This window comes from Heteronotia binoei, chromosome 19 (assembly GCF_032191835.1).
Source record: "Heteronotia binoei isolate CCM8104 ecotype False Entrance Well chromosome 19, APGP_CSIRO_Hbin_v1, whole genome shotgun sequence".
NCBI lineage: Eukaryota > Metazoa > Chordata > Lepidosauria > Squamata > Gekkonidae > Heteronotia > Heteronotia binoei.
This window is the reverse complement of record NC_083241.1, coordinates 36,046,558-36,166,381: the sequence shown is the minus strand read 5'-3', so window position 1 is coordinate 36,166,381 and position 119,824 is coordinate 36,046,558. Positions and strand designations below refer to the sequence as shown.

The following is a 119,824-nucleotide window of genomic DNA, read 5'->3' as shown; positions in this document are numbered from 1 at the left end:
TGTGATCAATGGAGCAATGTTTTGATTCTGCAGAAGGAAACTTAAGAAGAGCCCTCCTGGATCAGACCATCTAGTCCAGCATCCTGTCTCACACAGCAGCCAAGCAGTTCCTCTGGAGGGCCAATAAGAGGGCACAGAAGCCGAGGCCTTACCCAATGTTGCCTCCTGGCTCTGGGATTCAGAGGATAAGTATCTCTAAATGTGGAGGCTCCTCTCAGTCACCATGGCTAGTAGCTACAGACAGACCTGTCCTCCGTGAATTTGTCTAATCCCCTTTGAAAGTTATTCCTGTGGCCATCGCTACATCCTCTGGCAACAAATTCCACATTTTAATCACTTTCTGTGTAAAAAAAGTATTTCCTTTTCTCTGTCCTGTACCCCTTGGCCCTCCAATTTCATTGGATGCCCCTTGAATTCTAGAAATTTGAGAGAGGGATAAAAAGTTTGTCAACTCTCTTCACCCCAAGCATAATTTTATAAACCTCTTCCATGTCCCCCCTTAGTTATCTCCTTTTTAAGCGGAAAAGTCCCCGCCTCTTCAGCCTTTCCTCCTAGGGAAGGTGCTCCAACCCCCTCATGTCATCTTGGTTGTCCTCAGGGCTTTTTTTTGTAGCAGGAACTCCTTTGCATATTAGGCCACACCCCTTTGCATATTAGGCCAATCGTCCAAGAGCTTACAGTAGGCCCTGTAAGAAGAGCTTTCTAAGTTCTTTGAGGATTGGCTGCATCAGGGGTGTGTGGCCTAATATGCAAAGGAGCCCCTGCTGGAATTCTATCTCTGGACCCTGTACTAAGAGCCCTGTAAGCTCTTGGAGGGCTGGCTCCATCAGAGGTGTGTGGCCTAATATGCAAAGGAGCCCCTGCTAGAATTCTATCTCTGGACCCTGTACTAAGAGCCCTGTAAGCTCTTGAAGGGTTGGCTCCATCAGGGGTTTGTGGCCTAATATGCAAAGGAGCCCCTGCTGGAATTCTATCTCTGGACCCTGTACTAAGAGCCCTGTAAGCTCTTTGAGGATTGGCTGCATCAGGGGTGTGTGGCCTAATATGAAAAAGAATTCTAGCAGGGGCTCCATCTCTGGGCCCTGTACTGAGAGCCCTGTAAGCTCATGGAGGGTTAGCTCCATCAGGGGTGTGTGTGTGGCCGAATATGCAAAGGAGCCCCTGCTAGAATTCTATCTCTGGATCCTGTACTAAGAGCCCTGTAAGCTCTTGGAGGATTGGCTCCATCAGGGGTGTGTGGCCTAATATGCAAAGGAGCCCCTGCTAGAATTCTATCTCTGGACCCTGTACTAAGAGCCCTGTAAGCTCTTTGAGGATTGGCTGCATCAGGGGTGTGTGGCCTAATATGCAAAGGAGCCCCTGCTAGAATTCTATCTCTGGACCCTGTACTAAGAGCCCTGTAAGCTCTTGAAGGGTTGGCTCCATCAGGGGTGTGTGGCCTAATATGCAAAGGAGCCCCTGCTGGAATTCTATCTCTGGACCCTGTACTAAGAGCCCTGTAAGCTCTTTGAGGATTGGCTGCATCAGGGGTGTGTGGCCTAATATGCAAAGGAGCCCCTGCTAGAATTCTATCTCTGGGCCCTGTACTGAGAGCCCTGTAAGCTCTTGGAGGGTTAGCTCCATCAGGGGTGTGTGTGTGGCCGAATATGCAAAGGAGCCCCTGCTAGAATTCTATCTCTGGATCCTGTACTAAGAGCCCTGTAAGCTCTTGGAGGATTGGCTCCATCAGGTGTGTGTGGCCTAATATGCAAAGGAGCCCCTGCTAGAATTCTATCCCTGGACCCTGTACTAAGAGCCCTGTAAGCTCTTGGAGGATTGGCTCCATCAGGGGTGTGTGGCATAATATGCAAAGGAGCCCCTGCTGGAATTCTATCTCTGGACCCTGTACTAAGAGCCCTGTAAGCTCTTTGAGGATTGGCTGCATCAGGGGTGTGTGGCCTAATATGCAAAGGAGCCCCTGCTAGAATTCTATCTCTGGGCCCTGTACTGAGAGCCCTGTAAGCTCTTGGAGGGTTAGCTCCATCAGGGGTGTGTGTGTGGCTGAATATGCAAAGGAGCCCCTGCTAGAATTCTATCTCTGGATCCTGTACTAAGAGCCCTGTAAGCTCTTGGAGGATTGGCTCCATCAGGGGTGTGTGGCCTAATATGCAAAGGAGCCCCTGCTAGAATTCTATCTCTGGACCCTGTACTAAGAGCCCTGTAAGCTCTTGGAGGATTGGCTCCATCAGGGGTGTGTGGCCTAATATGCAAAGGAGCCCCTGCTAGAATTCTATCCCTGGACCCTGTACTAAGAGCCCTGTAAGCTCTTGGAGGATTGGCTCCATCAGGGGTGTGTGGCCTAATATGCAAAGGAGCCCCTGCTAGAATTCTTATCTCTGGACCCTGTACTAAGAGCCCTGTAAGCTCTTGGAGGATTGGCTCCATCAGGGGTGTGTGGCCTAATATGCAAAGGAGCCCCTGCTAGAATTCTATCCCTGGACCCTGTACTAAGAGCCCTGTAAGCTCTTGGAGGATTGGCTCCATCAGGGGTGTGTGGCCTAATATGCAAAGGAGTTCCTGCTACAAAAAAAGCCCTGCTGGTCCTCCCTCTGCACTTCTTCCAGCTCTGGAGTGGCCTTTTGGAGCTTCAGGGACCAGAACTGTACATAGAACAAGCTAGGAGTCAAGTGCACCTGTAAGACCAACAAAGTTTAACAGTTCAAACTTACCTAACTTAATCTTCAAGGAAAAAACTCACCTAATGTCAAAAGGGATTTTTCCTACACGGGTTTTTCACAATGCAGATGTTGAGCCACTTATTCCAGCGGGCACAAAAGGGAATATTCCAGCCAGTCCCAATGTCATCCATAAGAAGTTGCCACTGATTCCCGAGACCCAGCTCATGGGCATGGATTCTTTGGATCAAGCTTTTGACCAAGAGATCCAGAACCTTTTTCGTGGCCTCCCTGTATCTGAAAAGGCAAAGGCAGTCGGTAGACTGGAAACAATGGCCGGTTGTCTGCAAAGGAATATTTTGGATGTCCCAAGACACTTGTCCGCCACATTGTCATCTCCAGTAAACATTGCTGAGGATCTCCAACAAACCCCTGAGAGGATTACCCGTCTTTCAACTCAAGCTGAGACCAGCGAAGTTTTATTCACAATGTAAACTTTTGTGTGCGCCACGGTCTGAATAAAACTTTGCTGGTCTTAAAGGTGCCCTTGACTCCTACTTTGTTCTACTGCTTCAGACCAGCACGGCTGCCCACTTAGAACTGTACACAGCATACCCAGTGAAAGAAAAGAAAAGAGAGCACAAGGCAAAATGGAATGATGCTGTGAGCCGCCCTGAGTCCGCTTGCGGAGAGGGCGGGATATAAGTCAAATGTAATAAATAAATAAATAAGGACACCTCCCCCAATTTGCGCTGATCTTTAACGATGCAAAAAAAACCTCCCAGGGGTCCCAAGATGATGCCCACCACCACTTCTGTCACAAAATCCCTCCCACGGGAATATTCGTTTCCAGCTCCCAGAGGTTTGATCTATTTATTGGAAAGATTTATCTGAGCCCGCTAAGGCTGCGCTCAGTTTATTGCAGCCCCTCATCAGCTTCCTGTCGCTTGACATAACCGTTCTGCGCTTCTCCTTCTGCCTTCCCTCCCCCCAGACCTTTCAACCGTGTGGTTTCTTTTGTCTTCCGAAGCCTAACCGCTGCAGACAAGCCGTCTCTGAGGTTGCCGGTCTGGTTACAGTGACAACTATTCTCTCTCACCGGTTATGTAGGCTGTCTAATCGCATCACGGTCAGGTTTTAGGTCTGCGAATAGGGCGGAATTTGCAGGTCCCGTGACAGCACCACCCAATGGTCTTCTCTGTACGACACACATGGATTATGACACAGCTGGAGATACGAATGCCAGGCCGTTAAATCCTCATGGCCATTCAGCAAATGTTGGGCTCGAAAGGAAAGCTTTGAGATGGGCGTGTCTGCATTTCAGGCTTTTTCCCCGAAGACCCTTGAAGGAGCTCTGCGGGCCTGTTAATCACAGCCTGTTGCAGAAAGTGGCTGTTAGAGCCGCTTGCAAGAAAGTTCTGGCATTGGGGGGGGGGGAGTGTACCTTTAACAAGAAAATGGGGACAGCAAGCAGTAAAAAAATATTCTAGCAGGTATTCTGATTTTTATAGGAACGTAAGAGCCCTGCTGGATCAAACCAATGATTCATCTAGTCCAGCCTCCTGTCTTACACAGTGGGCAGCCAGTTCCTCTGGAGGACCAACAACAGGGCAGGGAGGCTGAGGCCTTCATAAGAACGTCAGAAGACCCTGCTGCATTAGACTGATAGTCCATCTGGTCCAGCCTCCTGTCTCACACAGTGGGCAGCCAGTTCCTCTGGACAGCCAATAACAGGGCATAGAGGCCGAGGCCTTCCCCTGACATTGCCTCCTGGCTCTGAGAACACAGAGGATGAATGCCTCTGAACGTGGAGGTTCCCTTTCGTCAGCATGGCTGGTAGCAACAGACAGACTTCAATCTCTGTGAATTTATCTAATTCCTTCTTTAAAGCTGTCTATTCCTGTGGCAGTCACTACATCCCCTGGCAGCAAATTCCACATTTTAATCACTCTCTGTGTAAATAAGTATTCCGTTCTTTTGTCCGTTGTGAATCTACTGCCCATCGGCTTCATTGGATGCTCTCGAGTTCTAGTACTTTGGGAGAAGGAGACAAATTTCTCTCGGTCAGCTCTCTCCACCCCAAGCGTAATTTTATAAACCTCTATTTTTAATTGCTAAAAAAGCTTTAACTGTACTGAGACAAACAAAATTAGGTAGTACTCTGCAGAGAATTGCCCTGTAATTGATTTGCAGTGGACAGGGCTTTTTTTGTAGCAGGGGCTTCTTTGCATATTAGGCCACACTCCCCCTGATGTAGCCAATCCTTCTGGAGCTTACAGCAGGCCTTGTAAGCTCCAGGAGGATTGGCTACATCAGAGCGGTGTGGCCTAATATGCAAAAGAGTTCCTGCTGCGAAAAAAGCCCTGATTAGGTCACACACCCCTGATGTAGCCAATCCTCCTGGAGCTTACAAGGCTCTTTTTTGTAAGTTATTGGAGGATTGGCTACATTGGGGGGAGTGGCCTAATATGCAAAGGAGCTCCTGCTACAAAAAAAAGTCCTGTCTATTGCAAATCAATTACAGGGCAATTCTCTGCAGAGTACTACCTAATCTTCCTTGTCTCAGTACAGACAAGAGTTCCTGCTACAAAAAAAATGTCCAGGCAGCGGACAATATGTCATTGGCAAGGCACTTCTGTGGATGCAAACAAAATAACCTTAAGACAGACCTCCGTGTCCCTGTACAGAAAATAGTTGACGAATCCCGCCCCCCCCCGCCCCGCCAAGTGCTAAGGTAAACAACCAGATATTCAGGTCCTTCATTGCTAATTCAGGTCACTAATTATCCAAGGATCAACACAGAGGTGCTGCATCCTTGGATTGCCATCTCCCAGCTGGGGACTGGAGATCTCCCGCAATTACAACTGAACTGGTTGGTCTTGTCTCTTAGGGCATCTGGTGACTCTAACCCCTTATTTTCTAGCCTTGGTCTGCTATCTCCATCCCACCCCCCCTGGCATTCACTAATACTAACACAGATAACACATCGGCAGCAAGAAGCAGAGCAACCCAGTGTCCTGAAGTGACTGGAAAAGCAGAATCCCCTTAGCGGCTTTACATGAGTATTAAAAGTAATAATGCCCCCAGGAGATAGACTGGAGCATTCTCCGATATCATCTCCAGCTGCTGGGACTTCCAGCCCATCTGCCTGTCTAGCTTTCAGCTCTCGAGACCTCTGCTCTGTCTCTACCGGAGCCTCCCGTTCTTTGCTCTCAGCTTGGTCTACAGCTAATAAGTAGCCGTTTCTCTGGCGACTGCAGGGGAGCTTATGTCTGGCTGCAGGCAAAGGGGTGGAGGGTAGGAGGAGAACAGCCCCGTAGCTAGGGGCCACGGGGGAAGGGGGCCACAGGGGGGGCCATCACTCTCCCAGTGATTCAAAGAGCCTGCTGATCAGTTGATTGGTGGGCCCTTTAAATGGCATGGGAGGGGCAGTCACGCAATTTAAATCACATAGGAGGGGTGGCCATGGGAAGGGGGTGAGGGGCCCACAAAACCTGTCGGGACCAGGCCCTCTGGTTAACTACGGGCCTGAAGGAGAACCTATTCTGCCACCAAGGTCTCCTCTTAAAAGCCAAATTAAATCCTATCAGTTTGGTTTCATAAGGCCCTTCCCTCTTTCCTCATCAAATCAGCCAAGTATTCCTAGATAACATTCACACACTGATATGAAAGAGTTCAAAAGCAGGGCAGGCGCAAGACGTTTGGGTTTTCTGGCATAGACAGCTCAATGGAAAATTCTGCCCAGCCTCCTTGAAATGAACGAGGAGGTTGCATTAAGTTTGTTTCCAGCTTGCCTGTTAATTTGCACTAATTGGGGAAGTAGCAGGACAAGATTCTCCTGTCTGAGCTGCCGCTCAGATGAATGGAAGGTGCCTGGTGAACTTCTACTCTCTCTGAACTATTATCTGCTTCCTGTTGAGTAACCTTATATCAATAACTCCCATGAAGCTGCCTTATACTGAATCAGTCCCTTAGCCCATCAAGGTCAGTATTGTCTACTCCGACAGGCAGTAGCTCTCCAAGGTCTCAGGCAGAGGGCTTTCCCACTGAATACTGGGGAGGGATGGTGACTCAATGGTAGAGCATCTGCTTGGTAAGCAAGAGGTCCCAGGTTCAATCCCCGGCATTTCCACTAAAAGGGTCCAGGCAAATAGGCGTGAAAAACCTTAGCTTGCCAGCCTGGAGAGCCGCTGCTAGTCTAAGTAGACAATACTGACTTTGATGGACCGAGGGTCTGATTCAGTACAAGGCAGCTTCATATGTTCATATGTACTGCCTCCTTCCAACTGGAGATGTCGGGGATAGAACCTGGGACCTTCTGCATGCCAAGCAGATGCTCTTCCACTGAGCCATGGCCTCTCCCCTATAATACACACAAACACACAATATCTTTATTGCATTAGCAAAATATTGCCATAGCAACCAACCAAATACGACAATAAAATAAAAGTATTGCAAGGATAACCTATTACACGTAAATTATGATAAAACCAAGATTATGGTCTTTGCTCGAAGACTTAAATACTAAATACTATAATACACAGACACATGAAGCTGCCTTATATTGAATCAGAGACTTGGTCCATCAAGGTCAGTATTGTCTACTCAGATTGGAAGCCGCTCTGCAGGGTCTCAGGCAGAGGTCTTTCACACCACCTCCCACCTGATCCCAGTTAAAGGTCTTTCCCATGACCTCCCACCTGGTCCTTTCAACTTGATTTCAGAGACTGAACCTGGGACCTTCTGCATGCCAAGCAGATGCTCTACTACTGAGCCACGACCCCTCCCCTATAATACATGGACACAGGAAGCTGCCTAATTCTGAATCAGACCCTTAGTCCACCGAGGTCAGTATTGTCTACTCAGCTCGGCAGTTGCTCTCCTGGCCTGTCAGATCACCTGGTCCTTCTCACTGAAGATGCTGGGGGCTGAACCTGGGAGCTCCTGCATGCCGAGCAGATGCTCTACCGCTGCGCCATGCCCCCTCCTTACTCATTTCCACACTGCTCAGATGCAGAGCCGGCACTGATATTTTGCAGCAGTTGGCTCTTTCGCCACTTTTACCAGAACTGTAAATATTCACATGAGCGCACACAGTACCAAAGGGCTGATCTACCATCTTGGAATGTAAATGCAGACAAAAACATTACCTCTCCGAATGCTCATCTCCTGCAAGGTGGAAACCCAGCATGCCACCACAAAGGGTTCCAGCTTAGCCGCCATCCCAACTTGTTGGGCATCCCAAGGTTTTGCACTCGACTAGGTTGCAAAGCAAATGTTTTGATTTCACTTACCTGCATTCCAAAGAGCTGGAGTCCCAGGAGAGCTATACCACAAGGTTTTTTTTCTGAATGGACAGCTCTGAGAGCATTCTTCAATTGTCAACAATGCTTCCTGTCAAAGAGAAAGCAAGCATTATTCAGAGTATGATGAAGCTGCCGATTAAGCAGCAATCAATACGCAACATTGCTTTAAGACCAAGCGAGCTGAAGTATTTGAATGGAAACACATACCTCAGGGATTTGCCTTAACAACATAAGAATATAAGAAAAGCCACGTTGAATCAGGTCAATGGCCTGTCCAGTCCAACACTGTGTCACACAATGGGCAAAAAACCCAGGTGCCATCAGGAGGTCCAACAGTGGGGCCAGGACACTAGAAGCCTTTCCACTGTTGCCCCTCCCAAGCACCAAGAATACAGAGCATGACTTGGCCCACAGAAAGAGTTCCATCTATGTTGTTCAGTCGCACAGACGAGTCCGACTCTTTGCGACCCCATGGACAAAGTCACGCCAGGCCCTCCTGTCTTCCACCATCCTCTGAAGTCTGCTCAAATTTGTGTTTGTTACATCAGTAACACTGTCCAGCCATTTTATCTTTTGCCGTCCCCGTCTTCTTTTGCCTTCTGTCTTTCCCAGCATCAAGGTCTTCTCCAGGGAGTGCTCCCTTCTCATTTGGTGGCCAAAGTATTTCAGCTTCAGCTTCAGCATCTGACCTTCCAGGGAACAGTCAGGGTCGATTTCCCTTAGGACTGATTGATTTGATCTTCTTGCAGTCCAAGGGACTCTCAAGAGTCTTCTCCAGCACCACATCTCAAAAGCATCTATACCCTGTGGCTAAGAGCCACTGATGGACCTCTGCTCCAGATATTTATCCAATCCCCTCCTGAAGCTGCCTATGCATGTAGCTGCCACCACCTGTAAATTCCATGTGTCAATCACCCTTTGGGTGAAGGACTTCCTTTTATCCACCTGGCCACTGGCATAGGCAGGCCAGGTATTCACCAATAATCCTTGCCTCCCATCCATTAGTCCCAATAGCACTGTTACTTTTTAGGGCAAAGATCTCCAACATGCTGCTCATGGGTGCCAGGGCACTCACCAACATCTTTTCTGGCACCTGCCAAGTGTTTTTAGAAAGCGAGAGCGGCCAGGTGGAGCTTTTCTCCACTAATGCTTCTGATTGGCTGTGGAGATGTTTTAAAATGTTGCTTTGGCAGCAGCTGCTAGTGCAGCACAAAGATCTTCACTGTGTGACTGCAGCTATTTTGCTGCTGTTTTCCGCCTCCTGCAAGCAGCCATTTTATAGCAGTGCGTACGACCTCGTGTTGGAATTCCAAAGGTGCCTGTAGGCTTGGTAGGGTCGGGGGGGGGGGGGCGCCCTGCTTTAGTGCCTTGCCTTGAGTTCATGGGACGAAAACCTGCCCTGCTCCTAAAACAGCCAGGTGGCTTGCTGTTTGGTGTAGAGGCTAGATATGGCCTGCTTCAATCGTACAGCATCTCACAAGAGAGACAACCACAGAAATTAGGATTTGTAGAATCTTTCGGGATCAAGTGCCGTGTTCTACTGGAGAAAGTTTTCCTTCCAGACATTTCGTTCTCAGCTGCGGAGAACATCCTCAGTGGCGTTGCAGCCGGAGCAGGCGCTCAGACCTTCTTGGCTGCTGTGCATTGAGTGGGGCCAGGGCTGCTGGAGAGCTGCTATTTGTAGGCTTGGTACCCAGCTCTGCAAAACACCCTACAGACTATAAATTGCAGAAAGTCTCAGAACAACCAGCAAATTCCACAGAACAATCAGCACAGTCAACAACCATCTTCCTTATCTTCAAACCCCTTCCAGAGCCAGTTGTGGAGAGCCAGTTTGGTGTAGTGGTTAAGTGTGCAGACTCTTATCTGGGAGAACCGGGTTTGATTCCCCACTCCTCCACTTGCACCTGCTGGAATGGCCTTGGGTCAGCCATAGCTCTGGCAGAGGTTGTCCTTGAAAGGGCAGCAGCTGTGAGAGCCCTCTCCAGCCCCACCCACCTCACAGGGTGTTTGTTGTGGGGGAGGAAGGTAAAGGAGATTGTGAGCCGCTCTGAGACTCTTAGGAGTGGAGGGCGGGATATAAATCCAATATCTTCTTCTTCTTCTTCTTCTTCTTCCAACCTTCCCAGCAATTAACACAGAACAATGGTCACATTCAACAGCCAGTTTCCTTATCACTACCCTTCCAGGAAGCCCCACCAAACAATGGGCACATCCACAAACCAATTGCCCTTTCATCACACCCCCTCCAGCCTACAAATAGCAGCTCTCCAGCAGCCCTGGCCCCACTCAATGCACAGCAGCCAAGAAGGTCTGAGCGCCTGCTCCGGCTGCAATGCCACTGAGGAAGTTCTCTGCAGCTGAGAACGAAACGTCTGGAAGGAAAACTTTCTCCAGTAGAACACGGCACTTGATCCCGAAAGATTCTACAAACCCTAATGATGTTACCAGCCGTGAAAACCTGAAATCTTTGATAACCACAGAAATGTTCTTGCTGCTGTCCAAATATAGCCATTAAAGCATCCAAGCCAGACCCTACTCTTTTGTTTTAGACCAGGGATGGCCAAGCTTGCTTAACATAAGAGCCACATTGAATAAACATCAGATGTTTGGGAGCCGCAAGACAAGGAAGGAAGGAAGGAAGGAAGGAAGGAAGGAAGGAAGGAAGGAAGGAAGGAAGGAAGGAAGGAAGGAAGGAAGGAAGGAAGGAAGGAAGGAAGGAAGGAAGGAAGGAAGGAAGGAAGGAACTGTAACTTTAAATGCATTCTCCAAGGTGCTGGCAGGCTTGGCTTGGAGAACTGATTTAAAGAGACAAATGCCTTCTCCAAGCTGGGTAGCGGGGGCTTCGAGAGCCACACAATATGTATGGAAGAGCCACATGTAGCTCCCAAGCCGAAGTTTTAGACTGGTTTTTTTTAGGTTATGTTGTTTTTAGATTGTATACTGCTTTATCATATGTATTTGATTTTAACCTTGTATTATTGACTGTTGTTACCCTCTCACAACTCATTCGGGAAAGGGCGGGCTACGGACATGACAAAAACAAGCATAGAATTAGAGGATTCGGATTTTTATATCATTTGGCACCCGATCATGGAATATCTGATTGATCAAAAAGAGATTCCGGTAACGGTAACGTCACTACAACTATAGTAATGACATTTTCAATAATGTTAAGTAAATGGCTGGTAAGAATCTGCATAAATACTGAAGTATGTATAATTTCTTCCTTTTTTTGTGCTTATCATTTATGCATATATGTATTGACGGCTTCTGATCACAACCCTGTAGCTGCATTTGTTGTTGAATTACTCTCAGATTCTATTAAATAGTTATTTGGAAAAATTAATAAAATATGTTTAAAAAAACAATACATAATCTGCTGGAGGCTGAATGGGAACTGGATCTTGCAACGCCTGCAACTGCAGGTTGTTTTGGGAAAGGCAAGCTTTCCCCCAAACTTGCCGTTGCAGGATGTGAGCTCTCTTCTTGTGACAACCCCTCTTTGCGTCACCTCTGCTTGCAAGATCCACGGGGAAGGGCTGTGGCTCAGTGGAAGAGCCCCTCGCATCTCCAGTGAAAAAGGACCAGGCACGGGGTAATGTGAAAAGACCTCAGCCTTGGTAGGCAACACTGATCTGGATGGACTGATGGTCTGATTCAGCGTGACGAATCAATTGTTGAGGGTAGCCTTTATTACTAAATTGACTAGACCAGGGGTGGCCGAACTTGCTCAACGTAAGAGCCACACAGAACAAGCGTCAGATGTTTGAGAGCCACGTGCCGTGAGCGTCAGATGTTTGATAGTTGCAAGACAGGGGAGGGAGGGAGGAAAGGAGTGTTTCCTCTAAGCTCATTTAGTATGAGCTAGCTCACAGTTTTTTAGCGTCCCGCTCACACATTTTTGTCTTCGCTTAGGAAAAAATGATCTTAAAGCAAACTAATTCATGCAGTGGCTTTACTGCCAGTGGCTCACAAAGTAGAATTTTTGCTCACAAGACTCCACAGCTTAGAGGGAGTATTGGAAGGAAGGAAAATAGATAAGGGGAGGGAGGGAAAGGTTAAAAAAGCAACTTTAAATGCATTCACCAAGCTGCCAGCTGGCTTGGCTTGGAGAAGCAATTTAAAGAGAGAAATGCCTTCTCCGAGCCAGCTGACGGGGCAGTGGGGGCTTTGAGAGCCCCACAAAACGTGTGAAAGAGCCGCATGAGGCTCCCGAGCCTCAGTTTGATCACCCCTGGGTTAGATAGTTTCCCGGATTCATGCAAAAAATCTTATGTAAAGGTGGAATTACCTTTTAGATGCAAGAAACTGTCCGTATGATAAATTATGTCTAAGGTTTTTTTACATGATAGGATGAAAAGTGTAGATACAAATGCTCATTCGTTTTCTTGGTGAAAGTTTTTATCTATTTTCATTGGTGACAAAAACAGTGGTGTCCAAATAATTCATGTGGGAATGGCTACGTTGTGCAGTAATTAATGGACGGATGTTAACTGTTAAGACAATCCAAAAGCATTTGTACCGCCTGGAACCATTTAAAATAAAAGGAAAACATCATCAATAAATCTTCTATAAAAGACCTCATCAAAGAAGAGGTTAACCCAGGGGTACCAAAACTGCGGCTCAGGAGCCACATATGGGTTCTTTCGCACATATTGTGTGGCTCTCAAAGCCCCCACTGCGTTGGCCAGCTTGAAGGCATCTGTCTCTTTAAATCACTTCTCCAAACCCAGCCAGTTGGCAGCTTGGAGAATTAAAGTAGCTTTCTTTCTACCTCCCCCAATCTATTTTCCTTCCTTCCATGTCTAGCGGCTCTCAACATCTGACATTTATTCTATGTGGCTCTGATGTTTCGCAAGTTTGGCCACCCCTGGGTTAACTTGTTTATTATTAATCCATTTAGACTCAATGGCTGCCATGAACAGGCTTACCATGCTTAGGGCAAAAACACTGCCCATGGCTTCCCCCATAGTGTGTATTAAAAGAAGATGAAGATATTGGATTTATATCCCGCCCTCCACTCCGAAGAGTCTCAGAGCGGCTCACAATCTCCTTTACCTTCCTCCCCCACAACAGGCACCCTGTGAGGTGGGTGGGGCTGAGAGGGCTTTCACAGCAGCTGCCCTTTCAAGGACAACCTCTGCCAGAGCTGTGGCTGACCCAAGGCCATTCCAGCTGATGCAAGTGAAGGAGTGGGGAATCAAACCCAGTTCTCCCAGGTCAGAAGACTGCAGATTTATACCCCGCCATTCTCTCTGAATCAGAGCAGCTTACAATCTCCCATATCTTCTTCCCCCACAACAGACACCCTGTGGGGTGGGTGGAGCTGAGAGGGCTCTCACAGCAGCTGCCCTTTCAAGGACAACCTCTGCCAGAGCTATGGCTGACCCAAAGCCATTCTAGCAGCTGTAACTGGCTCTCACTACTCCCCGTAGTAGAATATTTTTTTTTCTAGGATCATATCTACTAAATCAAGCAAAAAATCAGAGGATGAGTAGATGAGTGTTTATCCAAAGTCTCCTGTATTACTGACCTGGGCTGGCCTCTGAGTGTGAAATACTGGTATATATAATGATGTTATGTCTAAGGACATCAATAAGTTCAGCACAAGTCAGCTTCACGTGTAAGTCCTAGAGCAGCAAAAGACATCTAGACCTTAAATAGGTACTGATGTTTAGAAAAGTGTTTATGGTCTTACCTTGTCAGCAGGCAGATATGGATAAATTCGTACAGCCATGACAGCGCCTGATGTAAGTCGTCAGTGGTATGGCATACATACACAGAGAGGAGACCTAAGAAAAATCTGGTTTGTTAAACATTGTTAGAGCAATTAAACCACATCCCAATTGGCTAATGTTTTTGCCCTCTGCAAGTACAGATCTGGTTAACACGGAGAGGCTTCCAGCAAATGCGGACTACAAAGATTCCTGTTATCATTCAAAACAGTAAATCAGAAGCAAATTGAACCATAGTTACCACCCACACAGGAATATAGCCCAATCTGACAACACCAGGAATAAAATAAAATAATTAAATGGAGGTGTGGTTGATGAGCTCCTGAAAGTGAATGCAGGGGATAGGTGGCCTATTGAAACCTTTTGGCATCTTACTGCAACTTGACCAGACAGATATATGAACAAAACTGGAATCCTTGAAGTATAAACTTCTATCTGTGTCCATATTAAAAATACCTCCTTTGGCATGAAGTTAACAGCTGGTGGCCGGAAGGTAAGGTTGATTTGTTAAACCCAGGGGTTCAAGTACCAAAGATGTATTTGGGTGTCTTGTGTGACCCAACTCTACAGAGTGACATAAGAAAACACCTGATAGACAATTGTCCATATTACATGAAAAATTGTGCGATTCTATGTTATGATCTTGTTTTCTAAAAGACATTTCATTTTTAAAAAGATGTAAAGCAGCCATACATTTTAAGGTCATTGTTTTAACCCCTGCCCTGTTTGATGCAGGTAAATCACAAAGACTTTAGATGGTAGAAATGTCAAGTTTTGTGTTTTTTTTCTTGTGCTGGCTCTCACAACTCATGCATAAGAAAACACAACACACCAAGGGGTGGCAGAGAAGATGGGGCAAGTACACAGAAGTGATGAAAAACTAATTAAGTTTAATTAATTAATTACATTAAGAACTTGTTCTTCAAAATAAAAAAACCTGTAAAGCAAAACGCTGCTACCAGTTCTGTGGTTAGAAAAACGAGACGTTTAGAAATTTAATTATTTTTTTTAATTAAAACTGTAGCTGCAAAACGTCCATTTTCACTTTGTTGTCCCAGAGGCGACAACTTTTTTATGTTTTATTTTGTCAAAATATTTTTTTCTCCCCAAAGTTCATGCCAAAAATTAAAAAGAGATCACGCTTTTTAATTTCTTTGATCTGCATCATTCAAAGTGCTCCTTGAAAAAGTGGTTTTTGTTTTGTTTTTTTCCTCCCTAGGAAGAACAAAAATAATTACCATATTTATACAAAGGGGTTTTTGTTAAGCCGTCATGTACAAAGGAAAAACCGTAAGAAATCGTAGAAGGAGAGTAGTATATATCTGCTTGTATTGTACCCTGCTGAAACCTCACCTGATAGAAGATTGTCCAGAGTTCCATAAAAATTGTGGGATTCGGTGTATGAGTTTTGTCTTTTAAAAAACACGTTAAGAATCTATACATCTTTGAGGTCATCACTGAGAGCCAGTTTGGTGTAGTGGTTAAGTGTGCGGAATCTTATCTGGGAGAAACGGGTTTGATTCCCTGCTCCTCCACTTGCAGCTGCTGGAATGGCCTTGGGTCAGCCATAGCTCTCGCAGGAGTTGTCCTTGAAAGGGCAGCTTCTGGGAGAGCTCTCTCAGCCCCACCCACCTCACAGGGTGTCTGTTGTGAGGGGAGAAGATATAGGAGATTGTAAGCCGCTCTGAGTCTCTGATTCAGAGAGAAGGGCGGGGTATAAATCTGCAGTCTTCTTCTTCTTAACCGAGTGGTTCCCCCTGCCACCTCGGACAGGGATGAAGCCCAAGGACTTCAGAAATGTCAAGTTCTGTTTCTTCTTTTTTTTTCTCGTGCTAGCTCTCACAACTCATGCATTTTTTAAAAAAAAATGATTACTCGACTGGTTCCAATCCACGCAAGATACCCACCCAAGGATGGTTCAGAGGGCCCCTTAAGAGCTTTAGAGTGTCCCCCTTAAGAAACATCTCCCCCCTCCCCCCCTTTTCGTGGCAAAAGGACTATGAATCTGGGATCCTGTTTAGTTTTTGCTCTTTGGATTCCAAAGACGTGTACTTGTCATCAATGACTGGGGCGCTTTGTTGGAAGTGAATCACTGGCTTTATCTGAAAGACCCCGAAGCTTTCTTGGTTCTTCTTGTTGTAAATATTCATGCGGTGTTCCAGTTCAGGGCTGGCTTTGGGAGACCCAGCTGGACTGGGCAGTTTGAGATTGACTGGGTCCAGTCCTTTTTGTGTCAAGCAAGAATCTTCGGACAGAGACGACAGCAGTTCCTGAACCACAGTGCTGTTCACCCGGTGGGTGGAAGAATCCACCTGGTTGCGCTTCGCTTCATTGCGGGCCCTCTCCAGGGGGCAGTACTCGGACGACTCTTCTCGGGTGGTGCTGCAGTCGGTAGAAGAGCCGAACGTCTGGCTGCTGTCACTCTGCGCTCTGGTGACGGAGCTGTCTGTGGACCTGGAGGCACTGCCGGAGGTGACGCTGGTGGAAGTCCCGTTGCTTCCAACGATCTTCATCGGCACTTCCACTGTGAAGAGGTCCGAGGAGATGTTGGGCTGGTGCACATCGATGGCCGCGGTGGTGATCACACAGACGGCTGGTTCGGGGACGCCGCTGTCTGCATGGGGAAACAGCAAACAATGCCAGTGTTCAGGGGTGGAATTCCAGCAGGAGCTCCTTTGCATATTAGGCCACACACCCCTGATGTAGCCAATCCTCCAAGAGCTTACAAAAAAGAGCCTTGTAAGCTCTTGGAGGATTGGCTACATCAGGGTGTGTGTGGCTTAACATGCAAAGGAGCTCCTGCTAGAATTTCACCCCTGCCAGTGTTACAACAGGGGCTTCCAACGTGGTGCCCATGCGCACCATGGTGCCTGCCAATACTTCCTTGGGTGCCTGACAAGCTTTTCAAGAAAATGGGTAGGGGAATAAAATGATAAAGTCCAGAAGGATGAAGAGACGGAACTGAGCAACACATACTTGCAATGTTTATGCTTACAATGACCCAAGGTAAGAAATGTTGGAATGGTCAGGGATGAAAATACAATTGTATGTAGACCACACCAAAACAAATGGATACAAGTAATTTGTACATAACAAACTAGAGATCTGTTCCAACAACTTTATAGACAGAAAAATGTTATTAGTTATAATTTATTAGACGAAACTGAGGATTATAAATGACAGTTTTTCTCTGATTTTTATGCTTTTGTTGATCAAAACATGACTGCTTATGTATAAATGGAATCTTCCAAGAAGCATCGCAGATGGTAGCTCATTGAACCTAGCTTGCGTTGCCAAGGGGCCCTTAGGCAGGTGAGATATTCTGCCCTTTACCCTGGAGGTAAAAAACCCAAAAGCAAGGGTGAACATCTGCCTTTAGCAAAGCTTTCGAGACCTGCAATTCAATATCAACCAATCTTTGTCTAATCAACAAGAAAGCTGATTTTCGGTATATAGAAATAGATCTCCAATATTAATCCTGATTGAATTGATTTGGTCCTCTGTGTGGCAGAGCCACACAGAGAACTGAGACTCCATTAACAAGTGAGCAATAAGACTACCATCATCTGTTCTAAAAAGCATGTACAACCAAAATTTAATGGCCATAGTCCATGCTCTCATTTCAAGGAGTCTTTGATTTGTTTCTAGGCAGATGGCCGCATATGGCATGCATGTGGGAAGGCCCAATATCTTCCGTAGGAAACTTGATTGAATTCTCTCAACATCCTTATTGAGGGCCATAATCCAAATGGGAGCTCCATAGAGCAATCCTGCAGTGATTTTATGGTTAAATACTTTGATTGCTGCAGGAACAAATTGATTACCTTTAGTGAAGTAGAAGCGGGTGAGTGCTGCTACTTTACATTTAGTAACTTTATTTCCTTTCTGTGTGGTACCCAACTGGCTCTATAGTTAAAATGAATTCCAAGGTAATGGAAGCTTTTGACCTGTTCAATCTGATTACCTCTTATACTCCAATTTAGGGGTTTCCAAGCCTCTGTGAAGACCATGATTTTTGATTTCTCACAATTCAGCAGCAATTGATTTAGTTCACAGTGATCACTTAATGTAAGAGCCACATAGAATAAACATCAGATGTTTGAGAGCTGCAAGGCATGAATGTCAGGAAGGAAGGAAAATAGATGGGGAGGGGGAGAGGTGGAAAGAAAGCAACTTTAACTTAAAATGCTTTCTCTAAGCTGCCAGCTGGCTTGGCTTGAATAAGAGATTTAAAGAGAAAAATGCCCTCTCCAAGCCAGCAGATCGGGCAGTGGAGCCTTCGAGAGCCACACAATATGTGTGAAAGAGCCACATGTGGCTCCTGAGCCAGTTTGGCCACCCTTGGTCTGGACTTTCCTTACGGTGCAGTTCTTCACCCTTCAGGCTTTCCTTCTTCCCAAGAGGTGTGAGGAGGGAGGTTAAGAGAAGCAAGGGGAGAAATTGGCAGCCTGAGCCCAAAATAGGGTATGGATTGGGATTCCTGCCCTCCCCCATCAGTTATTCCAGATCTAACCCCGTGCTACAGCTGCCAACCTTCAGGTGGCATGTGGAAATTCCCCACTATTACAGTTGATCTCCAGGCAACCAAGACCAGTTCTCCTGGGGGAAATGGCTATTTTGGAGGGGAGACTCTATCATGGCTTGGGAGCCACATGCGGCTCTTTCACACATATTGCGTGGCTCTCAAAGCCCCCATTGCCCTGTCAGCTGACTTGGAAAAGGCATTTCTCTCTTTAAATCACTTCTCCAAGCCAAACCTGTCAGTAGCTTGGAGAATGCATTTAAAGTTAAAGTTACTTTCTCTCCCCCCTCCCCCGATCTATTTGCCTTCCTTCCTTACAGCTCTCAAAACATCTGACATTCATGTCTTGTAGCACTTAAACAATGTTTCCTCTAAGCTGCAGAGTCTTGCGAGCAAAAATTCTACTTTGTGAGCTACTGGCATTAAAGCTGTGAGCTGCTGCATGAATTATTGTGCTCTGGGGTCATCCTTCCTGAGCTAAGACAAAAATGTGTGAGCTGGAGGCTAAAAATCTGTGAGCTAGCTCACGCTAACTCAGCATAGAGGGAACACTGCTCTCAAACATGTGATGTTTATTCTATGTGACTCTTTGGCCACCCCTGCTGAGGTCCCCAGGCCTCCTCCCATATCTCCAGATATCTCCCAGCTCAGAGCTGGCATGCCCAGAATTGTAATTCCTCCCTGACTCTCAATATGTAACTGTGGGAATGGGGTACCTCTGGAAACTGTTCTGCTTCCTAAACCCAGCATTCACAAAAAATGCAAGAAAGCACGCTTTAGAAATGTAACCAAGTTACGTCGCTCTCTTTGGAAATCAGACATTCCACTTCCTTAGAGGAGGTTCCAGCTAAAAACCAGGTAAGCTGTTTTGAGTGCCTGAATTTTATGGGGGGGGGGGGGAGAAGAGGGAAAACCCCAAAGCAAAAACAAAGAAGATTGAGCACTTTAGCTTGAAATGCACTAGAGGATATGCTCATTTCAGAATGATACTTGTTGATCCTTTAGAGACCGTAAGGGTAACCTGGAAGGGGGAGGGGGGGGGGGAAGGAAGATCCATTTGAAGGATGACCCAGTGACCGCTGCTCTAACATCAGACTTCCCTTGTGCCAAGTTACTCCATCCTTTGCTTAGCCGGTTTAACCCTTCTAAAAGGTTCTCAGCGTGAGGCCCTCTTACACTGACTTCTCCCTTCCCCCTACGGACAGGCATTTGTTTTCAGATTCCTGGGACAAGTGGTTCAGACTCTGCTGTGCACGGAATCTTACAATAACGGCTGTCGTCAGGGGGATGCCTGGCTTGTTCTCAGAAACTGCGATCTGAAAAACTGGTCCTGGAGCGAGCAAACTTAATACTAAATGAAGAGGGGATCCCCGTGAGTACATACGGAATGCTTTCCCCTCACTACAAACGAGGCTCTGACCTGGAAGGCCCAGGCGAGCCCAACCTTGTCAGATCTCAGAAGCCAAGTACGGTCGGGCCCTGGTTGGTACTTGGAGAGGAGACCACCGAGGAAGTTCAGGGCTGCCGTGCCCAGCAGGCAATGGCAAACCACTTCTGAATGCCTCTTGCTTTGAAAACTCCAAGGGGTCACCAGAAGTCACAGAGTCATAGAGTTGGAAGGGACCTCTAGGGTCATCTAGCCTAACCCCCTGCACAATGCAGGAAACTCACAAATACTTCCCCCAAAATTCACAGGATCTGCATTGCTGCCATCTAGCCTCTGTTTAAAAACCTCTAAGGAAGGAGAGCCCACCACCTCCCGAGGAAGCCTGCTCCACTAAGGAACCGCTCTAATGATCAGGAAGTTCTTCCTAATCTTGAGCTGGAAACTCTTTTGATTTAATTTCAACCTATTGGTTCTGGTGCTACCTTCTGGGGCCACAAAAAACAATTCCACACCATCCTCTATATGACGGCCCTTCAAGTACTTGAAGATGGTGATCATATCACCTCTCAGCCGTCAGCTGTGACTTGATGGCAGAAACAAACAAACAAAAATTGGGGTACAATTTACAGGCAAATGTGAGGTTTGCATATTCTAGTTTCAGAGATCAGGCTTCCCACAGAGATCAGCCTTTGACGTCTTGGCGCTTCATAGTCTGAGGTTAATATTCCGTCTCATCCTGCACAATTCAGGACACCAAATGGGCACACGTGAATTCTTGTCAATGCAACTTACCACTGCTGGGCTCGTGGTAGTATTGACTGATGTAGTTGTTCATGTCGTCTTTGACCATAGCTTCTGTGGACATAAAAATTATGTGGTTAAGAGTCACATAACTTAAATCAGGGATTCTGTCACTTTAGACACTCGTGGAAGGGGTTGATTTATCAATCTCATTGTAGACTGCCCCATTTTATGCACCGTTATGCCCTGGACTGTTTTGCTGTTTTTATTGATTTGGATTTTTTAAAACTGATATTGATTTGGATTGACTTTATTTAGATTGTTTTTATTGGTATGGCTCTTTCATTGTTTCTACTGGGTTGTTTTTTTATTGCTGTGAACTGCCTCAAGCAGGCTCAGAGATGAGGCATACAATTTTTCTGAACAAAGACCAGTATACCTTTTTCCACTGGAGAAACTTAGCATGGAAAAGAAGGGAGACACGACATAGGAAGGAGAGCGAAGACTTGCTTTCTGCTGCTTCAAGAGCAAGGCTTTGATTTTATGGGCAATAAGTTACAGAGGAAAGAAGTTTTCAGCTGAAAATCGGATGAGGCTTCTTAATGGTAAGAGTGGCTTGATGACACAGTCTACGACCCAGGAGGAAGGGACTCTCCTTTGGCTAGACAACTTCAGACAGAGGCCGGACAGCTATCTGTCGGGACTGTTCTCATAAACAGCTTTAAAAGGGGATTAGATTCACAGGGGATAAGTCCATCGATGGTGACTGAGGGGAACCTCCACATTCAGAGGCACTAAGCCTCTGAATCCCAGAGCCAGGAGACAACATCAGGAGAAGGCCTCAGCCTCTCTGCCCTGTTGTTGGATCAGGTTTGCCACTGCATGAGACAGGATCCTGGGTGAGATGGGTCACTGGTCTGATCCAGCACGCTCTTCTTATCAGAGGAAGGCTTTGGCTTCTAAACCCTGTTGTTGGCCACTGTGCGCGTCAGGATGCTAGACTACTGGCCTGATCCAGCAGGGCTCTTATGGATGCTTTGAATTTTCTGCTTTGCAGTGGACCAGAGGGCTTCAAAAGGCCTCTTCTAGTTTCAGAAAGTCTGCAGAATGGCTAGATCTGAGTCCAGTAACACCTCAGAGAGCAATAAATCTGACAAAGGGAGCTTCGACAAAAACTTACCCCCTGAAAATCTTGCTAGTTACTAAGGTACCACTGGACTCAAATTGAGCCATGCCAAATCTAGGCTTTTCTGCTTCTGTGGTTTTCTGAAGCAGCATGAAGATTTACCTCAGGATGGCAAAATGAAAAGTTACCTCAGATTTTTTGGGGGGTTTTTTTTTTGAAAGCTTCAGAAGAAAGAGGGTGCGGCAGGAACACCCAAACCCAAAAGTAATCTGATCTGCCCACTTTGTGGCAGATCGCATGTCTTAAAAGCATCCTCTCTTTTTAAGTGCTATTAAAAAAGAAAAACACACCACACTGCGGGGGGTGAGGGGGGAAAACCACACACAGAGATGCAACTCTTCTCGCTTATTCCTTCGAGCCAGATTCCCCACACACCCCTTGGGTCTCTCTGGCTACAGCCCCTTTTTTCACAGCACATTGTGGTTTGCAGGTGGAAAGAAACAGATGTTTTCTGTGGCATGCTTTTCTCCGCTCAACAAGGCCCAAACCACTGAGGCACTCTGTACCTGAAATAGCCGCCGCGCTCCTCAGATGGCAATCTAACCTGACACTGAAAGGGAACATGGCTGCCTTCCTGGTTTCGTTGGCTCTTAAAAGCTTTTTTGGCCTCTGCTGATCTTTAAATGCCTGCAGTCAGAGGTGTGCTTTCTGCTAATGTCGGAGTTTAGAAAAGAAGCCTCGGTGTAGCTCAAGGCAATACTGCTGGATTAGGAGTACATTGCAATGCTTTTTAGCTATCCGCTGTTAAAACACACTCCGTTTCGGTCATACATAATTGATACCATAAATGCCATGTACCCATCGCGGTATACTGGTACTTAAGACCGTATTCCAGAGACGGTCAGGAGCGTTCACGTGCCATGCATGTCCGACTGTGTATCTTAGCCAAAGCAAGGAAAGGTTGGATATGATATAGACGATATGAAGGAGCTCTCAGGTTTCAAGACCCAGCTGGATATAAATCTCATGCTACTTTTTGCAAAAGGGAGAATTGTTTGGAATGGAGAATTTGGAAAAAAATAAGAGGCTAAAAGGAAGGGCAACAATTCCAGAGGGTAACCACGTCGAGTCTCTTGCAGATGTCAAGTGAAACCTGTCATTAAGGTGACAACGGATGACAATGCTACTGCTGGGGTGGATCCAACCATCCTGAAAGTAGCTGCTGTCCACCCCAGGGAGCCTCCCTCCAAAGGCTGGTTCCAAGTTTTGGAGGGCCCTAGTTGAAGAGTGTCTGGAAGCCCCTGCTCTACCTCCACCCGTCAGGCCCCCTTGCTCATGGCTCCCTTCCCATCCACCCATTCACGTGCTCTTCACCTTCCCACATCTACATGCCAGCCCTCCCACCTGCCATGCTGGTCAGCCTGGGAGTGCCACAATTAGCCAGTGCTGGGCAGCAGGTTCAATAGGGCTGCCAAGTCCAATTCAAGAAATATCTGGGGACTTCGGGAGTGGAGCCAGGAGACTTTGAGGGTGGAGCCTGGACAAGCATAACTGAACTCCAAAGGGAGTCCTGGCCATCACATTTCAAGGGACCGCATACCTTTGAAATGCCTTCCCTCCATTAGAAATAATGAAGGATAGGGGCACCTTCTTTGGGGGCTCAGAGAATTGGACCTCCTGGTCCAATCTTTTTGAAACTTGGAGAGTGTTTTGAGGAGAGGCGTCAAGATGCTATGTTGAAAATTTGGTGCCTCTACCTCAAAAAGCAGCCCTTCCCGAGCCCAATACCCATGGATCAATTCTCCATTATACCCTATGGGTATCGGTCTCCCTAGGGAATAATGGAGTGCCCAGCAGACATTTCCCTCCCACTTCCATTCCATGAATATTAGTAGCAAAGCACGAATGTGGGAGCAGGCAGGCAAAGGGCAGATGGTGAGACTGGGGGCAGTGGGACGCTACCTTGGAATCCTGGCCCCTAGCAGCTCCCCCAGAATGCTGGTACTGGCTCTGCTTCCCTCTACCCAGCAGAAGAGCCCCTTAAGCTGGTGAAAGACTGCTTAAAATGGAGGAATTCTGTGGGGTCGCCATAAGCCGACTGCAACTTGGCAGCATAAAAACTGACACACAAACACACACACACAAAATACATAAATCCCAGACATCGCATGAACATATGAAACTACCTTTTACTGATTCAGACCCTTGGTCCATCAAAGTCAGTATTGTCTACCAGTGTTCCCTCTAAGCTGAGTCAGTGGGAGTTAGCTCACAGATTCTTAGCCTCCAGCTCACACATTTTTGTCTTAGCTCAGGAAGGATGACTCCAGAGCACACTAATTTATGCAGTCGCTCACAACTTTAATGCCAGGAGCTCACAAAGTAGAATTTTTGCTCACAAAACTCTGCAGCTTAGATGGAACATTTGCTGCCTACTCAGACTCACAGTGGCTCTCCAAGGCCTCAGGCAGAGGTCTTACATCACCTCCTGCCTGGCCCTTTTAGCTGGAGATGCTGGTGATTGAACCTGGGATCTTCTGCGTGCGAAGCAGATGCTCTGCCATTGAGCCACAGCTCCTCCCTTCATCCAACATATATACGGTAACAGGAAGAGGCCATCAGCCAAACAGCAAATCAGCATTTGATATTTCCAGCAGAGGTTTTTTTGTGTGTGTGCTCTCCTAAAGGCCAACAAAATTACATTACATCCCTACTCTGGCAAGCCATCAGAAAGTACAGGAGCAATGACAGAGCACAATATACTTCTCGCATAAGGTATTTCAAACCATCCTCATGGAAAGAAATAGCTAAGAGGGACAGGTGAGAAGCTCTGAATATGGGTTCCTACCGGCAGGGATGGAATTCTAGCAGGCGCTCCTTTGCATATTAGGCCACACACCCCTGATGTAGCCAATCCTCCAAGAGCTTACAAGGCTCTTTTTTGTAAGCTCTTGGAGGATAGGGTACATCAGGGGTGTGTGGCCTAATATGCAAAGGAACTCCTGCTAGAATTCCACCCCTGCCTACCAGGGAGAGAAAGACCTTCAAAATACATGGGCCTCAGGTCATGAAGGAGTTTAAAAGAACCAGCATCTTGAAATGAACCTGAAGCAAACAAATGAGTTTGAAATTGCTTCCAGAATCAGTTTAACACATTCTTAACTCCCAGTACTTGTCAAGAGACAGTGGTATTCCATGCTAGCTGTGGCTTTTTGATAACCTTCCAGGGCAGCTCTAAAACAGAGGTCTTTACAGCAGCCAAGCAGGGAAGTTTCAGAACTATGGATCAGCCAAGGCTGTGAAGGCAGGATAACTTCTGAATTGAAAAGGCATTCTTGCTACTGCCTCCACCTGTCACAGGCTCAGTGATGGACCTGCTTCAGGGTAAGCATTTTCAAGTCAGGGGTGGTCAAACTTGCTTAGTGTAAGAGCCACACAGAATAAATGTCAGATGGTTGAGAGCTGCAAGAAATGAACGACAGATATTTGAGAGGAAGGAAGGAAGGTAGATGGGGAGGTGGAGGTGGAAAGAAAGGAACTTTAAATGCATTCTCCAGCTGGTTTTTCTTGCAGAACCAATTTAAAGGGGGAAAAACCTTCTCCAAGCCAGCTGACGGGGTGGTGGGGGCTTCGAGAGCCACATAATGTGTGCGAAAGAGCCGCATGTGGCTCCTGAGCCGCCGTTTGGCCACCCCTGCAAGAAGTATATATTATGCATGAAATCAGTTTGGAGCCCAGCACGGCTTCTACAGAACACTAAGTCACAGATATTTAAAAAAGCCAATCTTCATGCCAACATGCAAAAAAAATCCTATTCATAAGATTTCTGAGATATGATGATTGGGTTTGTTTTTTAAATTGTTACACGGAAGGGGGGAGGAAATGGTACAACAACTCATGAGAATACTAGAGCATCAAAAGTAAACTGTATTACATTACATGGAGAGTCAATGCAAGGGCAAAGCCCCAGAGGGCATTTACAGCCAACAAATGCACCCTAATTGGAGTACGGACTGGGCAGCCTTCCCTACCTGAAAAACAGCAGGTAGTTATACATCACCCTGTAGTTATATACAGGGCTTTTTTTGAGCAGGAACGCACAGGGACACAGTTCCGGCTGGCTTGGCGTCAGCGCTGTGGCCTAACATGCAAATGAGTTCCTGCTGGACTTTTTCTACAAAAAAGCCACGTGAAACAATGGTGACATCAGAGGGTGTGGCCTAATATGCATATGAGTTCCTGCTGGGCTTTTTCCTACCAAAAAAGCCCTGGCTATATAAAAAGCACCTTGTCATTTATAGAAATGTTGAGTAGATCCAAATAAAGCCAGTGTGGCTTCTTCTTTTCAGGCTATGCCGGGTTTTGCAAACTGAGATGAGTAAGCTAAAGCAAGGGGGGGGGGGAGGTTCCTCATCCTTTTGGAGCCTGGGAACATCTTTGTAATTCTGAGACGGGGTGGTGTGCACAACTACAAAATGGCTGCTGCAGAAGGTGGAGCCAAACCACAAAATGTCAGAGAGTGAGGTCATGCATAACTCTAGCAGCAACTCTTCAATATTTCAGGCAGAAGTTCTGTTTTAACAGGCTGCCTTTTATAACAAATGTACTGCTTAAAAATATTTTCTTGCGTACACATGGCTTATTTTCAGTCATGCAAGTTAAAGATCCTAGAGCTGTAATGGAGGCTGCTGTCAAAGCAACTTTTAAAAAATTTGGCCAGCCAATCAGTCAAAAACCCTGCTAGCGAAGGGCCCCACCACCTTCTAAAAGCACTTGGCACCCGCAGGCACCACACTGGGACCCTGAGCTAAAGTCACACCTTTGCAAAGTTGCACCTTTACAAAGATGACAAAACCATCTGTTCCAGCGAAGGAATACAAGTGAAGACCAATGTTCCCTCTAAGCTTCAGTCTTGTGAGCAAAAATTCTACTTTGTGAGCTACTGGCATTAAAGTTGTGAGTTACTGCATAAATTAGTGTGCTCTGGGGTCATCCTTCCTGAGCTAAGACAAAAATGTGTGTGCTGCAGTCTAAAAATCTGTGAGCTAGCTCACGCTAACTCAGCTTAGAGGGAACACTGGTGAAGACCAGTTTTTCTTCACATACACTGAAATATTCAGATGATAAAATTAGGGGGCGTGAAGTCTCTCTTCTAAGTCTGAAGATGACAATATAATCTCCCTCTTCTCTCTCTCTCTCTCGGCTTGGCTTCGCGAACGAAGATTTAAGAAGGGTGCAATAGTCCACGTTTGCTGCAGGCTCGCTGGTGGCTGACAAGACCAATGTGGGACAGGCAGGTCCGGCCACAGCGGCTGCAGGGAAAAGTCTGATTTAGGGTTGGTCCTGTAGCAGTGCGATTCTTCCTCAATCTCCTTTTGTCCTCAAGACCAGCTATGCGTGCGTTCTCAAAGGAAGAGACAGCCTGGTGGATGGTGTGCCTCCATGCTTTGCGATCTGAGGCTAGGTCAGACCACTGGTGATGGTTGATGTGACAGGTGCTAAGGGATTTCTTCAAGGAGTCCTTGTACCTCTTCTTTGGTGCCCCTCTATTTCGATGGCCGGTGGAGAGTTCGCCATACAGGGCAATCTTGGGAAGGCGGTGGTTTTCCATCCTAGAAATATGCCCTGCCCAGCGCAGCTGCGTCTTCAACAGCAGTGCCTCGATGCTGGTAACCTCTGCCCGCTTGAGGACTTCAGTGTTGGTCACAAAGTCACTCCAGTGGATGTTGAGGATGGTGCGAAGGCAGCGCTGATGAAAGCGCTCAAGGAGTCGCAGGTGATGACGGTATAAAACCCACGATTCGGAGCCATAGATGAGGGTTGTCATCACAACCGCTTTGTAAACATTGATCTTTGTGCCTTTTTTCAGATGCTTGTTGCTCCACACTCTTTTGTGCAGTCGGCCAAATGCACGGTTTGCCTTTGCCAGCCTGTTGTCAATCTCCTTGTCGATCTTGGCATCTGAGGAGATGATGCACCCCAGGTAGCTGAACTGCTGGACTGTCTTCAGAACTGATTCACCCACAGTGATGCAGGGAGGGTGATAATCTTCCTGGGGTGCAGGCTGGTGGAGAACTTCTGTCTTCTTCAGACTAACTTCTAGGCCGAATAGCTTGGCAGCCTCTGCAAAGCAGGACGTCATATGCTGCAGAGCTGATACCGAGTGGGAGACGAGTGCAGCATCATCAGCAAACAGTAGCTCTCGGATGAGTTTTTCCATTGTCTTGGAGTGTGCCTTTAGTCGCCTCAGGTTGAACAGGCTGCCATCGGTGCGATAGCGGATGTAGACACCATCGTCCTCATCTAGATCTACTGCGGCTCTTTGAAGCATCATGCTAAAGAAGATCGTAAAGAGAGTTGGCGCGAGAACGCAGCCTTGCTTTACACCTGTGCCTATTGGGAAGGGCTCCGAGAGGTCGTTGCAGTGTCTGACTTGGCCTCGCTGGTCTTCGTGTAGCTGGATGATCATGCTGAGGAACCTTGGGGGACATCCTAAACGTTCCAAGATTTGCCACAGGCCTTTCCTGCTAACGGTATCGAAAGCTTTGGTAAGGTCGACAAAAGTCACATACAGACCCTTGTTCTGTTCCCTGCATTTCTCTTGGAGCTGCCTGAGAACAAATACCATGTCGGTGGTGCTCCTGTTAGCTCTGAAGCCGCACTGGCTCTCTGGGAGGAGTTCTTCTGCAATGGTGGGCACCAGTCTGTTCAGGAGTATTCTGGCAAGGATTTTGCCTGCGATGGAGAGCAGGGTTATCCCCCGGTAGTTGGAGCAGTCTGACTTTTCCCCTTTGTTCTTGTATAGGGTGATGATGATTGCATCGCGAAAGTCCTGTGGTAATTTGCCTTGCTCCCAGCAGGTGACAAGTACTTTGTGAAGTGAGCTATGTAGTACTGTGCCCCCATGCTTCCAGATCTCTGGTGGAATTCCATCAACTCCTGCTGCCTTGCCACTTTTCAGTTGCTTGATGGCTTTAACAGTCTCTTCTAGGGTGGGGATCTCATCCAACTCTGTTTTCACCGGTTGAAGTGGGGTGAGGTGGATTGCTGAATCTTGAACTACGCGGTTGGCACTGAAGAGAACCTGAAAATACTCCGACCACCGGTTCAGTATGGATGCCTTGTCTGTGAGGAGCACTTGGCCGTCTGCACTATGCAAGGGACTCTGAGCCTGATATGATGGACCATATACTGCCTTCAGGGCTTCGTAGAACCCTCTTAAATCACCAGTGTCTGCACACAGCTGGGTTCTCTCTGCGAGCTTGGTCCACCACTCGTTCTGAATGTCTCGAAGCTTGCGCTGGAGGTTGCTACATGCAGCGCGAAAGGTTGCTTTTTTCCCAGGACAGGAGGGCTGAGCAAGATGTGCTTGGTAGGCAGATCTCTTTTTTGCCAGTAATTCTTGGATCTCTTGATTGTTCTCATCAAACCAGTCCTTGTTCTTCCTTGTGGAGAACCCGAGGACTTCTTCAGAGATCTGCAGGACGGTAGTTTTTAGGTGTTCCCAGAGTGCTTCTGGAGAAGGGTCTGTGGGGCAACTGAGGTCCTCAATTCTTGACTGGAGTTTTGCCTGGAAGGCAGCTTTAACTTCGGCTGACTGAAGGCTGCCAACCTGAAACTTCCTCCGAGGGATACCTCCTCTCCTGGGTGTGGGTTTAAAGTGAAGACGGAGATTGCAGCGTACAAGACGATGATCCGTATGACATTCTGCGCTGGGCATTACTCGGGTGTGTAAGACATCTCGAAGGTCTCTCTGGCGCACCAGAATGTAGTCGATAAGGTGCCAATGCTTGGACCGTGGGTGCATCCAGGTTGTCTTCAGACTGTTCTTCTGCTGGAAGATAGTGTTGGTGATGGTGAGCTGGTGCTCCATGCAGAATTCTAGCAGGAGGCGCCCGTTGTCATTGCAGTTGCCAATGCCGTGTTTGCCAAGTACTCCTTTCCAGGCTTCCGAGTCTTTACCTACTCTGGCATTGAAGTCGCCAAGGATGATCACCTTGTCCTCTGTAGGGGTCTTCCGTACGAGGTTGCGTAGATCAGCATAGAACTTGTTCTTTTCTGCAGGATCTGCTTGAAGGGTTGGGGCATACACACTGAAGAGTGTTGCATGCTGCTTGTTTTGAAGTGGGAGGCGCATGGACATGATGCGATCTGAGTGACCGGTTGGAAGGTTTTCGAGTTTGGAGGCAATGGAGTTCCTGACCATGAAGCCAACGCCAGAAAGGCGGCTCTCAGCCTTTGACTTACCTGACCAGTAGAGGGTATAGCCAGCACCGTGTTCTTGAAGACTACCTTCCTCAGGGAAACGGACCTCACTGAGAGCTGCTATGTCGATATTCAACCTGAGAAGTTCGTGGGCAACTAGAGCAGAGCGTCGTTCAGGGCGACCACTGCCTACTGTGTCAAGCATGGTTCTGATGTTCCAACATGCAAGCTTTAGTCTTTGCACACTTTGTGAGGCAGGTGCATGCCTTTTCTTTGTTGTTATTTTTCGACCGCAAGTAAGGATGCCCGTTGACCGCGGCTAGCCAACTGGGGTGGGGGAGACGAGCTTTGTTTAGGCCACCTTTTCTAGGCCCCTCTCCGTGTGGAGCAAGCAGTGCTGTCCCTAGATAAGGCTGCTTGGTCGTTCAGGGTGCTGCCGAAAGATGCTTTCGTCTCCGGGTTAGCATCAGGCGACCAATATCCTGAACCGCCTACATGCAGGATCGGGACTGCGGCTTCCAGTGGCACCTTCCACCTGCCGTTTCGCCCCTTGCCTATCGCTGCAGGACTTGATGCGTTGTGGGTTGTGTGTGTGGATATGCCCTTCAGGCCTGCGCAGAGGAATTTTTTAGGTGAAGCGCAGTGTGCGCGGTACTGGCTCCACCCTTTCACCTGGGGGTCATCTGCCATGGCCCAGTAAGCCGGGACGCCGGCAGTGAGTCCTCCAGGTGGTAGGTGTTACATTAACGAGCTCTATCTGCCCGGGTTTGATGTTAGAGTTTTCCTTCTCTTAGGCTGACGAGGTTGGTGGGCCCAGCCTGCCCATCCGGTTATACCGCCGGACAATTCGGTCGCACCATGACGTAGCAAAATCTGTGAAAACGGGGGGGACCAGCGAGAAGGTGTTGCTACGGATGCAGTAATGCAGGAGAGGCCATTGCAGTGACCATCTGCCAGGCATAGCCAGACAGTGACCACGCGGCGTTCACTACACCGGGAGAGGAGAGGCTATGTATTGCGCATGCACTTTCCCTGGGGGGGTAGGATTCCCAGAGGGAGCCCACCCCCCACCACCCCCAATCTCCCTCTTCTAGTCCTATAAAATATTAGTGCTTTGATACCATCTTTCAAGTCCAGATTCCATTGGCTCTTCATAACAGCCTTAAATATTTCACTGATTCTGCACCAGCCATCCTGTGCCGGAGGTATTACTTAGTGTGTCTTCATGGGTTTTGAGTTTTCCACTGTCAAAAGAACACTACAGTCAAATGCATTTTCGCTTCAGTTTCATAAAAGATTGTGCCTGTTCCCCTTGAATCCGGTCTGCTAAAACTGAATTTTCTACACAAGGAAGCTATTCTTCCTTTGCAGCGAGCTTTCTGAGGGACTCCCTACTCCATCGGGTTTGTGCCTCAGCAATCCTGAACACACTGGCTCAAATTCCACCACCACCTGGCAGATTTGGCAGGGGCTCCTTCTCTTTATTAAAGAGTGAGGGTCTTTTCTCTCTCTGAGACTAAGGAAAGTACAATAAATTATACAAATATGTACAGTTTCTCAATCCTTCCTATGCAGTCTAGAGCCATAGCATCTATAGGACTACCTCTGCCCAGATGTTCCTACCTGTGATATCCGGTTGAGATTGTGTTCTGCTTATTCACACTGACAGATGTCAGATAAGTGCACAACAGGCCTTTTCCAGCTCTTCTGCCCAGACTGTGGAATGCTTTCCCTTCAAAGGCTCATCTCCTCCATATCCTTTGCCTTCCAAGATCCTGAATTTATTTTAGGCGGCTTCTGGGGGATGAACAAACTGTTCTCCACACTGCTTGCTTTTATTTCTTTTACCTACCTTGATATTATCTATTCTGAAGAAGAACTGCAGATTTATACCCCACCCTTCTCTCTGAATCGGAGACTCAGAGCGGCTTACAATCTCCTATATCTTCCTCTCCCACAACAGACACCCTGTGAGGTGAGTGGGGCTGGAGAGGGCTCTCGCAGCAGCTGCCCTTTCAAGGACAACCTCTGCCAGAGCTATGGCTGACTCAAGGCCATTCCAGCAGCTGCAAGTGGAGGAGTGGGGAATCAAATCTGGTTCTCCCAGATAAGAGTTCACACACTTAACCACTACACCAAACTGGCTCTGGAAGGAAGGAAGAAAGGAAGGAGAAGATGATATTGGATTTATATCCCGCCCTCCACTCCGAATCTCAGAATCTCAAAGCTGCTCACAATCTCCTTTATCTTCCTCCCCCACAACAGACACCCTGTGAGGTAGGTGGGGCTGAGAGAGCTCTCCCAGAAGCTGCCCTTTCAAGGACAACCTGTCAGAGCTCTGGCTGAGCCAAGGTCATTCCAGCCGCTGCAAGTGGAGGAGTGGAGAATCAAATCCTGTTCTCCCAGATAAGAGTCCGCACACTTAACCACTAACACCAAACTGTATTTTATTTATTTATTTTAAATAAATAAAATACAGCTTTGGTACTAGGATGATCTGAGTTTAGGGCTGGTCGGATTTCCCAGCCAACAGCAGGGGAGGTGGCCAGATCCAAGTTGGGAAACTCTCCAGGAGATTTTGGGATGGAGCCTGGGGAGGAGAGGGACCTCAGAAGGATACACCTCTAAAGCATCCATTTTCTCCAGGGTAACTGATGTCTTTAGTCTGGAGATGTGCTGTAATTCCAAAGATCTCCAGGACCTACCTGGAAGCTGAAATCCCAGTTACCGGCTGTGATCACACATACCAAATAACGCACTTTCAATGCACTTTCAAACTGGATTTTGCCAGTTCACACAGTAAAATCCAGTTGGAAAGTGCATTGGTAGTGGACTGAAAGTGCATTATTTAGTATGTGTGATCACAGCCTGTGTTATCTTATTTCAGTATGCTCAGTTTTGCAATAACTGTACTTCTCAGGTATTATGCAGAAAGGTGGGCTAAAAAGATTCAAATTTTAAGTTCTTTGTGCAAGAAAAATCCAAAGAGCACATTTAGTCAGGTACAAAGGAGCACACTGACAACAAAAGTATGGTCGTAATGGCTGCTAGCCTTTTTTTGTTACGTTAGCCCAAAAGAATCCTTTTAACATCAACCATATTAAAATACAAATTCAGAATTCACTGAGGAAAAGGTCCACACAGGTTTTCGCTGGAAGCAAACTTTCTTTAATTGCTGGCGCAGATCTCCCTCGTTAAGGAAAGAGTTGTCACCGCTGCGTTGGCTTTGGATAAAGTACAGCCTAACATCACTCTCGACGCCTCATTTTGTCTGCCTTATCATGACTTCCATTTAATAAGTTAACCATCTGTCTCTAGAGAGAATGTAATTACCCGCAGAAAGAGTCCCCGCGACTAGGTATAAAACAGTCCTAATTGTTTTAATGGAAGGACAGACAATGCTGTGTGACTGTAGGAGCCAAGGAAAAAACGGGGGGTAGGCAGCAGAACATACCTAAAGTGAATTAAACCTTCTATCACTTAGTTCTAGAATGCCCCACAAAAAGAAAGTTAATTTGAAATGTTAAAAAAAAATACCTCAGAATCTTCTATTTTACCTAACCTGGATGTTTACTGGATCTACATCTTTAAGAGCCAGGTTGGTGTAGTGGTTAAGTGCGCAGACTCTTATCTGGGAGAAACGGGTTTGATTCCCCACTCCTCCACTTGCAGCTGCTGGAATGGCCTTGGGTCAGCCAGAGCTCTAAGTGTGCAGACTCTTATCTGGGAGAACCGAGTTTGATTCCCCACTCCTCCACTTGCACCTGCTGGAATGGCCTTGGGTCAGCCAGAGCTCTAAATGTGCAAACTCTTATCTGGGAGAACCGAGTTTGATTCCCCACACCTCTACTTGCACCTGCTGGAATGGCCTTGGGTCAGCCATAGCTCTAAGTGTGCAGACTCTTATCTGGGGAAACTGGGTTGGATTCCCCTCTCCTCCACTTGCAGCTGCTGGAATGGCCTTGGGTCAGCCATAGCTCTAAGTGTGCAGACTCTTATCTGGAAGAACTGGGTTGGATTCCCCTTTCCTCCACTTGCAGCTGCTGGAATGGCCTTGGGTCAGCCATAGTTCTAAGTGTGCAGACTCTTATCTGGGAGAACTGGGTTGGATTCCCCTCTCCTCCACTTGCAGCTGCTGGAATGGCCTTGGGTCAGCCATAGCTCTAAGTGTGCAGACTCTTATCTGGGAGAACCGGGTTTGATTCCCTACTCCTCCATTTGCAGCTGCTGGAATGGCATTGGGTCAGCCATAACTCTTGCAGACCTGTCCTTGAAAGGGCAGCTTCTGAGAGAGCTCTCTCAGCCCCATCCACCTCACAGGGTGTCTGTTGTGTGTGGGGGGGGGAGGTAAAGAAAATTGTGAGCTACTCTGAGATTCAGAGTGAAGGGCAGGGTATAAATCCAGTATCATTATCATCTTAATAGGAACCATGATGCAGACTGATACAACAGCGTGCGTGCCATTGCATTCAAGTAAATCTGCATGAGACTGCAGCTTTTAGAATTTGGAAAAACTGGGTGGGTGGGTGAGAAGATCTATATTTTCCTGTGTATCTATCCAAAGCTACTGTAATATATTCTGAGAAAGATTAAAAGCGCAAACATTTTGGGAAAGAAGTATTCTTAACATAGACATGCCACTGCAGTCTTGGCATCTCATAAAGGCCAGGAGCTTTATCTGCAAGCTTTGAAAGGATTTTTACAGGGACATACAAAGAAGGTTGATGCTGTTCTTGCCGTAACCTATTGTACTAGGTCCAGGACTTTTAGAACCTATGGGAAGAATGTTTTGCTATTGACATGCTCGTGGTTATCGTTTTACAAGAGGCAGAGAATGTTCTTCCTGAATGCTAAGTGATGTTGTAACGTCCCCCCAGAGATCATATATCCACTCCCAATGTCAGGCCACAAAAAAATATTTACTGGTTACATTTCCCACATCTCTTTATGCAAAACATTCACAGCACTCCAATGGCCTGAAAATACAAAATGACTTTTTAAACAAAGCATTAGCCAGTTTTTGACTCTTATAAAGAAGAAGAAGATGATATTGGATTTATATCCCGCCCTCCACTCCAAAGAGTCTCAGAGCGGCTCACAATCTCCTTTACCTTCCTCCCCCACAACAGTCACCCTGTGAGGTAGATGAAGATATTGGATTTATATCCCGCCCTCCACTCTGAAGAGTCTCAGAGCGGCTCACAATCTCCTTTATCTTCCTCCCCCACAACAGACACCCTGTGAGGTAGATGAAGATATTGGATTTATATCCCGCCCTCCACTCCAAAGAGTCTCAGAGCGGCTCACAATCTCCTTTATTTTCCTCCCCCACAACAAACACCCTGTGAGGTGGGTGGGGCTGGAGAGGGCTCTCACAGCAGCTGCCCTTTCAAGGACAACCTCTGCCAGAGCTATGGCTGACCCAAGGCCATTCCAGCAGGTGCAAGTGGAGGAGTGGGGAATCAAACCCGGTTCTCCCAGATAAGAGTCCGCACACTTAACCACTACACCAAACAGCACACTCACCTGTTCACTGAAAGGTAATTTTTGTTCAACACAGGTGAGCAGGAAGTAGTTATTCACCAGCCTATTCTTGTCAACCATTTTCACACTAATTCCTATAAGACCTTAGTAATGCTTTAGGAAAAAAGCATCATTTTATAATAGGATAAGTGTAACAGCTCAGGCATGCCTCTGTTTCAAGGGCCCAGGACGAAAGGTAGTAGAGCCCTATAACTTTGGACATCTTGTATCAGCATAGCCTCACTTCTGACTGCAAAACCATGCCTCCTCAAACCATGCCAAAAAAGCAGACCGGTATGTACTATCACATCTGCTGAAGTCCAGTAGCACCTTTAACACCAACGAAGTTTTATTCAGAATGCAAGCTTTCGCGTGCATGCACACTTCATCAGACAATGAAATGGGGTACAGTGGCAAGGGAAATGATGGTGAATGTGGCTGCAGGGAAGCTGCACGCCTGCGCTGCAGAGCGTGCAGAGGGGCTGCCTGTCACTCTGCCGGCTGCATCAGGGCAGGGGTGGAGCTAGGTCAGCCTCACGGCATGCTCTGTGGTGAAGGCGCGCGGCTGCTCCCTGCCGCTTTCAGAGGGGGTGGGATGCCCTGCCTAGGGCACTGGTTGGCCTCGAGCCACTGCTGTACAGGCTCACTGTAAGTTGGCTGCAACTTGATGGCAATTTTTTTTAAAAAAATCTTTTAAGAAGAAGGGATCGGTAGAGATAAAAAGCGAGGATAATACTGATGCATGATGGGCTGTTCCAGAGTTAAGCTTATGCTGCATTTCTCTTTAGAAGCTGACATACCTGCAATCCTGGGCTTACGTTACCTGTACAGTCACCGCGACGCAGATTTGCACAGCTCCCTATGGAGCTTTAACTTAAAGGCCGCTCCATAAAAACACCATACAAAATGAAGGTTAAAAAAAAAAAGCCAAAGCGCACACACAGAATCAGTGAAAGTCTAACATTTCGCTTGGAATCCTGTAACTCTTCATGGTCGCAGCCCAAGCTGAATGTTTTCATTGTTCCTTATGGGGCGAGGGAAATATAACTGGCTTGGGAGGGAGTATCCCATTTCTGGCTCATGCGGCAGGTTAGTTCACTAAAAAAAGCCCATTGTTCAAGGCAGAAACGAGGGGTCTGGAAGACCTCGAGAGGTCCTTGAAGCAGACTTGGCTCAGAAATTTATTACTCCTTCCTACTCCATACCTCCCTTTCTCCAGGGCAGACCTGTGAAGGCTGTGCGGTTCCCAGATGCCACGATTTAACCAGAAACAGGCCAAACGCACTCCACAATGACATGTTGCACAAGCTTGTGGCTCACAAAGCTTTAAGCGAATGGGGTTCCCGTAGTTCCTTGAGTAGGCAGTCTGCAACCATCAGCAGCCCACACCCATGCATCCGGGGGACGTCACTCGTAGCTCTGGGTTTAATGACAAAAGCCCTAGGGGGACACTCAACTGCTGGATTCGAGTCCAGTAGCACCTTAGAGACCAATAAAGTTTTCCAAGTATAAGCTTCTGAAAGTCAAAGCTCCCTTCATCAGAGCTTTGACTCTGGAAAGCTCATACTGTGAAAATCATGTTGGTTTCTAAGGTGCTACTGGATTCAAATTCAGCTGTCTTACTGCAAACCAATAGGGCTACTCTCTGAAACTAAAGAGAACTTTACCTAAATTTTATTATGATCACAGATCAGCAATAGCAAAATAACACATGAAAGAAGAAGACTGCAGATTTATACCCCACCCTTCTCTCTGAATCAGAATCTCAGAGTGGCTCACAATCTCCTTTATCTCCTTCCCCCACAACAGACACCCTGTGAGGTGGGTGGGGCTGAGAGAGCTCTCCCAGAAGTTGCCCTTTCTAGGACAACTCCTACGAGAGCTATGGCCGACCCAAGGCCATTGCAGCAGCTGCAAGCGGAGGAGTGGGGAATCAAACCCGGTTCTCCCAGAAAAGAGTCTGCACACTTAACCACTACACCAAACTGGTTCTATGCAGGGAACGATGCACAGTGAAAAAAAAAATCATAACCTTGTTATAAAGCCTGGGAAGTACAAAAGTTTAAGGCGGATTCTCAAAAGCACAATAATTTCAGGAAATCTCCTTGCATTTGTGCTCCACTCTCAACTGCTTCTAATGTAACCCTTGAGGAATATATGCATAAATGATAAAAGTATTCTCTGGAGGACGGTGCTAAGAAATCTTTTCAAAAAGGGGGAAATGGATTAATGAGCCTCAATACAAACCTGGCTTGGAAAGACGGCGTGCCAACACAGCAAGATTTGAACACAAAGTGCCAATCAGCTGAGCGTGGGCTGTTTTGTGCTGGAAATGCTCATGGGATGAGGAGGAAATCCAGCCTCAACATTTCCATCAGAAGGGCTTTTTTCCCTGGAAAAATAAGCACTGGAACTCTCAAGAGAGAAATGAAGGAGAAATGCACAGGTGCCCCTCATGAACTTTTAGACATTTTTGGAGAATTTTGTTTCCACAAAGAGGTTCCAGAACTTCGTTCCGCTGTGTTCCCCCAGAAAAAAAGCCCTGCCTATCAGGATTACCTCCAGGCTAGCGTAAACTAGTGCAAAACCACCAGATGTTGACACACCGTTTCAGCAGTCCACTGGCAGATTTCTGTTGTTGCAGTTATTGCACTGAGTTCATAGCTGGAAAAACTCATAGCTGTTAACACCACCTTGATTTCAAGAAATAGCAACATCTGTGTCAAAATAAATGATGTAAATTTCCTTTGTTCTTAGCAGCAGACCATTAACCCTGGGGGTGGGCAAGGGAATTAAATGGCATAATCTAGCCGAAGTTAAGGAGAAGAGTTGGCTTTTATGCCCTGCTTTTCTCTACCCAAAGGAGTCTCAAAGCAGCTGACAATCGCCTTCCTTTCCTCTCCCCACAACAGGAACCTTGTGAGGTAGGTGGGGCTGAGACTTCTGAGAGAAGGCTGCCCAGCAGGCTTTGTGTGGAGTACAGGAAGCAGAAAATCCCAGGTTCAATCCCCGGCATCTCCAACTAAAAAGGGTCCAGACAAGTAGGCATGAAAAACCTCAGCTTGAGATCCTGGAGAGCTGCTGCCAGTCTGAGTAGACAGTACTGACTTTGATGGACCGAGGGTCTGATTCAGCATAAGACAGCTTCAGATGTTCATACCAGTGCTCCAAATTAGGCCGTTTTCGCACTCACGTTTTACTGGCGCCACGACCCTCCTGACGCCGGCGAATCTGCATGGATTTCGCACCAGAAGCGCCGGCGCACCCAGAAGCGCCGGCGCACCCAGAAGCGCCGGCTACTTCCGTCGCTAAGCCAGCGCAAACGGAAATCGCAAAGATGCAGGAAAACGTTTGCGCTGGCTTAGCGACGGAAGTAGCCGGCGCTTCTGGGTGCGCCGGCGCTTCTGGTGCGAAATCCATGCAGATTCGCCGGCGTCAGGAGGGTCGTGGCGCCAGTAAAACGTGAGTGCGAAAACACCCTTAGACTCCGCTGCTCTTAACCACTACACCCATTCTGGCTCTCAAGCTTCTTAAGCATATACTTTGAACAAAGTCAAAATCCAACTGATTTCAAAGCAAGAGTTCTGCACATGCTTAAAATATTTCCCACTAAAAACCACCATGTGCTTAGTCATGACCGGACCATGGATATAGCTTGTTCTAAAAGCTAACACTGTTAATGATAAAGTTTGCAAGCAAGCCAACACACCGGTTTGCATAATGTAGCAATTTTGCAATTAAAGCCAGTTGCTAACCATCCCCACCCCCTGGCCAATCAACAGAAAATAAACTTCTGGAGCTATGACTTCCTGGCCTCCCCTGAAGTTAGGGTTGGCAATGCCCAGGTGGGGCCAAGAGTTCTTCGTGGATTCCCAGTGCTTTCCAGACTTAGAGAGATTAATGCTCCCTCCCCCGGGAAATGGCAGTTTTGGAGGCTGGACTCTGTGAAATCACTTCTCCACTAAGCTCCCATTGGTCCCCAAACTCTGGTCTCCTCTGGCATGGCCTTCAAATCTTCAGGAATTTCTCCAGCCAGACCTGGCAACTCTCCTTGAATCCCCCTTTACAGCTGTGACTACTCTGCTCATCCAGGTTTGCAGGGACTGAGGGATGCTCATGGTTTGTAGAATGGGGAATGGGCATGAAGTAACCCATGGGGGACAACACAACTGTTTCTTTAGTAAGACGCAAGCCTTTTGGCCCCTTAAAGGCTAATGAAGAAGAAGAAGATGATATTGGATTTATATCCCGCCCTCCACTCCGAAGAGTCTCAGAGCGGCTCACAATCTCCTTTCCCTTCCTCCCCCACAACAGACAACCTGTGAGGTAGAAGAAGATATTGGATTTATATCCTGCCCTCCACTCCGAAGAGTCTCAGAGCGGCTCACCATCTCCTTTCCCTTCCTCCCCCACAACAGACACCCTGTGAGGTAGATGAAGATATTGGATTTATATCCCGCCCTCCACTCCGAAGAGTCTCAGAGCGGCTCACAATCTCCTTTCCCTTCCTCCCCCACAACAGACACCCTGTGAGGTAGATGAAGATATTGGATTTATATCTCGCCCTACACTCCGAAGAGTCTCAGAGTGGCTCACAATCTCCTTTCCCTTCCTCCCCCACAACAGACACCCTGTGAGGTAGATGAAGATATTGGATTTATATCCCGCCCTACACTCCGAAGAGTCTCAGAGTGGCTCACAATCTCCTTTCCCTTCCTCCCCCACAACAGACAACCTGTGAGGTAGAAGAAGATATTGGATTTATATCCTGCCCTCCACTCCGAAGAGTCTCAGAGCGGCTCACAATCTCCTTTCCCTTCCTCCCCCACAACAGACACCCTGTGAGGTAGATGAAGATATTGGATTTATATCTCGCCCTACACTCCGAAGAGTCTCAGAGTGGCTCACAATCTCCTTTCCCTTCCTCCCCCACAACAGACACCCTGTGAGGTAGATGAAGATATTGGATTTATATCCCGCCCTACACTCCGAAGAGTCTCAGAGTGGCTCACAATCTCCTTTCCCTTCCTCCCCCACAACAGACACCCTGTGAGGTGGGTGGGGCTGGAGAAGGCTCTCACAGCAGCTGCCCTTTCAAGGACAGAGGCTCAGAGTGGCTTACAATCTCCTTTCCCTTCCTCCCCCACAACAGACACCCTGTGAGGTAGATGAAGATATTGGATTTATATCCTGCCCTCCACTCCGAAGAGTCTCAGAGCAGCTCACAATCTCCTTTCCCTTCCTCCCCCACAACAGACACCCTGTGAGGTGGGTGGGGCTGGAGAGGGCTCTCACAGCAGCTGCCCTTTCAAGGACAACCTCTGCCAGGGCTATGGCTGACCCAAGGCCATTCCAGCAGGTGCAAGTGAAGGAGTGGGGAATCAAACCCGGTTCTCCCAGATAAGAGTCCGCACACTTAACCACTACACCAAACTGGCTCTCTAATGAGATTTTACAGCAGAATACAATCCCATGGGACTAAAGCTTACATTGCTGGACAAGGTGAGCACCAGTCCACAAGAACTTATGCTGGAATAAAACCTTCTTAGTCTTTAAGAGGCCACAGGACTCAGTTTTATTTTTGCTGAAACAGTTCAACAGGGCTACCCCCTGGAATTAGTTAATGAGACAGATACTACCTTTCTTCACTGCTTCCAGCTGCATGGACTTCCATCATCTCAGTGGGAGATGAGCACCCCAGCACATCCAGGACCAAGAGTCTCAAATCAGAGCACTGAATTCATCAAAAGACAACTAATTGACAGTGTAACGCTATCCAAGGCATGTTGTGTGGGGTCACAGCTGGGCAACCAGGCTTATAGCCAGATGTACATTGAGAGATCCCACCTCAAAAGTCACTAGTTCACACAGCACTCTGAGGGAAGGAAAGTTCCCCTCCTGCCCTGCTTTTGCTAGCGAAAACAGCAGCCTTTGTAGGCTTCTGTGATCACAGTGGAAGGAGCTGAAGCACCCCAGCACATCCAGTAGCAAGAGTCTTGATTAAGGGCACTCCAGCCCTTTCTGGAATACCTTATTATAGCATTAGGAATTATAGCACTGGAAAAAGTGCAGAAAGGGGCAACTAGAATGACTAAAGGGTTGGAACACTTTTTCTATGAAGAAAGGTTAAAATGCTGGGGGCTCTTTAGCTTGGAGAATCGTCAACTGCGGAGTGGCATGATAAGAGGTTTACAAGATTATGCACGGGATAGAGAAGGTAGAGAAAGAAATCCTTTTCTCCCTTTCTCACAATACGAGAATTCGTGGGCATTCAATGAAATTGCTGAGCCGTCGGGTCAGAACAGATAAAAGGAAGTATTTATTCACACAAAGGGTGATTAACACATGGAATTCACTGCCACAGGAGGTGGTGGCAGCTACGTGCATAGACAGCTTCAAGAGGGGACTGGATAAACATACAGAGCAGAGGTCCATCAGTGGCTATTAGCCACAGCGTATTGTTGGAACTCTCTGTCTGGGGCAGTGATGCTCTGTATTCTTGATGCTTTGGGGTGGGGGGGGGGCACAGTGGGAGGGCTTCTAGTGTCCTGGCTCCACTGGTTGATCTCCTGATGGCACTTGGGTTGTTTTGGCCACTGTGTGACACAAGAGTGTTGGACTGGATGGGTCATTGGCCTGATCCAACATGGCTTCTCTTATGTTCCTATGTTCTTAGGCTGGTGAAATCAGGGTGGGAGGGGAAACTGGAAGCTCCTTCTCTCCCTTCCAGTGAGCAAGTGTTTTTATTTTAAGTGCCTGACTGACATCCAAATGCAAGTCCAGTCGTGCACTGATGATCCAACACGAGTCAGGCATCTTGTGCTGTTTGGCCCTGGGATGTCCCCCCTGTATTTCAGTCCTGACAAAATCACTACTTAGCCGCTCCTTCCAAGTGCCGATGAGGATTGTACCCAGACCCTACAGAAATCAACGGAGGTGGCTGGACAGCGACACTTGCCCTTGGCTGCGCAGCACAGCCGCTGCTCACCTCGAGGCGGTCGCAGTTCGGTGATGTTCTCGGTCGTCTCGTCGTCGTCGGAATCCCCTGCAACAGCCACCACTTTGTACCTGTTGCTGCTCTGCTTGTTCAGCATATGAGGCACCTGCAAGGCAGCTTCCCTCTCCGCGGCCAGGTCCAGATCTTGCTGAGCCAGGTGAGCTCTCAGCTGCCTGATTTCAAACTATGGCAGAGACAAGGGAGAAGGGAGGGTATGGAGAAAGAGGGGGGGGGGGAACAGATGAAAAAGGCTGCAGAGAGACACTGGCACATGAAAACCACTTGCTGAACAGGTCTGCGTCAAACAGTGTTCTTAAAAGGCATTGGGGAAAAAAAGAGTTTGTGTTTCCGGCCTCTGGTGCAGTAGCCTCACACCAACCTGCTTGATGCACATCTTAATTCTTCTGCGCTCTAGAGCAGAAGTTCCCAACCTTCTTGGTATGGTGCCCCACAGATATAAATTGGCTTGGTGTGGTAATTCGTTTGGGGCTGGCCCAAAGTTTTTTGGTGCCCTAGGTAAACTATGACCATGGCCGCATCTAATTCAGCATTCCGTTTGGGGCAGTGGCTAAGCAGATGTTTTTGAGAATCCAACAAACATCAGACAAAGAGTACAGCTGCCACCAAAATGAACACCAAGCGAGTGGCATTCCCACATACACAGCCTTTGCGTATGGAGGTTATATTCTAGCCTTTGACCACCTGCTCCTTCTCCATTACTCCATCTAATCCCCCCATAAGATTTGAAGAAACTCACTCTAGTAACCTTCAAGTCATGTTTTACTTGATCAACGGGTGTATGCGGTGAAGAGAAAAATATCAACTAATGCATGAAATGGAAGCTGCAGAAGTTTATGTTGCATGTTGGAAGTTGCAGAAGTTTAGCGACTACGTTTTATAGACAAAGAGCATTACTACGTTCCCCTCCCCACCCCGACCCCAAGTTAAACTCACACAAATGGTGACCATATAAACTAAGCTTGTTATTCCAGTTTGGTACTTCCATCTGTCAAATACCTTTATTATGTGGCATGCTAATTTGCTGTTCACCCTCCGTCCATATGTACAGATGGTGACTTCCATTTCAATGTAGAAGCGTGTGATCACAGGTGCTGCTGGGCTCGGACTTTTTTCCCAAAGAGCCATCTTGTAAAGCTTGAAGAATGTGAAGATCGTGGATCACGCAGGCCCAACCAGTTCAAGTTCACGTTCAAGCCATCAATCATTCTGAGAGCACACCCCAAAGGAAACCGGCCCAAAGCTCTTTGGGTGGTTTTAGAAGATATATTGGCCAGATTTTAAGTAATTTTAAAAAAGAAGTCGTAAAGTTTTCAGGGCAGAGTGAAACAGAATTCAAATAAATAAGGTAAGACAGGAAACCGAAGTTAAGTCAGTCCACGTCCTCAAGGTTGAGGGAAGGGAGGGAGGGATGGTCATTTAAGAGATGCTTAATATTTGTAGATCAAGATGGGGAGCTGTGTTACTCTTCAAGTTGCAATAGAAAACAGCAAGAGTCCAGGAGCACCTTAAAGACTAACAAAATTTGGGGCAGGGGAAAAGCTTTCTTGAGTCCCATACATATAAATCCACAATAGCCTAGTAACATTTATAAGAAGTGAAGACTTGGAAGCAAGAACACCTTTCAAAAATCAGGTCTTGACGCATCCTTCACCTCAGAAATGCCATCCGTCTTCTATCTGTCTGTTTGTCTGTCTATCATGTTAGATTTATAACCCGCCCATTCTATAAAAACTCAAGGCGGCTAACAACATAAAATAAACAGAGGCAACATTAGTAAAGAGTATTAAAACCATGACAATAAAACAATGAAATAAAATCACAATGGTGCTTTTCGCTATATAACAGTACTGTCTGCTGAGAGACAGCAGCTGGTCAAGGCGACCCTCTAAAGGTGAGGCAGGATTTGGATCCAGGTTTTTCGGGGTTAAATCCACCCTTCTGGTCACTGCCCCAACACCACCTCCTCTTGTTTCCACGCAATGTAGCAATGTACGGAAGCAGCCCTCTATTGTGAGACCTGGTGAGGCGGCTCCCTCATGCGGTGGACGTGAGGCACATTTAAAAAAAAGGACAAGGAGGATGATCCCATTGAAGAAGAAGAAGGCTACAGATTTATACCCCACCCTTCTGTCTGAATCAGACTCAGAGCGGCTCACAATCTCCTTTATCTCCTTCCCCCCACAACAAACATCCTGTGAGGTGAGTGGGGTTGAGAGGGCTCTCACAGCAGCTGCCCTTTCAAGGACAACCTCTGCCAGAGCTGTGGCTGACCCAAGGCCGTTCCAGCAGGTGCAAGTGGAGGAGTGGGGAATCAAACCCGGTTCTCCCAGATAAGAGTCCGCATGCTTAACCACTTCACCAAACTGGCTCTCATAGCACGGAGGATGCCCAGGCACCGAGGACAGTGCCGTGGCTGGGCAAGTGAAGTGATAAGATACAATCACCAGCCTATAACCAGACTATTGTGTATTTATATGTGTGTGTTAAGTGGCAGCCAAGAGCACGATCATTCATACTGTAGTATTGCATGGGTAAGAAAACTGAGCAATGAAGCAGACAGGGAGCTGACTCACTTCAAATGTGGTGTTGGAGGAGAGATTTGCAGATATTAAAGATAAAGGTAGTCCCCTGTGCGAGCACCAGTCGTTTCTGACTCTGGGGTGACGTCGCATCATGATGTTTTCATGGCAAACTTTTTTACGGGGTGGTTTACCATTGCCTTCCCCGGTCACCTATGCTTTACCCTCCAGCAAGTTGCGTCCTCATTTTACCGACCTCAGAAGGATGGAAGGCTGAGTCAACCTTGAGCCAGCTACCTGAGCCCAGCTTCTGCCGGGATTGAACTCAGGTCGTGAGCAGAGCTTGGACTGCAGGACTGCAGCTGACCACTCCGCGCTGATATCTGCCCAACATTTATTTATTTATTTATTTTTCGCATTTATATCCCGCCTTCCCCGCCGAAGCAGGCTCAGGGCGGCTAACAACATTAAGTGAGAACAAAGCTAACTGAAGGTGACAGAGTCCATTAACGGGGAAAATCTGGGATGTGGACACTCCAACCTTAAGCAAAGGAACAAGACTAACGATCCCAGGAAACATTCTGAGTGAGAGACAGATATTGTAGACCACCAAAAAGACAAACCGGTGGATTCTTGATCACGTCAAGTCTGAACTCTCCTTTGAAGCTAAAACAAGTAAACTGAGGCCGTCATACTTTGATCACACGATGAGAAGACAAGAGTAACTGGAGAAGGCAAAGTTCGAGTCCAGTGGCAACTTTAAGACCAATCAAGCTTCATTCAAGATATGAGCTTTCGTGTGCATGCACACTTCTTCAGATACACTGAAATTGAAGTTACCAGTCTGTATGTATAGGTAGAAGGTGAGCAGTAAATCAGCATAAATATAATCAAAGATGTTAAGCAGATCCAAGGACCAAACTGAAACAACATGCTTAGTTTATATGGTCACCATTTGTTTGGGTTTAATTCCGGGGTGGGGGGAACCTAACAAAGGAAATAAATATATCAAACTTGGAGACAGATGGGCACATGTACCCTTGTTAATTGTGGAATACTGAGAGTAATTAACAGACCCTGTTGCTAGGAAAAGCTGAAGGCAGTAGGAAAAGAGGAAGACCCAACATGAGATGGATCGACTCAATCAAAGAAACCATGGCTCTCAGTTCACAAGGGTCAGAGCAAGGCTGTTAACGATGGGACAATTTGGAGATCATTAATTCATAGAGTCGCATTTAAGCTGGAAGAAACTTAACAACACTTAACATGCATGCACATCTATATGACTCCACGTATTCCAGGATCTCCCAAGCACATCTGTCATCACCGAGACACAAAGTTACATTTTCACTTCTGGAAGAAAAAGATTAATATCAAAAGTACACTGTCTGTTAAGGGTCATCCCATCGCATGCAGGGAAGTGGAAGGCCAAACTGACTGGCTAGGAACCACAGCGAGCATAGTTCGGCTGGCCAGAAATGCTCCCCAACCACTTCCAGGTCAACTTGTTCAGGAAGCCTGAGTTGGGGTCACCAGGTCAAGTCTACTGTGCTGCTCTTTGGGAAACGGTTAAGCGAGCCCCCAAGCGGCATTGAACAAACCGTAAAATAAGAGAAAGCAATGAAGATGCAGAATGGAAGAGACGAAGGGGAGGAGGGTGAAAGAGTGAAGTTTGCCAACAGTGCTACAAGCCTGGCCACAAGATCAACCTCAGATCCTACAAATCTGCTGGGAGGTTCTACAGCTGTCTCTTTGCTCTTGTGATCCGAGAGGACACGGGGTTTTTTTGCAAATCAGACACTTGTGCAGATGAACGACAAATATAATTGATGAACATAAGAACATAAGAGAAGCCATGTTGGATCAGGCCAATGGCCCATCCAGTCCAACACTCTGTGTCACACAGTGGCCAACCCCCCCCTCCCCAAGTGCCATCAGGAGGCAAGCACCAAGAATACAGAGCATCACTGCCCCAGACAGTTCCAATAATATGCTGTGACTAATAGCCCCTAATGGACCTCTGCTCCATATTTTTATCCAATCCCCTCGAAGCTGGCTATGCTTGTAGCTGCCACCATCTCCTGTGGCAGTGAATTCCACATGTTAATCATCCTTTGGTGAAGAAGGACTTCCTTTTATCTGCTTTTACCTGTCTGCTCAGCAATTTCATTGAATGCCCACGAGTTCTTGTATTGTGAGAAAGGGAGAAAAGTACTTGCTTTCTCTATTTTCTCCATCTCATGCATAATCTTGTAAACCTCTATCATGTCATCCCGCAGTTGACATTTCTCCAAGCTGAAGAGCCCCAAGCGGTTTAATGCAATGAAGATGATATTGGATTTATACCCCACACTCCACTCTGAATTTCAGAGTATCAGAGCGGCTCACAATCTCCTTTATCTTCCTCCCCTACAACTGACACCCTGTGAGGTGGGTGGAGCTGAGAGAGCTTTCCCAGAAGCTGCCCTTTCAAGGACAGCTCTGCGAGAACTATGGCTGATCCAAGGCCATGCCAGCAGCTGCAAGTGGAGGAGTGGGGAATCAAACCTGGTTCTCCCAGATAAGAGTCTGCCTACTTAATCACTGCACCAAACCACCTGGCATTTCAAAGGTGTGTGCATTTCAAAGAATCAAAAGAATGTAGAGAGCCAAACTTCAGATAAACGCATAACAAAAAAGTGGCTTTGCTGCCATCTTACGACCAACAGAGGGAAATGCACACACCTAGCCTCACTTTCTGACACATCAAGTAAGGCTGGCGGAAAGTGTTATGAAGTCTCAGCCGGCCTGTGATGGCCCTGCAGTCACATTAGGAGGAGACTTTATTCACGTTACGAGGAGACAAAATCACTGGAAAAGATGATAATGCTAGAAAAAGTCAGAAGGCAGCTGGAAAAGAGGAACATGGACTGGCCCCATCAAGGAAGCCACGACCCTTGGTTTGCAAGGATGTTTCGGAGGTCATTAATTCATACGGCTGCTGAAACTCAGAAGCGAATTGATGCTACCTAACATACACCCTAGCTGCCCAAGAAAGAATTGCCTGGCCCCTTTTCTACTGTCTTTTAGACAGTGGGCAAAGCCTTTGGGTGTAGTGGTTAAGTGTGCGGACTCTTATCTGGGAGAACCGGGTTGGATTCCCCACTCCTCCACTTGCAGCTGCTGGAATGGCCTTGGGTCAGCCATAGCTCTCCCAGAGGTTATCCTTGAAAGGGCAGCTTCTGGGAAGAGCTCTCTCAGCCCCACCCACCTCACAGGGTGTCTGTTGTGGGGGAGGAAGATAAAGGAGATTGTAAGCCGCTCTGAGACTCGGAGTGGAGGGCAGGATATAAATCCAATATCTTCTTCTTCTTGGATGGCCCCATCTGGTCAGATCTCAGGAAGCTAAGCAGGGTTGGCCCTGGTTAGTACTTGGATGGGAGACCAACCAAGAATTACAGTGCTGCTACTCAGGAGGCAGGCAACGGCAAACCGCCTTCGAACGTCTCTTGCCCTGAAAACCCTGAGGGGGCACCACAGGTCAGCTGTAATCTGACGGCACTTTTCACCACCAAAGTCTGCTTGCCTGGCCTGCTAGCTATAAAGGATAGGTTAGGGCTTTCCTCCCGGCCCCTCTTTGCTGTCGCTGCTGCCCCTAAGTAAGGTGCTCAATTCTCATAAGAACATGAGAAGCCATGTTGGATCAGGCCAACGGCCTATCCAGTCCAACACTCTGTGTCACATAAGAACATAAGAGAAGCCATGTTGGATCAGGCCAGTCGCCCCTCCAGTCCAACACTCTGTGCCACATAAGAACATGAGAGAAGCCATGTTGGATCAGGCCAGTGGCCCCTCCAGTCCAACACTCTGTGTCACATAAGAACATTAGAGAAGCCATGTTGGATAAGGCCAGTGGCCCATCCAGTCCAACACTCTGTGTCACATAAGAACATGAGAAGCCATGCTGGATCAGGCCAACGGCCTATCCAGTCCAACACTCTGAGTCACATAAGAACATAAGAGAAGCCATGTTGGATCAGGCCAGTGGCCCCTCCAGTCCAACACTCTGTGTCACATAAGAACACGAGAAGCCATGCTGGATTAGGCCAACGGCCCTTCCAGTCCAACACTCTGTGTCACATAAGAACATGAGAGAAGCCATGTTGGATCAGGCCAGTGGCCCATCCAGTCCAACACTCTGTGTCACATAAGAACATGAGAAGCCATGTTGGATCAGGCCAACGGCCTAACCAGTCCAACACTCTGTGTCACATAAGAACATAAGAGAAGCCATGTTGGATCAGGCCAACGGCCCATCCAGTCCAACACTCTGTATCACACAGTGGCCAATAATTTATATAAAAATTATATATAATATAATATAATATAATATAATATAATATTTATATAATAATATAATAATAATAATATTAAATTTTATTTATATCCCGCCCTCCCCGCCTAGGCGGCTCAGGGCGGCTAACAACAATTCTTACATTAACATAAATGGAAAAAACTTTAAATTTAACAATTAAAAAATTAAACATATAAAAACCAGTTAGTTAAGTTAAAATACATAATTCAAATCACATTAAATGTGTCTGGCAGCAATAACTGTTCTGGCGCTGGTTCTGCTAGTTTAAATAGTTCCATGATCGTATTATAGATGGCGGTTCTTTATTCTTAGCAACTCAGCAGTCGATTTATAATTATATAATAATTACATAATAATTTCGGCTGCTCCTGGTATGATTTTAAGATGTTCTTTGGTTCATCCTATATTAGCATTTTATGTTTATTATGGCGTTTACTGTATTTGATTCATTATGCTAGAAGAAAGGTGGCACTGACATTTCTTTTTTAAATACTGTGTAGTTTAAATTTATTATTATGATTACTATTATTATTATTAAATTTATAAACCTCCCTCCCCTCCAAGTTCTTATGGCGTGTGTATGTGCATGTACTCATGTACCAAGGGCTTTTTTTTTGTAGCAGGAACTCCTCCACATATTAGGCTACACCCCCCTGATGTAGCCAATCCTCCCAAGAGCTTACAGTAGGCCCTGTAAGCTCTTGGAGGACTGGATACATCAGGGGGGTGTAGCCTAATATGCAAAGGAATTCCTGATACAAAAAAGCCCTGGTCTTGACTATGCATGTTGTAAAGCAAGGGTCTCCAAGACAGTGCCCATGTGCACTACGGTGCTATCGACACCTTTCCCAGTTCCCACTAAAGGTTTTTAGAAAGTGGATGGGGACAGGTGGGCTTCCGCTTGGCAAGGTTTCTGATTGGCTGTAGAATTTTTTTTTTAAAATGTTGCACAGGGATCTTCAGTGTATGACTGAAGGTAGGCTGCAGCAGCCATTTTGTGGATGGCTCCGCCTTCTGTGGCAGTCGTTTTGTGGCTGGCTCCTCCCTCCATGGCAGCATGGGTTAGAGAAGGTAGAGAAAGAAGTACTTCCCCCCCCTTTCTCACCATACAAGAACTCGTGGACTCAATGAAATTACGGAGCAGTTGGGTTAGAACAGATAAAAGGAAGTACTTCTTCACCCAAAGGTTGATTGACACACAGAATTCACTGCCACAGGAGGTGGCGCCAGCTACATGCATAGCCAGCTTCAAGAGGGGATTGGATAAGCATATGGAGCAGAGGTCCATCAGTGGCTATTAGCCACAGGGTATTGATGAAACTCTCTGTCTGGGGTAGTGATGCTCTGTATTCTTGGTGCTTAGAGGGGCACAGTGGGAAGGCTTCTAGCCCCACTGATGGACCTCCTGATGGCACCTGGGTTTTTTTGGCCACTGTGTGACACGGAGTGTTGGACTGGATGGGCCATTGACCTGATCCAGCATGGCTTCTCTTATGTTCTTATGTTTTATGGCTGGGCCCACCATGTTATGCCAGAATTCTAAAGGTGTCCACAGTCTCAGATAAGTTGGAAACTACTGTTATAAAGGACCAGTGACATAAGAATGCACACAAATCCCTCCTCGCTTGCATGAGGTGGCTCTCTGTGCTGCTCTCGCAGGAGAACTGAAGTGCACCGCTGTGTGATGCCTCTTTTATATGTGTGCACATGCATGCGATGCACTAAGCAATTATTTATAAACAGCTATAAAAGGACAGAGAGCAATACAGGCCTCTAGGGAAGACATTTTTATGACGGGGCACATAAAACAAAGGGCTACCCTGTTGGTGTTTTACAACGTACACACATACGGATGGGCTATCAATGAATCATATGGTTTTTCCCTTTAACGGCCCAGCAGCTGGGAATGATTGGCATCGCCTTGGATGGATCAATGAACACTTTAACCAAGAGCTTGTTCCTCTCTAATGCAACAGCCATAATTCTATTCTATTAGTGCTCTCTGGACGGTGCGCTCTGCCCAAACACTCATCTGCCACTGGGACACCGTCCAATGTTTACTTCCATTAGTTTGGGCCACTGTTGGTAACTGTACCAGGAAAAAGAAAGAAAAAAAGAACAGGAGACAGTCGCAAATGAGCAATTTATGGGCCAGAATGAAATGCAGGATGATCTCGGTTGCCTTCCAACCACTGAGGAAACGACTGGTCATTAGAAATAAATTAAAGGCATTGAAGAAGGAATAACAAAAGTTTCCAGTGAAAACAGCTCTACCATTTAAATAATAAAAAAGTCCTACCACAGATTGCCTATTCTGCTGAAAGGGAACAAAGATTCTTCAACTTCTAGGGATTACGGTTTGGAGGACAGATTAAGGCTACAAAATTAGCCAGACTGACTGTTGGGAGTGGATGCGCACCACATAATGCCATTAACCGTCACTGCAGCACAGCACATCAAAACTCTTCCCTCACCTTATTATGTGCCTCCCTCCATCTCTGTATGACCTGATACTTTTTTCTCTTACAGATACACAAAAACAGGGGTGGCCAAACTGTGGCTTGTGTGGCTCACAAAGCCCCCACCGCCTTGTTGGGTCAGCTTGGAGAAGATATTTGTCTCTTTAAAATACTTCGCCAAGCCAGCGGGCAGCTTGGAGAATGCACTCAAAATTAAATTCCAGTTTTGTTTCCACCTCTCCGTCTCACCCACTATTTGCCTCCCTCCCTCCCTTGTGGCTCTCAAACATCAGACATTTATGTCTTCCAGTTCTCAAATATCTGGCATTTATTCTATGTGCCTCTTACAGTAAACAAGTTTAGCCACCCCTGCATTAAAGTCTCCAGCTCCTTCCACAATTCGAATCATAGCCCCAGCGCTGGCTATTGAAAGGGCTCTGTGTGTGTGTGTGCGCGCTGGTAGTTCTATACATAGAACTTCCAGAGCCTTGCCTAGTCTGACCCCCAACTTGCTTGCCTTTGTCATCAGAGCCAAGCAGCCAAAGGCATGCAAAGAAGGTGAACTAAAGACTGTGGGACCAATAGGAGGGAGACTTGAAACACTCACAACCAGCCATATTTGTGAAGCTGTTGTTACGGAAGATAAACAACAACATCTACTTGCTACTAAGCTAGCACAGTCTGCATTTCCCACCCCACCCCCACATCCTAAACTTAAAAACAAACTTCTGTTCTTAAACATATGGCATTTGGTGTGTTCCTCCCCATCCTCAAATTCTTCTGTCCTGAACACTTTAGGGCAGGGGTGTACAACTCATTTATTATGAGGGCCGGATCTGACATAAATGAGACCTTGCTGGGCCAGGCCATGTTGGATTGGGCCATGTGTGTTCATATTTGAGATTAGGTAGAGATATAAGGACACAAACACAATTAAAGATCTTTTTAAAAAAAAACAAACGTTAAAATAAAACAGGCTTAAAATATTAGCACTTGCTGGTCTTAAAGGTGCTTTCTTTGTATTTCTCCCATGGGACCCAGGACAAAGGAAGCTCTGGCTCTTTCCTTCCTTCCTCAGGGGACCAGGAGGGTGAAGAGCCTCAGCCAACAGAGGGATGAGAGGCTTGGCTCAGTAGCTCTGTTGTGTGATTGCAAAAGCTTGGCAAAGCAAGCTCTGCCTCTCCCCCTTCTCCTCGAGGGAGGAGCCTCAGCCGATGGAGAAAACAGACTTTGCTCTGTAGCTCCTGTGCAATTGAGCAAGCCTGACAAAACAAGCTGTGATGCAAAAGGAAGCAAGGCAGAGGGAGAAGGAAGCAGATAATAGCTAGTTGCTTGGGGGCCTTGATTCAGCCCCTGGGCTGCATGTTTGACACCCTTGCTTTAGGGACATAGTTGCCTCCATGGGGCAGCCATGGACTTTCTTGGTTGTCTCCCATCCAAGTACTAAGCAAGGTTGGCTCTGCTTAGCTCCCGCGATGTGACAAGATCAAGCTACTGTGGTCCATCCACGTCAGGGTAAACAGACAAGGGTGGTTTGCCATTGCTTGTCTGTGCCCAGGACTGCCTCTGTGTTATGACTATGGGCTCCTGTGGTGGGCTGACCTTGTGTAGTTTCCAATGAGATCAGACAAAAGTGCTACTGGAGCCTAATCTAACAATAGGGAAAGCTGTAATCTTGCAGGGATTACACAAACAAGAGAGTATCCTTTGAAACAGATTCAGGGATGCTTCAGGAAGAGGTCAAAAAAAAAAGAAGGGGAAAAAAAGAGGAACTTCTGCTATGACTCAAAAGTACATTTTAATTTTCAGCCAGATTACTTTGCCAAAGTGCAACATCTGGAAAATAAATAATGTTTAATGTTCATCGAGACGTGGCTACAGCATCACTCAGCAATGGAAATGTTGAAAGATGTGATGCTGGGTAGTTTATGAGAAGGAAACCTCAAGGTGAGAATTAATTTGTCGCGTGCGTTCACTCTGCCACGGCTGGCACACATTAGAAAAGAGAGCTGTGCGCAATTGTCACCATGCTGGTAATGGTAAAACAAGGATGGTGTACACAACAAAGGAAAAAAAAACCTTACACGGTGTGAGCCACTTTGGGTCCCCTTTGGGGGAAAAGACAGGGATATGTGAGCTAAATAATAATAATAATAATAATAATAATAATAATAATAATAATAATAAGAAGAAGAAGAAGAAGAAGAAGAAGAAGAAGAAGGAGAAGGAGAAGGAGAAGGAGGAGAAGAAGAAGAAGAAGAAGCTATACCTGTGGGGGAGAGGCTTGACATATGTTTGATGAGACCATGGGTGCCCCTTTTTGAGCTTTTGTGTGCAAACTTAGGCACACTCAGACTGATTTTGCACTAACCTTGGTCCGTGGCCAGCTTCCCTTTTTCTCCAGAGCGAACTTAGCGATTTTGTGCAAGCTGCTCCACGCTGCCATTTTTCATCGGGGCAGCCCCCGATTTGACGAGCAGCAACGTAAACCTGAAAAAATGGCGCAGAGCAGCTTGTGCAAAATCGCTACGTTCACTCTGAAGAAAAAGGGAAGCCGGCTGCAGACCAAGGTTAGTGTGAAATCAGTCTCCCTGCCTACCAAGCTCCACACAGGGGCAGACACTTGTTTCACTCTATACTTCTCCCCCTATCATGTCTTCCCACAACCCAATAAAGCAATGCACAAAAATCAAACAGGCTGCAGAATACATTTCTACTGGTGCAGAACTTCCATTAACCTGCAAAAAAGGAGGAAGAGGAGATTGGATTTATAACCTGCCCTTCACTGGGAGTCTCAGAGAGGCTTATCTCCTTTCCCTTCCCCTCCCCACAACAGACACCCTGTGGATGGGGCTGAGAGAGCTTTGCTGTTGAGCAGAACAGCTTTGAGAGAACTGTGACTGATCCAAGGTCATGCCAGCAGGTGGAGGAGTGGAGAATCATATCCAGTTCTCCCAGATTAGGGTCCGTGCTACAAACTATTACACCAAACCGGCTGCCAGTTAACTACTTTTTAAAGAGTATGCATATACAACTACGTTCACGCCCCTGCAGAGCTGATCTTTTCTTTCTATGAAAACACGTCCCATTTAGCATAACCATTAAGCTGCTTACTTACATTCTTACACACACACACAACTGGACCTTACCCCTTGTTCTTGGCAGATCTGAGTTAGTCTTTCCAGCTGCTCGTCTTGGATGACTTTCGCCTTCTCATATTGTTGAATCACCATTTCCATCTCCACTTTTACTGGCAGTACATAAGCTAGAAACCACAACAAAGCAGTCTGTGAGCTTATGGGAAAAGTTGGCCGTAGCTATAAGAAGTGCAGCAACCCACCGCCTTCCTAGAAAGTCTACTCTTTTTAACCACTGTGGGAACAATCCTACAAAGCAACATGGTCCGCATTTAATCGGGCCCTTAAGAAGGTAACAACGGCCATCTTCAATGAAAGAATCAGGAAATAGTGGGCTCTTCTGCATTCTCGTTTTATTACTTTAGGTCCCCGTCCCCGTTTCTGCTTGTGTTTTGGTCCCTCTAGTGGTCGATTTGATTGCTGTATTTCCAGCATGAAAACCTGCATTTTAAATCTGCAGGGAGATATGCCAGACTGTGGAGGACGGTAAGCAGTGGGTGCCGAAGGTCTCAGTACTGGGTCTCATGCTCTTTAACTTGTTCATTAATGATTTGGAGTTTGGAGTAAGCAGTGAAGTGCTCAAGTTTGCAGATGACACTAAATTGTTTAGGGTGGTGAGAACCAGAGAGGATTGTGAGGGACTCCAAAGAGATCTGTTGAGGCTGGGTGAGTGGGCATCAACGTGGCAGATGAGGTTCAATGTGGCCAAGTGCAAAGTAATGCACATTGGGGCCAAGAATCCCAGCTCAAATACAAGTTGATGGGTTGTGAACTGGCAGAGACTGACCAAGAGAGAGTCGTGGTAGATAACTCACTGAAAATGTCAAGACAGTGTGCAATTGCAATAAAAAAGGCCAACGCTATGCTGGGAATTATTAAGAAGGGAATTGAAAACAAATCAGCCAGTATCATAATGCCCCTGTATAAATCGATGGTGCGGTCTCATTTGGAATACTGTGTGCAATTCTGGTCACCGCACCTCAAAAAGGACATTATAGCATTGGAAAAAGTGCAGAAAAGGACAACTAGAATGATTAAAGGGTTGGAACACTTTCCCTATGAAGAAAGGTTAAAACGCTTGGGGCTCTTTAGCTTGGAGAAACGTCGACTGCGGGGTGACATGATAGAGGTTTACAAGATTATGCATGGGATGGAGAAAGTAGAGAAAGAAGTCCTTTTCTCCCTTTCTCACAATACGAGAACTTGTGGGCATTCAATGAAATTGCTGAGCAGTCAGGTTAAAACGGATAAAAGGAAGTACTTCTTCACCCAAAGGGTGATATATATATATTGGCCACTGTGTGACACAGAGTGTTGGACTGGATGGGCCATTGGCCTGATCCAACATGGCTTATCTTTACATATAGTCATGTAATATCGAATCAACCACTAGATGGAGCAAAACACAGGCAAAAAAGACACTCCTCCTCAAGCAATAGGGATACACAAACGAAAATGATAAAGAAATAAGAGTTTGAAAAGGCCTCTACCTTGTCAGCATTAGGAAGGACTCATTCTGTCTAAAGCAACTTTGTGTGTATTCACAGGGCAAAACTGCAAATGGCATGTTAGAAGTGCATAGAAATACAGGATATGCTAATACTAATCTTCTCTGTATCGTTCCAATTTTAGTACATGTGCTGCCAAAGCGAGCACGAAATACATGACATGATTGAGTCAAAATTACACCTTTTTGAGCCTCATTTATTTCAGTACAAAGTCCTCTTTCCTTGGGGATGGGTGTGACTCAGTGATAGAGCATTATATGCAGAATATCATGCATTCAAACCATGGCGTTTCCAGTAACAAGGAACTCCAGGCAGGAGGTTTTGGGAAGGACCTTTTTTGGTGCTGGAGACACAAGAGAGGCAATGTCAGGTGTGGCCAAACTTGCCTAAAGTAAGAGTCACATAGAATAAATGTCAGATGTTTGAGAGCTGCAAGACATGGACGCCAGTTGCTTGAGAACCACAAGGAAGGAAGGAAGGAAGGAAGGAAGGAAGGAAGGAAGGAAGGAAGGAAGGAAGGAAGGAAGGAAGGAAGGAAGGAAGATAGATGGGGAGGGAGGGAAAGGTGGAAAGAAAGCAAAGTAACTTTAACTTTTAAACTCCAAGCTGCTGGCTGGCTTGGCTTGGAGAAGTGATTTAAAGGGAAAAATGCCTTATCTAAATGGGTCAATAGGGCGGTGGGGGCTTCTAGAGTCACACAATATTTGTGAGAGAGCCACATATTGCTCCTGAGTTGCAGTTTTGTCACATACAAAGGCCTTAATGGCCTTGGACCCTCCAATCCATGGGACTGTGTCTCCCCCATGCTCTGCCATGACAGTTTGCTGTCATCTTTGAGAGAACTGTAACTGACCCAAGGTCACACCAGCAGGTCCAACCTGCATATGGGCAAAATCCAGAACGTCCCATACACATGCCTTCTACACAGTGGCCTTTACCTTGTGGATCGGCCTGCCCGAGGAGATCAGGAAGGTTCCCCACTCTCTTGACTTTCCACAAACTATGCAAAAAAACAGGTTTCCTACCTGTAACTGATGATCTTCGAGTGGTCATCTGTGCAGTCACACTTGTGGGAGTAGGCGCCAGCGCCGACCTCGATCGGTAAACTTCAAAGCTGTGGATTTCCGCGCCCCCGACCCAGTGCGCATGCCCAGAAGCCCCACCGCGCATGCTCACTGGGACGGGCGCGGACATCCCGCCAGTTCCTTCTGACCGCCGCGTTAGCCCCATGGAGGGACCGGCTGCAGCGGGGAAGGCGGGCGGGTAGTGTGACTGCACAGATGACCACTCGAAGATCATCAGTTACAGGTAGGAAACCTGTTTATCTTCTTCGTGGTCTCTGTGCATCACACTTGTGGGAGATTAGCAAGCTCAGGCCTACCTGGTGGAGGGTACGCCGGTCCATCACAGGGAAACGGACTGCAACACTGCGCGGCCCACCGAGGAGGCTTGTCTGCGCCGCAGGTCCAGGGCATAGTGCGTCACGAAGGTGTGTGCCGAGGACCATGTGGCTGCCCCACAGATGTCCTGTAGGGGAACTCCCTTCATAAACGCCTCCGACGTCGCAACAGCCCTTGTCGAATGGGCACGGAGCGGTCCCGGCAGCGGTTGCTTCTGAAGAAGATAGCACAAGCGAATAGCCCCCGTGATCCACTTGGACAATCGCTGTGACGAAATACGCTGCCCCAAGGAGGACGCAGCGTAGGACACAAACAATCTGGCGTCCTTCCTGGAGGGTGCGGTGCGATGCAGGTAGAAAGAGAGCGCCCTCTTGACGTCCAGAGCATGCAGCAACCGCTCAGAGTCATTAGCCGGAGAGGGAAAATAGACAGGTAAATGGATCTCAGAATTGAGGTGAAACGGCGACACCACCTTAGGCAGGAAAGTGATGTCTGGGCGCAGGGTGACCCCCTCAGCCGAAAACACCAAATAGGGAAAGTCGCACCTGAGTGCGGCCAATTCCCCGACCCGCCTTGCCGAGGTGATCGCCACAAGGAAGGCCGTCTTCCATGCCAGGAGGTGGGAAGGACACTTAGCCATCGGCTCAAATGGTTTGACCGTCAACGCCTTGAGAACTAGGGGGAGGTCCCATGCTGGCGTAGGGGCCCTCACTGCCGGGTACAGCCTCGCCATGCCCTTGAGAAAACGCTTAGTGTCTGGATGTGCAAAAGGCGAGTGGCCATCAATCGGAAGATGTTCTGCGGAGATGGCAGCCAAGTAGACCCGTACCGAGGAGGGCGCCAGGCCCCCGTCTAACAGCGTAACTAAAAAGTCCAGAATTAACGATAAGTCCGCTCTTTCCGGCACCACAGAATGATCTGTAGCAAACTTGGCAAATCTGGCCCATTTGGCCGCGTATGACCTTCTAGTAGATGACTTTCTGCAATTCAGGATGACAAACTGGGTTCTGTCTGAAAATCTGGATCCAGACGCCAAGCCGTGAGTCGCAGGTTCGGGATGTCGTGGTGCAGGACTTGTCCTTGGTGAGAGAGCAGGAGATTCCCCACCTGAGGGAATCGGTGGTAAGTTCCTCCCGACAAGCGGAGGACCAGTGGGAACCAGGGCTGTCGAGGCCACCATGGCGTCACCAAGATTCCGCATGGACGTTCCCTCAGGAGCTTCTGCACCACCTTGGTGAGTAGCGGTATGGGGGGGAACAGGTATACTGAGTGGTACCTCCACGGCACCAGAAGTCCGTCCCCCAACGCTAGGGGGTCTACTCCTCCCCTGCAGCAGAACAGGTCGCATTTTGTGTTTTGCCTTGTAGCGAAAACGTCCAATTCCGGGGCTCCCCAACGGCGGAAGACCGGTTGCAGAAACTCCCAGTTGAGCTCCCACTCGTGCAGGAGAGCTCCGCCCCGACTCAGGAAGTCCGCTTGTACGTTCCGGTCCCCGGGGAGATGAGCTGCTCGGAGGAACACCCCTTGAGAGATGCACAACTCCCAGACCAGGAGGGCCAACTTGCAGAGTCTCTGAGACACCGTGCCCCCCTGACGATTGATGTACGCCATTGCTGTGGTGTTGTCGGTCATCACCGCCACCGACCTGCCCCCCAGAAGCGGTTGAAAGGAGCGAAGGGCATGAAAGATGGCCAGCAACTCGAGAAAGTTTATATGCTGACTGGAGTGGTGGCTCGGCCAACGGTCCCCCACGCACATGCCTCCCATGTGGGCCCCCCAACCCCATAGGGAAGCGTCCGTGGTGAGCGTGAGGGTCGGTTCCGGCCCGTGAAAGGGAGCCCCTTCCATCAGGCGAGTTTTCAGCCCCCACCAGGAGAGGGATGACAGGATTTCCGCAGGGACCGTCAGCAACTTGGAGGGGTGCTCCACATTGCACTTGAAACTCCGCAGGAACCAGAGTTGCAGCGGCCTCATCCGGAGCTTCGCGAACGATAGGACAGACGTTGTCGCTGCCATCAGTCCCAGAAGTCGTTGTAACGTCCGTGCAGGGACGGTCGGGTTCAGTTGGAGAGAAAACACCAGTTGCACTATAGCGTCCGCTCTGTCTGGAGGGAGAAACGCTTTGCAGGCTCGAGTATCCAGGATCGCCCCAATGAATTGTACCTTCTGAGAAGGCGTCAGACGAGACTTTTTTAAATTTATTTGGAGTCCCAATTCGTCCACCAAGGCCAAGGTGATTGTTATGTGCCGCAGTAAGAGCTCCCTCGACTCCGCGACCAGGAGCCAATCGTCGATGTACGGGAAGAGTGTCACACCCCGTAACCTCAGGTGGGCAGCAATGACCACCATGGTCTTGGTGAATACCCTTGGGGCTGTACAAAGGCCGAATGGTAGGGCTCGATACTGGAAGTGTTCGTCTCCGACCGTGAAGCGCAGATACTTCCGATGGCGGGGGTGGATGGAGATGTGGAAGTATGCGTCTTTCAGATCGAGGGTCGCCATCCAGTCCCCTCTGCTTAGAAGAGGAAGGATGTACTGCAGCGAAGTCATCCTGAACTTGTCGCACCTCACGAATACATTCAGTGCTCTCAGGTCCATGATCGGCCGAAGGCCTCCATCCCGTTTGGGGACTGCAAAATATCGGGAGTAGAAGCCCTGACCTTCCTGGTCCGCAGGAACCTTCTGGATGGCGTGTTTCTGAAGGAGTGACTGGACCTCCTCGCAGAGGGTTGGAGATGGTGCTGTGGAGACGAATCTCGGGGTACACGGGGGGTGGGAGAACTCTATACAGTAGCCCATCCTGATTATATACAAAACCCACCGGTCCGAAGTGATACGGGACCAAGCAGGGAAGAATTTGGCAAGGCGGATGGAGTCCAAGTCGGATGGGCCAAGCGTCCCAGGGGGGAAGTCAAAGGCCCTGCTTGCCCTGCTTCGCACCCTTCTGGCGAGCCGTCTGGGCGGAAGATGGGGAGTACTTGGGCTTTGACTGGTAGGAGGGTCGAGTGAAGGGAGCCGATTTCGAGCGCCACTGCCTCTCAGGCGACTTGGAGTACGGCTTCTTCTGCCAGGTTTTGGGCCACTGACGCTTAGATGGAGGGCGCGGCCCGGACACCCCTAGGTTCCTGGAGGTCTTGATACTTTTATCCAGCTCCTGGAGGACCGAGTCCGTCGTCGAGCTGAACAAACCCGCCCCGTCAAAGGGGAGATCCTCGACATATGCTTGTGTGTCGGGTTGAAGCGCTGTGGATCTCAGCCAAGCGTGCCGGCGCAGGGAGATAGCCGATGTAAGGGCCTTCGCACAAGTGTCCCCTGAATGCCTGGCAGAGTTTAGCTGCTGTTTTGCCAGGGTCATACCCTCTTTCTGCAACCGCCTTAGAGCATTGCGGCTCTGTTCGGGGAGGGAACCCAAGATGGTGGAGACTTGGTCCCAGAGGGCATATTGGTAGCGGCCATAACAGGCTGCGTAGTTGGCGATCTTAACGCCTAGGGAACCGGCTGAATAGAGTCTTCTCCCCATGGCGTCTAGTTTCCTGCCCTCTTTATCTGGTGGGGTGGAGTGTGTCTTTTTTGCCTTGGAAGACGACGACACGACCACCGAATTGGGCTTAGGGTGCACATAGAGGAATTCTGCTGATGCTTCCTGTATCCTATACATGTGATCCAGCCTGCGAGAGGAGACAGGCGTGGAGGCAGGCTTGTCCCAGGAGGCCTTGGCTGTCTGTAGCATGACGGTTGTAAGCGGTAAAGCAATAGCTGTGGAGGTATCCTGTTGCACTATGTCAAAAACCGTGTCCGTCACCGTGGGCTGAGGCTGCACAGTGGTGAGGGAGAGGGTTTGAGCCATTCTCTTGATGAGATCACCGTAGGATTTGAGGTCCTCGGAAGGTGAGATTGGCTGCTCCTCGGACGTCTTTACAGGAGGTGAGGGTTCACCGCTGGAGGTCTCTCTTTCGGGCGATGAGTCATCCAGAGACCTGGAAGAAGCATCAGGGGAATCAGAGAGTTCGGATCGGTGCCGGGTAGGAGGCTCCGGAGCGACCGGGGTAGATTCCTTCATCGATGGGGAGCGCTGCTTGGGGTCCTTCTGGACCGGTGGGTCCCGCTCAGGAGGCTTCGAGACCGACGCCGACGGTGCATTCCGCTGCGTCCTGTGGGACGTCCGGGATCGGTAGGAGGTCTCAGAGGCTTGATCCCAGTCCTTCTGGCGTTGCTGAAGCCATGGGAAGGGAGGCTGCACCGGGTACGCCCCGTACAGGTATTGCCACTGCCTCTGGTCCCAGGGGATCTGGGCTGCCTGATATCGTGGCGAGCGGTCCTCCTCTCGGCAGCGAGGGGAGTGGCTGCTGGAAGATCGGTCCCGACGGTGTGGGCTTCGGGACTGAGAAGTCGATTTTTCGATAGGGCTACTTCCGGTACCGACGCGTTGGGCCGACTCAATCTCCGAATCGGAATCGGAGATGACGAGTTGAGTCGACATCGATGCCAGCTGCGAAGTCGACTGTCGGACTGGCGAGGCGAAGAGTTTCAGCGGCGGGACGATTGGTGCTGTCGGATCGGCCGGGGATGCCGGTGCGGAGTGAGTCGTCGCTGCACGCTTTGACTTCTCCGACTTCTTGTGTTTCTTTTTCTCGACGGGCATCCCTTTGTCCTCCTTGGGCCTTTTGATCGGCACCGAGGACTCCGAGGCGGCTACCGAGCCCGAACGCTTTCGGGGTCGGTCGGTATCGATGGTCCGCCCGGTATCGACCGGAGTCGATGTAGACTGGTCCGCCTGACCAGCCCCGGACTCGGCCTGCTCGGTTCGGGGAGACAGTGCTCGCTCCATCAGGGCCGCCGCAAGTCTAGCCGCTCTATTCCTCCGCGTCTGTTTGGAAAACTTGGCACAGTGCGAGCAGGAATCTGGCCTGTGTCGTTCCCCCAGGCACAGTAAGCACAAAGAGTGTCCGTCAGGTGGGGCAATTTTGTTCCCACACTTGGAGCAGCGGCGGAAAAATCCCCACTTTCTTTCCATGCGAGGAAGGAAAGGCGGGAAGAACGTAGAAGGGGAGAGGGGGCCCCTACCCCGAAGGGCGGGAAAACAAAAGAGGGAAAAACCCCGCTCTCCCAAACAAGACGAAAACTAAGCTATCTACACTATCTAAAACTAAGCTAACTAACTATATACAACTAAGCTAGTAATCCGAATGGATAGAGAAAAAGTTCACCGACCGTGGCAGATAGATCAACCGATCAGCGCGGCGGTCAGAAGAGAACTGGCGGGATGTCCGCGCCCGTCCCAGTGAGCATGCGCGGTGGGGCTTCTGGGCATGCGCACTGGGTCGGGGGCGCGGAAATCCACAGCTTTGAAGTTTACCGATCGAGGTCGGCGCTGGCGCCTACTCCCACAAGTGTGATGCACAGAGACCACGAAGAAGATCTGAACTATTCAAGAGGGCTTTTCTACACAGGCAATAGGGCAGCACTTTACAAAAATGATTCACAGCGTTACTTAGATAAATTATTAGGGATTGTGGTTTATACTCCTGTGAACACAGTTTGCTGCAAACTGGATTCAGTTGTGTAATTTCACATCATTTAATGTGTCATGTTAACACCTACGATTTGCTTCAGTCCTGGGTTTTTTTTAGACTTCTGGTTGGATATACTACCCTAATTCTATTGCATTGTGTTGAACATCCCTTCTTGCATTGACTCATTGCGTGCAATCTGCCTTGAGACCCAGTGAGAAAGGTGGATTAAACATAACATAAATAAACAAATATGTACAAAGGGAGCAATCTAAGCACAAATCCAACTCCTTTTTAAATCAATACAACTTAAAATGATGGGATGAACTCCGGCTGGCCTGGACTTGAACGTAACAAGAGGCTGCGGCTTCCACACACCCATTTTCCCGTTTTTTGTATACATACCAGCAATCTCTATCATAAGATTATAAGAGAGCCCTGACCTGGACAGCTGAGGCAAGGCTAGTATCATCAGATCTCGGAAGCTAAGCAGGGTTGACTCCGGCAAATACTTAGATAGGGAAACCTACTTGGACTACCAGCAGTTGGGAGGACAGGGCAGGCTTTATTCAGCCACCTCTCTGAAGATCCTCCAGGCCCCCAAGTAGGGGTCAGTCACCAAAAGTCACCATGACTCCCAGGTGCAAACAGACACACACATATATAAAATAAGAACATAAGAGAAGCCATGATGGATCAGGCCAATGGCCCACCCACACCAACACTCTGTGTCACAGTGGCTCAAACCCAGATACCATCAGGAGGTCCACCAGAGGGGACAGAACTCCAGAAGCCCTCCCACTGCTGTCTCCCAAGCACCAAGAATACAGAGCATCACTGCCCCAGACAGAATGTTCCTATACCTTGTGGTTAATAGCTACTCATGGATCTCGGCTCCATATGTTTATCCGATCCCCTTTCGAAGCTCCCTATGCTTGTAGCAACCACCATTTCCTGAAGCAGTGAATCCCACATGTTTAATTACTCTTCAGTTTTCTGGTTTGCGTATCCTGGTTTCCAAACAATGTTTTAAGCCTGTGTTTTATACTCTCCAAAACCAACAAGTTTCCCCAGCAACCAAGCTAGGGTCTATTTTGGTCCAGAGTTCTAGCCATCTCTTTTTTAAATGGGAAACCAAAGCTGAAGCGGATGGATGAATTGTCACCGCATCAATCCAAGCCAGCCAACTAAATCCTGGCTTCCTGCTTGAAAGAAGTGAGAAGCACAGACTTGTTGAGAGGCTTCAAAGAGGTTTTTTTTAAAAAAAAACAGGCGAAAGATGACTCACCATCAATGATTCTCTTGACTCTCCAAATTCTCAGAGTGATGATAAGGCTTATGGCATCCCATGGGCTGCTTGGGCCATTAGCCACAGTAGAAGCCACCATCGGAGCCAAGGATAAGATGATCACAGCACCATCAAATACCTAATAGGAGGAAGGCATCACAAGTCACAGTTAAACTTCTTACAGAAGGCAAATACCCAGGGCTTTTTTTTTGTAGCAGGAAAAGAAAAGGTCTCCTGTGCAAGCACCAGTTGTTTCTGACTCTGGGGTGACGTTGCTTTCACAACGTTTTCACAGCAGACTTTTTATGGGGTGGTTTGCCCTTGCCTTCCCCAGTCATCTACACTTTCCCCCCAGCAAGCTGGGGACTCATTTTACCGACCTCAGAAGGATGGAAGGCTGAGTCAACCTCAAGCCGGCTATCTGAAAACCCAGCTACCACTGGGGATGGAACTCAGGTCGTGAGCAGAGCTTAGGACTGCAGTACTGCAGCTTTAACACTCTGTGTCATATTAGGCCACATACCCCTTGATGCAGTAGCCAATCCTCCTGGAGTTTACAGAAGGCCCTGTAAGCTCTTGGAGGATTGGCTACATCAGGGGCGTGTGGCCTAATAAGCAAAGGAGTTCCTGCTACAAAGAAAGCCCTGCAAATATCTAATTGTAGTCAGCTAAGCAAGTGTCATGTCTAAGGGTGGGATCACAATAAGAATTTGGCATGGCAGTATCCCAGCTTTGAAAAAGCCATGGCAATCACAATAGCCCCTGTCTTGCTGCCAGGAGAGGCATGGGCCCACACATGTGCAAGAGGCACTTTCAAACTGTTCCTGTGCTAGCGGGACACTTGCATTGTGTGCCCCAGTCATTCAGACAGCCAGGAAATGCACCCTACCTGAATTTTAGAGATTTGCTACCTGGAAGTTCCCGGTAGCTATTTAATCCGGTCCCAGCTCATCCTAAAATGAGTTAAGTATGGGCGGGGCAGATGTGTGGGTGTGATTGTGCACATTAAATCTGGAGGGGGAGGTATGGCGAGGTTGAGCCAAATCTCTCATGTGATCCCATCCTAAGTCTAGCCACTCCTCTTCAATTACCTGTCAACCTATTTTTAGGAACTATCACACTGTTAACCTGCTGCTCCTCCATGAAATTTAGAGAGATGTACATTGTTCCTTTCCTTTGTCGAGGGGGAGGGGCTGTGGCTCAGTTGTAAAGCATCTCCTTGGCACACAACAGGTCCCTGATTCAATCCCTGCCAGCTCCAGTTAAAAAAGGACCAGTCAGCAGGCAATGTGAAAGACCTCTCTCTGCCTGGGACCCTGGAGTGCTGCTGCCAGTTTGAGCAGACAATACTGACTGTGATGGACCAAGAATCTGATTCAGTAGAAGGCGACGTCATGCATTCATATGTCTTTTGCTCCATTTTATCTTCACAACAACTCTGTGAGATGGGTTGGACTGGGAGAAGGTGACTTAGCTCAAGGTCATCCGGTGAGCTTTGTGACAGAGCGGGAACTCGAACCCGGGTTTCCCTGGTCCTTGCCTGACTAGCAGTCCAATTACATCACACTGCGATACTTAAAGGTTGTTGGGGGAGGGGCTGGAGCAGCTTTATTTATTTTATTTAGCAGGCTTATATTCTGCCTTTTCCCATAAACGGCCTCAAGGCGGATCACAACATATAAAAATAACAATAAAAACCTACACATCAAAGTTAAAACACCAATTTAAAATTAACAGTAAAAACAAATAAAACGCACCACCGGCGGACAAGGCACAGCATATCAATAACCAGTCATAGGCCCACCTTAAACGATGGTAATAACAATAGGATAGCACTGTAATAAAGCATGATGTCACCACAACGGAGGCCAAATGATGAAATATTTTATTTTACTGCAGAGTCAAAATTCTGGATGAGGGTCACAGAGAGTCAGGGAACTTTAGCTGCCAAGGAAAACTGGGACATTATTAAAGATAAAAAAAGATAAAAAAAACCATTTACTTACCTCTATTTTGTTTTCAATATAGTCCCATATACCGAGAACCACAATTCTCAAAATAGTCTGACAAAAGGGACAGGACAGAAAAGAAAGAAGGGGGGGGAAGCACCTTTAAATTAGCTTGCATTGGCTTTATTGTTTGAGAATGAGGCAACAATCACACACACAAAAACTGGGAAATGTCTCCATTTTATTTCAAGTATTCAAACTATTTTGTCAATAGAAAGGATGAAACGTAGACAACGGAACCACTAATTCCTGGGGAAATGGCTAACAGCTTTGAAGAAACCACCAATAATTAGCAATGTGATAAAAGGTTATTTTTTATGCATGTGCTTTCTATTATTTTTTTTAAATCTGTCCATTCTTTAAAAGTTAATTGCTTTATTTATTTTAAACATTTACTAGGTGCCTTTCTCCTTTGCGGAACTCAAGACATCTTAACAATATAAATAAAGTATTATATAAAAAAAAAACGCAGTCAAGACAACCTATAAAAAGTCACTGAATCCTCTTGCTGCAGTTATATTTCTGTCTATAATCAAAAGGCACATGCTTTTGAGACAGAAGACACAACTCCTCACTAAGGACTAGAGGCATGAGCTGAGACACTTGCACAGAATGGCCCAGTACTGCTGCCCTGCGGGTGTGGGGGAGGTTCCTAGATGGTCTTCTGAGGCCCTGTCTACACGTGGTTAGCAGTATGAGGCAGTAAAGAGGTGTCTGAGACATGAGGGGGGAAATGGACTATATTTTACATTACAACACATTAAAAAAAATCCCTCCAAGTAGAAAACTAGTACAGCAGGCAGCAAGCCAGTCCAGAAGCTCTTTTCCCTGGGGTGCTAGCTTGTTCATTTGCAGAGAGCTGCAGTTTTTTAAATAGAAGCATTCTAAAGTAGCATAGAAGAGCCCTGTAGTAAAGCTGCAGTACTGCAGTCGGAGCCCACGACCTGAGTTTGATCCCAGCGGAAGCTGGTTCAGGTAGCCGGCTCAAGGTTGACTCAGCCTTCCATCCTTCTGAGGTCGGTAAAATGAGTCCCCGGCTTGTGGGGGGAAAGGGTAGATGACTGGGGAAGGCAATGGCAAACCACCCTGTAAAAAGTCTGCCGTGAAAATGTTGTGAAAGCAACGTCACCCCAGAGTCAAAAACGACTGGTGCTTGCACAGCGGACTACCTTCACCTTTTTTAAAGCAGCATATTGTATCCACGGTCTAAACCAGAGGAGTATACTCTGGTAATGGAAAGCACCATCAAGCTGCAGCAGATTTATGGTGACCCTGTAGGGTTTTCAAAGCAAGAGACATTCAGGGGTGGGTTTGCCATTGCCTGCCTCTGCGCAGCAACCCTGGACTTCCTTAGCGGTCTCCCATCCAAGCAAAAACCCAGGCCAACTTTGCTCAGCTTCTGAGATCTGACAAGATCAGGCCAGTCCTGCCCATCCAAGTTAGGGTAAGAGATGATCTACCATAGCCTGCCTCTGCACAGCGACCCTGGACTTCCTTCGTGACCTCCCGTCCAAGCACGAACCGGGGCTGACCCTGCTTAGCTTCCAAAATCTGACAAGACTGGGTTAGCCTGGGCCAGCCAGGCAAGGCAAGAGATGAAGGGGGGGGGGGTGCTTTGGCATTGCCTGCCTCTGCACAGCAACCCTGGACTTCCTTAGTGGTGTTCCATCCAAGCACAAACCAGAGCCAGCTCTGCTTAGCTTCCAAGATCTGACGAGATCAGGCTAGCCTGGGCCATCCTGCTGAGGGCCATAATTAAGTGCCATAACTGTCGGGTTTTTCAAGGCAAGAGATGAACAGAGCTTGAGTTTTTTTGCCTGCCTCTTCATAATAATCCTGGGCTTTCTTAGTAGTCTCCCATCCATGCACTAACCAGGGCTGACCCAGCTTAGCTTCTGAGAGCCGATGAGTCTGGGCTACCTCGGGCCACCTAGATCAGGGCATTGTGTGCTCTACATACAACCTCAGAATTGTCACTCTACGACACTGCACTGAAGGTAGACTTTGTGATATCTGGGGAGGATAAACCTGACCTGGTGTTAGGGTTGCCAACTCCTGGTTGGGAAATTCTTGGAGAGCTGGGGGCAGAGCCTGGGGAGGGCAGAATTTAAGGAGAAGAGGAAGCTCCGCAGAGACATGATGCTATGGAGTCCACCATCCAAAGCAGTCATTTTCTGAAGAGGAACTGATGTCTGTAGTGTGGATATCAGCTGTAATTCTGGGAGATCTCCAGGCCCCACCAGAGGTCAGGCAACCCTAGTTAGTCTGATTTTCAATACATAAAATGGAACAGTATACTATGCAGGATGACACAGAAATGAAACCAAACCAAACCCAAGCTAGTGGTTAAGTGCATGGACTCTAATCTGGGAGAACCAGGTTTGATTCTCCACTTCACTTGTAGCTACTGAGTGACCTTGGGTCAATGACAGTTCTTGAAAGAGCTGCTTTCTCAAGAGCAGTTCTGGAAAGAGCTCTCTCAGCCCCACCGGCCTCACTGGGTGCCTGTCGTGGGGAGGAAGAGAAAGGAGATTGTAAACAGCTCTGAAACTCCAAGTGAAAGACGGGGTATAAATCCAATCTCCTCCTCCTCCTCCTCGCCAGTTTGAACATGCAGGATATACAAATATATAAAAAAATCTTCACACTGCTACTTAGAAAAAAGAAGGCCTCAGCAGCACTTTGGGAAGTCTTTATTTTGTTTATTTAGATACTTATAGTACACTTTTCTCCCCAGGAGGAGGACAAAGCAACTTACAACATCGTTCTTGCTGTTCCCTTTTATCCTCACAACAGCCATTTGAGGTACGCCAAACTGAGTAGTGGTCCAGGGTCACGCAGTGAGCTTCCATGGCAGAATAGGGATTGGAACTCAGGGCTCCCAGTTCCTAGTCCGAAACTCTTAACCACTACTCCACACTGGCTCTCAAATAAATAAAAAATACCCAGTTGCACTATTTAGCCTACAAGCTAAACAGGGGGAAAAAAGCAGAAGGGTGAGAGACGGTGAATTCCTGGACAAAATTTTCTTTTTTCTTTAAGGACTACTGTTCTTTATAGAAAGGTTTCAAATTAATTCCTGCAAATATATATATACAGATTACACATCTCCTAATTAACCCCAGTTTAGAAACAGTTCTTTTTATGCTTGAAGAGAATAAAAAGAGCCCACATGTCATATGAATGATGTCAAGAGATCTAACATTCATTCAAAGGGATATCATTCATACGAAGGGAGAACTGTTGCAAGTAGTTCAGAAGCAGCATTATGGAAAGAAAAAAGGAATGTGGAGGGGGGGGGAGCAAATAAATTGTGCATGCCTATGGGAAACTGAATGGTGGTGGTGGTGGAAAGTCCAATCAAGTCACAGCTGACTTGTGGAGACCCTGTGAGGGTTTCAAGGCAAAAGACATTCAGAGGTGGTTTCTACTGCCTGCCTCTGCAGCATGCCCCTGGTATTTCTTGAAGGTCTCCCATCCAAATACCAGCCAGGGCTGACACTGCTTAGTTTTTGAGATCTGATGAGATCAGGCTAGCCTGGGCTATCTAGTTCAGAGTGGGAAACCGAACAGGAAACACAAAAATCCTGTATCAAGGTTGTTAGAATACATGGCCTAGCAGAGCAGATTCAAGGCCATGGTCCTCGAGAGAGCCGAGTCCAGCAAAGACGCCAAACTGAAGGAGAGATTCTCACTATAATTTTGGCTCCTTAGCCAGGACATGGCTTATTTATAATCCTAACTTTCTCCACAACGGGGACCCCAAGTGATTTACATCGTTCTTCTCTCCTCCCTTTTATCCTCATGACAACCCTCAGAGGTAGGTTAGGCTCAGAGTGTGTGACTGGCCCAACTTCACCAGCCAAGCTTCCATAGCGGAGTGGGGATTTGAACCCAGGCTTCCCCAGATCCTAGCCTGATGCTTTAACCACTACAACAACACACTGGCTGGTTCTCTTGAGATGAGATGTTGTGGCTAGGGAAGACCCAGCGGGTTTATTTATTTATGTTACTTCTTGACCACCTTTCTCAAGGGTTCCACAGGACAGTGGGCTGGAAAGGTGCTCAAGCAGACCAATGTCTCTCCCATCCACCTTGCGTTGCTGTCTGCTTCCCTTTACCCTCATCAGCACGCAACTCCCCTCAATATTCCATCTGCCTCAGTAGTAATTGCGCACAGTGTACATTGGGCCATTTAGGGTGCTGTCTATAAATTCAAACTTTCTTTTCACCCTTGAATATGCAGACGTCTCCTTCCTGTTGGTCCTAGGTCATTGCCTTTCTGACAGGCACTGAATTGGGAAGTTTGCTATTAGAGAGAAAAAGCCAGGAGCCTTTGAAGAATTCTGGGGTTCCCCCTGAACCAAATATCCCCTTCAGGGTTTTTTGGGTAGAAAAAGCCCAGCAGGAACTCATTTGCTTATTAGGCTACACCCCCTGCTGTCGCCATTGTTTCACAAAGGGCTTTTTTTTTTTTAGAAAAGCCTAGCAGGAATTCATTTGCATATTAGGCCACATCCCCTGACACCAAGCCAGCCGGAACTGTGTTCCTGTGCGTTCCTGCTCAAAAAAAAGCCCTGCTCCCCTCCTTTTAGAATACTTACAGTGCCAGCTTAAACAGGTCTACTTGATATTCTACTCAGAACCAGCCAATGGAGCTTATTCCCAGAAAAGCATTCTTAGGTTTGCTGTCTAAAAGTCTTATGAAAGTTGACTAAACCAATTCTCTCCCCCCCCACACACACACAATTCCCCTCTTCTTCCCACTTAAATTCAACACATATTCAGCTATCTGCAAAATTCCAAAGAGCAATGCACATGCTCAATTTTCACATTTTAAAAATGTGAATTAATCCCACACACACACACCCCAGTGTACCTAGGAAAACCTCCTAAGCATTAGGGGCCTCTATCATGTGTCTTTGGGTCATCCGGTCTTCCCAGTTTAATCACTGACACAAACCCACTCTGCTAATGCATACTGCAAAAAATGCAAGTATATGCCAAAGGAATATTTAATAATGTATTTATTTACTTTATTTATCGTCTGCCTTTCTCTCCAAAGCAGGCTTACATCGTTCTCCCCTCCTCCATTTTATCCTGACAACAACCCTGTGAGGTAGGTGAGGCAGAGAGGGTGTGACTGACTCAAGCGAGCTTCCAAGTCCAAGTGAGGATTCGAACCTGGTTCTCCCAGATCCTAATCTAACACTTTTAACCCCTGCATCACTCTGGCTCAGAAATAGAAGGGTCGCATACCACCCACGCAGAGGGCTTGCAATCCCTTCATATGTTATGCTAATGATTCCCGTATCTGCGATCTAAGGCTTCGTCCGCATGACCTTTAACCTCAGCTTAGAAACACAGAGCTGCTGAGTTAATGCAGCTGTTATTCTTCATCCTGATCAGCCAAAGGGTAACATGCCTGCCCCAGCCATGAATACACACATGATAAGAGATTTCCTTTCTCGCTTCTCCCTTGTGGACGAGAAAGGTCACAGAGACCTGAACCCAGGGCGGTAGCCAGAATTTCATGTTTGGTAGGGCCCACAGCAGGATTTGTTGGTTGGGGGGGTCCTGGGCTCTTAGCACTGCAAGCTGCTTTGAGTTCCACCAGCTAGCCCCCCTTTGCCTGGGCAGTCACAGCAGCTCTGCTCTCCCCACTCCTTTCTTATGCACCCCTCTCTTGGAGAGACAGAGACCTCTTGACTCTCCCCCACCCCCACTTTGCTCTGCACGCTGTGTTAGGGAAGGGGAGAGAAAAAGCGAAAAGCAGCAACGCTACTTCTTATTCAGAGTGGTGGTGAGCAAAGGGGACAGGTTTAGGGCCCTCTGATGGAGGGGCTATACAGTTGGAAGGGGGATTTGAAGGGCTCCTCCCAGGCCCCCCTGTAGCTACGGGCCTGCCTGAACCAGTGCCAGACATTAATTTTTGCTGTGGGCCCTCTTCCCTTTCTACAAATGAGACCACCAAACCTTTCATGCAAAGTGCCTTGGTCAGAAGAGCACGGGAGCTCACATGCAGCTGCCGATGGTGGAAGATCACCGGGGACTGGAGTGGCAGAAAATTGAAAAACGATTCACAGGGATTGCTGCTTCCATCAGCGGAGCAACAGCCTGTGAAATGAGTGAGTAAATCTGGTGTCAAGATCTGACAGCTTAGCACAGAAACACAGAGGTAGATTGAAGATATCTAGAACAGAAGACTGTAGCAGGGGTGTGAATCGCTAGATTCAAAAACGATCCAGATCTAGCGTGATCTTTATGTTGTGCTAAATTTGCACAACAAGGGCACAAAGCAGGAGTCAAGTTTCACCTTCAAGAACAACAAAGTTTCATTCAGCAGGCCAGCTTTCATGTGCTAGAAGCAGACTTCATCAGACAACAGGATGGAATGGCAAGCAGTCCTAAATATAGAGAAAGTGGGCAGTGAATTAGTATGAAAATCATGGAAATGCTTGTTAGCAGATTGAAAGAATCACATGTTGGGGTCTGGTGATTGTTAGTTTGTGATGACTGGGCTGAAACACAAACTAAAAATTGCCAAACCCCAACTTTTAATCTGCCAAAAAAACCCCACATTTCCATGACTTTGCATACTAACTCACTGCCCACTTTATATTTAGGACTGCTTGCCATTCCATACTACTGTCTGATGAAGTGTGCTTCTAGCACATGAAAGCTTATATTCTGAATAAAACTTTGTTGGTCTTAAAGGTGCAACTTGTCTCCTGCTTTGTTCTGCTGCTTCAGACCAACATGGCTGCCCACCCGGATCTAACAACAAGGGCACAGTAGAGTTTCTGTTTGCATGTGTAAACTTCAACAAAGAAACTGGAGGCTCATTACTGCACAATTTCACTGGAAAACCATTCAGTTTCCAATTTGCTTCACACACTAGCCAGAAAGGATGCCCTATAGATTTCTTCTTTGTCTTTTGAATGTGTTTTTAAAAACGCATAACTAAAACCCTGCTCGACAGGTGAGAAAGCGGAGAGGAGGGGGGCGAGAAAAGAAGCTGAGAATGCAACACCTCTCATTAAAAAAATACCCTCCTGGCTGGCCGCTTCCCTTGCGCTCTGTGCCACACGGCTGCTACGTCCTGGCTCTCTGCAGGAAAGATGGCCCTTGACTGCCCAGTCCTGCAGAGAGCACTTGTTTTTCAAGACCAAGTTTCTGGGGGGAAAGTTAGCCAAGTTCTTTTCAGAGCCAGCCCTGTGTATTCCCACCATCTGTGCAGCTTAACCATAGTTATTAGCTCACCTCAGTAGACGTCTGGTAATAACACAGAACTATATGCTTTGCTGCTTGCCCAGCTAATATATAAATTTATGACCTAGGTGACACATGGGGCCAACTTCATGGCTTGTACTGGAACAACAACAACAAAAAGGTTATTTTTAATGGGGGATTAATCTGCCCTGGTACATTTGGTTCTGATCAGTGTTTCAATAGCAAGGCGGCCAGAGAGGGAGCGGTTGTTCTTTGTCCGCCTGACTTTTGAGAAATTAAACCCCTTACTCATTGGCTTGATATCCTGTTGCGACAATCTTGCAGGTAAAGCCGACAGGACATAAAGTTTAGCCACTTTGGTACACAGGGGAAGATTGATTGGACATGGGGCCTTTTCAGCTATCAGATTTGCTTTTTGTCCCATGCTACATCTTAACCTCCAGAGGTGCTCTGGTGATGTTCACAAGGCTCAGGGAGCGTGACCTCCATAAGGCACAATTGGTTGTCATTTGCAATTGTGGCAGGAGAAGAAGAAGAAAAGACCATAGATTTATACCCCGCCCTTCTTTCTGAATCTGTCTCAGAGTGGCTTACAATCTCCTTTATCTTCTTCTCCCCCACAACAGACACCCTGTGAGGTGGGTGGGGCTGAGAGAGCTCTGACAGAAGCTGCCCTTTCAAGGACAACTCCTGCGATAGCTATGGATGACCCAAGGCCATTCCAGCAGCTGCATATGGAGGAGTGGGGAATCAAACCCGGGAGCTTTTTGCAGCAGAACCTCATGGATTTCTAAGCTTACTCTACCTTTTGGAACCCCACCACCATGGCGCTGCGAGGCCTCAGTAGTGTGAGGCTGGAGAGGCAATGGGTAGAGGTGGCTGATAGTGAGCCAAGCCCACGGGAATGAATAGTGACGAAGGAGGGGATATGCTAGGATTGCTAGCTCTGGGTTGGGAAATACCTGGTATTTTTTTGGAAGGGGTGGAACCTGGGATGGGCGGGATTTGAGGAAGGGAGGGACCTCCGCAGTGTGTAATGCTACAGAGTCTGCCCTCCAAAGCAGCCATGTTCTCAAGGAAGAAGAAGAAAACTGCAGATTTATACCCCGCCTTTCTCTCTGAATCAGACTCAAAGCGGCTTACAATCTCCTATATCTTCTCCCCCCACAACAGACACCCTATGAGGTGTCTGTTGTGGGGCTGAGAGGGCTCTCACAGCAGCAGCACTTTCAAGGACAACTCCTGCAATAGCTATGGCTAACCCAAGGCCATTGCAGCAGGTGCAAGTGGAGGAGTGGGGAATCAAACCTGGTTCTCCCAGATACGAGTCCGCACACATAACCACTACACCAAATTGGCTCTCTGCGGAGTACAAAGAGAACTAACCTTGGTCATCTGGAGATCAACTGTAATAGTGAGAGATCTCCAGGTCCCATCAGAAGGTTGGCAACCCAAGATGCGGCCCTTTCTTCTCTTATTGCTAGGAAGAGTGGGAGGGGGCCTCACCTGGTTCACAGTGTGTTCTCCCAACTCAAGAACTTGAGCTGTGCAACCTACCTGTAATGTTGCACATGTTGGGTCATGACCCATGGTTTGAGAACAACTGTCTTAAAACAGCAAGATCTGGGTCCAGTTAGGACTGTAAAGACCCATGGGATTTCCAGGGTATAAGCTTTAGAGAGTCAAAGCTCCCTTGGTCAAATACTAGGGCGTTCACTCTTGAAAGCTTATACTGTGGAAATCTTGGATTTTACTGGACTCGCATTTTCTGCTCTGCTACCACAGAAGAACATGGCTACCCACCTGGAACTGTCATGGGAAGGAAGAAAGCCATGGAGAATTGTTTCGGAAGGGAGGGAGGGAGGGAGGGAGGGAGGGAGGAAGGAAGGAAGGAAGGAAGGAAGGAAGGAAGGAAGGAAGGAAGGAAGGAAGGAAGGAAGGAAGGAAGGAAGGAAGGAAGGAAGGAAGGAAGGAAGGAAGGAAGGAAGGAAGGAAGGAAACAGAGGGTGCGATCACATGAGAGATCTGGCCTGACCTAGCTATGCCTCCCATACGAATTTAATTTGTGCAATCACACATGCACATCTGCCCAAGTCCTGACCGTACCTACCCCATCTTAGGATGGGCTGGGATCAGGTACTTCCTGGTAGCAAACCTCTAAAACATATGTAGAGTGTGTTTTCCAGCTGTCTGAACGGCCGGGTGTGTGATGAACCTACCCAGGATGCGTATGAGCAGCGTGAATGCTCTTCTGCATGCATGTCCAGTGCCTCTCCTAGCAGCAGGGCAAGGGCTGTGTGAATGCCACAGTACAGATCAAAGAAAGCCAGCTTTTTCAAAGCCAGGATAATGCCCCACCAAATCTCTTGTGTGATCCCACCCAGCAAGGCTCTTCTGTCAAGGAAAATACAATCTAAAGATGTTTAGAGGGACAACAGAGGGTGGGGAGGTCAGTGGAGGTGAGGGTAATTGGGCAAGAGTATGGATAAGTAAGCATGACAAGGCTATAATTCTGGTACCCACTGGAGGAAGCACTCTAGTAAGCTCCAGAGACCCATCCTTCTGTTCTACATGCCCATTTCCGACACTTCCAGTGAGAATGGAGCGAGCGGAAACATAATGTATCAATAAACATTGTGATTTATGTCCCACTCTTTGTACTCCACAGAGAATTGCCAGGATGCTCCATGATCTTATTCAGAAGCTCATCTGTACACTTGCATATTATCTTCTCTAGCCTTCCCAAGACGCTCCGTTTTGCCTCAGCCCATGAGGAAATCAGCTCAGGGAAGTTTCAACGAAACAAGACAAAAAAAAAATAGATATTCTGCAAGGGACGCGGGGGGGTGGGGAGGGGAGGGCTCAATCAGCTTTGTACATTTCATAGCAACTTACGAGTAAGGCACTGCCATAGTTATCCTATCTCAAGCTGATAAAACATCACAAGCACAACAGAGAAAAAAGAGAGGCAGGTGGGAGGTTTGTCAGAAAGCATCTCAAAATGATTGGGCCAAAGCAAAGAGCATCTCTTGACATTTGCTCTGGGGAGTTTTATGGGGAAGTCTGTCTGTTGTGGTTTGTACATGGGGAGGGGAGGCAGTATGGTATAGCCCAGCAGTGGTCAAAACTTGCTTAATATAAGAACCACATAGAATCAATGCTGGATGTTTGAGAGCTGCAAGAAAAAGAAGGAAGGAAAGAAGGAAGGAAGACGGGGGGGGGGGGAGGCAGGGAGAGATGGAAAGAAAGCAACTTTAATCTTAAATTCATTCTCCAAGCTGCTGGCTGACTTGGCTTGGAGAAGTGATTTAAAGAGAGAAATGCCTTCTCCAAGCTGGCCAACAGGGTGGTGGGGCTTCATGATTTACTCAGTATATATAAAAGCCACAGTTTGGCCACCCCTGGTATAGCTCAATCTTGCCAGCTCTCAGAAGCTAAGCATGGTCAGTACTTGGAAAGTAGGGTGCCAAGGAAGGCTCTGCAGCTGAAGCCACCTTCTGCTTTGCCTTGCCTCAAAAGTCTCTTGCTGGAGTTACCACAGGTCAGAATAGGTCGGAAGGCAACAATGGCAATTTCACATGCCGGGTTTCCGTGCTCCATCCCCCAGCAGCAGCCAACTCTCTCAGCTAGGTGACCAAGGCGTTTGCAATTCTAAAAAGGCGTTAATAATATCTTTATACCAATCTATCACTATAACGGCATGCACAACAGGTTCTGTGAATTACCAGCTTTCATGTTTTAAAAAACAAAACAGTAAGTCTCTAGCCCACTCAGTTGCAAACAGCCACCCTTTCCCTCATATCTCCACAAAGAAAAATCGATGAAGACTTTAATAGAAGCTAAGAATTCAGAGAACTTGTTATACTGGTTATTCCTATAGTTACAATGATAAGTTGATGTGAATACCCTAGTTTTGATTTAAAAAGTGAATAGTCCCTACCCTGGGTGGCAGCAAAAGAAATGGTGGCCATGAGGACGGGGTTGGTGGGTGGGAAATTCAGATTTTCCCATTTATGTGGCAGCCATCCAGACTTTACTGTGATCTTTCCCAAAACTCTGGGCCAAAGCAAGTTTGAGAAAGATAGGAGAAAGCCCAGGAGATGCACAAATGCATCCTGATGATGTATAAAAGCAGGAAAACATTTGGGGGGGGGGGCAGGGGGGAGACCCAGCTTCCCAACACCACTGTACCTGGGCCAATAACTTATGAAAATGCCCTGTGTCACCTTCATGCAACTATTCACTAACCCATGCAAGCTACTGGCTGAAGACCATATTATCTGCGTATTTCATTCCATCCTATTTTTTAAGGGGACAAACAAAAATTAGAAGATGGACTACATTTGATTTACTGAAAGTAAATAAAAAATGCAGCATATCCAAAAGGTGGGCTTTGTTACATAGAAACACCCCCCCACACACACACACCATGAAATACAAAAGGCATATGCTGTGAGATATTGCAGAGAAAGTGTTTTAGCCTGCAAAATGCATCTCTAAGTCTGGCAACAGACACATTTTCTTCTGTTTTGTTTTCACTACAACAGACTGACACGTCCAGCTACTCCACTGGAATCCTGCTGTGGTAGTTTCCCAAACTGCAGAGAAAAATTCTGATGCCTAATGGGTCTAAAAGTACACTCCTCCTCCCACACATGCCACACTGCAAACTGTCTTTGAAACTTCTGGAAGAGGGAAGAAAGGAATACTTTGCTAGAGCATGGAGAGAAAGAACAAAGGGATGGATGTAGATAATGACTCTGCGATAAAGGAGGAGCAAACAAAAAATGGAGTTAACAGCGAATGGGTTACAAAAACAAAGTTCTCCCAGAGAAACCAGAGCAGCATGCCCCCAGTTGGGGTTGCCAGCTCTGGACTGGGAAATACCTGGAGGTTCATGGAAGGGGGAACCTGGAGATGGTGGGGTTTGGGGAGGGACTTCAGCATGGTAAATGCCAGAGGCCACCCTCCATAGCAGCTATTTTCTTTAGGGGAACTCACTTCTGTGGTCTGAAGACAGATGTAAAAGCATCTGTTTATCAAAGAGATATAGGGATATGAGAAATTGGTTTCCAGACACCCACTAGGAGTGAGGAACGCCCTGCTGGTACTCCCCATCCTTGGTAGAACCTGGAAGTGACAGGGCTATGTCACACAGTTCTCTAGGAACTACCCCAGTCTCTATGATTTTTTACCACAGAGCTTCAGGGAAATCCCTGAGTGCCATCCAATGTGGTGATAACTTATGGTTTTGTACCTGGAAAGGACATCATGGTGTCTCACACTGCTGTTTCACTAGGTGTCTGTCAAAACCGGCTCCACCTTATGGTTGGCAACCATTCCCCCAATCTGGTTAAGATTTAAAAAAAGAATATTCCCCATGACCCACATCCCATCCCATTCAGAACAAGAACCACACAAGCAGGATATAGCATCATACTTGCTTGGAACAAGACACTGTTGCTTGTCTCCCACACACACACACCAAAACACAAATTGATTGTGAGTAACCAATGTAAGTAAATGTACACTTCTTGAAGCAAAAAAACTAATTGTGTAGAAAGGCCCCAGATATAGGGTTGCCAGGTCCAATCCAAGACATATCTGGGGATTTTGGAGGTGGAGCCAGGAGACACTGGGGGTGGAGCAAGGTTGTTACAAACATAATTGTATTCCAAAGACAGTTCTGGCCATCACATTTAAGGGACTGCACACCTTTTAAATGCCTTCCCTTGGAAATAATGAAGGATATGGGCACCTACTTTTGGGGCTCATAGAATTGGACCCCTAGTCCAATCTTTTTGAAACTTGGAGGGTGTTTTAAGGAGAGGAATCAGATGCCATGCTGCAAAAAACAGCCCCCCCCCCCCGAGCCTCAGATACCCATGTATCAATTCTCCATTATACCCTATAGGAACCAGTCTCCATAGGGAATAATGGAGTGCCTAGCAGACATTTCCCTCCCCCCTCCCACTTTCTGATGACCCTGAAGCGGGAGGAGGGCCTCCAAACTGAGGCATCCCCTGCCCCCACCTGGGGATTGGCAACCCTACCCAGATAACGGACAGATTTCCTCTCTGCTGCCTTTGGGGTTGTTGCTACAAACTTCCCGATTCTACAGGTGCAGACATTCAAAGAGATGTCAGGTTTGAAACCATGCCAAGAACTTACTATGCACCTCTGCTGCCCTGAAAATGTGAGCAAATTGAAAACAGGATACTTGACCAGCTATGCAATCAACACAGGTTCTCCTAGAAAGTCACTGACTTGTTCAATTGCCTACATGCTTTACTATACAATCCACTTACCTCTGAAAAGAATACAGAGAGGATAACTAGACTGATCCAGTGAATAACTCCAGCAAACTGAGATGCGCTCGAAACTGCAATTGACACAATATAATGAAGGACAGTTTTAGTCTTCCCAGCAGCCAAGTTTTTATGTTGCATATACATGCTGTGCTTAACCATTCAAATACCAAGGGCACAAATGGCTGGTACTGAGGAATGTAACCTTTGGTTGTGGGGCTAAGAAACAATCACAGAAGTGAACTCTGCACATGCTTGTCAACACACACTTTTTAACCAGGCTGCAGAGAAGTATGCACAGTGTGCGCACAAAATTTAGAAATATAGTCCAAGCAACTGGCTTGCATGCCAGCAAACCCAAACTCACATTTAAGCTCTGCATAACTAAATAGTGAATGTCTTTTGAAACCTCCGTTTAGGAAAATACATACCCCCTCCAAACATGAAATGGAGGGGAATGATTTGGAAAAAAAAATTGGACAAAATATATTCAGCCGAATGTCTTCCTTTAACTGGCAGCCTCCGGAGAGGATCCATACGGTTGATGGGGAATATCCGGCCTTCGCCCTTGGCGGCGAGTCATTCGGCAGTGAATCACAAGCTACTGGCAAACCACCAAATCAGAATGTGAACATTGTGAGATGGGCTTTTATTTTGCAAATCTTCCAAGCTCCTTGTTCTAGATGTATTTTTGCAATCTTACATCAGTAAGCAAAATTAAAAACTGGCTATTTTTACAGGAAAGTAAAATGTTTGTTCTATTTTCATATTCTAAAGTTTCAAACCATGCAAAAGCTTTATCTGATCCATTTCAGTGCAATTTCTTTTGAGTAAACTTGAAAGGAGTCCCTACTCAATACAGATACAACCATGTAAGTAGCAAACTGTTAGTACCAACTTAGAAATATATACATGGGATTCATTTGTTTACAGAAAAAAGGAGGAGGAGACTGGATTTTTACCCCACCCTTCACTCAAAGTCTCAGAGCAGTTTACAAGCTCCTTCCCTGAGAGAACTGCTCTTGAGAAAACAGCTCTGAAAGAAATGTAATTGACCCAAGATCACCCAGTTGGCTGCTAGTGGAGGACTGGGGAATCAAAGCTACTGGGAAGCAAACTGGGAGAAAAACCACCCATTTAGACCAAATACAGACTTACTCGCTTCCATCTGAGAGCCAGCCTCAGCTGCCCCACCCTCCTCTCCCCAGCATGAATTTCTCTTCTTCATCCCACCTTTTCCTGAAGTACTGCATTACCGGGAGCCAGTTTGGTATTAGTGGCTTAGTGTGTGGATTCTAATATGAGAGAACTAGGTTTGATTCCCTGTCCCTCCACATGCAGCTGCTGGTGTTACCTTGGGTCAGTCACAAGTTCTCAGCAGAGCTATTCTCTCAAGAGCAGTTTCTGTCAGAGCTCTCTCACCCCCGCTAGCCTCACAGGGTGTCTGTTGTGGGGAGAGGAAGGGAAGGAGATTGTAAGCTGCTCTGACACTTTGAGTGAAGGGTGGGGTATAAATCCAATCTCCTCCTCCTCCTCCACATCTGTGGCTAGCCCAGTTCCTTATCATTTATTTACTTTATTTATATCCCATCTTTCTCTCCAATGCAGTCCCGAAGCACTTACCTCCTCACCTCCATTTTATCCTCACACCACCCTGTGGGGAAGGTGAGGCTGAGAGCATGTGAGTGGCCCAAGGTCACTCAGCAAGCTTCCATGGCAGAACAGGGATTCAAGCCTGGATTTCCCACGTCTTAGCCCAACACTTCAATCACTACACTATCCTGGCTTCTTAAACTAGGGTTTGCAAGCCTACTCCAATCCCTGCCTTAAAACCTGGTGAAGAACCCCGATTAGCAGCAATCGTAGTTAGCGCTGCTGCGTACATAATGCAAAGCCAAGTTTAAGACTTTGAGAGGAGAAAGACTTTGTACTTACTTTAAGAAAGGCATTAGACAGATTCATGGAGGATAAGCATGTTGGTGGCTACTAGCCATGGCGACAAAAAGGAACCTCCACATTCAGATGCACTAAGCATTTGAATCCCAGAGTCAGGAGGTGATATCAGGGGAAGGGCTTTGCCTCTCTCTGCCCTGTTGTTGGACCTCCAGAGGAACTGGTGAGACAGGATGCTGGACTAGATGGACCACTGGCCTGATCCAGAAGGGCTTTTCTTGTGTTATTATGCACAGTGGCATGGAACAGGGAGTTTACCTAAGGTAGGCCCCAAGCTGTGGCTTGCAGGGGTGTCAAAATTATGTCTGCGCTGGGCAGAACCTTGCTTTATCAGTTTGTTCTGGGACAACATTGCTTTTGGATTTTTTTTAAAAAGTCAGTCTCCAGACTAATGTATTTTTTTAGTCCTGGAGAATACACACATCACTGATGTGGGTGAACACAGTAATCTTGGGGTTTTCCTTTTTTTAAAAAAAGCATATTGCTTACCACCCACCAGATTCACTAGTGTGTTTTTACACAGTGCAAAGGGCCCCTCGGGAGATGAGCACTGGTCTGACTTTTGCAATGTGTGAAAGTCACATCCGTAAGCTTCTAGCTGCCAACACAAGCAGGTGATGGAAAACACATCTGACTCTTGCTATATAATGATAAGCTCCCGTGAGACAAAACAGCTTAGGAGCAAGTTTGAACAGATGTTGTCTCTTCCACCCCTCCCCTTTTTCCTCCTTCCTCCTCCTATAGCTCTGGTTTGAGAAATTCCTGGAGATTTTTTGGGGGGGATATGAAGCCTGGGAAGGGAAGGGTTTGGGGAACGGACCTTAGTGGGGTATAATGCCACATTAGAGTCCACCCTCCAGAGCAGCCATTTTTCTTCAAGGGAACCAATCTCTGTAGTCTAAAGAACAGTTGTAATTCCAGAACTCCAGGCTCTCCTTAGACATTGGCAGCCCTTCAAAGCACCAGGCTTTTGCTGAAAACATATTAACCATTTAGACTGAATAGGAAACTCAACAGATAGAAGTACCTCAATTAAAGTTTAATGACACCTTTAAAAAACAACAACCCAGAATTCTTGTTCATAGTCCCTGGTCCCTTAAGAGCACAATCTCTTCCCACCCCCCACCCCCAGCTAAGCTGTACCCTTTCTGTAACATTGTGATTGATCAAGCAATAGGGCAAACGCTGCATGGAAGCCATCTAACCATTACACTGGAAGAAATCCAGGAATGAGCTATTGCCTGGCTGCCCACTAGTGGTTCACGCAAAGACATACACAATGCCAAAAAGTTATAAACAGATTCCAGGACCTAGAGGTTTGTTCTTCCCTGCTAGGATGTTGTTAGGCGTACCAAAGAGCAGAGGCACGATTAATTAAAAATCAACTATGCAAGAAAACCCTTTCTAAAAGCCTCCTAATTAAAAAGAACCGACTGCTTCAGTCCTTCGCACGGTTTCGGTCTGTGCAAATCTTGAGTTTTTCTGAAAGGCACGAAGCGAGCCAGGAAAGAAAACAGAGCTTCTTCCTGATACAGGTTCACCTAGGAGAGCTCAAAGTCATTCTTACCGTTTCATATTTTTAAAATCATTTGTTGCTAGGGTATAACTGAATTATTTTAACAAAATATTTTGTGTATATATCGCAAGTTCAATGCCTTTGCACAGAGGCCGTTTTTAAATTTCAGCCCCAATGACAGCTAGTGTATTTATGAATACTTGCTTTAAAATGTAGCAGGGGGGGGGGGTAGAAGCACAGTGTATTTGACATATACTTCACAACACACTAACGGTGCCATTCTAGACAAAGCTAAGTCAAGGAGTAACTTTGCTTAGAACGGCACAGAAAATTTCCCATTCTTTGGAAACCCCCCCAAAAGGGATCTGCAAAAAAGCAGATTGACCTGAAGTTATTTCTGAGCCTGAAAGATAAGCTAGCCATACTGCAGATACCTCAGAGTCTCATCTGTTTAAAGAGCCCTTTTCCAACTTCACGTAAGCATAAAAGATGGTGGATTTTCACAAAACTTTCATGATCTGAACTTTTCTACCCCTATCTAGCAAGCAAGAGCCAGCTGCGTATGCATTTGTGCACCTGTGTGTTCTACCACGTATCCCCAAATTTAAATGGGGATCGGCTTCCAGGGTCACCAGTTTTTACCATGTACTTGGTCACCTGGAACCAGGGAGTGACCAGAACCTATGGCGTTACTATGAACAGATGCAAGAACAGAACACAAATGTATGTCTAGAACTCTGCACAGATCATGAGAAAATGTATGTAGACAGCTGGGTGTTGTCACTGCTTTGGCACAGCATGTGAACACCCAAATTGTAATTCACACATGGAATTTACAGCTACAGGAAGTGGTGGTGGCTACAAACATAGACAGCTTCAAGAGGGGATTGGAGATATACACAGAGCAGAGGTCCATCAGTGGCTATTAACCACAAGTTATAGAAGGAACATTATGTCTGGGACAGAAATGCTCTGTATTCTTGGTGCTTGGGGGGGCAACAGTAGGAGGAATTCTGGAGTTCTGACCCCACTGTGGACCTCCTGATGGCCCCTGGGTTCTGGCCACTGTGACACAGAGTGTTAGATGGGCTACTGGCCTGATCCAACATGGCTTCTCTTATATTCTTATATTCTCTTAACAAAGGCTGGTACATGTACAGTTGATGGTGTTTGATGTATTTGTGTTTCCCAAGCTGTGCGTTGGGAGCCAAAAGTGGATCACAAAACCTCTCAAAGTGTGTCCTGGGTCAGACCTCCCTAATATCCATTCTATTACTCTCTTTTGTATCCTGGAAACTAAGAGCTGATCCTGGAAACATATGTCACGTATTAGGGTTTTTTCCTTCACTGTATATACATTTTGGTCCAGTAACATGTATCTTGATGGTTACTAGAGTGAGTTTCTTAGATTTCTGGTGGGGATTAGAGGGTGCAATAGAAGGAGACGGTGGTCGAAGGGTGAAATGTCACCTCCATATGCAAAGGATGTGTATGCTGGAATGCTACTAGTTTGGGGTTCACAGTGGGAGCAATGCACAATTTGTGAGATGTTCCTGGTTTCTCAAAAACATCAAGTTAACCAGTGCAGAACGTGAAATGCTGAACTAGATGGGTGCCAAAGTCACAGTTTGCCAAGACTGCCAAAAAACCTGGGCTAGCCTTGGATGTGTCACCATACCAAGTAAATTTGGACTTGTGGGTCACCATACCAAAATGGTTGGGAGCCAGTGTATTAATGACCCTCAAAGAAACACTGCAGTATCACACCTGTTCTTTAAGGCAGACAGGAAGTGCTAACTTTGGAATTCAGTAGAATATGTCCAACAAATACTCTGATAGACAAGTTCAAGTGAAACTACACATTTGGTCTGGTCTCATTATAAAGTATCTCATTACCATATTCATTAAGTGCAAATGTTTCCCCTTTTCTCTCACTTGTTTTTATCATGTACATGGTTACCTAGGAGTCACCAGAACCTATGGCTTTACTATTCATTCCATTCAGTTCTACTGGCAACAAAAAAGATGCGAAGGGGGGCTCTAATGTTATGATCCCATGACCAGCAAAACCATCTCCTTTAGCCCCCGCCCCTACCACCACCACCACAGGAAACCACTCGACCCTTTAACAACGTGAAGCTGCTCTCTGCCCTGGGGGCATTTTCACACCACTCAGTCCTGGCTGCAGAAAACAATTGTGGCACACACTAGGCTTAAATGTGAGTTTGCGAAGGGGGGGGGGGGGGAGGAGGGGAGCTTGAGGGAAACAAAAGCAAGGAAATTGGTCCATGTACCTGGTGCTAAATGCCCGGATATAGCAACAGATTTTCAGATATGGCATTATTTCAGGTATGATATTATTCCCAGACGGGCAACAGTAACAGTCAATGGTAAAGAAATTCTTATTCATTTAAACACTAACTGCAGTTCTAAGCATTACCATCTAAATCATGTTGGGCACATATTGCAATAAACAGCTAACGGAACACTCTGCATGCTGGGAAAAATAGAGACAGCGCACAATACAAGAGTCTAGATCATTCCTAATTTCTGACACAGAAGATTAAAATCTGCTTTAAATCAGTCCTGGTTGGGTTTCCCCTGCCCCCTTTATTTACTCATGTTTGTTTTTTCAGCGTTTCTTACACCAGACACGACTATAAGGAAATCTCCAATATGCTACAGGTTCAAACATTTTGGAAAACAAGCATGTTAAAAGATAAAACAGCAGTCTGGATAAATGGGAACTCGTAACATACAGTCATTCCAAAGAGTAGTAACCCATAGCAACTTGGTCCCTGGAAGGGGAGGGGGGAAAGTGGGAGGAGCTTCTGGAGCCACTGATGGACCTTCTGATGGGCACCTGTGTAACATAGAGTGTTGGACTGGATGGGCCACTGACCTGATCCAACACGGCTTCTCTGATGTTATGAAGAACTGCTTCTGTGTCTTTAAACTGCAGCCTGAAGAGCTGCCTTTGCAAACAAGAACCGCCCACCCAAATTATGTATAGAGATATCATTTTTCAATTTTAAAGCCAGTTTTAAGGCTTTCCGAAATGACAGCTGTAACAAAGCTGAGGTGGGAACAGTGGTGTGACGCTTCAAGAATCCTCCCCATCTCTATGGTAAAGGCCATAGAAATTGGGGGAATTCCTAGAGTGTCGTTGGTGGGGGAACCATAAGTGACACTGCTGCATCTGTGTCATGGCAAGAAATTTGGCAAGCCTGGTTTCTAGCGCAGTGGGACCCAGGGTCTTTCACAGAGTTTTGTTGGACTGTTAAGATACGAAAGGCCGAACGCCATTGGTTTGACACCTCCCTGTACCCATTTCCCTAACAACAGCCTTGGTTGGGTTTGGTCTTGGGCTTTCAAACCCAAACATTGGCATTATCCTTTACAAACAACTCACGCTCTCTCGGTGCACAGACTACATCCTGTTAAAGAAAGATCCGTTAAGAGCTCCATGCCTGTGCCACATGGAAAACATACTAATGCACACATGAAAGGGAGCAGGCAGAGGGAAGCGGCAGATAACATTACTTTGGCCTTGGAAATCGATCTACAGGACCCCAGGGACTCCCTACATTCTGAACAGCGCACAAGTCATATATTCTATAGGGTATTTCTATGACAAACCTAGAGCCCCCAACCCACCCTGTGAGCCTGAACATCACATCTAAATTTGACCAAAAGTTTCAGGAAAAAGAAAAGCCTGCTACTCACACTGGAGGAGCTTTATATCTATTAGGAGTTCCAGAGTCAGCAGAATCACCACCAATACTACACAGGCTACCAGGAAACTGTTGAGACTCGCACTGAGCAAAAATACCTGCCAGACAGCCGCTCGCCTCCCGCAGCAAGGTTTAAGCCAGTTAGATCTGAAGAGATAAAACAGGGGGAGGGGGTTGAGGAAGGGGGTGGGGGTACAGGAAGAAAAGAGACAGAGAAAGGAAGATGGGTAAAGAGCAACAGGACAGAAAGACTTCAGACGTCTGCAGGAGCAGAAGGAACTGCGGGCCCTTTTCTAGTCATTCTTCTAATCAAGCTCTCTTAGGTGGTTTGCTTGTTCGAATATTCTGAGCCGTCGGCCTGCGGAATTCTCACATGTCCTCTTGACGCCTGTGTCCTGAAGAGGGCACTTGCACCTGAATAAAACAAAGTCCAGCAGCCCCTTAAAGACTTCACTGAGAGCTTCCTGAGCCAGAGCTCGCTTCCTCTGATAAATTTGAATCCAGGAGCGCCTCGGAGACCAACAGGAGTTTCAGAGTATAAGCTTTCAAGAGTCAAAACTCCCTTCGTCAGCAGGGCTGGATTAAACCCTGTGGAGGTCCCTAGGCAGTCAAAATCTTGGGGGCCTCCTCGCGGATTATCTCGGAATTGGAGCGGCCACTCCGTCAGCTGTGGTCCCTACTGCAGCCTGCAGGCACCTTCTCAAAATCCTCTTTGCCAAAGCTGCGGAGGAGAGGCAGAGAGAGGCAAACTTGGCGACAACGCCAGCATCAGCTGCACCAGGCAGGTCAGGCAAAGGGTGGCTCAGTTGCTGGCTACACGTGCAGGCTAGGAGGGTTGCAACCAGGGGGGAAAACCAGGGGAAAAAGCCGCCCGGGGCCCCTAAAGGTATGGGGGCCTATAGGCTAGTGCCTACTTGGCCTAACTGTTAATTTGCCCGTTTGTCAGTGGCGGTAGTAGCGCCAAGTGCCATCAAGTCACAACTGACTTATGGTGACCCAGTAGGGTTTTCAAGGCAAGAGACATTCAGAGGCGGTTTGCTGTTGCCTGCCACTACATTACGGCCCAGGTACTCCTTGGAAGTCTCCCACCCAAAAACTAACCAAGGCCTAACCTGTTTAGCTTCCAAGACCTGATGAGATCAGATTAGCCTGGGCTGCCCAGGCCAGGATCCCTTCACCCGACAAGAGTTGGAATGGAGATCTCCGAGTCCTTTTCTCCTAGTCAGAAGATGGGAAGGGTGTTGTAAAGAGGGCTTGTAAAGGATGCAGAGGTACTATGCGTATTGTAATCAGCTTGATAAGAGCAGAGGGGGATGAAAATCAGCAACTGTAGTAAGGTAATATAATTGTTCTGAACTCCTGAATGAACTCAAAAGTTCAGCCATCTCCCATTGTAATTTCCCCTTGAAATGCCTTTGCTTGAGGGCTGCCACTCTCTTCATCAGATATGCAGAGGGAAATACGGGGAGGGATTTCACAGATCTCAGGGTTATGTCCCTCCACATACCTCCTTCCACATATCTGGGGAAGTGTGCTACGACACACAAAAGCTCATGCTGAAATACACAGTTGTTCCTCTTTAAGACGCCACTGGTTTTTTTGTTTTATTTTGCTACAGCAAACTTAAACACAGCTACCCCTTTGCAGTTCCATGCGAAACAGAGAGAACAATCTTTGGCCTGACCTGCCAAACGAATCAACTATTACAGAAAATAAAGGAAGGAGAGAATAATCTTTGGCAGCTCTCATGTCCATTTTCTTTTTCGCAACCACTGTGTTCTAGTGCTCTTTTCCCTGTTACACTTTTTAAAGCTACAGAAGCCCAAAAAGGACTATCACAGGAATGAATAATGTGCATAACTGTATTAGTTCATATCCCCATAGCTTTGTCCTTTAAGCACGGAACTTTCTACCTGGAACAAAGCCTGACATCTCTGCTGAATCTGAGCTTTCACATATAACAAGGCACACATTTCTTTTTTAGAGGTATGCCCATCTCAGTCAGTCACTGTCAAAAGCAGGGTCTCGTGGGGACTTCAAGAGGGACAGATGTGTTTAGGGTTGCCAGTCCCCAAGTCCTGGTGGGGGTCCCCCCAGTTTTCAGGGCTTCTCCCCACCCTCCAACAGCGATGTCACTGCATGACGTCCCTGACACAATGGCATCACCCGGAAGTGATGCCATCACATTGGGGGACACTGTGCAGTGATGCTCTGGTTTGAGGGCAAAACTCAATGGTTTGAAGCTGGTTTTACCATAGAGCTTTGTCCAAAAACTAGAGTGTCACTGTGCAATGCCCCTGACGTGATGATATCACTTCTGGGAGATATCATCATGTAGGGCACATCTCAGAACCCCCCCTGAATCCCCCCCACTGGAGCGACAAGGGGACCTGGCAACCTTAGATGCGCCATAGTGTAAGCTTTCGTGAATTATTTGTGTTTATTTACAAGATGTCTAGTCCACCTTTCTCACAGGGTTTCGAGGCAGATTACGTGTACTGAGTCAGCACAATCAACAAAATGGGACATTCAATAACCAAGGCTGCAGGATTGCAGAACCCGGGAACCAACCAGAAAGAACTGAAACAGAACACAAGTGTTAACATGACATGTTAAATGGTGCAAAATTACATAATGGGATCCTACTTTAAAATAAGCTATAAACAGCAGGACTGACCAGTCCCTAATCAATTACCCACATGGTTGCATGTGAGGTGTCTTGCGTAAAGTTTGCTGAAAGTCCAGTGACCAACCATGCAAGTCTAGAAAAGGGTCTTAGGAGGAAGTATCACTGAACAGACTCGCTTAGGACAGCACTGCAAGAGTGGGGGGATCTTCCAGTGGTCAGGGCTTTAGTTCCATATCTCACCTTTCCCACTCCTTATCACACAGACATCTCGTAGCTCTGGATTCAGCACCCTTTCACCTCCATCCTCCCCCACTCCCAATGTCAGGATGATAGACGCCAAATTCAGTAAAGTGTACTCAAATGTATTTCAGGGCAGAGCTATGGAGCAGAGGTCCATCAGTGGCTATTAGCCACAGCTTATCATTGGAACTCTCTGTCTGGGGCACATGATGCTCTGTATTCTGGGTGCTTGGGGGCAACAGTGGGAGGGCTTCTAGTGTCCTGGCCTTACTGGTGGACCTCCTGATGGCACTTGGGGTTTTTTGGCCACTGTGTGACACAGAGTGTTGGACTGGATGGGCCACTGGCCTGATCCAACATGGCTTCTTCTTATGTTCTTATTTGTCTGAGTTGCACTTTAACTGCACAACTGGATTGTTCAAGCAAAGAATGAGAACTTTTGTGGAGGGGACAGCCACTCTGCTTACTGTACACGCACAACTTTGTCATGATGTGAAACAAACATGCTGACGGCACAGCTGCTTTTCAAGTGCCAAGGCTGGGAAACACCTGGGAGACCACAGCACTCTCTTGTTTTCCCCAACTAAAGGATTCCCGTCTCTGATAGGTTCTTTGTGCACCTAAACCACAACAGCAGCAAATGCCTGAAGAAAGGTCAAACAATTCTTCAAGCCACCTGATTAAGTCCATGGTTTTGGCTATGCTCCTTCATAATCTTGGACCACATTTAATGAACCAGATTTTGATGTTCATTTCTGGAAAAAAACAATTACTGCATTCAGATGTTAGGAATAAGCCATGTTCCCCCTCTTCCCTCCTGGTCCTCCTCCAACAGAAGATTCCCTAAAATGGGAAGCCCTTAGTTTATAACTGCAACTTGTCCCAATGTCTGAATTAGAGAACTTTAACCAACTGCAGTTCTTTAACAAACTGCAGTTTGTGGGGACATATAAGCCATTACATGACATTATAGGAGTCAAAGCTTTAACTCATCCACTGAACCAGACTTTTTGGAAATTTTGGATCAAACACCGTCAAATTTCCATAACTGAGACTGCTACAAGGAAGTGCTACAGCAGAAATTTGGGCTTAGACTTGGGAGGTTGCCAGGGTTTAAACCCCAGATCAACTATGGATTTTCTGATGGACTTTGGGCCCCATTATGTCAATTCCACCTCCGCAGCATATCCTATCACCACGTATCTCAAAGGACTATGAGGATTAATAAGGGTCGAGATATATGAAGTAGAAATATATTTTATACACGGGCAATCTTTTTAGAAGGCATCTGTTATTACACCAATATTCCCATATTTGTAAACTCATACCTAACTATCAAAAATGTGCACCAACTAGTTGCGTGATTTGGTGAATGATCTTCCATAGCACTTTGTTCTTGCTTCTTCGTTTCCCTTGTTTTATTATCATGGTTTACTCTCAGCTTTATTTTGCTGTTTCTGTATTTTGTGGAGGGGACAGCCACTCTGTGTGTGTGTGAACGAGCAAGCACACCTGGAAGTCATAGTTGGCTTCTGGCAACCCCTTGTGGGGTTGGGACATTTCAGAGAGGTGGCTTGCTATCGCCTGCCTCTGCGTTCCAGCCCTTGGAGGTCTCCCATCAAAGTACTTGCCAGGGTCAGCCCTGCGTAGCTTCTGAGGTCTGACAAGATCGAGCTTGCCTGGATTATCCAGGTCCAGGGTGTTTTACTATCATTTTTAGATACAGGAGAGAGCCAGTTTGGTGTAGTGGTTAAGTGTGCAGACTCTTATCTGGGAGAACCGGGTTTGATTCCCCACTCCTCCACTTGCACCTGCTAGCATGGCCTTGGGTCAGCCATAGCTATCACAGGGAGTTGTCGTTGAAAGGGCAGCTGCAGTGAGAGCCCTCTCAGTCCCACCCACCTCACAGGGTGTCTGTTGTGGGGGGAGAAGATATAGGAGATTGTAAGCCGCTCTGAGACTCTGATTCAGAAAGAAGGGCGGGGTATAAATCTGCAGTCTTCTTCTCTTCGTGCCCCCCCCCCCCACGCCTGATTTTTAACAGTAAATCCCCACAAGGAACAGCAGAGGGCAGAGATTTGCAGATATAATGGAATACCTTTACAGATACAATGGAATTCAGTTTCAATGCAACTGCATGACTCTCGGTCTGGCCAAGAAGTTGAGAACAGCAGCGGAGCTGGGATGGGTTTCCAATGCTGACAAAGGATATGCTCTGACGGAAGCACTAAAGAATTCTCAGGTTGTGTTTGCCACTCACTGAGAGTGCCTGACGATATAAAACAGACTAAAAATAAAAAGCTAGCATCATCTAACATTGGTAGAATTAACAGACCATTGCAGAGCCACACTGATCTGAGGAAAAGTCACCAGACACCTGCTAAATCCATCAGATACCTTCCAAGACTGATACAAAAAGTCAGGGAGTTTTAAGGGCCACAACAGCCAAAGACCCTTCCCCTAAATTCTTACAAGAAGAAAAAGAAAATACAAAAAGAAACCTTGAGGCTCCTTATCTATTTACTTTTATGTCTCACCTTTCTCCCTAATGAGGACTCAAAGTGGCTTATGTCATTCTCTCTTCCTTTATATCCTCGCAAGGACCATGTGAGGTAGGTTAGACTGTGTGAGCAGCCCAAGGTCACCCAACGAGCTTTCTTGGCAGAGCAGGGATTTGAACTTGGGTCTCCCTGATACTCTAATCCCTACACAATACTGGCTTGAGGACTAAATGATTGACTGAAGCCTGAGCTTTAGAGCCCATTTCCTTAGATGCATGAAATGAAGTCTCAGCCAGGAGTTATGTATATGGAGAGAGGGGAGAAAAATGCCACAAAACAAGAGTTTCATCCATCTCTATGAAAAAATTCAACGGCATACAGAGTAAGCTTAGTGACTGCTCATTAAAGTGTACTTGAGGATGACAGATGGACTAGTGATGTTAAGCCATTTCAGCCCTCCCTGGCTGATCTCCAGCTTCACACTGCAACTCTATTTCAAGGGGCATTTCTGAGGAGTCTTGTGAGACAGAAGTACCATCGAGCTGCTGCCAACGTATGGTGACCCTGTGGAGCTTTTCCAAGGCAAGAAACGAGCAGAAGTGGTTTTCCCATTGCCTGCCTCTGCATCACAGCCCTGGGCTTCCTTGGTGGTCTCCCATCCAAGTACTAACCAGGGCTGGCCTGCTTAGGTTTTGAGCTCTGATGAGACTGAGCTTCTGAGATATGAGATTGGGCTAGCCTGGACCATCGAGTTCAGGGCAAGAGACATACAGATATGATTCGTCATTGTCTATCTCTGCATAAGAGCCCAGTGGCGCAGAATGGTAAAGCTGCAGTACTGCAGTTCAAGCTCTCTGCTCACAACCTGAGTTCAATCCTGGCAGAAGCTGGGTTCAGGTAGCCGACTCAAGGTGGACTCAGCCTTCCATCCTTCCGAGGTCGGTCAAATGAGTCCCCAGCTTGCTGGGAGGAAAGTGAAGATGACTGGGGAGGCAACGGCAAACCATCCTGTAAAAAGTTGTGAAAGCAACATCACCCCAGAGTCGGGAAGAACTGGCGCTTGCACAGGGGACTACCTTTACCTTTATCTCTGCATAGCAGCCTTAGACTTCATTAGATGTCACTCATGCAGGTATTGTCTGGGGCTGACCCTACTTTGCTTCTGAGATGAGACTGGGCTAGCCTGGGCCATTCGGGTCAGGGCAGCAGAATGTTATGGGCCAGAATGTACTGATAGCTTTAAAGTGATGGGCTGGCTTGCTCTTGATCTACTGGGCATGAATAGCTGCCTGATTTATACGGAAAAAATATCTACCATCTTAATCAATCAATCAATCATTTTATTTATATCCCGCCCTCCCCGCCGAAGCAGGCTAAGGGCGGCTAACAACATCAAATCAAATACAGTAAATTATACAATAAATATTTAAAAGCAATAGCTAGTTTAACAGTTTAATTAAGATTCTAAAATTACTAAAATTAACATTCTGGTGCTATTTCAACAGATGGTGAAAGTCACTTAGGCAGGTCCCTCTATCTTTTTAATCGGTGAAGGCCATCCCAAAGAGGATGGTCTTGCAGGCCCTGCAAAACTGTTCAAAGTCCCGCAGGGCCCGCACTTCTTCCGGGAGCTGGTTCCATAGGTGTGGAGCTACAACAGAGAAGGCCCGCGTGCGAGTGCTCTGTAGTTTTGCCTCCTTCGGCGCAGGGATAGTCAGTTGGTTCTTCCCTGCTGACCTCAGTGATCTTTGGGGTTCATATGGGGAAAGACGGTCCCTCAGGTAGGCAGGTCCTCGGCCATATAGGGCTTTAAAGGTAATAACCAGCACTTTGTAATGACTCCGGTATGTAACTGGCAACCAGTGCAGTCCGCACAGCCCTGGCTGTACGTGCTCCCATTTTGGGGGCCCCAATAACAGCCTAGCCGCCGCGTTCTGCACCAGCTGCAGCTTCCGGGTTCGGCACAGAGGCAGCCCCATGTAGAGAGCATTGCAGTAATCCAATCTCGAGGTGACCGTTGCATGAATCACTGTTGCTAGGTCCTGATGCTCTAGGAAGGGGGCCAACTGCCTTGCCGGCCTTAGGTGAAAGAAGGCTGACTTAGCAGTGGCTGCTATATGGGCCTCCATTGATAGTGAAGGCTCCAGTAGAACTCCCAAGCTTTTGACCCGTCAAAAACCGGGAGAGGTATTTCCCTCCCCAAAGCGCCCCGACCCACGCAAAGGACTTCTGTCTTCGTTGGATTCAGCTTCAACCCACTCAGCCTTAGCCAAGTTGCCACGACCTGCAGTGCCAGGTCCAAATTCCCTGGGACGCAGTCAGGCTGGCCATCCATTAGCAGATAGAGCTGGGTGTCATCTGCATATTGGTGACACCCAAGCCCATGCCTCCGGGAAATCTGGGCAAGGGGGCGCATATAGATATTAAATAGCATCGGTGAGAGAACTGCTCCCTGAGGCATCCCACAATCTAGTGTACGCCTCTGGGACAGCTCATCCCCGATTGCCACCCTTTGTCCCTGACCCTCGAGGAAGGAGGAGAGCCATTGTAAAGCTGACCCCCTAACCCCTACGTCAGCGAGTCAGTAGCCGATGGTCGACCGTGTCGAACGCAGCCGACAGATCTAACAGCATCAGCACCGCCACACCACCTCGATCCAGATGCCGCTGGAGGTCATCTGCCAAGGCGACCAGCACTGTCTCCGTCCCGTGACCTGGACGAAAGCCGGACTGGCAAGGGTCTAGGATGGAAGCGTCATCTTAAGTAGTTTCTAGATGATAATGTCTTTGAATTTGCTATATATTTCTAGAAGCTGCTTCATGCATAGAAGAAGTGTTATGAAAATATTTTAGATGGCGGGAGGAAAGAAAGAAATGTTGGAGGTGCATATGAGAAAGATGTCCTGTTTAAAGTTGAGAAGGCTTGCTGGAAAAACCAATCACAGAAAAGTTGCAGGCAGTAGAAAAGAGGGAGGCCCACCGGGAGATGGATCGACTCAGTTGCAGGATCTGAGCAAGGCTGTCAAAGAAATTTTGGGGATCATTAATACAGAGTGTCGTCGTAAGCAACATACAACACACACAGAAAGGCTCTGTACTTACCCGTTAATTGAGGTTGACTACAGAGCACATGTTTTTCATATGCCCATATTATAAGGCAGATAGACAGGTTGCTTACCTGTAACTGTAGATCTTCGAGTGGTCATCTGTACATTCACACTCATGGGATAGAGTGCTTGCGCCGATCCCCGAATTGGTACCTAAAAAGCCCGGGATTTTTTTGCGCTCGGCACCAATGGGCATGCGTGGGCATCCCAGTGCGCATGCTCACCGGCGCCAGCGCAAGGATCCCGCCAGTTCCTTCCTGACCGCTGGAAGCCCCTACTGGAGGGGGACCGTCAGCAGTGGGGAAGGAGGGCGGGTAGTGTGAATGCGCAGATGACCACTTGAAGATCTACAGTTACAGGTAAGCAACCTGTCTATCTTCTTCGTGGTCTCTGTGCTTCACACTCATGGGACATTAGCAAGCAAGACATACCTGGAGGCGGGAAGACGGTCAACCGGAAGAAACAGCTTGCAGCACCGCAGCTCCCAGACGAGTCCTCTGTTGAGCATGCACGTCCAGCACGTAGTGCTTCATAAAGGTATGCGGAGAGGACCAGGTGGCAGCCTTGCAAACATCCGTCAGAGAAACGCCTTTCAGGAACGCCACCGACGTCGCCATCGCTCTTGTAGAGTGTCCACGAATAGGCCCAGGTAACGGCTTCTTAGCCATCAAGTAACACAGTTTAATAGTCTTAGTGAGCCATTTTGAAAGCCGCTGAAACGAGATTCTGGAACCTAACTTAGGAGCAGCATAAGAAACAAAAAGATGCTGGTCCTTACGAAAACTCTTGGAGCGACTCAAATAAAACAATAAGGCATGCTTAACATCTAAAGCATGCAACCTATGTTCCTCATCCGAGGAAGGTGTAGGATAAAACGTGGGCAACCAAACTTCTAAGTTAAGGTGGAACTGAGAAACCACCTTGGGGAGAAAGGAAATATCAGGAGCTAAGGACACTCCAGACTCCTGAAAAGCTAAATATGGGTAGTCACAACACATAGCCGTGAGCTCCCCTGCATGGCGTGCTGATGTGATGGCTACCAAAAAGCAGTCTTCCAAGATAGGAGCTGTAACGAGCATGTGGCCATCAGCTCAAAAGGACGCCGAGTCAGCCTGTCCAACACTAGAGTCAAATCCCACAACTGTGGGGGTGATCTCGAAGGAGGATGAAGCTTAAGCAAACCCTTCAAAAATCTCTTAGAATGAGGGTGTGCAAAAACTGAATGCCCCTCCACTGGTTCATGGAATGCAAATATTGCCGCCAGATAAACTTTAATGGAGGAAAAAACAAGGCCAGCATCCACCAGAGATAACAAAAACTCAAAAATAACCAGCAGTCCCACCCTCTGGGGCGAAACTGTAGGATCAACTAAAAACTGAAGAAACTTCCGCCACTTCCTATCATAAGAAGCGCGGGTAGACAGCTTCCTGCTATTCAGGAAAACGTGTTGGACTCTGCTGGAGAACTCACAGGGTCGATGAACCACGCTGTCAGCTTCAGGTGGGGCACGTTGTGATGGAATACATGACCGTCCTTAACTAACAGAAGATCCAGTTCCGCCAGAAACTGGTAGAACACCCCCCTCACCAGTTGGAGCAAGATCGGGAACCAGTTCTTCCGAGGCCACCACGGAGTCACCAGGATGCAGCATGGTCTCTCTCTTGCGATCTTGTTGACCACCCTTGTCAATAGTGGCAGAGGTGGGAACAGATATAGGAACCGACCTTTCCTCGGGAACAGCAGACCGTCTCCCAACGACTCTGGATCCGAGCCCCCTCTGGAGCAGAACAGAGGACACTTCCGGTTCTCGGCTGTGGCAAAGACGTCCACCTGAGGATACCCCCAGAGCTGAAACACGAGTTGAAGGAAGCGCCACTGTATCTCCCACTCGTACGGGGAAGCCGCACCCCTGCTGAGGGAGTCTGCTTGCAGGTTGAGCACCCCTGGGAGATGCGCTGCCTTCACAAATATGTTGTGGTCCAGGCACTCCGACCACAGTTCCAGTGCCAGCGCACAGAGCCGTCGAGAAACTGTCCCTCCCTGTCTGTTGATGTAACAAAGGGTAGTGGTATTGTCCGTAAGCAGAGCAACAACCTTCCCCGCCACCATGGGGTGGGAAGGATTGAAGAGCAAAATGAACTGCCAGCAATTCCAGGTAACTTATATGGCAATGAGTCAATTTCAAAGGCCAAGGGCCCCCCACAAACAGAGCGTCCATGTGGGCCCCCCAACCCCATAAAGACTCATCTGTTGTGATCGTCACTGTTGGTACAGGTAGGTGGAAGGGAGCTCCCTGACAAATGTTGTCCTTTGATTTCCACCACTGCAGTGTTTGAAGTGTCACAGGTGGAATTGCAAACCTCTTTCGAGGTGAGTCCCTTAACGGTCGAAACTGACGAAGAAACCAAAGCTGTAGGCCTCTCATCCTCAGCTTTGCAAAGATCAGCACGCTTGTAGTCGCCGCCATCAGCCCCAGCATCTGCTGCAGCTGCTGCGCCGTGCCCCACTTTCAACTCTGCAGAAGTTTGACAAGGTTGATAATGTCCATCGCTCTCTGCTAATGCAGGAAAGCGCGATGAAGGTTTGTATCCAGCAAAGCCCCTATGAACTGAACTGTCTGTGATGGAGTAAGGTGTGATTTCTCCAAATTGACCTGCAGACCCAAGGTGTGAAGAAGACGAAGAGTGGTGGCAATATGGTTTGACAAACTTTCCTTCGACTCCGCCACAAGGAGCCAATCGTCGATGTATGGAAAGACGACTATCCCTTGAAGCCGGAGGTGGGCAGCCACAACGCTCATCATCTTCGTGAACACCCGAGGTGCAGTGGACAGGCTGAACGGAAGGGACTTGAACTGGAAGTGTTGAGAACCTACTGCAAACCGAAGGAAACATTTGAACGCAGGATGGATGCTGATGTGGAAGTAGGCATCCTTGAGGTCCAGCTTTGCCATCCAGTCCCCTTGGTTGATGAGGGGCAGAATTGTTTGCAGAGTGGACATTCTGAACTTCTGATACAGAATAAACTTGTTCAGATTCCGAAGGTCCATGATTGGTCTCAAACCCCCGTCCTGCTTGGGAACCAGGAAGTAACAAGAGTAGAAGCCTCCCGTCCTGGCCTCCACCAGGACCCGTCCTATGGCGTGTTTCTGTAGGAGGTTGCTCACCTCCGCCAGCAGAGGTGGGGAAGGGTGTGTGGTGATTACCACAGATTGGTTTGGAATCTGAGCAAAATCTATTTTGTAGCCTTCCATGACGATGGAAAGCGCCCACCTGTCCATAGAGATGGACTCCCAGGCTGACAGGAATGGGCGGAGGTAGATAGACGAAGAAGAAGTGGGGACGGTGATGCGTGCTACCAGAAAGTCAAAGGCCCTGCTTTTGAGGGTGAGTGCCCTTGGACTTGCCGGTGGTCTGTGCAGAAGCGTAGCGGTTTCTATTGTTCCCCCTGTATGGGGACCTACTCTCAGGTTGGGCAGAGCGAGGTCTCCACTGCTGTTCCGGGGAGAACTTTTGATATGGCTTCTTTGACCAAGGTTTGTTCCACTGTTTTGGTTTCGTAGCTCTGGAAGACGGCGGGACATCCAGGTTCCTGAATTTTTTATGCTTTTATCCATATGCTTACCTTGATCAGTTCCGCAGGGCCTGCAAGACCACCCTCTTCAAGCTAGCATATACGGACTGCTGAATAAGGTTGTTAATTAAGGATCCGCCAACACGGTCCTATTTAAGGACCTATGTCATTGTGTAAACTTTGTAAACTGACAGAACTAGCGTCAAAAATGCCATCGTCACTGTCAGATTAAGCTATAAAAATTTTAATTATATTGACTGGTTTTTAAATGACGTTAAACTTAAAGTTTTATATTTGTTAAATTTAAAGTTTATATTTATCATTGTATGTTTTATGAAATGCTGTTAGCCGCCCTGAGCCTGCCTAGGCTTGGAGGGCGGGATACAAATAAAAATTTATTATTATTATTATTATTTCCTGGAGTGCACTGTCGGTGGTCAAGCTGAAGAGGCCTTCGCCCTGAAGGGCAGATCTTTAACGAAAGCTCTGGTGTCTTGCTGGAGGGCCACTGACCTGAGCCAGGAGTGGCGGCAGAAGCAGACAGCAGAAGTGATGGTTCTTGCTGAGAAATCCTCCATATGCTTTGCTGCAGCCAGTTGTTGCTTGGCCATAGCAAAGCCTTCCTTCTGCAACTTCTTTGCAACAGACCTCTTCTCCTCACTCAGGGAAGACAAGAGGGGGGTAAGTTGTTCCCACACTGAGTATTGTTATCTAGCCATGCACGCAGCATAGTTAGATACCTTTACTCCCAGCGCCCCAGCAGAGTAAAACTTCCTCCCAACGTTGTCCAACTTCTTTCCCTCATCTGGTGGAGAGGAGTGCATCTTGCAGGCCTTTGACGAGGAGGATACGACCACCGAATTGGGCTTTGGATGCGTGAAGAGAAATTCAGCACCGGCCTCTTGGATGCGGTACATGTGGTCCAACCTTCTTGATGACACAGGTGTAGAAGCAGGCTTTGTCCAGGGCTCCTTCACTGCCTGTAAGATGACCTTCGTAACAGGCAGGGCAACCGCTGTAGATGTATCCTGCTGCATGATGTCGAATACGGTTTCGTCCACAACGGGTTGCGGTTGTGTCACCGGGAGAGAGAGGGAGAGTGCCATCTTCTTCACCAGATCCCCATATGACTTTAGATCCTCCGATGGTGAAATGGGAAGATCCTCAGTGGTATGAGACACTGGCGAAGGTTCCAGAGCCCTGTCTGGATCATCGGTACTGACCTTGCAGTCCGACGATGAAGACTCTCTCCTCAAAGAATGTTCCGAGAACACCGGCCTTGACTCTCTGATGGGTAACCGGATCGACACCAACGACCCAGGCTGGACTTCCTCCACCACCACGCCGTGTCTTTTGGGCAGGACGGACATCGATGCTGAGGGACGCCGCCTAGAATGCTGGGAAAGCCTCGACATATGGGATGCCTCGGATTGCTGGTCCCAGTCTGCAAACTCCCGAGGGGGGTACCACTGGATAGGCGTAGGGAGGCCACTGGCGCTGCTCCCACGGTGGAAGCGGTGGGAAGTGGCGAGCTACAGTGGTCGGTTCCAGCTCTCTCCGACTTCTTGCCTGATCCAGCGGTGCCAACGGCTCCATCGGTGCCGACACCTCCACCTCCACCTCCGAGACAGAGTCGCTCTCACTGCGACGCCTCGACCCCAAAGAATGGGAGCACTGAGTGAGGTCGATCTCTTGCTCCGATGCCAATAGACGCAACTGCTGCAAAGCACTGCCTCTCAACACCGAAGGGCTACGATTTGGGGATGCCAAGATCTTCCTCGGTGGAGCGGTCGACATCGATGTTGAAGCGTCATGAGAAGGGGAAGGAGTGCAGGACGATCTCTTCTTCCGATTCTCCTTAGATTTCACCTTCTTCAGTGCGGATGATTGGGTCCCCGAGTCATCCCGACGCTTCTTAGCTGGGGTGTCCACTGACCCTTCAGAAGGTCACTTTGTGGAACGCCCGCACTCGACTGGCATCTGGGTCCTGATCGGCGATGTATCGGTCGATGTGACTGTCGGGGCCACAGCCTCTCCCATTGGTACCGACGGGCCCGATGCCATCTTTTGAGGAAGAAGCACCAACTCAACAAACGCAGCTGAAAGCCTTGCTGCTCGATTCTTGCGAGTTTGTTTGGAAAAACTCAGGCAGTGCGAGCAAGAATCCACACAATGTCCCTCGCCCAAACAAAGGAGACAGAGGGAATGGCCGTCGGGGGGTGGGCAATCTTCTTCCCACAGGAGCGGCACCTCTTAAAAAACCCCCAACGTCTTTCCATAGACGCCAAGGAAAAACCACCCAGGAAAGTGTCTGAGGGGAAAAACGGGGGAAAACTGGGCCCCGAAGGGCAAGTCCAACATTTTTTTTTTTACAACACTAACTATCAAACAACTAACTACGCTACAAAAATAACAAACAGGCTATATACAACAAGAAAGGCAATCCTAAGATTACTTTACCGACCGGGGACACGAAAGGAGATCCTCTCAGTGCAGCGGTCAGAAAGGAACTGGCGGGATCCTCGTGCTGGCGCCGGTGAGCATGCGCACTGGGATCCTTGAGCATGCCCGTTGGTGCCGAGCGCGAAAAAATCCCGGGCTTTTTAGGTACCGATTCGGGGATCGGTGCAGGCGCTCTATCCCATGAGTGTGAAGCACAGAGACCACGAAGAAGATCGTAAGATCATCACCCCATTAATTGAAAAAATTTCAGGCCTTCCAGAAAAAGCTAAACTTGAGTTCCTTCTGTCTGATAGATAAAAAGGTAAAGGTAGTCCCCTATGCAAGCACCAGTCGTTTCCGACTCTGGGGTGATGCCGCATCACGACATTTTCACAGCAGCTTCTGTATGGTGATATGGTCAAAAGGTCAAGTTTCCTGAACTCCAGGCATTTCTGGGAGCCGGTTCATCAGATTTTAAGTCTGAAATAGCCAGCACAAGATTCATGTGAAATTATGGGTGTAAGGCTGATCACCTTCAATTTTATTTGTTCTAATGGTGACTGCTTGTAATTGAACAATCTTATTGATTTTTAGATTTGCACAGTTAAGGATGACAGAAGCTGTAAACTCGCTGAGATTAAAGGGAAGAGCAGTGACTCAGTGGAAGGGCCTCTGCTTTGCATGCAGAAGGTCCCAGGTTCAATCCCTGGCATCTCCAGTTAAAATGGAGCAGGCCGTTTCGGAGAGGAGCTGTGTAGGAAAACAGTTATATTCAAGCCCAGTAACGCCTTAGAGATCAACAAGAGTTTTTGAGAGTAAAAGCTCCCATTGTCAGGCTCGAGGAGAAATGGAGTTTCTGTTATTCTAATAAGAAGGTGGGAAGAACGTTGTAAAGAATGTTTGGTATGGAAAACCAGAAAGCTACAAAAGCTTCAAAAATCATGAAATAAGAAGCTCTTTACTTCAGGTCTGGAGTTGGTTAAAACCCCAAAAATGCAAATTCCGAAGTGGGTCTTTCCCACAGAAGCATTTACACAACCGAACTTGGTGGGCTTCCAAAAAATATGGAGATATGACTCTCTTCTTTCTGACTTAGATGAATGAAAGACAGATGATGAACTAAGCCAACAAGAGATCATACTAGGCTGGTGGACAAAGCTACAAATCAAATCCAGATTTGCAAAAGACAAAACGATAGGCTTTGCTAAAGATAAATCACCTTTTGACAAGATAGTGTTGGGACCAGAAACAAAGCTAATAAAATTTTATAATCTTCTTCTAAACTTAAAGATGCAAGATGAGATAGTTAAAGACTGCATGGTCAAGGGGGCCCAAAACTTAGGTCATAATACATATTTAGAAGTTTGGGAGAAAGTCTGGAAATGCAATATAAAAATGACCAGATCAATGAACTTAAAAGAAAAAATATATATAGGATGTTTTATAGATGGCACTTCACTCCAGACAAATTAGCAAAAATGTATCATAATATGTCAAACAAATGCTGGAAATGCAAAAATGCAATTGGAACTTTTTACCGTATCTGGTGGTTATGTGACAGAACCAAAACTTATTGGAAGATGGTCCATGAGCTACTACAAAAGATTCTGAATATACACATTAGATTCCAACCAGAACTCTTTTTATTAAATATACTACCAGAAGATTACTCCAGACAGACGAAATTATTTTTAATACATGCCATGACTGCAGCTAACATAATTTATGCCAAATACTGGAAATGTCAAGAAATACCACGAAAAGAGGAACTAATATCTAAGCTTTTAGAATTTGCAGAAATAGATACACTATCAGCCAGATTGAGAGATGCTAATCTCTGTGAAACTAAGAAAATTTGGGAACCATTATATAACTGGCTATGTTGTGATACATAAACTTCCAAAATAAGTCAAGCAAGGTAATTTATGAAAATTTTTGCCGTACATAATTATATTCTTTTCTTAGTAGGAGCTTCAAGAGATATTAAGGACTATTGTATTGTATTATTAAATGAGAAGATCTGTTTGTAGTGAATATTATAAGATCATAGATACTAATGATGATATGAATTGAGCATTGTATAAGTAGAAATATTACACATTTTTTTTTTTATATTCAAGTACCCTTCCCTTTCCCTTTCCCTTTCATTCCCCTCCCCCATACGTTGTACCTCAAAATCTAATAAACCTATTAAATCCGGAAAAAAAAGAATGTTTGTAAAGGATAAAATGGGCAACCAGGCAGTAGGTGATACAAAAGACCTCTGCCCGACACCCTGGAGAACTGCTGCCAGCCTAAACAGACAACAATGATGTTAACAGATCAAAGGTCTGATGCAGTATAAGGCAGCGTCACATGGGTTCAAGTGTGTGGTTAAGTGAGGGGCTGTGGCTCTGCAATAGAGTCTCTGCTTGCCATGCAGAAGGCCCAGGTTCAATTCTGGCATCTCCAGGTAAAAGGACCAGGAAGTGAGTGGTGTAAAAGGCCTCTGCTTGAGAACCCTTGAGAGCCACTACCAGTCTGAGTAGACAAAGCTGATATTGTGGTAGTGGTTAAGTGCATGGGCTCTTCTCTGGGAGAACCAGGTTTGATTCCCCATTCCTCCACTTGCAGCTAGCTGCTGGAATAGCCCTGAGTCAGTCAAAGCTCTTGCTTTGACTGTTTACTAAGAGCCAGTTTGGTGTACTAGTTAAGTGTGCGGACTCTTATCTGGGAGAACTGGGTTTGATTCCCCACTCCTCCACTTGCACCTGCTGGAATGGCCTTGGATCAGCCACAGCTCTGGCAGAGGTTATGCTTGAGAGGGCAGCTGCTGTGAGAGTCCTCTCAGCCCCACCCACCTCACAGGGTGTCTGTTGTGGAGGATGAAGATACAGGAGATTGTGAGCTGCTCTGAGACGCTGAGATTCGGAGTGGAGGGCAGGATATAAATCCAATATCATCATCTTCTTCGCAGAGCCGTCCTTGAAAGGGCAGCTGTTGGGAGAGCTCTCTCAGCTCCACCCACCTCATAGGGTGTCTGTTGTGGGAGAGGAAGGGAAAGGAGATTGTGAGCCGCTCTGAGACTCAGGGTGGAGAGCGGGATATAAACCCAATATTTTCTTCTTCACTGATGGATCAAGGGTCTGATTCAGTATATGGCAGCTTCATGCGAGTTGTGGGATATAATTTTATTAAATAAACTCATACATCTGGAGTTCTTTTTTTGGGGGGGGATAACTGTACAGTAATAACTGCTTGCTGTTCTCTCTCAGCGATAAGGAGATTGATGCTTATATTTGGTGCACAATATTGTACAAAAATTGCAGAAATATTTTAAAAATGTACTGTGAAGGAAAGGTCAGGAAATGCTACTTTAAAGGAAGGGTGGAGGGAGAGAAAGCACATCTTTTGATATTTGTCTCCACACAAAGCCAATCTGTTACCAGCTGACGCTTTCTGTAATGAAGTGGTGTTTAAATGAATGCTTAACGCTGAACAAGAGTGAGGAAAAGATTACCATATTTCTTTTGGTAATAAGCCACTACAGACACTTCGACTCAAGCTGCTAACAGCTGTCACTGTTTCCGCTTCCTTGACTTGGAAAAAAAGAGAAGCTATACTCCTGCAGCATGCAGCTTTGTGACACATTAACAGGTACACAGCCTGGCTCAGTTAAGACTTGCAGACCACCAGATCTAAGAAACAAAGCCACCTTAACAGGATGGACAGGCATAAATAGATACTTAACTGACAAAAAAGGGGCTTTTCGGAAATGAGAATGAAGCAACTGAGGAGGGACTTGTCTCGGAAAAGCCAGGATAAACTTAAAGAATTCAAAAGGTGCATACTAAATGTACACCCTTATGATTTTCTAGAGAGCCAGTTTGGTGTAGTGGTTAAGTGTGGGGACTCTTATCTGGGAGAACTGGGTTTGGTTCCCTACTCCTCCACTTGCAGCTGCTGGAATGGCCTTGGGCCAGCCATAGCTCTTGTAGGAGTTGTCCTTGAAAGGGCAGCTGCTGTCAGAGCTCTCTTAGCCTCACCCACCTCACAGGGTGTCTGTTGTGGGGGAGGAAAATAAGGGAGATTGTGACCACTCTGAGATTCAGCGTATAGGGCAGGATATAAATCCAATATCTTCTTCTAGCCATGTTGCTCTAGTCACCACATGAGTTCCCACCAATGCTCCCTCTATTTCCCCCCCACTGAGCAGTTCAGTTTACATCCTGAACAGAATATAACTGCTGTAATCTTAAAACAGGGAATGGGCAGTGCAAGACTCTGTGCAACTCCAGACTGCTGCTGAAAGGGGCTTCCTGTGTTAATGAAGGACTGCTCACACATACACAGCTTAGAGCAGGGGTGTCGAACTCATTTGTTACGAGGGCCAGATTTGACACAAATGAAACCTTGTTGAGCTGAGCCATCTCTGGTCAGGCCATGTGTGTGCCTATTTAAGATTAGGCAGCAGAGATATAAACTTTATAAAGGACACAGACGAACACAAAGATTTTTTTTTTTAAATAAAGCATGCTTAAAACATTAGCACTCATTTGTCTTAATGGTGCTTTCTTTGTATCTCTCCCATGGGCACCAGGGAACTGAGGAAAGGAAGCTCTTTCTTTCCTTCCCTGGGGACCAGGAGGGGGAGAAGCCTCAATCAATAGAAGGAAGAGAGGCTTGGCTCAGTAGTTCTGCTGTGTAATTGAGAGAGCCTGGCAAAGCAAGCTCTCCCTCCCCTCCTTCCTCCCCAAGGGAGGAGTCTCAGACAATGGAGAAAACAGAGGCTTCGTTCTGCAGTTCCCATGTGATTGAGCAAGCCTGTTATGCAGAAGGAAGAAAGAGGGAGAAGGAAGCAAATGGCAAAGCAAGCTGTTATGCAGAAGGAAGAAAGAGGGAGAAGGAAGCAAATGACAGCCAGTTGCTTAGGGGCCTGATAGGAGCCCTCCGAGGGCCTGATTGGCCCCCGGGGCTGCATGTTTGACACCCCTGGCTTAGAGGAAACGCTGGCATCTCAACACCACATGTATGGGTAAGGCCTGTTAGGGACTGCAAGTACAAAATCAAGTGCTTTAGGGTTTTTTTCTGAATTAAGAAAAGAATGGCAAAGAGTGATGAGATACAACTGGTAGCACACACCCAATGAGCCTTTGATGAACATGAACCAATAGTGATGACAGAACTAGATATGAAGACCTTTTGAGCACTGCCACCCATCCACACTAGGCACGAAAGCTCCTTACAGAGCAAACTCATGACATTCAGGCTACAGTTACCAGAAGGAGAGGAAAAAAGGCAATCATGCAATAATTTTTTTTTTTTTTGCCTTTAGTCAACCAGAAAATTACTCAGGACAACTTTAGTCCTTCAACTGACAACGGAGCCCATCCAGTACAGGTAGATTGATGCTTTGTAGAACTGAACTTCTCCTGTCTCTCCCACATCTGCCCCACAGCCTGCTGTGTCCCTCAAAACTGTGCCCCAGAAGTCAACCAGGCCTCTCACTCAAATAGGGAAAGCCCTTTTCTGCTGGCAGAAGAATCTTCCACCAGGTTAACAAGGCTAACTTTTAATTACGAACTTTTTGGAAAGCCAAGGCCCGGAGCGATAGTTTCTATCCACAGTCACTTTGACTCAAATGGTTTTAGGAAATAAACTTATTTTATGAGTACAGAAACTCATCTTCAAATAAATAGTTGGAAGCATGATTTATTGTGTGTGCCTACCTCAGCTGCCTGTCCACCATGCCATCAGTGAATTGGAAAACTAACAGTCTAAAATCTAACAGTCCTACCGCAGACCAACACAGCTACCCTCTGAAACATTCCAAACCTACTAACTACCATCTTCCAAGAGCTTCTTGAACTCCAACACAGCTACCCTCTGAAACATTCTAAACCTACTAAATCTACTATCTTCCACGAGCTTCTTGAACTCCAACACAGCTACCCTGTGAAACATTCTAAACCTACTAACCCTACCATCTTCCAAGAGCTTCTTGAACTCCAACACAGCTACCGTATGAAACATCCTAATCTACTAACTCTACCATCTTCCAAGAGCTTCTTGAACTCCATAGCTGACCTAGTACCAATAGCACAATTAACATGATTACAAAGAACAAGCAGCGCCAAGATCCTGGAGGAACACAGTGTTCAGGCCATCAAAAAATTACTTCCGGATCTATAACATAAGAATATAGATCCCATTTATTATTATTTTTTTTAAAAAAGTGATGGAACTTTGTTCTTCAAACAGTACTCAGGCAGCAAATGAGCATAGTGCTTTTCAAAAGCTTTTACCCCGATCTGAACAAAGATGACAGTGCGAGATTTTTAAAAACCTGAAACAATTCAAAAAGCCTTTTCAACCCAACCATCAAGGAAATAGCAGGCCTGTACCTCTCTCCTCCTCCATCTATTGGGTTTGATCCCATAAGGCCAATTACACACTGCTTTGTTTTCATACTCTTTTTTTATGCTTGTTTTTTGCTTGTCATCTGGTTTTACAACATCTTACTGTGCTGGCTTCATGTATTTTATTGTGCATCACATTGGGCAATTTTCTTGGAAAAGGCAGTTGATGCATTTTTGAAATTGATCAATAAAAGTAAATAGTGAGGTCAGCTGGAGTTCCGGTGTTGTCAAGGAAAACCGGAATGACACCAGCAGTCGGGGAAAATGGATCTGGGGCTCAGAGCAAAGCTTGTTCCTTGAAGACATGCAGCGAACTTCAGCTTGGGAGTAGGCAACTGTCAAGCGGGATTCAGAGGATTTCTTCTCCTCCTCTGCGAAAAACGATTTTTGCTGCCACTCTGAGACATACCAGTTGAACTCATGTTCCATATACTATGAGTTTTGACAGCTTGTAATGCCATCTCCGATACAAAGGTGAACACATCACAACCCCTTACTGCATTATCAGAGCCAGAGAAGAACGTCACTCTTGTCCATCCCATTACACTACAGTTGACTCACTAGCTGCTAAGCAGGCAGAGAATCTAGGGTTGCCAACTAATCTGGAGATTTGGAGATGGAGTCTGGGGTGGATGCAGCTTGGGAAGGGGAGGAGAGCTCAGCAGAGATGCAGGCGTGCCCTTTTTTAATCCTGTAGGCACATTTGGAATTCTGATATGGCATGGTGGGCGCAGCAACAAAATAGATACACTATCAGCCAGACTGAGAGATGCTAATCTCTGTGAAACTAAGAAAATTTGGGAACCATTACATAACTGGCTGGAGGCGGAGCCAGCTACAGCATGACTGCCACAGCTTACACCCAGTAACACAGTGCAGGTCCTTGTGCTGTGGAGGCAGCTGCTGCCGAAGCAACATTAAAAAAGAAATCTACATAGCCAATCAAATCTCCAATGGTCCATCAGAAGCCTTGCTGGGCAAAAGTGCTACCTGGCCCTGCCCACTTACTAGAATACACATGGTGGTCACCAGAAGAGGTGTCAGCAGGTGCCATGGCGTGTTGGGGACCTCTGCTGCAAAGTCTGTCCTCCAAAGCTGCCAGTACCTCCACAGGAACTGATCTCTATACAATTGAGATCAGCTGTAATTTTGGGAGAACTCCAGACCACACTCTGAGGCTGTTGTAAACCCTAAAAGACTCTCTCTGTATGCCCCATTTCCCTTTGCCTCACTAGAGGGGCACTGCGGCAGTGCACCCCTGGGAAATGTAGTCCTTGTAGTGCCTTGTAGTACATATCAGTATCAGACTCCCCAAGAACTGTATTTCGAAGGGTGAGCTCAGGCACTGGGGAAAGGGATGCGCAAACAAATGTTCTCTGCCCACCCACTTCTACGAGTCTGTTGCTGAAGCAGCAGTCATGGTAGGAATGGGGAGAGAAGAAAGATTCGTCGAAACTCTCTGTATGGGGCAGTGATACTCTGTATTCTGGGTGCTTGTGGGGGAGGGCACCAGTGGGAGGGCTTCTAGTGTCCTGGCCCCACTGGAGGACCTCCTGATGGCACCTGGGTTGTTTTGGCCACTGTGTGACACAGAGTGTTGGACTGGATGGGCCATTGGCCTGATCCAACATGGCTTCTCTTACGTTCTTATGTTCTTAAGGGAGAGGTTGGTGGATACAGAATGCCTTGTAAAAGTTAGAAGGAGTTCAGAATAAGACAAAATAAAACTGAGCTGTCTAGCAAATAGTTTGGTTCCCCTCTGGAACAGCTTCCAATTCTAGGCAAGAGGAATCTACTACTAAGACATCGTGCAATGGGAATTCAACAGAATTAGGATACCTGAAGGAGGGAATCCATCCTACGAGCAACTGTCAGTGAGGAGGGCTTCTAGTCACACCACCATCCACATCAACAGTGCACAGCAGAGAATTCAAGAATACTAAGCCTAGGTGAGCATGGGAGCATTAATCAAGTCAAGCACTGCTGAATTCATTTATAGTCAAGGTCACAGAGACTGTTGTCCCTCTACGTCTTATTTTGATTCAGTTGTCATCGTCTGTCTAGCAACCTGTGCTGAACCAAGGCACCCAGAACGAAAAGCTGGGAGCAAGGGTCTCAAAAAGAGAAGATGACACACATTCACGCTAGCGACATAGGAAAGAGACCTCATTCCAGTCTTCACATGATCTCGCTTAGCCTTCATGCGTACAATTAAAGGAAGAGATTGCCAAATAAGTTCAGCGATCTCATTCTCGCTTGTCGACGACGTCCAGGCTTAAATAGACGATTACATCGCAAGCCAAGACTCTGTGCCATACCTTAATTGGTATCCCATCAAACCTAGCTGGCCTTGCGGACAAAAGTCAATTGCCTGCTCTGTAATTTAGTTAAGAAAAGGAAGTCAGAACAGTAGCTGATTGCGGAAGACATGCCAAGAGACTAGATGGCCAGCCATAAGCTTAAGAGCTTTAGGGAACCCCAGCCTCAACAAGTGCAGTCGACAATGTCCCAGCTTCTGTGGACGGGCACGTGTCCAACTCAATCGGTTTGCTTGCATCTTGCTGAACAAAGGCTATCAGTTAGAAATGCAGACTGAAGCCAAATCACCAAACAAAGCAAAGATTGGGGCCATCTGCACCTCAAGAAAACGCCAGGGCAAAAGAAGCTATATTCTTAGGGTAGGAAGCCATGAATCCAGACTGGGGAGGTGGGCGGGGGGGAATGAAAGGGCAATGTGACAATACACTACTGTTCACAGGAAAAAGGAACATGGTAGAAGGTGAAATTTATACGACAGAGGGAGTGGATCCTATACCTGCCCTCCCACTCCACTGAGCAAAGTTTATTTATTAAAACACTGATACCCTTTTGGCTCACGTTTGAAGCCTTCCTCTAATACAGAGACCCCAATGTGGTGCCCATAGGCACTATGGTACCTACTGACACCTTTGCTGGTGCCCATCAAGTGTTTTTAGATCAGTGGGAGTGGCCAGGTGGGGCTTTCAGCTTGAAAGGCCATTCGAGATTTTACTGGCTGTGTAGATGTTTTTTAAAAAGTTGCTTGGGCAGCAGCTTTCGCTTTACTGTAGGATTGAAGGTAAGCTGTGGTTGCCTTTTTGTGGCTGGCTCTGGAGCCTGCAGGCTCAAAACGCTCAGGACCCCTGCTCTAATGTAACTGGACTTCCCATTAGAGAAAGAGTCAGTTAAGTTGGTGGAAGGGTACTTGGAGGAAGGCCTAGGTCCACCCCAGTAAAACAGCAGGTTGGTTTAGACTTGTGTTAATAACACAGGAGGCTTAAGTACTACAAAGCAAACTGCGGTTGGACACTGTAAGCTTGTGTTACTGCCCTTGCAAAACGCATTGGAAGACGGGATCTTGGGTTTTTTTTTAATGGAATCTGACCGCTAGCACTACCTACACCGACTGCCAATAACCATCAGGAAGACTTGCTGCCTCTCAGCTCTGCTATATGAGGCTGGCTGGTTTATACATACAGGAGAACACACATCACACAGCCTTCTACTGAATCAGACCCTTGGTCTATCAAGGTCAGTACTGTCTACTCAGACAGGCAGCAGCTCTCCAGAGTGTCAGGCAGAGGTCTTTCCCATCACCTACTACCTGGTCCTTAAGTGGAGATGCCAGGGATTGAACCTGGGACCTTCTGCGTGCAAAGCAGAGGCTCTTCTACTGAGCCACACAGCCCCTTTCACATTCTGCTTTTTCAAATGGTGAGTAGTACAATAAGCAATGGGGATCTTAAGAATAATGACTGAAGTCACAGCTCCACAGCTAGAAAGAAATCCTCAAACTGGCGTATCTGGAACAAATATTCTAGGATAGGCATCGTTAACTGGTGGCCCAGCGGGCAAACTTGGACCACTGCGGCATCCCATCTAGCAGCCCAGATGCCAAGTAGCAAATTCTGACTGCCCCAAAGAGAGCAAAAACTGTGAGCACCTGCTTGTCACCACCTCCTCCCACTGGGATGGATCCAAACATTCTTTCACATCACCTAGAAACTGATCCCCTTTCAAATGGAGATGGCAGGGACCTTCTGCAACAAGGTGGTAGAATGAACCGCACCACTTCAGCCTGCAGGTTAATGGGTTCCAGCTTTTAATATTTCTTTTCACTAAAAAGTCCATGCAAACAGAAAGCCAGCACGGCAGAGAGAAAACTTTTAAGCACACACACATGCACATTCATATTTGCTTGCTGTGTTGTTTCCCTCCTTGAAAAGAGCTATTTCTATAGGGGAGCAGTCCAAAACACGGGCTTCCACAGTATGCCACCCACCATCTCAAGTGGTGCAGTCCATTCTAATACCTTATTTCTAACTCATTCTCCTGCATGGGGAACTGCTTGGCCATTGTGTGAGACAGGATGCTGTACTGGATGTACCACTGGTCTGATCCAGCAGGGCTCTTATTAGGTGTAATACAGGACTGAGATGCTTTAACTTGAGATTTCACCGTTTGAAACACTGTGAAAGAAGGAACCTCAAGGGTGATATACTCCAAGCCCCTATACCGTGCAGGAAATTCACAACTACCTCCTCACGCATTCCCCCAGGGACCCCCAATCTATGCCCAGAGGAAGGGGAAAAGTTGCAGGATCCCTGGTCAATCTGGCCTGTAGGAAAACTCCTTACTGACCACAAAGCGGTGATCAGCGTTACCTTGGGCATGAAGGAAATGGCCATGGGAGCCCAGCACTGACTCATCCCTTCCTGCCCTCGCTCTCACGGTCTGCCTAAGCTCGCAGAATCAGTGTTGTTGTCAGACAGCCATTTCGCCTTTGCCTAGTGTTTAGTCGAAAACACTTTTGATTTTATTTCAGTCAACTGGTTCTGGTCCGACCTTCTGAGGGCTGGGGCAACAGAAGTCACCTCCGCTCCATCCTGTGATCTTCACAATTCTGATTTCCACCTACCCAAATACACAAAACCACCACTGTCTGATCTACAATGGAAGTCATAAATTCCTTTTTACATCCCTGGCCTTTAGCACTGATTTTCATTAGCAGCAGGGGTGGGGTGGAGAAGTTCAACACAATGGTTATTCTATACTTTCAAGGTAAGAACACAGTCAAGACAGAAAACTGTCATCTAGCACTTTTATTCCCTGAACAGAGGATTTGGGTTTTTTTTTTAAAACTACTCAGAGGACAGGCTCAGTGGGGAGATGAATATTAAATTGCCTGCAAACCATCAGAGACCAGCTAAGAAGATGCAGTTGCAGAAACCACCTACCCTTGACGACAGCAGTTTCGGCAGAACTTCAGCCCACAGAACTTTAGTGAGAATACGCTTTGCCTTTAGAAGATGCAGATTTTAATAAGGTACCAGCTATCTTCAGAGCACTGGAAAGCAAGCTACAGAAAAGGTATTTAAATAAATAGTCATTTGGCACTTACCCTTCTCTTTGGTACTCCTCGTCCAAATTTGACAAGAGCTGAGAACCTGCTATGGACAGATCTACTGCAGCTAGTGGCAAATCCCGGTAAGCAAAATTAACAAGCTGCACAGGCGCTATGCTTTTGGTCTCTTCTTCTACTTGCTGCGAAATTATTTCCACTTCTGAAACTCCACCATCTATAGGAGGCCTGTCAAAGAGCAAACAAAACAGGGCGGGGAGAGAAACATGTAATCAGTGAGAATGGCAAGCAGCAGAATTCAAATTGACTTAAACCAGGCTAGTTATACGAATAAGCTTGATGACTAGCAGGCTGATGCATCCTCCCTCAAACTGTTAAAATACTTCAAGCGCTACATGTCATAAAGAACAGGAGAGTGGGAGAGAGGACCACATCTGGGGGCCTGCCCGCTTTCGGGGGCTCCAGGTTGGATGCTGCCCCTACAGGCACATGCCTCAGCATCTTTGTTTGCTACTCTTCTCCTCGGAATTACATCCCCATTACTGGTTGCCCATAGGTTTGGGATCTCTTCTTGGGGAGCTGGACCTCTATCTGGAAACTGCTTGGAGAGGCCTTAAAACCTAGGAGTGGCCAGAGGTTCTTCTACCAAGGGGGAGGGGGGACTTCTGGGGATCATGCCTGCAAGCTACATACAATCTGCACTGGGTTTCTGTCCCCTTTCCTGTTGCAAGTATTAAAACCATACAATCCATGCTAGGCATCTCTCCCCCTTTCTGCTGCAGATATTAAAGCCTGGACATGACCAGAGGCAATCCAAAGGCTCTTGGCCCAAGATTTCAACTGCTGGTTTTGACCAGCCCAGCTTAGCGGATCCAGGGTCAGCTGAGGATGTAGTTTATTACACTTTTTGTTTTTCTGTTTATTCAAACTGCATTCCCACCCCCCCCCAGCCACTTTTGGGTCACCACTGGGAAGAAAAGCAGGGGAAGAACATTCCAATGAATACCTTGGAAGGCTTGAAAAAGGAAGTGGACAAATTCACAGATGGTAGGGGCATTCAATGGCTAACAGGCATAATGAATATCTACTTCCTCCAGTACCAGAGATAGTGTCCCTCTTTATAGAAGTTCAGGAAGGTTACGGGCAGGAGGGAAGGGAGGATGCTATTACAGTCTTCCCGCTGATGGGCTTCCTGAAGACAGCTGGTTGGACACTGTGCAAACAGAATGCTGGACTTGGTCTGATCCAGCAGGGCTCCTCTCATGTTCTTAATTAACAAAAAATCCCCGTTTTTAGCAACATTGTTTTCCAGATGCTTATGGTTCCAGAGATTCGCGTGTCTGGAAGCACTACACCATGATGACAAAACACTCCCATACATTATTGCTCGTTTGGTATTTTATATCCAATGGAATGGAGGAAAGGACCTTAGAGGAGATTTGGCATACTACACCCCAGCAGGGATGGGATAGATTCCCATTTATTCAGGCAAACGTCTGTCCTCCGAATCATGCTGGGACGCAGTTATAGATCTCTCTGCTGGTAATGCAGGAGAGCTTGCTCCGTTCTGTAGAAATACTGCACTCTGTTTTGCTCATATCACCTCCCCCAAATAATACAGCGGCTGGAAAGATATACTTTTTTTCTGATGGAAGCAGTGGCAAGAATTGCCTTGTTTCCATTGTTGCCTTTACAATTTGACTGAAGTCACTACACTGACTGCTCTCTAAAGAAGGTGATCAAAATTCTTGAGCTACATTCAGCTCCAGAGCCACCAAGTTGCAGACCCCTGGTCTGTCCCGCTGTATGTGGCAGGAGTGTTTGAAACAAAGACAGAGAACAAAGCCCTGGAAAGGAAAAAAGGCAATCAGAACACACATTTTCAGAATGCTCAATGTGAAACTTAACCCAGTATGTTGCGAAAAGCCCATTATGGGAAGCAGATACTTAGTAGAAACTGGGGATGTGCATTCGGCTAAATCCAAGCTGAAAAATTACCTGGAAAATACTTTGGTATTTTTCAGGTATTGATTAAGCTGGATTTAGATTTCGGATACTGTTTATCTAACCAAAATGGCCAAGATCTGAAAATCCTCAAAATACAGGGACTATGGTCTCTATAGGGTATTACGGAGCCAAAGAAATTCAGGTTTCCTGAATATTTCCGTAATCTGAATTCCATACTGGTATTGAGATTCAGGAATATCCAGAAATACCGATATTTTGGGGGTTCAATATACTTGAACCCCCAAAATACCATTGTTCTTTGCAAACCCCTAGAAAGAACACTGATGACGATATATGCATGTTGGAGGTGGATGAGTGGGAAGAAAAACAGAAAGGTCTGAAATTCATTTCATGATTTATAATTAAATAATTTCTCCAGCTTCCAGGCCAAAGTGATAAATACATAAAACAGCACTTAGACTCTAGCACTTCAATGACAAGAACATATATTTGATAATTTTTATTCACAGACTCAGTTTGCTGAAGAACAGAAGGTTTTTTATAGCCTGCTTTTCTTAAGGTGTCTCTTTTCTTAAGGTGTACCTTAAGGTGTCTCAAAGTGGCTTACAATTGCCTTCCTTTCCTTCCCCACAACAAGCACCCTGTGAGATAGCTGGGGCTGAGAGAACACTGAGAGAGCCATGACTGGCCCGAGGTCACTTAGTTGGTTTCATGTGGAAGCAAGGGAAATCAAACACAGTTACCCAGAACAGAATCCACTGCTCTTAACCACTATAGCACACGCTGGCTCCCAATTTGAACTGGGAAGCTCTTACATAGGTGTAGAAGACCCTATAAAAAAGGACATTTTGCAGTCAAGACTGTTCACATAGCACCAAAACCCAAGCTCCATAGTTTCTTCTTATCAGCACTTACTGAGGATTGGTCATGTTGGAAGTTGCAACCACAGCAGCACCTGATTAGCTATATCCAGCTCCGCTGTCATGAACGACCAGCATCACAGAGAATGGTTTCTGTAAAAGAAGGGGGGAAAATGTAAGCCAAATTATTACTGAACTTGGCAGTGAAGTTTCATGTTAAACCATAAGCATGAACGAAAGGCAACCCTACATAACTCTAGAACAGGATTCCCCAACGAGGTACCCATGGGTGCCAGCACTTTACTTAGCACTCAATGAGCTTTTCAGAAAGTGGGTGGGGCCATTGTTATTGGCAACCCTCATCCAAGTGAAGGTGTTTTCCATTGGAAGATCAGGAGGACTTGTAAGCACCTGGGCTTTCCCTTATTCAGTGTATGATTCCATTTTCCCTCCAGGCTTTTCTTCCTTTCAGGTGAGAGGACATGGAGGATTCCACTTGGCTCCACCTCCAATGGTAGCCATTTGTTTGGCTCCGCCTCCTGCAGAAACTCTTTTTGGGGAGGCCAGGTGACACTGAGTCCATCACAACCTCTCAGCCTGTCAGTTTATGGCTGTTATGAAAATCCCTCAAAATTGCAGAAGTACACATGGGCTCAAAACATTTGAGGGCCCTCTGCTCTCGAAGTTCCCAAATCAGTGCTCTGCGCAGGCACAACTTTCATCAGTGCAATGCAAAAAGACCACAAAGAAGAACCTTGCATTTATGGTACATGGCTGGCATAGGAACTGCTTAGAGTGAACAGCCTTGCTATGGTGTTTACTGATGTATTCCTTGTCCTTTGCCTACATCAGCAAAAGATAGTTTGAGCCTTCTTCTTCCCTGCTTGGAACAACAGAGGACAAAGCTGAGGTCCTCCAAGCTCCATTCCTCCTCTCTCTCCCAAAAAGCTGCTTCCAGTGAATGGAAAGAACACGGAAAGGTTGCAGGACATGGAAAGGTTCCACTTGCCTTAGCTGAAATCCACAGTGACATTGGAGAGGTTTCTGCAGCGAGAGACTGACTAGCCCTTCTTGTTTTGCCAGAAGCAATCTTGCTCTTGCAGATAGGTGGAGGGCGGTGGGGGATGGGGAGAGAGATTGCTTAAAGGAAAGCAGGAAAATACTATTCATCTTTGGTCCAGGCTGATTAGTTTAGGAACCTGAGATGGCCGGGTTCAAATCTCTTGCTTAACCATGGAAGCCTGCCAGGTGACCCTGAGTCCATCACAACCTCTCAGCCTGTCAGTTTAGGGCTATTATGAACATTAGTCTCTACATACCCACACGTCCTAATCAATGTTCCCTCTAAGCTGTGGGGTCTTGTAAGCAAAAATTCTACTTTGTGAGCTACTGGCATTAGAGTTGTGAGCTACTGCATAAAGTAGTTTGCTCTGGGGCCATTTTTCCTGAGCTAAGACAAAGATGTGTGAGCCGGAGGCTAAAAAATTGTGAGCTAGCTCACACTAACTCAGTTTAGAGGGAACATTGGTCCTAATGTTTCATACTGTTTGTAGGGTGAATGCGAGGGAGTCACAACCCAGGTTACATACTGGAAGACTTTCTCACAGCCCTACAGTGTAAAAGAAGATGCTTTTAATTCCTATAGCTTGCCCGCAGAAGGGGGTAACCGGGCTGAGGATGCCCCTGGGAATAACAGCAAGTGATGGTACATTAAGAAAGCTCAACAACTTCATTTGCAAAACTATATACTGATATTGTGGCAAAACTGCACAACTAACTGAATAGGCAGCTTCTGCCAAGGTACTACCCCAGGTGCAAATGTAGACCTACAGATGCTGGCCCCCGTTTCCAATAAATCCAGTACATGTGCATTCTCTCTCGTGGCCACCGCTACATGAAACAGACCCACAAGGCTACCCTGTGAAACAACCTTGTGAAGGAAGGACAGGCTGAGAGATTATGACATACTCAAGGTCACCTGGCAGGCTTCCATGGTTGAGCAAGAGATTTGAACCCGATCATCCCAGGTCCTGGTCCGACAGTCTACGCGTTACACCACACCGGTAGTATGTACGTTGTAAGTAAATATATATATGTGGTCAGAAAGCGCAAAAGGACCCGATACATTTTGCCGTCAAGTCGCAGATGACTTATGGGCACCCTGTAGGGCAGAGGTGTCAAACTCATTTGTTATGAGGGCCAGATCTGACATAAACGAGACGTTGTCGGGCCAGGCTGAGCTGTGTTGGGCTGGGCCATGTGCGTACCTATTTAAGATTAGGTAGCAGGGACTTAAACTTTTTAAAGAACACAGACAAACACGATTAAATGTTTGGGGTTTTCTTTAAACTTAAAACATGAGCACTCATTGGTCTTTAAGGTGCTCTCTTTCTATTTCTTCCATTGGAGCCAGGGAAGTGGGCAAAGGAAGCTCTTTCCTTCATTCCCCAGGGACTGGTGGGGGGGGGGGAGGAGCCTCAGTCAATAGAAGGAAGAGAGGCTTGGCTCAGTAGCTCTGTTGTGTGACTGACAGAGCCTGGCAAAGCAAGCTGAGATGCAGAAGGAAACAAGAGAGGGGAGACAAGAGTCAGTTGCTCAGGGGCCTGATAGGAGCCCTCTGGGGGCCTGATTTGGCCCCCAGGATGCATGTTTGACACCTCTACATAGGGTTTTCAAGGCGACAGATGTTCAGAGGCAGTTTGCCATTGCCTGTCTCTGTAGTGACAATGGACTTTTTCAGTGGTCTCCCGTCCAAATATTAAGCACGGACAACCTGGCTTAGCTTCTAAGATCTGACAAGATTGGGCTAGCCCAGGTCAGGGCCAAAAGGGCCTGAAGGGAGCTCTTTTTGGGGGTTTTTAGCCCTCTATTATTTTTATCAGACAAGACAATGGACACCCTCCCCCCCAAAAAAAATTCTGGCATCTCATTTACTATATCCTCAAGCCTCTGGAGCACACATGTTGCCGCTGAACAAGAGCCCATCCATGGAGAAAGGACAGGAGCAAAAAGCTATGTAGGGACTCCTTATGACAGCAGCACCGAAACCGGCACGGCACTCACCATGCAGAGGGACAGCAGGGAGACACGAGGAGGGAGACAACAGGTGTTTCGAGTCCAAGCAGTACAAAGAAATCAGGCCAGATTTATTCCTACACCCTGCAGCTGTTCATACGGCATGCAGAGCCAGTATTGTCACCCATCCACCCCCGCCACCCACAGAGAGGGAGGAGCAGCTCTGGTGGCTCTTTAACAAACCCCCCCACCTCTGCATCAAATGTGTGGATGGCTGGGAGGGTGCAGAGACCAAATGAGCCCAGATGTGACTGTCACGTGACTTGAAAGAAACTTCTTGGGAGAAAGGGGCAAAAAGATGGTAAAAAGTAAGTAAACTTATGGATGGGTGGACGAGTTTTCAAGATGATCTGGGAATACTTTAAATAGGCAGGAAAGGGTGCATGTAAAATGCTGTAGATGACTTATGGTAGACTGTGTAGGGTTTTCAAGGCAAGAGATGTTTAGAGGGGATTTGCCATTGCCTGCCACTATACCGCAACTCTGGACTTCCTTGGTGGTCTC

At 47.1% G+C, this 119,824-nt stretch overlaps 1 protein-coding gene and 1 non-coding gene across 2 annotated transcripts; both read right to left on the bottom strand.

Annotated features, from left to right (window-relative positions):
- Positions 1 to 14,954: 14,954 nt before the first annotated feature.
- On the bottom strand, positions 14,955 to 116,401 carry TMEM266 (transmembrane protein 266). Its single transcript, XM_060260066.1, has 10 exons — positions 116,301 to 116,401; positions 113,457 to 113,645; positions 87,141 to 87,295; positions 79,946 to 80,019; positions 66,402 to 66,458; positions 64,396 to 64,534; positions 54,702 to 54,817; positions 42,191 to 42,383; positions 20,400 to 20,462; positions 14,955 to 16,312 (listed from the first exon to the last, which is right to left on the bottom strand). The coding sequence occupies exons 1-10, from the start codon at positions 116,312 to 116,314 to the stop codon at positions 15,696 to 15,698; spliced, it is 1,617 nt and encodes a 538-aa protein (XP_060116049.1). The 5' UTR covers positions 116,315 to 116,401; the 3' UTR covers positions 14,955 to 15,695.
- TRNAA-UGC (transfer RNA alanine (anticodon UGC)) lies at positions 111,672 to 111,745 on the bottom strand. Its single transcript has one exon. It is a non-coding gene; the product is annotated as a tRNA-Ala (tRNA).
- Positions 116,402 to 119,824: the final 3,423 nt, after the last annotated feature.

What these genes read in the sequence shown, in the direction of transcription:
- TMEM266 (XM_060260066.1), bottom strand. An exon ending in AGATATAAAGCTCCTCCAGT is followed by an intron (nt 80,020 to 87,140) that starts GTGAGTAGCAGG and finishes TGTCAATTGCAG; the next exon opens with TTTCGAGCGCATCTCAGTTT. An exon ending in TCTCTGTATTCTTTTCAGAG is followed by an intron (nt 66,459 to 79,945) that starts GTAAGTGGATTG and finishes CCCTTTTGTCAG; the next exon opens with ACTATTTTGAGAATTGTGGT.